Here is a 121,896-nt window from a genome sequence, read left to right on the forward strand (position 1 = left end):
TAAGTTTGAGTTGACTTTTGGGGCCCTTTAAAAATGTGACTCCCATGTATGGGTGATGCAAGATCATGCAGGGTACTTTAGCCATTCTTCTGAGGCTGAATTTTGCATAATTTGAGCTGCAAGGAAAACAGGTGCATACGAAGACATTACAAGTGACATCACTAATAGAACCATAGATTTTTAATATGCGCTGAGAATGAGATCGAGCAGGCCAACTCACACAGGATGACACCATGGGTTAACCAGAAATATCCACACGGTCGCTAATTACTCTGCCAAACTAAATATTCTGGTTAAGAGGGGCAGTGCCCTAAGGGATATTGTGTGTGGGTCATGGATTGTAAATGGGTTTATTGGGTAGTTAATGTGAGGGTTGGGGATGGTCACCTTTTATCAGTGATTCCCTGCAGAGTCATTCTGAAGGCAGTGTTCATTGCCATCTTGTGGTACAAAATCTTTACTGCACTTCATTAATTTTCTCACTATCTGGTATATATACAATCACATGCTTTGTGTTACTTTCCTTGTGAGGGGAGATACTTATTGATCATTTAATGTCATCAACCAATGGTATCTGCAAAGATAAAACCAATCACGAAATGAAATTGGCAACTATTAATTTGTTAAATTACTTTAAGGGAGCTCCTGATGAATCTGTAACTTCAGCTGGAAAGTAGTTCAATTATATAAACTGAAAGATAGGAGGTGTTGCAGTTGAACAGTACTCTACATTTGAGAGGGGAAAATAGTCAGGATTCTTGCTTTAAATTTCTTTCAGTAATCCCTGGAAATAAGTGTGCATGTGAGACACAGGTAAATACCCAAGTAGTGAAACAGCCTCATGACACTCAATGTCGTACGAACATATGAAGTAGGAGCTGAAGTAGGCCATTCGGCCCCTTCAGCCTGCTTCACCATTTAATTAGATTATGGCTGATCTGTGTTTCGAATTCCACACTCCCATTGACCACTGATAACCTTTGATTCATTGTCTAACAAGAATCTATCTATCTCTGCCTTAAAAATATTCAAGATCCCGCCTTCATTGCCTTCGGAGGCAGAGAGTTCCAAAGTTGCACAACCCTCTGAGAGAAAAAAATTCTCCTCATCTCTATCCTAAAAGGGCCACTCCTAATTTTAAAACAGTGCCTCCTAGTCCTGCACTCGCCCACAAGAGGAAACATCCTCTCCACATCCACCTTGTCAATGCCGTTCAGGATCTTATATATTTCAATTAAGTCACCCCTCACTCTTCTAAATTCCAGTGGAAACAAGCCCAGTCTATCTAACCTTTCCTTATAAGACAACCTGCTTATTCCAGGTATCAGTCTAGTAAACATTTTCTGAACCACTTTCACGCGTTTATATCCTTCCTTAAATAAGGGGACCAAAGCTGCACACAATATTCAAGATGTGATCTCACCTATGCCCTGTATAACTGAAGCATAACATCCTTACTTTTATGTTCAATTCCTCTTGTAATAAAGGATAGTATTCCATTAGCCTTCTTAATTATTTGCTGTACCTACATACTTTTTGTGACTCATGCACTAGAACACCTAGATCCCTCTGCACCTTGGAATTCTGCAGCTGTTCTCCGACTAAGCAATACTCTACTTTGTTATTCTTCCTGCTGAAGTGAACAACTTCACACTTTCCCACATTATACTCCATCTGCCAGATTTTTGCCCACTCACTCAACCTATCTATATCTGTCTGCAAACTCCTATGTCTTCTTTACAACATACTTTCCTACCTATCTTTGTGTCATCTGCAAATTTAGCTACCATGCCTTCACTCCCCTCATTTAAGTCATTGACATAAATTGTAAAAACTTGAGGCCCCAGCACAGACCCTTGCGGTCCTCCACTCGTTACATCCTGCCAATCAGAAAAAAATCCATTTATGCATACTCTGCTTTCTGTCAGCAAGCCAATCTTCTATCCATGCTAATACATTACCCCCTACACCATGAGCTTTTATTTTCTGCAATAACCTTTGATGTGGCACCTTATCAAATGTCTTCTGGAAATTCAAATATAGCACGCCTACAGGCGCTCCTTTATCCACAGCACATGTTACTCCTTTAAAGAACTCCAATAAAATGGTTAAATATGATTCCCCTTTCACAAAACTATGCTGATTCTTCCCGATTATCTTGAGTTGCTCTAAGTGCCCAGCTATAACCTCCTTAATGATAGATTCTAACACCTTCCCCACAGCAGATATCAAGCTACCTGACCTATAGTTTCTTGCTTTCTGCCTCCCTCCCTTCTTGAATACAGGGGTTATATTTGCTACTTTCCAGTCTGATGGAACCTTTCCAGAATCTAGCAATTTTTTGAAAATTAACACCAATAACTACCTCAGTAGCCACCTCTTTTAAGACCCTAGGATTAAGTCCATTAGGACCCGGAGACTTGTCAGCCCACAGCTCCATCAGTTTGTTCAGAACCTAGTGATTGTAATTTCACTAAGTTCTGTATCCTCTATAATGAAGACAGAAGCAAAATACTTGTTCATTTCATCCACCATTTCCTTATTATCTACTATTAACTCCCCACTGTCACTCTCTAGAGGATCAACACTCACATTACTTACTCCTTTCCTTTTTAAATACCTGTAGAAACTCTTGCTATCTGCTTTTACATTCCTGGCTAGCTTCCTCACATACTCTAACTTCTTTCTCCTGATTAACCTTTTAATCCTTCTCTGCTGTTCTTTATATTCTGACCAATCATCTGGCCTGCTACTCATCTTTGCGCAGTTATATGCTTTTTCCTTAAGTATGATGCTTTCCTTAACTTCTTTAGTTAATCATGGATTGTAGTCCTCCCCTTAGAATTTTTTTTTATAGTAGGAATATACTTATTCTGAGTATTCTGAAATATCCCCTTAAATGTCTGCCACTGTTTCTCTATTATCTATCCCCTAGCCTAGTATCCCAGTTCACTTCAGCCAGCTCAGCTTTCATGCCCACATAGTTGCCATTATTTAGGTTTAAAATACTAGTCTTGGACCCACTCTTCTCCCTTTCAAACTGGATGCAAAATTCAATTATATTGTGGTCGCTGCTACCTAGGAGTGCCTTTACTCTGAGGTCATTAATTAATCCTGCCACATTGTTTAATACCATGTCTAGTTTAATCTGCTCTCTGGTGGGTTCTAGAATGTGCTGCTCTAAAAAAAACTATCACGAAAGCATTCTATGAACTCCTTATCCAGGCTAATACTGTCAATCTAATTTTTCCAGTTTATATAGATTAAAATTACCCATGATTATTACTGTCCCTTTATCACAAGCACCCAATACACTTTACACTTTGTCCTATTTTGTGATTACAGTTAGGGGGCCTGTAGACCACTCCCAATAGTGACTTCTTTCCCCTACTATTCCTCAGCTCCACCCAAACCAATTTTACATCCTGATCTTCTGAACCAAGGTCACCTCTAAGATGTCAAAAATTCAAATACACTTGAGGCGGAATCGTCCCCGATTTGCACTAAGTGTGGTAGCAGGTGGGAAAAAAGACGTTTTAACTGCCGGCCACAGTGGCAGCTTTACACGCTGTATCATCCCAATCCCAATCCCACCTCATTAATAATGCATTCCCGGGAAACATGCCATTTCAAAGGCTGGCAGTCGGGCTCTCATTCGCCCACTGCGCCAAAACCTCACCGCTTCATTAAGCCAGGCACCACATTTAAAGTGCAGCCACGCGAACACCTCCCAGTGCTTCCAGACTTGGACACCTGCAAAGAAGACATGGTCCAAAAATGTAAGAAGACTGCAGCCCCCACCGGTTAAAGGATGCGTCCCTCGAGCGTCTTTTGGACATAGTGGAGGCCCATCGGGATGTCTCCTACTTCTGTTCTAGCCGTGAGAGGGGCAGCAGCATCACCAATCCAGCATAGGTGGGGGTGGCAGCGGTGGTCAGCACCAATGCCCTACAAAAGAGGACATACGCCCAGTGCCAAAAAAGGATGAATGATTTCCTTCATTCCGCCAAGGTGAGCCACTTCTCTCAGCACTTTGAACTCACACTCACAAACCCATCACACATCCACAGGGATCTCACTCACTGCCAGTTCAAGGGACATTAGCATTCGCGCGCTCACACACACCTTCATTGTCCTCAACCCATCCATGGGACCACTCACTACCCACACATGCCAGGCATGCTTATCATCTGTCCTGACAGGCATCCTGCTTATACTCTCTCCATCTCTATTCATGCAGGACAAGCTGGCAAACAACAACAGGGAGTGGTCGCAGACTGGTGGAAGAATGCCTGAAATCAAGGCGCTCACAGACTTTGAAAATAGAGCCATCCAGCTGGCTGATGAGGATCTGGCCCGGTACTGTGCTGACAGCGAGGTCGGCGGTGCTCTACCAAGTGAGGATCCAGCAGTGCAACATCCATCGGACAACCACGCTATGAATGAGGTGTCCTGTTCTGCAGTCCCCTGCCATGCACTAATTATCTTTCCTTGCTTTCGCAGACACATCAGCTGACAGAGTCCACAACCCAGGGCCTTCAATCAAGCCTTGAAGAAACCTCTGAAGAGGAATCTGAAGGCACCTTCATTAAAGACCCGTCACAGCGCTCACCCACACTCTCCACCAGCGCAGGGCTATACACTTCAGTGCGACCTAGCTTTCGAGTAGCCTCAGGAACACAATCTGGTGAGCAGATCCACAGAAGGCGGTGGCAGGAACTTCCCAGGTTTCTGGCACCTGGAGGACTGCTGGAGGCCAGAAATCTGTTGAGTCCAAGTCAGATGACGAGCCTCTGGGCTAGGTCACGTCTCAGTTGCTGCAGCTGCAAAGGCAAGCTTGGGAACATCAGGAAGGGATGTCCGCTGCACTCCTCAGATTGTAAGGAACGATGGAGGAGTCTGTCTGTCTTCAGGCTGAGGTGATAGCACTGGCATGCCAATGGACCGCGGTTAACACTGGTAGGACGACAGCTGCCAAGGAGACCTTGGTCCAGGACATCGCTACTGTAGTGCTTTTGGGCTGAACTCCATCGCTGACGCCATAGTTGGCCTCCAACAGTATGTATGTGAGAGAGGTGTGGGGCAGTTCGATCTCACTCCAGATACCCCTTCTCCTCAAGGAGTCAGCCAGGGGCCCTTGGGTACCCACAGGGAGGAGGATCAACAGGTGCACACCCCGGGGCCATCTGCCCAGGTGATTCTGGGAGTGTCCGGTCCATCTGATTCCCCTCTTCATGTGACCCCAACAACTCCAGCTCCACAGGCCGAGAAAGGCCCTACTGTCACACAGCAGAATCCCGAACGCAGGCCGGGGCCCTCCAAAGGACACCTACCAAAGTCATCACAGGCAGGGCTTTGCAGTCAGCAAGCTGTCTCTGTCTCTGCTGTGAATGTTGGGGGGGCATCAAGGTGTAGCAGCAGGTTTAGGAAGGTTAAGAAGATGTAGTTGTTTAGCCTGAGCCTGTGTGTTAATCACTTGTACATACTGTTCACTACTGTCAATAAACTCCCAAGAAAGTTTCCTTTCCTATGGCTCCTTGTTCTGATGAGCAGTGTTTGTGTCATTCAGATGTGAAACCTTGGTTCCTGCACAAGATAAAGGCAGGTGTCTCAAGTCAGGGCCTCCTCCCTGTGCTTTGTGCAGCCTTCAGACCAAAGTGATGGTCCAGCCTCACACTCACTGGGCACATTATTGATGCCTGCACCTCGATGGTGCTTGTCATTGCTGCCAGAATGTCGTGGGCAGGTGTCACAGAGTTTCATCATTCTCTCTGTGTGCTCTCAGCACCTTTAAGGATCTCTTCAGCAACTGTGACCAGTGACGCTGTGCTCCTGAAGGGCTCGGGTGCTGAAGGCGGACGAAGGATCAGGTGCATTTAAAGTTTCATGGCTGTGTCTCTATGCTATGAACCCGATCATAAAGCGCAACCAAGCTGCCCTTGGCCAGAAAGATGTCAGGCATTCACAGAGGCTATTATAAGATCTATGGAGCGTCCTCACTGCATATCGTCACCATCCTCCTGGAACTGAGTGACTATTAGGGCCTCTGCTGCATGACAGGAGCCTTATCACAGAGGGTATCTGTGCTGCTATCAGCCAGACTGAAGTCAAACATTCACAGATGCAATGTGAAGATCTATGGTGTCTCCTCAATGCATGTTGTGATCATCCTCTACAAATATAGCAGCTATGAGGGCCTCCCAAGCACACCTGCCTTGTCTAGCCAGTGCGATGGCCTCATCACCCTCACCGTTGCCTTTGAGGACCTCCTCACCCTCACGCCTGTCAACGTTCTCATCAGAGAAGATGTCCAGGTCCTCCAGCTCCTCTTCAGCCAGCTTCTCATTCTGTTACAACCTGGCGTTGCAAAGGGCACAGCAGACGACGACGATGCGTGACACCCTCTATGGACTATATTGCAGGGATCCACCAGACCGGTCCAGGCACTGGAACCTCATTTTCAACATCCCAATGGTTTGCTCCACCAAGGTGTGAGCTGCAGCATGTGCCTGGTTATACCTTCATTCTACTGTAGTCTGAGGCCACTGCACAGGTGTCACCAACCACATCCTCTGCAGGTCGCCCTTGTCCCTGAGGAGCCATCCCTGCAGCCTCTGTGGACCCTGGAAGACGTCAGGGATCTCTGATCGACTGAGAATGTAGGAGTCGTGGACACTCATTGGGAACCGTGTGCAGACCTGCAGGATGCGTTTGTAGTGGTCGCACATCAGTTGAACGTTGAGCAAATGGAAGCCCTGGCTGTTGACATAGTTGACTGCTTGTTGCGATGGAGATCTAAGCACCACGTGAATGCAGTCAATGGCACCCTGCACCTGTGAGAAACCTGAGATCTGGGCAAATCCAATCGCTCTTGCATCTGACTTTCCTGGTCTGGACGAAATGCACGAGATGGCATCTGTGACCTCATGGATGCACTTATGGATGGAGGTTTGCGATATCCCACAGAGGTCACTTGTGGAGCAGTGAAAGGAACCAATGGCGTAAAAAATTGAGCGCCGCAGTCACTTTCACTGCCACTAGCAGTAGATGCCTTCCAAGTCTCCGTGGCGCCAAATCCTGCAGCAATTAGCAGATGTGACCAACCAGTTCCCTAGACATGTTAAGTCTTCGGCGACACTGGCTCTTGGTCATCTGCAGAATATAAGGCAGCGTCTATAGACCCTGGGTCTAGCTAAGCACTGAACAGTGAATGACTCGCTGTGGCTTTTCGGCGGCCTGTGTGGAAGCCCCAGCCGCCTCTTCTTCCTGAGGGTGCTGCTCCTCCCTCTGCCCAGCCAGGCACCTCTGTCACTGTCTTCTCCTTTGCCTCCACTCTCTGTATGAGACGAGGCATACAGCTAGGTCACCAGCTCCATGCTCCTTATGTATTCTTTCTGCAGGATGAAAGAGAGAGACACATGGGTAAGCTCGGGTGTTCTGAGAACCTCTCTTGGTTAAGTCTGAAGGCCCCTTAATGCATCCCGGAGAGAGCTGGCCACCACTTGGATAACCAGAATTTAATGCGCTGCATGGCTGCTGAGACCCCACCCACGTCTGCCCCACTCCACCTGGCTGATTGGCAGCAGCTTCACGCACTGGACTGCATGCTGTGCTCTTAGCTCAGGCATTCTCCTAACCCACACAGCAAGGTTACACTGTTAGCTTGAAACATGGAAGAGACTGGCCCAAACCTGAATGATGACATTGCAAGAGGTTGTGAACACCGTCACCAGTGACTGCTCCATGGCCAGCTTTAGCAAGGAGGTTGTACAACATTCCCAGTCATCCAATTGTTCTGAAGTCCACTAAAACACTCATTAGCTTGCAGTCTGTGCCCAAAGAGTGAAAAGTTCAGGAACATTTGGTGGCAATTTCATGCCTCTGCATTGCTCAGGTGGACAGATAAGCTAGAGGCCCGACTCCAACAATGTCAATGTGGCTGCATCTGAATTGTCTCAGCTGCGGAGGAATGGTCACTTTATACAAGGTTTCCCTAATGTGTGGCTGCTTCCCTCCCCCACCCAGACCCGCATGTGCTTGTGCACTACCATCAACCGTAATGCAGCGCTTGCCCACTCCACCAAATCGCCTCAAGCGTAATGCAGCGCTTGCCCACTCCACCAAATCGCCTCAACTGCAGTGCAGCCCTTGCCCCCCCACCATCTCAAGTCCCCTCCACTGCCGTACAGCCCTTGCACACCCCCAACTTGCCTCAACTGCAGGGCAGCCCTTACCCCGGCATCACACTGTCAGCCAGCTGGGAAAAAGCGACTTCCCTGTGCCCTGGCTTGAATGCATGGCGCGCCTCAACCCTGAAGTCCAGCAGGCGACCCTGGCGAGTGCTGTGCAACATTACTGTGTACTCACTTCCGAGTTCACCTCAAAGTGCAGCTCGCCAAGTGCACACTTGGTATAAAAAACAGAAACACCACCTACACCTTAGAAAATAAAAAAATGAATAGGATAGAAGAGCAAAGGGACCTAGGGATATAGTTGCACTAAATGGCATCACAGATCAGTTAAGCAATTAAAAATGCAAGCAAAGCATTGGGATTTATTTCTAGTGAAGTTACGTTAAACTCTATAGGCCCTGGTCTATACATTAAAGAGTACTATGTAAAGTTCTGGTCTCCATATGATAAAAATGACATGGAAGCACAGGAGAAAATGCAAAAAAGATTCATATGGATAGTACCAAAACCGACAGATTACAGCTATTGAAAAATACTGAACAGGTAAGATGTTTGCTTCAGAAAAGAATTTGGAGGTGATTTGATAGAGGTCGTTGAAATTCTGAATAGGTTGGACATTGTAGATGTAGAGAGAATGTTTCCACTTGTGAGAGAATCAAAAACTGTTAAAAAAAGATGTTATTAATACATCCAATAGGGAAATAAGAAATTTTGTTACTCATGGGTTGTTAGAAGTGGTTTGAATAAATAGCTTAGGAAACTAAATGAGTACGAAAGAAAAAGGAACAGAAAAATATGGGCCCAGAAATTCCGATCTCTGGATGGCCATACCCCAGCAAGATGTGCTACGGGATCCCTCGGGCGTCTAGAGACTCTGACTACATGGGAATTGCCCGGGAAGTTTGGACTTCTGATGAACAATTTCCCTGCATTCGGGACCCTCTGAAAAAGTTTCCAACTCTGAGTTAAAGAGTCAAGAGATTTCGGAGGGTGCCAACTGACCTGGATAGTTACCCAGGAAATGGTACAACAGAAAAAGCAGTTCTAACTCCTGGGTAACTACGCATAATCACTCATACTGTCCCTCCTTCTAGGCTCCCCCTCTGGACCCTCCAATCCCACCTGAAACTACTCCCGACCCTCCCTGACCCAAGCACCCTGACCCTCAGATTCCCCCTTCACGCCCGACTACACCCCACAAACCTCCAGCTCCCCCTCAACCACCACCACTACCCTCCAACTCCTCCTGACCACCCTGACTCCTCCCAATCTCCTCATCCACCCGTCACCTGCCTGCCACCCTACCCCCTCACCCACTTACTGACACAGATCAGAAAATCTGGGCCATGCTGAAAGACTCAGATGAGATACATGTGGAGTTAAGGTCCCAATCAGATCAGCCATCATTTTACTGAATGGCAGAGCAAGCTCAAGGAGTCAGGTGGCCTACTCCTAATTTGTATGTACATCAAATGGGAGGAGACTTGTGTGGAGTATCAACTCCTGCACTATCTAGGGCTGAATAGCCTGTTTGTGTGCTGTATATTGTTATGTTGCCTTAGTTGGGTGACTGGTTGGGTGAGCAGAATCATACATCACTCCTAGTGCATTACCTTGGACAATGTACAAAAAAAAAGGTTATTTAACATACTTCAGGGTTGTAGCAAACCTTTGTTGCTTTTCTAGGTATATTTGTATTATTAATCTCTCATTACTTTGTTTTGCTTCTATAAATAATTTTTACATTTAATTTTAGCTTTAATGAACACTACTGTGCCTTGATACCCCCCTCCTTGCCTTCAAGTTTGACCTGAGAACCTCTTCACTTTAGTTGTGTTTTTCTCCTTTTCCTGTTTGAAGTCCATCTTTTTGCCATATTAAGCATACTGAGGTGTTACTTTATGTATTTTTCAATGAAAGTTTCATGCAGAAGCCTGAAGGGTTGCTAATGTAACACATTTCTACTAAAAGGTGAGAAACAGATAAAGCAGGGATTCATTGGCCTAACATGTGTTGTAGTGGGAGTTGGGGCGAGAGAAGCTTCTGAAAATAATATAGGGGATAAAATTAATATTCAGCTAGAAAGGTGCATTCAATTTAAGACAGCTAAATTCACTTTTGCAAGTTATGTCATCCACAACAAATTTAAGAAGATTCTTTGAGGGTATAATGGAAACACAGAAAATTTATGGCACAAAAGGAGGTTACACAGTCTATTGTGACTGCCGGCCAAAAAAGAGCTACCATGCCTAAACCCACTTTCCAGCTCTCAGTTTGTTGCCCTATAGGTTCAACGGAGTGTATGTATAAAGGAAATGTAGTGGATGTTGAGTCTATGAATTTGTGATTAATAGGGTATCATTTAGAAGGCTCTCGATAAAATGAAGGCATATGGTACTGAAAAGGACGCGGTTGCAAGAATAGGATGTTGTTTAATGAACAGAGTTGCGCCTACCAGGTAATGTTCTAATTTCTTTATAGGCTCAACCTGTTTATTGCACTGTATTGTATGTTCCAGATTACTCTGTGGCTGAGCAGTTTGGGGGAACCGGGGCCCTCCTATGCGCACACAGGGAAGGTCTCATTAGGCATTTTGAAAGCCCCGTTGGCAGCAATGGCCCTCACCTAGCCTGGGCCTGCCTGACCCTGGCAATTCTGATCCCACTTACCATGGTTCCAGGGTGGCGTCTGTGATGTTGCTCTCAGCTGGGTGCAGTCCCAGCAGTGGCCACCATTCTCTGTGGCTTTGGCTGGAAACTCTTGGAGACAGCATCCCTGGCCTTAACATGACAGGAGCCGTGATGCCAGGCAGTTAATTGCCTGATAGCTACTGAGCCACCACCGACCCAACAAAACTCAGTTTTGAGATTTTCAGAATGATGAGAGGTTCTGATGAGATTCATGGAAAAACTATTTCCACTGATTGATAATTAGAGAGCATAGACCCACAATTTTCTGGAATGGCCCATTTGGCCCTAGACACCTCAAATTAAAGCCATTCTGTGTCCCATTCTTCAAAACAAAATTACACAAAAATTTGCTGTAAATATGCATTCGAATAAGCCAGTCATAAATGAAACAGCCAATGGCCATTGAGAAATATTTGTTATTAATTCTGCATTATTTATTCACTTTTTATTCTGGGTTATAAAACCACAAATTCAACTGGAGTCCTATTTTGTTTTCTCAAGTTATTCCCGGGTGTAATATGGGCAGCACCTATGGCTGCTGATATCTGAGCTAATTGGAGACTTCTGAATTATAATTATTTTTACATGCTGGTAGGCAAATTCATTTCAAAGCACAGGTGCTGAATTTTGCAGGGGAATATGTGTATAAAAATTCAATGCAACTTCTGTAGGAAGTAATTATTTAATAATTTATTTCACAGCTCTGCCTTTAAATTCAGAAATGTGGGACGGGAATCTTCCGCCCTGAAGTCTAAGTTCGCTGGTGGGTGCAGAAGTGGGAGTGATTCCTGCTGGGTGGCAGGATGGCATTGCTTATGTATCCATGCTGAGCACGGCGAACCTCGTAGTGGGACAGGCAGGAAGTTCCCATCCCTGCCGTTACCTCATGGGGTCCAAGATTCTCGGGGGTGGGGGGGGAAGAGATGTGCAATGCAGGCCAGGAGATCTGGATTCTGCATCCACAAAAACATTGAGAAGATAACAACTTGTGGCCGCACAGTTCAGCGATGGCTCCCTGCAGATTCTCCTCCAGGCTGTCCAGGAAAGGTAGGAGATGCTGTTTCCCAGAGATGGCAGCAGGAGGCCCTCCAATCTGACCATGGTAGCCTGGACAGAGGTCACAGCGGAAGTTAGCACCCATGAGATCCAGCGCAGAGATGCCCAACAGTGCAGGAAGAGGATGATTGGTCTACTGTGCTCTGCCAGGGTAAGTGCACCATCTACTCACTGAAAACTGACACTCTCGTAAGGGCATCAGGCAGTCCAAGTGTGCAAGTTCACACGGATGTCACACAAGTTTGGGATGCAGCACTCATCAAATCTGCACTGAATGTATGCCCACCTCAGCATGCTCTCAATCTCATATAGGTGGCAGGACAAATTGCTTAGCAATTTACTGGGGAGGGCCCTGCAGCTACCATGACATGCACACTCCTGAACTGCTTATGCAAATATTGGTATGACAATCAATCCTTCTTTCTGCAGGAGAACACCCATTACAAGCAGGAATATTCCTAGACCAGAGAAGGAAATTGCTGATATTCACGTCCTCACTCCGTATGAGATGGCTGCCGAGCTACCCGGGGAGGAACAGGACCGTGTCTGTGCTGAGGGCAAAATATGACTCACCCAGGAAGCCAGTGAGGATGCCTCCAGTCTGCAGATGATAACTGGGCCCACAGAATGTGATATGTATTTAATTAAGGAGCCTGCTTAGTCAATCATTAAATTTTTCTTCTCTCTATTCCAGATACCAGCAGGAAACAGGGGAGGACTGCAAGCTGAACCAGCCACAGCCCCAGACCCACCTCTGACAGAGTGCCTCAGAATCCTCAGAGGATGTACCGTTACGGCGTTCAGCTGCACCTTCCACCAGTGCAGACACACTCACCTCAGTGGGTCCAGGTTCTAGAGTAGGCTCGGAGTCACAAGCTAGTGAGCACATCACTGATATGGCAGCAGTAGTGATAGCTGAGGTCTCGGGCACTAGGAGGGCTGCTGGAGACCAGACCCCTACTGAACCCCAAGCAGATGATTAGCCTCTGAACTTGGTCCTAGGAGATCTGATGGAGATGCAGAAACAGGCAGGGTAATGTCAGGCAGAGTTGACAGAGACCATGCGCACTGGACTGAAGATTGGAAGAGTCTGTTCATGTGCTGCCTGTTGCTGTGGCTCTGGCATGCGAACACTTGGCTGCCTCCATGGAAAGTGTGGCGGCCAAGCTGGAGACTCAGGTCCAGCAGAACACACAGTGGCTACTCGGGCTTGCACTCCATCGCTCTAGTCATGAGTGCAGTGCAGCAGTAGCTATGCGAGAAGGGGATGGGGCACCTTGACTTCCCTCAAAGTGCATGTTCTCCTCAAGGAGTCAGGGAGGTGCCGTCAGGGAGGAAGAGCGCCAGCTGGATACCCATGGCTTCTCCCCAAGACACTCCAACGGTGTCTGCCGCTCCACATCCCCTCTGCCAGTGACCCCACTGCCTCCAGCAGTTCAGGCCAAGGTGGCTGCACCCGAGCAGGAGACCCTTAGCAGGCCGGGGCCCTTAAGGCCTCGGGCCACCAGGGGATGCCCACTGAAGTCATCACGGTCAACATGGCATAGCAGTCAACAGGCTGCCTCTAACGCCGCAGTAAGAAAAATTAAAGGTATTGAAGGCACACAGGTGTACAATCATTTATATAGTTTTGACACTTGTAAACATATGTTCACTTTCATTGTTTGGAAATCTCCTGGATTCCATCTTGCTGATAGTTGCTTCAATGGTCGTGGGCATTTAAGGCGCTGGAACGTGGGCCTCCATCACAGTCTGATCATGGACTCCCATAGATTCAGTTCTCCCACATTATCAACATTGTGATTACTTAATAATCCCACATCTGCATGATTAAGCACTGGCTATCAGTTGTGAATGTGCTGTCCGGCCACTCCTCATGCAAGCCATTACTTGCGACTTACCATGTTCTGACCTCTGAAAATGTATTCATTGAGGTCATTGCACCTCCTGCACACAATGTCCTGATGTGAGATGTGGGTGGATGTCACAACTATTTGAGGGGAGCTAAATCAGCTGAGTGGCAAGGAACACTGTAGGTGCAGTTTCAGGTTGAGACACTGAAGCTCTACACTGTCTTCTTAATAGTAGAAAACTGGAGACTGCCCTAAATTTAAGAGGTTTGTGTGCAGTTGCTTGAAGCCTTTGTCAGACCTCACATGGAGATTTGTTTGGCCTGCTTGTTTCCTTATCAAAGGTGTGAGTAGATCTTGCATAAAGGGTTTGCAACCAAAGTGCATTGGACATCATTTGACTGGGGTTTTAGAGTATATGGGAAGGGAGAAATTAAAATGGGTCTGTGTGCTGAGGACTGTGAAGCTTTCCTTGTGAAGCATCAGCAACTCTAACAGGACTCTGCAGGTCCATGCAGCAAAGAAGTTCACCTTGGCTGGGGTGTCCACAATATCAGATTACAGTCATACACTCATGCTAAGGCCATCTAGAAATGTGACTTTAGGGGTCTCTGTGATTGGAGCATCCAGAATGGTTGTACCTCAGCAACCCATATTGCAGGTGAGGCACTTTCAGTGACTGGACTGCAAAGTTACCTCAAAACTTCTCAACATAAGATGTCAAGGATATATGGGTTTATGGGGAATGAGTGGCACTCACCCCTCATCAATCTGCATGGAGGGATGATTTTGAGGGGCCAAATGCTGTTCTCATGCTGCCACTCCCTGTGGGCCCATTTATCTGACTCTGCCTGAAAGAGCCCTCTGCCAGTTTGGCCCCCCTTTGGGAGCAGGTGTCAGGGTGATATGAGTGCATCTCTGGTGAGTTTAGATTTGATATTGTTTCCAAGTTGCCATCCACATTTTCAGAGTGCATGGGTGGAATCACAACACTACTTACAGGTGCTTGAGGTCTCAGGAGAATGGAATGCTGTGCAGGTTCTAATGCACGCATTTAGCACCAGGGCTCTGCATTTTAGCTTAGTTTGACACATGCAAAGGATCAAACCACAGCAGGGCAGGCCTTACCTAGTGCAATTTCATTCAGCTATCATAAATCAAGGTACATTAGAGAAAAAAGGTGCTGGGGCCTTCCAGCCAGCAGAGGGTTGAAAACAAAAAAGTTCAACAAATGTGCTGGTAGCTTACTCTGCCTGGAATCTGTAGGTACCAGATTGGCGCAGGCCTGTCTGCCACATTGTACCCATGCTATTGCCTCTACATGTGGCTTGGCAACATCCTGGCCCTCATCAGCTCCATCTCCTCCACCATCCTCGTTGGAGGAGACATGTTGCTGCTCCTTGTCTCCTCAGACATGATATCCCTCCTTTGTAGCACTAGGTTGAGCAGGGCGTAGCAGACAACAATGATCTGGGACACTCTTTGTGATGAGTATTGGAGAGCCTCTCCGGAGCAGTCTAAACATCTGAACCCCACCTTTAGGAGGCCTATTGTCTGCTCAATAATGTACCTAGTGGAAACATGTGCATCTCTGTAGCCCTTCTAGGCAGCACTCTGCAGACGGTGATTGGTGCCACCAGCCACGTATTCTAGGGGTATCCCTTGTCCCCTAGAAGCCAGCCCGGCAATCTCCGAGGTCCTTCAAAAACCTGTGGCACCTGGGAGTGGGTCAGAATATATGTGTTGTGAGAGCTTCCTGGGGGGCCGAGCACAAACATGCTGGATTTGCCTTCAGTGATCACAAATAAATTGCATGTTCAAAGAGTGGGATCTTTTCTATTGAAAAATGAGATTGGCTGCTGCCAGGGAGCTCTCAAGGCTATATGTGTACAGTTAATAGCACCCTGAAGTCAATAGGGCAGCAATCTGAGGTTGCTGAAAATCCCAACTCTCTTGTAGCCTGGCTTTTGGACAAATTGGTGTGTTCTCCTGAACAGGCCATCTGCGACCTCCCATATGAATTTGTGCATTGCTGACTGGGTGATGCGGCACAGGTCCCCAGTGGAGCCCTGGAACGATCCACTGACAAAGTTCAAGTCGGCGGTGATCTTCAATGCCACTGGTATGGGATTCCCACCAAGTCCTTGCAGCCGCAGCTCATCTTGGAGAAACTGGCAGATATGAGCAACCACATCCTAGGACATATGAAGGTGCCTTTGGCATTGCCTATAGCTCATTTCTAGATAAGAGTACTGCCTGCAATACATCGGGGGGTCAGGTCAATGGTTGCTGTTGCAGTGGACCGTTTGCCAGCACTTGGCCTTCTTTAGGCCCCACTGCGTCTTGCTGCTCAGGCCATTGCTCCTCACAGCCCTGTACTAAGCTGCGAAGGGCCCTCCTTCTCCTCATTTGGATGAGAGCCAATAACAAGGCAAGGTACCTGAAGCCTGCATCATTGGTGCCTCGGTGAACACATTGAAGTAATACATTTAGTGAACATACCCTTTACAGGTTTCTCTCAAGCTCAAAGCCAGCAGGCCAGTGCTAAGACCTATGCCTGGCTCCCTTCTAGACACAGGGGGAGGTGATGATGTAGTGGTATTGTTGCTGGACTAGTAATCTAGAGACCATGGGTAATGCTCTGGGGACCTGGGTTCAAATCCTGCTATGGCAGATGGTGGAATTTGAACTCAATAAAAATCTGGAATTAAAAGTCTAATGATGTCTGTTGTTCTATTTATCCCTTTAGGAAATCTGTCTTCCATACCTAGTCTACATGTGACTCCATGGCTGACTTTGACCTAGTAAACCACTCAGTTGTATCAAACCCCTGCAAAGTCTCAAAAAAGGAATGAAACTGAACAATGAAGTTTCGTGGTATCAGGTACTCTGGCTGGGGGACTTCAATGTCCATCACCAAGAGTGGCTCAGTAGCACCACTGCTGGCCGAGTCCTAAAAGACATAGCTGCTAGACCGGGTCTGCAGCAGGTGGTGAGGGAAGCAACAGGAGGGAAAAACATACTTGACCTCATCCTCACCAACCTGCCTGCTGCAGATGCATCTGTCCATGATAGTATCAGTAGGAGTGACCACCGCATGGCATTCCCAAACCACCGCTTCCAGGTGAAGGACATCCTGGGGGACCAGAGATGAGTGTTCCTCCCATTCATCCATTACTGTGTAAGGAGGCATTGCACATTAATGTGTGAAAACCCTCCCTCAGACACTATTCAGCTTATCTCAATTTCCCTCGAGATTTTATAGAGACCATTGCCTTGGTATCATAGGAAGATTTACCACTTGAGCCCTTGTCAGCTATGACCATTTACCAGGGAGAAGGGGGGTTTGGAATCAGGACTTTGCTGCCATCCACCACGTTCACCTCCCCCTCTGACAGCAACAGATAGTTAATTGCACAGAATGAACAGCAGCGCCATACACTGATATGTTCTTGCTGGAATGCGACCCATTAGTCATGGAGCAATGCTGGTTTATTGGGCGTTGGAACCTCAGGAGCAGAACTCAGCTGAGCCTGGTTCTCCATGGAGTGGACTATTGGTAGGGTGCCCCTTTACTTGCCCCAGAAAAAGAGACATTACCTGCTCCCATTTGTCTGAGACCCCTCCCATATTGAATGCTTGAGAGCTTTAACAAACTGCGCAACAACCATGAGAACTTCAGCATTGTGCGTGAGGTTTGCCAGTGCATCAAGCACCTTCTACCCTCCCACTGTTACCTACCAACCTCTCCCCATTCTCCTCCACAATCACCACCTCTCATTTCTCTCCCTCATATTCAGCCTCACCCATGTTACCCTGGAACCAATTATCATTTATGTTGATGTCCTGTTCTCCCCCGTTCCCATCACTGTCGGCATGCCCATGTTCGTCCTGACCCCTCCTGTTCCAAAGCCAGCTGTACCCTGACTTTCCCCCATGAGACCATCCATTAACAGCCCCCTGCCACGAGGCTAGCACTTCCACCTACCTGATCCAACTCCCTCATCTGACTGTGACTACCCTCCGAGTCCCAATACCCTCCTTAAACCCCTAGGACCAAATTCAGGAACTCATGGACTACACCCTTTAGACATCACTTTACGATGTTAACTGCCCAAAGAGGTTGTAAAACAGGACCAAGACATGCATGACATGCTTGCCCTTCTAATATGCCCAGAACAGTCTACCTTCCTTGCCCGGACCCTTCTAAACACGCCCGGCAGAGTCTGGCTTCCTTTCCCTGATACCCTTCTAACATGCCGGGACAGTCTGTCTTCCTTCCCAGGGCAGCCTTGCACCCTTCCCCGCTGGCCCTTTCTCCCATGTCCAGCCTTCGCGCAGTTTGAGCCAATCTCAATCAGGTGGCTGACATTTGTGAGCGTTCCCCAAGAAGGTTCAATCAGTGGCTATTCACTTCAAAGTCGTGGAAGAAGTTAACCTTGCCAGGTACACATCACTTATATGCAGTCGTAAATGTGAATGTTCTAATTTCTGACTGGTGGGGAACTTAATTCCGGCGAGCTGGCCTTTTAATAAGCATGCATGACATTTTAATGCATGTAAAAGGGCTTCCTGACATCGTTCGTCAGGAAGCTTGACCTACCTTTAATCCACCTTGAAAGCCCTGAGAACAAAATTGCTACAGTTCATCCCGAACTTGGGAAGCTGATTTTTGGCCTCACACCAAATAAAGTTCCTCCACCTGCCACGCTTCCTGCTGCTGGCAGGACCGGAAGATTCTGCCTGTGGTCTCTAATAACTATTTTAACTCTTCAAATTGACTAATTTTACATTTATTCCTTCAACAAAATATTTACTGATGCATGGAGTGTGAATTCAAGAAAAAAGTGTATGGATTCATAAAATTATGAATTGAATCGCTACAAACATTAAATGGTTTTTAAAAATTCAATTCTCTTATCAGGAATGTTTACAGAAAAATAATTATCTTTACATTAATTAAGTGAATTGGCAAAGTGGCAAAGCTCAGTAAAAAGATCTTAATTTAAGTGAATGCAATCTTGGAGCAATAAATCATGCCAACAAATCAGGTTAATAATATCATTCTGGTTCAGACCAAATGGGAGCTGCGATCAAAGCAGCATTAATCCACCAAATTGAAAAATGGTATCGATTTTATGGGCGGGGGAGGGCGCAGGTGGAATGGAATTATATTTTTATGGAAACAGTAATGCCATGCACCATAGCAGTGCCATTTTCCTTCAAATTCCAGTCCAGTAATTTAAGATTCTCTTGAAAGAACGTAAAGGATCCTTTCTTAATGCGCAGTCGTTAAGATAGCAGTTCCCAAACTGTAGGTCATGACCCCAACTGGGGTTGCAGAAATAGCAAATGGATTCACGGACCCCCTCCCCTCCGAGACTGCCTCCCTGCAACAGGACCTAGGTGGCTCCAGTCCTGCCCTTGCCCTGCTAGTCTCTCGGTCTCTCTCTCCAGGCCATGGGCTCTTACCCCAGACGGCTTCAGAGTCTTAAAGTCTAGCCCTGAACATGAACTCAGCAGCAAAGCCTCTGCTGCTGAGCTGTGGCCAGCCTGAGCCCAACCCCGTCACCCTGGCACTGTGGAATAACCTGGGCCCTAACATCAGCCACCTCAAGAATTTCAACTTTCGCTTCCACTGCTTTCTGTTCAAGGTCCATGACCTGGAATGGCTCAGGTGAAGTAATGGACTAGTGAGTACATAGAATAACAACATTTTTACCAAGTATTTTAAAAACACAGATTTTCATATTTATATATGTTGATCTACAATACAAGAACTTTAATAATTATATACTGAATGTTACTATGCTGCTTTATTACTGTTTTGCTTTTGATGCTGTCTGGGGTTATGTTAATTTTCAAGTGTTTTAATGCGATCCTATTGGAAAATAGTCTGGGAAGTGCTGCATTAAGATATCGAATGTCCCATCAGAAATCTGATGGTGTGCATAATCATTAAAAAATAAATTAAATTAAAAGGATAACTGGAAGAGCAATGGGAATTACTGAATAGTTCTTTTAGAGACCCCTGTTGGTGCGATAGGCTGAATGGCTCCCTTTATGCTGCATTCAAACTGATCTTATTTTTTGACTTAATATTGTATCCTGATGGCAGTGACTCATACAAATAAACCAGAAGCAATATCCCTCATTTTACTCTCCCTTATCTTGCAGTGATTACACTAAATTCAGTGTTCTCATTGTTAAACAGCCTGAGGTCAGCTAACTAAACACAGATTGGAAATATCTGGGATTTTCCCTGTCCATATGGCTCAACCATCAAAAAGCCTCGAGATACCCAAGTACTTTACCGTTCAAAGGTATACAAAACTGTGGCTCACCAATGCCAAAAACTTAACTCTGAAGATCCTAGTTTGAAAAGAGAAGGGCCAAAATTATTAGATAAACACAGCAGTCTGAAATTTCTATGTTTTATTATTGTTCTAAATTGTCAGTAATCTACAAAAAAAGGTGCACAGAAATCAAATTCTTTTAGTGATTTAAAGAAAGAATTCACATTCTGCCTTCATTATTAGTCATTAGAATGAAGCATTTTGCATGCTACATTGAGTTATGGCCTGAATAACCAATAACTGCTTAAAAGATAACATAAACAATGTTGCTAACTTGCTGCGTTCCGCATTGAGGTTGTTTTTGTGTTAAAACCCATTTTTGTTTTGATATCTTGTAATTATGATGGAAGCTGTCTAAATACTATGTTCATCTGCTCCACTGAAAAAACCGTTTGATGTTGCACTCTACAAACCTATTCCCATGCATGTGTGGATTTAATAATGTGCGGATTGAAGTGGTGGCCAGTCATGATATCTAGACAAGTTCTACTAAAATCTGGAGGAATCTCCTAAATATTGCAGACATCTAAGCTAAGAGCTGTCTATGAGTAGAGAATACTTTGACAAACACCGGTATAAATGATGGTAGGGAACACAATCAACAGGGACACACAATATAAGAATTATGCCCCTTTTCAGACTCTTGCCAATATACACCATTCTCTAATTAGAAAGGTAGAATGCCTGACCTATGAATTTCCATGACCAGTCAGCATTTTGGAATGCCTTGTCGCCTACAGGGCTCAATTAAATAGCAGGAACATAATATCTCATGAACTCATGACAAACAGCATTAAGAATTTGAATTCAAGGTTCTAGTTATGGGTCATAGTTAAGGGTCAACCACCAAAGTGTTTTAGTGATTAAAAATAAGAGCAAGTAAAGGTTTTTAAACTCATTTTTTTCTAATTATAAAAATACATTGCCCAAGGAAAAATCCATTCAGCAAATGTACAACAATGCTTAACACACACATTTGAATTCTGAAACTAACTTTTTAAATCAGTTTCTCTTCCAGCATAATTAGCAGTTTCTTAATTTCATCATAAAACACAAGCACTAAAGCACCACCAGTGCCACGCAAGATATTTGAAAAGGCTCCTCTGAAGAAAGCACCGAATCCCTCATTCCTATAGATCTTTGTGAAACAGTCAAATGTCCCACTGTATTGTCTAATCGCTTCACCGCTCTGTGGTTTAAAAAAAAGATAGGATTCAAATTCACAGTATATTCTTTAGTATCACAATCTGCCTATTATATATATTTACGTGGAGCACACATTTCATCTATAACTTTTTATGAATACATTCAGTAGGTGTTGTTGAGATATTTACAATGCGAAAGATGCTACATTGTAACATGCAACAGCTGCTATTTTACATCAAGGGTACATCACCCTTTGCACAATTTAGCTTCTTAAATTCCCATAAGATTAATTTTTTAGATGCCATTTTTCTCCTCAGTGACTGGAACTTCTAAATGGAAAATAAGGGTTTAACAAATTTGAGGAAAAAAATTACTAAATTTGTCCATTGAATTGTCTTCTAATATTTTTAATTCAAGTTTTACTCAAGGCCTTAGACTCTTCCAAAAACCTTGGTTTAGACTTGATTTTTTTGCTCACATGACTGAGATAAATTTGGATTATGCAGTGTGATTATGAATCTATATTTCCAGGCTGGATCAGTACTGTTCATTCAGCTCTTATAGCAATGTATTTCCTTTTAGCACACAGCATTCTCTACTTATTTCTCAAGATTATTTGAAAACAAGAGGACACATTGCAAAAGCTTTACCAAGGTAACATTCACACTAAATATAAAAAGAGATAGGTTGTACATTTATGTGAAAGAGAAAGTGTTCTGATTATATAATTCTGTATTTAAAAAAAAACATATTAAATTTAAACTGAGGGGGTGAGTTAAGTGCTTTCTTCAATTAAAATGCTTCAATTTTCAAAATAAATCACTGGTTCAATTTTGATGCCAACTAATTAGCCCCACCAGATAGTTGGTAAAGGTCAAACAGTAACCATGTATATCTGCGCAATAGATTCAAATCCCTCATAGCCAAGAGACAAAGAGGGAAAGACATAAACAAAGGACAGGTATTTTTGTTCCTCATACAGGTTTGTTTTTTTAAGAAAGAGAGTTGAATTTTGAGAGCCAGCAAACTCTTCGAAGAAAAAAGATGGGAAGACAAGGTAGGGAAATTGGTTGAGCAGGCCACAGCCTCTTGCTACTCTCCCTTGGAGAAAGCAGTTGGGAAGGTTTAGAGTGAGGGAAGAAGCAGTGAAGCAAGGGGAGGATACAAGCACTGAGTGGACTGTTCAAGAAGAGGGGATGGAAGGGGAACAGGTAGTGGAAAGGTGAAGGGATAAGGAACACAATGGGAATTATGAATGTTTGGGGTAGGTGGAAGGAAGCCTCAGAGGGTCACATTTTCCTTCCAACTCCCATCCCAGCAGCAACTGGTGGATGCTCTCATCACACCATACTATTCCACCTTTCTTCTCCGAAAGGAAAGGGAAAGAGAATAGCATAAGGAGATGACAAAACCAGGGCCCATCTAGTTTGCCTGCCACCACCTGGCAGTCACATGATACAATAACAATGCAGTTGACTAAAAACAGATAAGCGCTGAAAATACTCTGCAGGTCTGGCAGCATTTGAGGAGAGAGAAATTCGAGTGGAAAATTACTCTTGGAATATTTCCAGCACTTTCCGTTTTTATTTCAGATTTGCAGTATAACTATCAACTTCCTGGGAGTTACCATTGACCAGGAACTTAACTGGACTAGCCATATGAATACTGTAGTTACAAGGGTAGGTCAGAGGCTGGGAATTCTGCAGTGAGTAACTCATCTTCCTATTCTGCAGAGCTTGTTCACCATCTACAAAGCACAAGTCAGGAGTGTGATGAAATACTCTCCACTTAACTGGATAAGTGCAACTCCAACAACACTCAAAAAGTTTGACAGCCCATCCACCACCTTAAACATTCACTCCCTCTATCACCGACACTCAGTGGCAGCAGTGTGTACTATATACAAGATGCACTTCAGCAATTCACCAAGACTCCTTTGACAGCACCTTCCAAACACGCGAACTAACATCTAGAAGGACAAAAGCAGCGGACACACGGGAACACCACCACCTGCAAGTCACACACCATCTTGGCTTGGAATTATATCGCCATTCCTTCAATTTTGTTGGATCAAAATCCTGGAACTCCCTAACAGCACTGTGGATGTACCTACAACACTTGGACTGCAGTTGTTCAAGAAGGTGGCTCACTACTAACTTCTCAAGGGCAGTTAGGGATGTCCACTTCCAGTGGAAGAATAAAAATTCATGGGAATCATTCAATATTGATTAGTTTACAACAGACCCAGACATAAGAAGCAGAAGCTCAGTGGTGAAAAGTTTTGGGAGACTTTAGTCCAAAGTTTGTTCCTTTCAAGCATACTACATCTGTCATGTCCCAAATTACTCATATATTGTGTCACACAATATTTTTTGAAATAAATCTAATTTGCATTTGAATGAATCAACAATACCTGTTTTTACCATCTCTCCAAGGAGCCTGTTCCACAGGTTAACCACTTGCTTACTGAAATTTTATTTCTGCACATTGGGTTATAAGCTAATCTTTCCAACTGCATTAGCATGCTTGTTACCCCTTCTGTATCATTTTAATAGGGGGAGATGATGGCATAGTGGTATTGTAATTGGTGCTAGTAACCCAGAGATCCAGGGTAATGCTCTAGGAGCTTGGGTTTGAATCCCACCACAGCAGATGGTGGAATCTGAATTCAATAAAAATCTGGATGACCATAAAACCATTGTCAATTGCTGTAAAAACCCATCTGGTTCACTAATGTCCTTTGGGAAAGGAAATCTGCTGTCCTTACCTGGTCTGGCCTACATGTGGCTCTTGATTCTTAAATGCCTGGGACCTACAGTGGTTCAAGAAGGTGGCTCAACCCCACCTTCTTGGTGAAGGCAGTTTGGGTTTGTGACTCTGTGCTTCCAACGTGGGAGCAAAAATTTATAAACACCATCACACTAGCCACATCTAAAGATTAAAAAAAAGTTGATATATATCCTCTTCACATTGCAAACAACCAGAATCGTGCACAGTATTCTAAGTATGGGGCAGAATTTTATGGCTGACGTGCGAGTGGCGGAGCCCGCACATCAGCACTTAAAATGTCGCGTGCGTGCCCCAATGTCAACGCGCGGTATTGCGATATTTAGGTGGGCGTGTGCGCGCTATGAAGCACAACACGCGCCCTCCGTTAATTGAAGGCCTTGTTAAGGCCCTTAACTCGGCAATTGAAGCCGATTTTGAGAAGCCCGTGCGATCTTTGGCTCGACGCACGGGCCCAACAGGCAGGCAGGTAACCGATTTTTTAACAAACCTCATCCACGGGTGGGATATGTGGGCTCAGAGGGGTTGTTTATGCTTTTTCTAAGTATTTAAGGCAGAAAGTGTTTTAAACTTGCCTGTGTGATTGTTAGCAGTTCAGATTGATTTCTAATAGCTTTCTCTGTACTTTGAAGCTTCAGCTCAGCACTCTGCAGACAGTAATCTTTATTGTGCCTGCAGCTTTCTGGAGGCCTTCATTTAGCCTAGGTATGGGTTCTGACATCTCCACTGGAGGCAGCTCCTGTGAGGGAGGGAGGGATAGAATAAGGAGGAGGACAGGAGTGCACAATCAGCCTCCAGGGGAGCCACCTTTGGGAGGCCAAGCGCAGGCACAAGGGGCACAGGGCCAAGAGGTTGTCCAAGGTGGAAGGGGCCGCAGAAAACCTGCTGCCAGGGTGTACAGGCAGCGAAGCAGCTACCACAATATGACTGAGGTGCAGTGCCGAAGGAGGCTCCGTCTGTCAAGGGAGACAGTCAACTATATCTGCCAGATGATTGGCCCTGAGATCTCCCCTAACTGTGTGGGTGGACACCCCATGCCAGGGGCTCTGAAGGTCACAGTTGCCCTCCACTTCTATGCATCTGGCTCCTTCCACGGCTCGGTGGGTGATCTTTGCAGTGTCTCCCAATCAGCTGTCCACACTTGTGTCAAGCAGGTTACAGATGCTCTGTTCAGATGGGCATTGACCTTCATCCACTTCCGCTGTGACCAGGCAAGTCAGATACAGCGAGCCAGAGGCTTCGAGGCCATTGCTGACTTCCCCCATGTCCAGGGTGCAATGGACTGCACACATGTGGCCATCAAGGCACCAGCAGGTGAGCCTGGTGCCTTTGTCAACAGGAAGGGCTTCCACTCCATGAACGTGCAGATAGTGTGAGATCACAGGATGCAGATTCTTCAAGTTTGTGCAAGGTACCCAGGCAGCTCCCACGACGCCTACATCCTCAGACACTCCCAGGTGGCGGCGCTCTTCAGTGCTCTGGCTCGGCTGGATGGCTGGCTGGTGGGTGATAAGGGCTATCCCCTCAGAAGGTGACTCATGACACCTCTCCGCCATCCAAGAACAGAAGCTGAGGAGCACTACAATAGGAACCACGGCGCCACAAGGGCTGTGGTGGAGACAGCCATCGGTCTTCTCAAGATGCGCTTCCGTTGCCTGGGGGGCGCACTCCAGTACCCCCCAGATCGCGTCTCTGATAGTGGTAGCATGCTGCGCTCTGCACAATCTTGCGCTGGAAAGGGGGGATGCAGTTGACGATGAAGACCTTGACGCAGTGGATGAGGCTGCACATGATGAATCCAGCAGTGGCTCAGAGGATGAGGAAGCACAGGGCAATGATGAGAGGCAGCACGCCAACCTGCTACTACACCAAGGAGGCAGGGACACCCAGGACACTTTAATTTAACGAACCTTCAGCTAGCTCCACACACATTGATCAGCAGGACCAGCATTGCCTGGCGCTTCCACATTGGGCACTTAGGTGCTACATCTTCCACCTCATCAGCAGCAACTAAGGTCTTAGTACAGAAACATCAATGTCCACTCAAACACTCATGAGATGTATGAGAAACATACAAATGCAGCACAAAGGAAACACCCTCAGCCATGGTCAGAAAAGTGGACTTTATTCCCACCAAAACAAACCACAAACATCACTCTGACATACATAATTATATATTCCCTAATCTAGGTCCAACACAAAATCACCAGTGGCAAACCCGTGGAGTGCCTAACGTGCGTTATGCTTATGTTTGCGGGTGCTATGTCTAGGTGCTGCCCCATCGCTTGGAGTGGCTTGTGAGACAGCCTGCTGACTCTGCTGTCCTGTTGGCCTCGATGACCTTGGCGGCCGTCCTCTGGCCTGTGGAGCCTGTGATGGCCCCGCCTGGGAGGGAGTGGCCAGTTCCAGAACTGGCACCTCCCCAGTTGTCGCAGCCTCAACGGATGCAGCGGTCACTGGCAGAGGGGTGGAGGAGCTGCTGCCCTCAGCCGGAGCGCCCTGAGAGGAGCTCGCAGTGACGCCAGGCAGCTGCTGCGCCGACGTGAGGTCACAATGGACTTCCCTGCTCACCGCAGATGGATGGGCACCGAGCGGTGACACATGGTGCCCAGAACATCTCCCACATTGCGAATGACCACCTGTGGCCATTAGCTCTGTGAGGGCTTGCAGGTCAGAGTGTAACCAATCAGAAGATTCTCAATCCGATTGAAGCCCCTCTCCATGACAGTCGCCAATCTCTCAATGGAGGAAGCCTGAAGCTCTGCCCTGAGGTTCATGCCTTCACTCTGCCTGGACTCCTCCAACACAGAGACCAACTGAAGCACACCCTCATGCAACCTTGCCAGATGCTCCCACGCACCCTGCCGCTTGTCCTGCAGCTGCTGCATGGCTGACATCTCCAGAGGCACATCATCACTGCCGGACTCAGCATGTGCCTGGTCCCTTGCAATCCTCCGGCTGCTGGCGCCATCGGCATTCTCTATCTGTGCCATCTCCTCCAGCGATTGTGAAGTGCCCTCTCCACTGTGCCCCGGGACACTAGCCGACGTCATAATCCCCATCGAAGTGTTTGTTGCTGCTCTGGTGCCTGGCTCGCTGAAAGGATGTGACACAAGTTGCAAGTCTTGGCCCTCAGGTGTGGATGGGGGGCTCTGGACGTGTTGGTGGTGACCATGCGGTGGTGATGCTGAAATTAACAACAAGGACAGTGCATTAGTTAGCGTTCAGTCAGTAACACCTTTCATCCCTTTCCCCCCCAGCCTCATAAGTCACTCACCCTTCAAGAACCGAAGGAGACGAACATTGGTGGGGTGGTAAATAGTCAAGAGGAGACCACAAACATTACACGCATATACATCAGGCCGGTCAGATGACCTAAGGAATGCCACATGGAATGTTATGTGGATAAGTGTTCGGTTAAGCACTTGGGCAAGACAAGCAAGGTACTGGAATACATGAGTAATGGTAGGACCGTGGGAAGTCACGACGATTACAGGGACCTTGCTGGGCAGACCCGTTAAGGTAGCAGAACAGGAACATAAGGCGTTTAACAAGGTCGAAGCCAGATTTGCCTTTATTAGCCGAGGAATAGAATGTAGGAAAAGGGAGGTCATGTTGCAAGTGCAGAAAACACTGTCGAGGCCACATCTACACCTCTGCGTTCAGTTGTGACCTGTGCTTCATGGGAGGGATGGCATTGGAGTGGGGAGAGTGCAGAGGTTCCTGACCTGGATGCATGCTGGCATGGAGAGTTGGAGTGATGAGGAAACATTGCATACACTTGCGACATTTGCCATGGAGCACATGAGATTGACAGGTCACATTATTGACCTTCATATCGTTACGAGGGGCATAGAAAGGGTGGACAGAAGGCAATATTTCCCCTTGGCGCAGGGATGACTAACGTGCTGGCATTTATTTAAGTTGAGTGCCATGAGGTTGACAGGTGAGGTGCTGAGGACCTTTTGGACAGAGTAATGTGAGACGCACTGGCTGAAAGGGTGGTGGAGGTACAAACCCTCCTAAGATGCAATAAGTCTTTGGATGTGCAGCAGCGATGCCATGGCATGTTAAGCCATGGGGATAGTGGTCACAAATGGGATTTGGCGACTTTGGAAGGTGCTAGAGACGCGCATCCTCAAGGGGCCGAGGGACCTTTGTGTATGACCCACACGTCTGACTGTATCAGTCTGTGAATGAGTAGTGTTGCTGCATTAACGATTACAGCAACCATCAGTGCTTTGGATGGTGGGGAGAGAGTGGATGGGACTGTGGCCCTCAAATACCTGGCCGCTGCACCCCAGCCTCACCGACACCTGCCAACCTGGCCGCCTGCCTCCTCCCTAGCTCCACGGTCTGCTCCTCATAAGTGGTGAGGTGCTGCAGCACGGCGTGCCCACCACCAGTCCGCTGCCGCTCCCGCATATCGCTCTCAGTTTTTGCCTGCAGAACACAGAAGAGCATTTATTAGGGCTGATCGCTCATGTACTCTGCACGTGCACGCCGCACCCAACCACAGTGGCCCGTCCACACTACTGGTGATAAGTCCCCAGAAGATAGTACAGCTGGTCTCAAACCCCTCCCCTAACGGACACCTTATACACATTCAGCGTCCATTACTTTGAATAACACACGGGTCTTAGCGCCCATGGCAACGAAGCGCAACTAGGTGCAGCGCCGAGGCCAGCAGATGGCTCTTGGCCACGACACCTTGAGGCTCCCCTTCCACCATCTCATCACCATCAATAAGACATGTATTGGAGTTCTGAGTATGTGTCTAGCTGCCTCCCCTGCAGGTTGTCCCCAGACTACTCAAATGCGACAAACACCAACATATGCTGCAGGGAGAAACCATCTTCTCCTCAACCACTAAGGCTGATGTAAGCATGGTCACTATCTGTTTGCCCACCCTGCGTGCGCCAAATGCCGTAACAACACTAAGACGTGGCGGGGAGGGGGGAAGAGCGGGCTCAAAGACTAAGGCTACCTGCTGGGTCAAATGGCCAAGGCTGACATGGTACTCACCCTTCCAGAGTGCAGTAAATCATTGAAACGCTTGTGGCACTGTGTTCCGGTGCACCGCACAGCATCATGATAGCTAACAGCCTCTGCCACCTCCTGCCTGGTGACGTGGGGGGCCCTCCTCCTCCCATCCTCCGGAAACAAGACATCCCTATGGTTGGACACCTCTTCGAGAACAGCAAGGCAGGCATCTGAGAACCGAGGGGCACAGTGGTCCCCCGCTGGCCTACCCTGCAGCCTGCTCCTCTCCTCCTCCTCTGCCCTCAAATCTTGTGCTGCCTGATGACTGGCCATGGTGAACAGCCTAAAGGAGGCTGCCCGGTCGCTCTTTATATAGACTGCCGGTTCCCCATTGGAACTGGCGGTCTGAACACGCCTGCTGCCGATTTAATTTTCCCGAAAAACACGGGAGTCGGAACCCTGCTGGGCGGGCCTTAATTGGTCCACCCGCGCAAAATGGCAGTGTGGCCTGTTTCAGCGGCAGGGATCGGCTGTCCACCCGCCACCGAGGCGGTCGGGCCCGTTAAGTGCAAAATTCAGCCCATTATTTTAACAAAAACACTCATTCATAAAACTCATTTATTACATTTAATTCCTTCAACTACATTATCCTTTCTAACATCAAACATTTCATTCAATTGCATAATCCCTTGTAAAAACATTGGAAATTTTAGTCCGACTTCAAAGAGTCTATGACCACTTGGAGCTGTCAATAAATCTGTGCAATGGCAGGCACTGACTGTAGTAATGTCAGATTGTGAAATCGATCATGCAGCACCAATTGTTATGTCGACAGAGTGAAATAGCAAGTAATCCTTTTTTTAAAAAATGCTCCAGACAGTATTTTCAAGCAATTAAAGGGCAAGAGTTTTAAATGCCTTGACAGCTCTCTTTGACAGTTCATCTTGGCACTTCTGACAGTTGTTTTTGACAGTTCCAATGAGCTTCACATTTCCGGTGAGTTTATGCACTCTTTATGCACTTCATCCCTACTTTCAGCAACCCCAAAATATACCTGACCTCCCCCAAAGGAGTCCTAGGGCGATATCCAAAAGGGTATCCTGGCTATCATAATGAATCCACAAAGTTCAGGCCTGCTCCTACCAGGTCTGAGCTGCGCACATTGGGTTTCAGACCTTCTTACACCAAAATGGCATGACCGGAGGCAGCTGCTGATTCTTATGGGCAGCCATCTCCGTGATCCCCACATGCGCAAATCCTGACCTGGACCTATTTTTGCTCCTGTGAAAATGTTAAGTGCAATGTTTATGGACGAGACTTCTCGATTCAGGCCTCTTCCGCCATTTTCGCTACAACAGAAGGACATTGGAGAAGAATAGGACAATATCTTGACCAGGATGATGTTCACCTTTGTTTGTACATGCAGCAATCTGTTCGATGATCCAAGGGTCATAAACTACCCAAAGTTGAAACTCAAGTCAGCACTGGACAATGTGCTAGTTAATGACAAAGATACTTGTTTGTGAAAAATTGTATAAAAAAGGGATACAAAGCTTAACTCAGTTAGAAACTTTACCTATCTTCAAGGAGAGGTGCCATGAACACCTTGAATAGACAATCAGTAATGATTTCTGGGAAGTTTTCTTGACTCAGACTGTATAAACACGTATATACAGTCATGTTGTCATGACTGTTTCAAAATAATAAATGAAGTTATCTATTAGACATACTACTGTATCTAGCTTTCACATATCTGTTAAAAAGAGGGTAATAATTATCCGAACAAACTTTTCTCCTGACCCACAATACATACCCAGGTCTGTCCTGACAGGAAAGCCATCAATTCTCTCCTGCTGAGGCTGGGTTTTGGTGCCATGGGACCCGATTGGATTGGAATTGGAACCTGGTCAACATATTTAAAGGAGGGCCCTGCACCCTTCCTGCAATGTTCCACTCACTTGGTTCAAAAGAGGTTAACATCAGGATATGGTGGGAAAGCAGGGTGAGCAGACAGAGTAGGTGACTGCCCTCTTTTTAACTATTCCCTGGCCTGGTTTCAGCCTGACATGTGGAGTTAAAATTGGGCCCTGTGTATTTTATTGTTCTAATTTGACTTACGTAGGAACATACAAATTAGGAGCAGGAGTAGGCCACTTGGCCCCTCAAGCCTGCTCCGCCATTCAATAAGGTCATGACTGATCTGATTTTAACCTCAACCCCACATTCCAGCCTACCCCCAATAACCTTTCACCCCCTTGTTAATCAAGAATCTATCTAGCTCTCCTTAAAAATATTCAAAGACTCTCTTCCTGAAAAGACGGTGGAAGCAGACTTCCAAAGACTCTCAACTCTCAGAGAAAAAAATTCTCATCTCTGTCTTAAATTAGGGGCGACCCTTTATTTTTAAACAGTAACCCCTAGTTCTAGATTCTCCCACAAGAGGAAACATCCTCTCCACATCCACCCTGTCAAGACCCCTAAGTACCTTAAAGGTTTCAATCAAGTTGCCTCTAACTCTTCTAAATTTCAGTGGATACAGGCCTAACCTATCCAACCTTTCCTCATAAGACAACCCACCCATTCCTGGTATTAGTCTAGTAAACCTTCTCTGAACTGCTTCTAACGCATTTACAGCTTTCTTTAAATAAGGAAACCAGTACTGTACACAATACTCCAGATGTGGTCTCACCAGTGCCCTGTACAACTGAAGCGTAACCTCCCTACTTTTGTAATCAATTCCCCTCACAATAAATGATAACATTCTATTAGCCTTCCTATTACTTGCTGTACCTGCATACTAGCCTTTTGTGATTCATGCGGTAGGACACCCAGATCCCTCTGAATCTCAGAGCTCTGCAATTTCTCACCATTTAGATAAGCTTTTTTATTCTTCCTGCCAAAATGGACAATTTCACATTTGCCCACATGTACTCCATTTGCCAGATCTTTGCCTCACTTAACCTATGTCCTTTTGTAGCCTCCTTATGTCCTTGATGGAAGCCGTTTTGACAGATGTGCAATGGGTGTATGCATAGTTGAAGGACTGTTTAATGCGAAGGTGGAAGAAGGTGTTCTGATGGTGGGAGTGTCTGAAGGATTTTATTTATGTTTTGGTTTGTCATTCAGCAGTGGCTGAGCCTTTGTGCTATTAGGGTCTCCCAGACACCGATGTACACAGCTGGTCAGGCCTATTATCAGGACAAACCCATCAGAGGTGGCAGTGGCACCATGGAATACAGTTGCGATTGAGTATCCCTAGAAGTTCTCAACATTGGCTCTGACCCATGAAATCTCATGGTATCAGGTCAGACATGGGCAAGGGTCCCTCCTGCTGATTACCACATATCCTTCATGTTGAACAGCACCTGGAAGCAGCACTGAGGGTAGTAAGATTATCTCTCATCTCCTCCTCTCTCCCTTAGGCCTTTCCATCCTCTCATTTTTTTCAACTTCAATATTCCCCTTTCTACTTTTCTTTCTCTTCTAGTTTTGACCTCCCCCTTCCCTTTAACTCCTCTCTTCTGCTTCCTTAAACTTTTCTCTCCTGTGAGGGAGGGGAAAAGAAGCTGGAGGGTGTGAAGCAGCAAGTAAAGCTGCTCCAGTAGCAGGGAAAATTCAGTCTTTTTTTTCATTCTTTCATGGGGTGTGGGCGTCTCTGGCAAGGTATTGCTCATCCCTAATTGTACTCGAGAAGGTGGTGGTGAGCCACCTTCTTGAAATGCTACAGATCATGTGGTGTAGGTACATTCACAGTACTGTTAGAGTGTTCCAGGGAATGGTCAGCTCCAGCGTAGAGAATCTAATCATCTCCCTTTGACATTCAATGGCATTACCATTGCTGAATCTCCCAGTATCAGCATCGTGGGGGTTACCATTGACCAGAAAATGAATTGGACCAGCCATATAAATACTGCAGCTACAAGAGCAGGTCAGGGGCTGGAAATTCTGGAGCAAATAACTCACTGCCTAACTCCCCAAAGCTTGACCTAATGACAGTTAAGGAATGGCAATATGGCTCCAAGTCAGGATGGTGTGTGGCTTGGAGGGAACTTGCAGGTGGTGTTGTTCCCATACATCTGCTGCTATTGTCCTTCTAGGGGGTAGAGGCTGTGGGTTTGGAAGGTGTTGAAGGAGCCTTACTGAGTTGCTGGAGTGCATCTTGTAGATGGTACACAATGCTGCCACAGCACGTCAGTGGTGGAGGGAGTGAATATTTAAGGTGGTGGATGCAGTGCCAATCAAGAAGGCTGCTTTGTCTTGGTTGGTGTTGAGCTTCTTGAGCGTTGTTGGCCCAAGCCAGAATGTGGCCAGGTCTTGCTGCATAAGAACACAGACTGCTTCAGTATCAGAGTCACAAATGGTGCTGAACGTTGTGCAATCAATCAGCAGCGAACATCCCCTCTTCAGACCTTATGATGGAGGGAAGCTCATTGATGAAGCAGCTAAATATGGCTGGGCCTAGGACACTACTCCGAGGAACTCCGCAACAATGTCCTGGGACTGAGATAATTGACCTGCAACAATCACAACCATCTGGATAAAAGCAAAATACTGCAGATGCTGGAAATCTGAAATAAAAACAGAAAATGCTGGAAAAAACAGCAGGTCTGGCAGCATCTGTGGAGAGAGAAACAGGGTTAACATTTCGAGCCCATATGGATATGGTCCATATCTCCACAGATGCTGCCAGAGCTGCTGAGTTTTTCCAGCATTTTCTGTTTTTATTAACCACAACCATCTTCCTTTTAACTAGGTATGGCTCCAATCAGTAGAGAATTTTCCCCGATTCCCACTGAATTCAGTTTTGCTTGCACTCCTTGATGCCACACTCGGACATATGCTGTCTTGATGTCAAGGGCAGTCACCTTCATCTCACCCCAAGTTCATCTGTTTTGTCCATGCTTGGACCAAGACTATAATGAAGTCAGGAGCTGAGAGGCCCTGGCTGGAACCCAAATTGAATATCAGTGGAGCACGTTATTGCGAAGTAAGTGCTGCTTGTTGGCACTGTTGACAACCTGTTTATTCCCTAGATGATGATTGAGAGTGGACTGATGGGGTGGTAAACGGCTGTGCTGGATTTTTCCTGCTTTTTGTTGCCAGGCCATATGTGGGTAATTTTCTGCATTGCCAGATAGATAGATGCCAGCGTTGTAGCTGTACTAGAACAGCTCGGCCAAGGATGCAGCTCATTCTGAAGCATAAGTGTTCAGTACTACTGCTGGAATGTTGTCAAGCCCATAGCCTTTGCAGTATCCAGCACCGTCAGCTGTTTCTTGATATCATGTGGAATGAATTGAATTGGCTTAAGACTGGTATCTGTGATGCTGGGGACCTCAGGAGGAGGCCAAGATCCAGCACTCTGGCTGAAGATGGTTGCAAATGCTTCAGCCTTGTTTTTTTGCACTGTTTTGCCTGGCTCCCTCATCATTGAAGGTGGGGATATTTGTGGAGCCTCCTCCTCCAGTTAGTTCTTTACTTATATGCCACCATTCACGACTAGATATGGCAGGACTGCAAAGCTTAGATCTGATTCATTAGTTGTGGGATCAATTAGCTCTGTCTATCACATGCTGCTTACTCTGTTTGGCATGCAGGTAGTTGTGGCTTCACCAGGTTGACAACTCACTTTTAGGCATGCTTGCTGTTCTCGCACCAGGATCAATCCCCTGGCTTGATTAAGATCCCTCATAAAAGACTGTCAGCTAAAGCTGAAGCTTGTGGAATTGAACGCAAATTGTTGACCTAATTAGGAAATTGGCTAAAGCAGCAGGAGACAGAGAATAGGGGTTCAAATGGGAGGATGTGACTTGTGATGCGATGCAAGGATCTGTGTTGAGGCCTCAACTGTTCACCAATTTTATTAACAACTTAGATGTTAGGATTGAAAATCACCTTCAAATTTGCCAAAGCCAGGCAGCTTTGTAAAAAGTGGAAATGGAATTATAAAATTACAGAGATATTGATAGAATAAATGAATGGGCAGAACTGTGGCCAATGGATTTCAATGTTGGCAAATGTAAGGTCATGAGAACATAAGAAATAGAAGATGGAGATGGCTATTTGGTCCTTCGTGACTGCTCTCCCATTCAACAAGATCTTCTACCATAACTCCACCTTCCTGAACTATCCCCAAATCTATCAACCTCTGTCTTGAATATACTCAGCCACTTTTTAGATTTAAGAATATTAGAAGTGAGTGCTTTCTAAATGGCAAAGAGCTAGAAGTAGTGGAGGAGTTCAAAGACATTTGAGAATCCAGGTAATATCACTAACATGTTGTGAACAGGTACAGAAAATAATTAAAAAGGCTAATAGAATGCTGGCCTTTATATCTAAAGAATGAGAATACAAAGGAGTAGAAGTCATGCTACAGTTATGCAAAGCCCTGGTTAGACTACACCTGGAATACTGTATGCAGTTCTCAGCACCACATGTATCAAAGGGTATTTGGCCTTGGAGGGAATGCAGCATAGATTTACCAGACTCCAAGAGTTAAATTAGGAGGAGAGATTACACAAACTAGGACTGTATTCCCTGGAATTTAGAAGGTTAAGGGGTGATCTGGTCAAAGTTTTTAAGATACTAAGGGGAATTGCAAGGGCAGAGACAGAAAGAAGCTATTTCTGCTGGTTTGAGAGTTCAGGACAAGGAGGCATACTTAAAATTAGCGCTAAGCCTTCCTGGAGTGAAGATGTTAAACACTTCCAAATTCAAAGGATGGCAGAAATTTGGAACTCTCTTCTGCAAGAGGCAATTGATGCTCAATTATTAACTTTAAATCCAAGATCGGTAAGACTTTTGTTAACCAATGATATTAAGGGAGACTGCCCAAGGTGTAACGGAGTTAGGTTGCAGGTCAGTTACAATCTCAAAGAATGGTGCAAAAGGTTCGAAGGGTTAAAATGGTCTCCTCCTGTTCCCATATTCCTAGTTGACTGCTACTTCATGCCATAAAGTTGAGGTTGACCATTACCATTGTATTCTCTATTTTAGTTATTAGATCTGGCTGGCCAATTGTATCAAAGGAAGCAGTTTTTTTTCCAGCTGACCTCGATATGAATGCCTGACTGAGCTCCAAGAATGATTAATGTACTCAGCTTTGCAAGCAGTGGTTATACAGCTTGAAAGTAAAAACTTGGTTTGACTGACATCTCTAATACCTTGTAATGCTAATTTTTCTTTTATGTCGTTTGTATGTTTATTTACACAAGATTTAAGAGGTCTTAAGTGGATAAAAGCTTTTGAAATTGATACTATAAATGGCTGTAACTGATTGATTTATAAGAAGGCCAATGTATTTCAATGGGAATGTTGAATGCCTGTTTCTTTTTGTGGCTGGTAACTCGGTACTGGGTTTCCCCTGTGGTTCGTGACTCCTCTGAGAGGCTATGAACCATGTCTACTTACAGAAGGGGCTTGATGTTATGACATGGCAGATGATGTGTGCCAGGCGGATCAAAATGCGAGGGAAACTTGATCACGCGGTCACAACGATTTTGCAATTTGTATTTTATTTCGAGATGTGTGCCTTGAATTTAGTAGTAATAAGGCTAGCACAACATCAGAGGTTTTTAGATAACTAAATTAAACATTTACTAACAAAAGAAAAGATTTCAAGCACATACATATATCTACAAATTACTATAATAACTCCGGAAACCCCTAATTAATCTGGCTCCCAGTTACACCTCTGTTAAAGCAACAGTAAAAACAAATAGATTTAAACAGACCCAGGCAAAGCAACAAAATACCCTGGACAGTCAAAATTAGTTTTCTCAGCTTCGGTTCCTGTAAACAGCAACTTGATCATAGAGGCTGGAGGGTTTTCACACTTGTGTTAGATCTTTGAATGCCCTCTCCTCTGACACATAGGCCGGGATTTTCCGGACCCGTTGCAGGCGGGACCTGCCGCAGGCGAGGCGGCGCCCCAGCCAGAAGTCCATGGACTTGCGGCAGGACCGGGAGATTGCGGCAGTGGGCGGGTGCATAAAATCCCGCCAATAGCCTCATCTCCTTTATACATGTTTCTCCATTTGTAGTGCAAATTCCATCGTTCCAATAGGTCTTTGGAACTTTACTTTTCTCATAATTTCAATCTTTCATTGCTTATAGTTTAGTGTACGGTGTGAATGAGGACACAATTCAGAAGCGATTGTTATCCAAAGCAAATTTGGATTTAAAGAAGCCGCTAGAGGTTGCACTGGCAATGGAAAGTGAAGTTAGATTTGAAAACCATACAGGGCGCGCAAAATGGCACCGTCCTCCACATCGGGTGGGAAGCCCCAGCCAAAAAGGCCGTGAAAATGAGAGGCGGGAAAGAGCCCTGGCTTGCAGGAAAATGAGAAAAAACGACTCAGCAGGCAAAACACGGAGCGATATCAATAAAGGTGGAAATAAACAATCTTTTAACGATTGGCACTTTAAAAGGAATAGAATGTTTTTATTGTCATAAAAACGGTCACAATGAGAGTGTAAGGAAAGAGTCAAGCAAACTTCTAAATGAAATTAAAAAAACAGTGAGACCTACAATGTAGAAGAGCCTGAAGCAACAGATTCAGTTATTTATTTGTTGTATAACTTGAAGGTTGGAAGAACAGATCCAATCTATGTAACAGCGAAAGTGAATGGTAGACCTGTTCGAATGGAAGTAGACACAGGAGCTTCCACTACAGTAATTGGGGAACATACCTACAAATATCCGAGTATGGGGAACATCAATTAAATTTGGAAGAAACAACTGGTCAATTAAAAACATACACAGGTGAAGACATCCCAAGTCGAAGGCATCAAGTTCATTGGCTCCCATAATCTGTAAAGCTACCAGTGTTGGTATTGAGAGGCAGAGGACCAAGCCTCCTAGGGCGAAACTGGCTAGGGGAGATCAATCTTGAGGGACCACTGAGAGCGTTTCTGCTTTGGAAAAGGAGTGCGTAAAGACTCAACAACCTGAAGAATTGCAGGCTGTCTTAAGCCAAAGCATGGAAGAACAGCAGAAGTAACTCGAAAAGACCATGCTTAAGGACAGAGTTCGAGATGAGGAGAGTAACCTCCAAAAGCAAAAAGAAAACCTGCTGAAAGACCTTCACACACTGCAAGATTCCTTCAGGTCAAAGTTTGTACCACTGGAAAAGTATGAAGAAAAACGGAAAGAATTCAGCATCTCTCTAACCAAAACGAAGGATGGGTTGGCAGAGAAGACACATCGATGCTTAGTTTTGTTGTTACATTTCTTAGCTTCATCACCGGTATGTGCTCGACAGATCAGAGACTAGACAAGGAGGGACCAAGTCCTATCGCAAGTATGAGAACAAGTACTTCATGGTTGGTCACAAGAGCCTGACGAAATGAAACCATATTTTAACAGAAGGCATGAAATAACCAGCCAGGATGGTATCTTATTGTGGGGAGCACGAGTGATAGTACCTCCAAAGGGTAGAGAACCATTGCTAATTGAACTACACAGTGCACATCCAGGAATATCCCGAATTCAGATCAAAGCACGCAGCTACCTATGGTGGCCTGGGATGGATGGAGAAAGAGAGAGATTAATGAAGAATTGTGTGCAATGTCAGCAACTGCAAAAGTTACCTTCAACAGCTCAATTACACCCTTGGGAGTGGCCAGGAAGACCATGGGTGTGGTTGCACATGCAAGATCCTACATAGTCAATGTTTCTACTCATTGTTGATACCCACTCAAAATGGATGGACATATATGAGGTGAAATCACCCATGTCTTCTACTACAATTGAAGTTACATCAAAGTTTTGCCATTAACGGACTACCAGAAGTGGTTGCTTTTGGTAACGGCTCAGCATTTATGAGTGCTGAGTTTCAGCGGTTTATCAGCCTCAACGGTATCACTCATGTAAAAACTTCACCGTACCACTCTTCCTCAAATGGACTGGCCGAAAAGATAGTTCAAACATTCAAGGCTGGCATGAAGAAATTAACTGGAGATTCCAGTAGTTAGTAGTTGGAATAGTATAGAGATAGAGTTTGAAGTGTAAGCACATGTTTAGTTGCTGCTGAGTATCTTTGTAAATAAATAGTTTCTAACTATGAAGTGTCTGCTACTCAAATCTATCATTAGTACCAAATTGGCCACCCCTCACAACAAGCATGCAAACAGGATCCAACATACTGATGACTAGGATCCAACACTTCCCTTATATACAATTATTGAAATTAACAAGCAGTGTCTGGAAAATCAACTAAAGCCTGTCTCTGTATACAGAAGGATGCAGGAGGGATGTCCAAAAATGCACAGTGTTTCTAGTGAAATTATATCTTCACCACTTTCCAGTTGTAGATGGAAGCTGAATGTTATGATACAATATTCATTAATTCAAATGAGGATACAGTTTGTATTCTGCACAACTCACAACCCAAGAATTAACTTCAAATTCCAGTACAAACCTGCATCATCATGCGTCGTCTTACAGTATCAAAAGGATAAGACAGTATCCCAGAAAATGAGGTTACACCTTGAGCAATCATAAATGACACATAGACTGGAGTATTCTTCTGGTCAGGTAACACACCCTGTGGAAAATAGCAGAACAGTTTTTAATATTGCTTGCTAAAATTAGAGTAAATTTTCTTCTTCACTGCATGGGCAGAGCAGATTACTTTTCGGTGAAATCACTGGAATGAAAATTTGGTGAACTCTTTACCACTAATGCAGAGATGATGTAAAAAATACAGGGGTAAATTTTCAACAGCTGATGTTTTCATACAATTTTGCTTCAAATGTCAGACTTGCTCCGAGACCACTGCAAATATCCCCTTCGTTTAATATTACGGACCACTTGGGCAAACCTTTATCTACACTCACCTCAGTGGAGGGGTTCTACAGCGTGTATTCACTCCCTTTCAGCTTAAGCTCAAATCAAGAAGTTGGCAAAGTGGGGACTAGATCTATATTTATCTACTCCAATGAATTGAATATTATTCAACCTCTCTCCTTTTTCATGTTTTAAGTACTATACATTGGCACACATTACAGCATTTCAGAGAGATTGTCATGCTTTATGCGCTCACAGCAGGCAGTTGAACACCAATCAGTTGTTTTAAATAATGGTAAAAGGTGAGCACAACAGAACCAAGCAAAGCCATTTCTGATAAATGAAAGGTGTTGGTTGGTCCCAACTTCAGGTATCAGCTGTGGTTGAGCTGGTAGTGTTCTTGTCTCTCAGTCATAAGGTTGTGGGTTCAAGGCCTATTCCAGGACTTGAGCATAAAAATTAAGGCTTACATTCCAGTATAGTCCTGAGGGAATGCTATACTGTTGGAGTTCATCTTTCAGATGAATCATTAAACCAAGGTCCTGAATCCTGTAAAAGATCCCATGGCACCATTTTGAAGGTGAGCAGGAGATTTATCCCTAGTGTCTTGGCCAATATTTATCCCACAAGTCAGTATCATAGAAACATATTGCTGTTTATGAGAGCCTGCTGTGTGCAAATTGGCTGTTACATTTCCTACAACAGCGACTATACTCCAAAATTATCTGTATGGCTGTAAAGCGCTTTAGTTCATCCTATGATAGTGAAAAGCACTATATAAATACAGGTCTCTTTTTCTTTTGACTTCACAATATTGGCTCAAATTTGATCACTGGATTTAGCTGCCAATTAGGATTAACAAGACTGCACACAGCCCCTTAGTATCCAGTGAAAGTTATTGTGGTTTCCAATGAACCACAATTAGGAGAAAACAATCACGTTGTTCAATTACTGGGGAAAGATGAAGTGCTGCATGCTTTTCTTTCAATTTGCCTATGTACCTTCAATACAAGAACACAAGAAATAGGAGTAGACCATTCGGCCCATCGAACCCATTCTGCATTCAATACAACCATGGCTGATCTTAACTACACTTTCTCACCTGCTTGCCATAGCTCAATTACCTGAGACACCAAAAATCTGTCTATCCCAGACTTAAATGTATTTAATCATGGAACATCCACAACCCTCTTGGGTAAAGAATTCCAAAGATTCACAACTCTGAGTGAAGCAATTTCTCGTCATCTCAGTCCAAATGATTGGCCCCTTATCCTGAGATTGTGCCCCCGTGTTCTGGATCCCCCGACCAGCAGAAATAATCTCTCAGCATCTACCCTATCAAGCTCCTTCAGAATCTTGTACATTTCAATGAGATTGCCTCACATTCTTCTAAACTCCAGAGAATACAGGCCCAGTGTACTCAGCTTCTCATCACAGGGCAACTACCCCACCCCAAGGACTAATTTAGTGAATCTTCACTGCACCACCTCCAATGCAAGGAAATCCTTTCTCAAATATGAAGACCAAAACTGCACACTGTAGGCCAGATGTAGTCTCACCAAAACCCTGTACAATTGTAGCAAGACTTTTTTATTCTTGTACTCCAATCCTCTTTCAATAAAGGCCAACATGCCATTTGCCTTCCTCTAGACTGAAACAATCAAATTGGCAAGAGTGGTCTAGAAGATGAATTTGTAGAATGTTTCCATGACAGTTTTTTGTCCAAGCAATACGTTATGGAGCCAACTAGGGGCAAAACTATCTTAGATCTAGTATTTTGTATTGAATCAGAATTAATTAGTAACTTCATAGTAAAAGATCCACTGGGAAATAGTGATCGTAATACCAATGAATTCCATGTTAAGTTGGAGTGTGACATACTCCTATCACAAAGAAAAATCTTAAACTTAATATAAAATAGATTGTAAAAGCTTTTATAAATATGTAAAAAAGAGAGTAGCTAAAGTAAATGTTGGTCCTTAAAGCAGAAACAGAAGAAATTATCACAGAAGAAGACCGAAGTTTCATATCAGAAATAGATAGTAACCAAGGGGCTAGGTAACATTTGCCAACTTCCAAACAGATGGAACCCTCATCTAATTTAAGGAATTTTGGAAAATCATAGCTAGCGCATCCACTACCTCTGCAGCTATCAATTTTAGAATCCTGGGTGTAGGCCACCAGATCTCAGGGATTTGTCCAATTTTAGTCCCTTAAGTTTTTCCAATACCTTTTCTATGCTGATATTAATTTCCTTAATTTGTTCGCTCCTAAGCCCTAGGTAACTTTTTGCTTAAATTCAATGCACTGCAGGGAAGCCAAAAATTGGATACAATTTGTCCAAACCTTTAATAATTTTAAACATTTCCAACATATTCCCAGACCCAGGGCAGTCAAACTTTCATCATATCTCATTCCCTTAAATTCTGGGATCAATCAAGAAGCCATTCCCTATACCTGTTCCAGTAACTCAATATCCTTTTTTCAAATAGGGAGGCCAAAGTTGCATGCAGTAACTTCAGATGCTGTCTCAACAAGGACTATTACAGATTTAAAATTACCTCCCTGGATTCATACCCCTTATACCCCCCTTGCTATGCATCCCAATATTCTGCTTTCTTTTCCCATACAGTCTGGGAACTGTTTGTGCTGATGATTTCAGTGACCTGTATATTATAACTCCAAAGAACTCTCGCCAGCTCTAGCATCTCAAGTATATTCCCAGTGAGGATATAATTCACATCAACACTTCCTCTGTCAGATCTCATAACATTATTACAGTTTTCAGCGTTAAATTACATTTTCCATTTGTAAGCCAACTGATCAAGCTCATCAAACTCCTTTTCAATTTGTATGTGCACATTGCTATTCATCATTTAATTTGGTACCAAATTGATAGTCTGCAAATTTGGTCACTTTAAACACAATTTCTCCTAAATTTCTAAAAATTATACACAGCCATCCCAACTATGAACCATGTAGTACTTCCAACCCATGCACTCCTACTCATTTTTGAATACAACTAACCATTTGCTAATCTATTTTAATACATTTTTCATCTATCCCATGGACTTTATGTAGAAGCTTATTGTATTAGGCAGTGCCAAATGCATTCTTGAAATCCATGTGGATAATCAATGTCTTTCCTGAAAAAAAATTTAAAAGACTGGAGAAAAATGAGGGACACCGCTTTCTGGGGCTGGTACAGGTGTGATAGGCAAAACAGACTCATGCTGTGTCCTAAATTTCAATCATTAATTAAATTCCTCTTCTCAAAGAAAGCTAGAACAAACAAAAACTAACACCACCACGACACCTGAATTTCCTGCTCACCATAATCTTGGATGATTCCTCAGAAACACCCAGTCAAAGAATGACATGCTTTTTTGACAAAGCATGATGTTGATCAAAAACTGGAGTAGCCTGAATTGTCTGCATTCACCTCTTCTGCAGCTCCTGACACACCTACCTGACAATGATCTTGAACTATTTTGTCAGCTAGGATGTGCCATCTTCTGCAATAATACCTGCAGCACATATCCATCAGATTTGGTGATACTCTCAATCAACTGTGGCCTGAAACATACCTTTGCCTCTGCAGTGCTGCAACCTTACCAAAGGAGATGATGAGGATGGAGGACCACTAAACCATTCTCACAACCACCTCACACAGCAACACATTCATTTCAGTAACTACCAACCAGAGATTGGGTGCTGGATGTTCCGTCACTTTCTTCTCATCTCCCACCTGTACCTTGGTTTGCCCTGCTCTTTATTTTGTCATTTTCTCTTAGTCCCCAGCTTTATTCTAATTTAATCCCACAAATTTTTATACAAGTAGAAAATTAACAATTTACAATGGTTGTAAATATTAACAATACTCTCAAGGCTAATTGCTGCATCTCATCTGTCTGTCTTCTAGTAATTCAGGCAAAGGCTGCCAGTGGATTGAGACACCTTTGGAGATACTGCAAATGCCTTTGTAATTTTTTAAAAATCTATTCTTTCATGGGATGTGGACATCACTGGCTAGGCCAGCATTTATTGCTCATTCCTAATTGCCCTCGAGGAGGTGGTGATGAGCGGCCTTCTTAAACCACTGCAGTCCATGTGTGTAGTTACAGCCACAGTGCTAGTAGGAAGGGAGTTCCAGGATTTTGACCCAGCGACAGTGAAGGAACAGTAGTAAAGTTCCATGTCATGATGGTGTGTGACTTGAGGAGAACTTGCAGGTGGTGGTGTTTGCATGCATGCTTCCCTTGTCCTTCTAGGTGGTAGAGGTTGCAATTTTGGAAGATGCTGTCGAAAGAGTTGCTGCAGTGGATCTTGTGAATGATACACACTGCTGCCACTGTGTCAGTAGTGGAGGGAGTGAATGTTGAAGGTGGTGGATGGGGTGCCAGTCAAGCAGGCTGTTTTGTCCAGGATGGTGTCGAGCTTCTTGAGTGTTGTTGGAGCTGCACTCATCCAGGCAAGTGGGGAGTATTCCATTACACTCCTGACTTGTGCCTTGTAGATGGTAGACAGGCTTTGGGGAGTCAGGAGGTGAATTACTCACCACAGAAGTCCCAGCCTCTGATTTGCTCTTGTAGCCACAGTACTTGTATGGCTGATCCAGTTCAGTTTCTGGTCAGTGGTAACCCCTGGATATTGATGGTGGGGGATTCAGCGATGGTAGTGCCATTGAATGTCAAGGGGAGATGGTTAGATTCTCTCTTGTTGGAGATGGTCATTGCCTGGCATTCGTATGGTGCGAATGTTGCTTGCTATTTATCAGCCCAAGCTTGAATGTAGTCCAGGTCTTGCTGCCTATGGACACAAAATGCTTTAGTCCATTTTTGTGACATGTCTTTTTAATTGCTCTCATCTATTAATTTTCCATAGTCAATTTTCTGCTAGCATCACCACGGTGCTCCCTAACTAAACCACTTGTCCAAATTTGCATTTGAAGCTATGAAAGTGTGATGATCTGGGTAACTTGGTGCAAACAGCAAACTTCTATTTTAGTTTGTCTGAAACCTGCCAGTAGCCATTCTGAAATAAATGGTACCAAAAGTGAAAACCAACACTACTGCATGAAACAAAAAAAACCTTGTATCTACTACTTAAATGAATGCACCTACAAGGTCTTATTTACAGTATACGGTCTTTTTTATTGTAATTTTGATTCCCATTTGGCAAGTTATGTATTTTCTTCATGTTCTGCACTATTCCCTGACAACAGCCACATTCTATTATACTTCAGCCAATCTGACTTGCTACTAGATACACAAAAGTTAAGTAAGTTGACATGCCCTTTCAGTTTCCCTCCCTCCTACTGGGGAAAATATTATTTCCCAAGTGGCCAAGCTGAGATCAGGAACAAAGCATTTTAAAAACACAATGAAGAGCATGTGCCCTAACAATCTGCATTTACTTACTGTATACCCGCTCCCAGATTAATCAGCTGTCAATGTACTCCTTATAGCGTAAAGATTTAATCTCTTAATTCTTTAATGCCTAAACCTTGTTTAAAATGTGAACACTATAATTAACAACTTAAAACAATCCCTTCATAGTACTACTCGCCATTGATCTGACAGATGAGATTATACAAGCGTGGCACTGTTTGGAGGGATTGTTGATAGTTTACATAATCAGTTTTCATTCATTGGTCAATAAAGCATTACAGCAATTTTTTGTGAACTCCACATTTGGGGGAACAATACCTTTGTATAAACAATACCATCTGCAAGTGCTCCACCCCATTTGTACCTGTCCTAACTCACCTCCAGACTATCCCTCCTCTTTAATAACTTTAAGTTTTTCAAATTGTTGCCAACGGTCTGACATAACTCACTGTTTGCTATTGCTGTACACCATGCTCTGGGAACAGATGAAGATGAAAGTAGGAGCCATCCGCTCCATTCCCTTAGAATGATAGAATGTTACAGTATAGAAGGAGGCCATAGACAAGTCCACATCATTTATGTAAAACAAATTTGAAGTAGGTATCTCTAGTCGTCTGCTAGCCTGTCCTCAATTCTGTTTCCTGGTATGAAGAGGTTTAGTACTTTGGACAGTGCATTATGACAGCTTCCAGAGAATCTGCATGAACCACACTCTGGTTGATAAAATCTCCTAGATCTAGTGGTCCTCAACTCGTCACGTATGTCCTTTGGGATGCCAGACAGGAGACAGGAATCTGACTACCCCCACATTTTGGGCTATCCCAGGGGAAGTTGACCTAAGTTGATGTCATAAAAACAATGCATCCATGGCTAGCCCTACTTGTTAATGTACAACTAACTGAAGAGATATCTCCAGTAGCACACTGGAAGAAGCCAGAATCAAAGAAATTGGGGGCAGTGTTGATTTTTACATTAACAGGCAATGTGGCATCACTAGGGAGAAGCTCCTCTCAAAGATGGTGAAAGATGACTGCCATGACCAGCCACATCAATCTGAGCCTGCAGAAGCACCATTTTTCAGATAAGTCAAGAAGTTGAGCTTCTGTCTGTAGATCCTCTCATCTGGGCAGTGTCTCCTGTGACCTCTGACCCTCTGCTGCTCTCTCTCTGCCATTTTCACCTTTGTTATCCAGTTGTGTGCTGTGCACCTCTCGAAGATCCCTGCATATCCCACTGCAGCACAACACTGCTACCATGGATGGTCACTGCCTTCTTCATCCAATTGAAAACATTCATGTGCCACCCACAACCCTCATCATGATGTCTATTTGAAAGCCTCCAATCTTTTGAAAAACACCTATGACCCAAAAAATACTCTGCAAAACACTTGTCAGAAGGAACTGGCTAAGCAGTTGTAACAAAAACAGAGTGCCAACCAGCTGATGTTTACATTTATGTTCCCTCAAGTCTCCTCCAATCGTTCCTTAACTATTAGCATAACTCTCTGTTCCCTTTACCTCATATTATCCTTAAATTTATCTTGACTATTTGCCTCAACTATTCTGTGGTACAGAGTTCTACATTTTCACCACCTGGCAAATAAATTTCCTCTGAATTCATTATTTGATTTCTTGGTGACTACATTATACTGATGGTCTCTTAGATATTCCACTCCCCACAAGTGAAAATTCTATGTCTACTCTTTCAAAACCTTTCATAGTTTTAAAGATCACAAAGTCAGCCCTCAGCCTAAAGAGACTCAGCCTATTCCTCCCTTCCTGTTAGGTATGAGATGGCAGTTCACTCTATCCAGTGCCTCTATATCCTTTTCATACGACAAGCAGAAATGCAGACAATACTCAAGTGCAGTCTAACCGAGGTTTGATACAAATTTAACATAACTTCTCCACTGTTCAATTCCATCCCTCTAGAAATAAACCCAAAGCTGGATTTGCTTTTGTTATGCACTTTTTGACCTGTGCATAAACTTTAGTGACTTCTGTTATTTGTATTCCCAGGTTCCTTTGCTACTCTACCTCATTTAGATTCTTATTTTCCAACTAATACGAGATTTCCCTATTTTTCTTAAGAAAATATATTACCTCACACTTATCTATGTTGAAATTCATTTGCAAAATATATATCCAAATAAGTTATTCATGTCTTCTTGTAATTTGAAGGAGCCCACATGCTCAGCATGATTGTGCCAGCTGAAAAGATACCCTAGCCTAATTCACCTCCAGGCTCTTGGTCTGTAGTCTTGTAGGTTACAACATTTCAAATGCAAATACAAGTATTTCATGAATGTGATGAAGGGTTCTGCCTCTACTACCCTTTCAGACAGTGAGTTCCAGCCCCTCACCCACTCTGGATGAAAAACCTTCTCCTGAGCTGCTCTAATTCTCCAACCAAATACTTTAAATTTATGTCCTTGGGAGTGCAGCTAAAGCCAAGTCCATGGCATCATGGCTGGCTCAGCTGTACAGGGGGACAAGAAGAAGAATGGAACAGCAATCATGATCAGAGGTTCTATTGTTAGGGGAACATACAGGCATTTTTATGCAGCCGCAGACGTGAATCCAGAATGGCATGTGCCCTTGTGCCAGGGTCAGGGATGTCACTGAACAGCTGCAGAGCACCTTGAAGCGGGAGGGTGAACAGCCAGCAACTGTGGCCCATATCAGTACCAATGACGTAGGTAGATAAGAGAATATGGTCCTGCCGTCAAAATTTAGGGGCTAGGCAGGAAATAAACAAGCAGGAACTCAAAAGTAGTAATCTCCGGATTAGTCCTGGTGCCACACGTAAAAAATATAGAAATTGGAGGATAGAGCAGATGAATGCATGGCTGGAGAGCTGCAGGACAGAGGGCTTTAGATTCTTAGGATATTGAGATCAGTTGTGGGGGAGATGGGACCTGTACAGGTCGGACCTAAACAGAGTCGGGACCAATTTCCTTGCGGAGTTATCAATTAGTGCTATTGGGGAGGGTTTAAACTAACTTGGCAGGGGTGTGGGAACCAGGAGGTAATAGTGGAAAGGGGTAACAAGATACAAGGAATATTAGGGAAGACAGATAGTACTAGAGTAGGAAATAGTAAGGTATTGGGTAGGCTTATCTAAGAAGGAAAGTATGACAGTCCAAATTAAGGTTACCGTTCATGTATGTGGATGTGCAGAGTGTGATAAATAAGATTAGTGAGTTGCAGGCCCAGTCAGCCACATGGAAATGTGATGTTGTGGCATTAATAGAAACCTGGCTCAAAGAAGGGCAGGACTAGGTATTAAATATCCTTGCTATAAAAGGTATTCAGGAAAGATAAGAAAGGGAGAAAAGGGGGGTGGGGGGCAGCAGAATTGATTAGGGAGAACATTGTAGTGCTGGAGACAGAGGATATCCCAGAGGGGTCAAAGACAGAATCTATTTGTGTAGAACGAAGGATCAACAAATTATATTGTTCGCTGTCATCTATAGGCCACCAACTACTGAGAAAGGTGTAGAGGAACAAATTTGCAAACAAATTATGCAGAAGTGCATAATTATGGAATAGTTATAATGGGGGACTTTAATTATCCAAATATAGACTGGGATACTAGCACCGTAAAGTGCAGAGAGGGTCAAGAGTTCATAAGTGTGTGTTCAGGAGTATGTTTCCAGTCCAACAGGAAAGGAGGCATTGCTGGGCCCGGTTATTGGGAATGAGGTGGGCCAAGTGGATCAGGTGTCAGTAAGGGAGCATTTAGGGACAGCGATCATGGTTTCATAACGTTTAAGATAAAAGCAAAATACTGCGGATGCTGGAAATCTGAAACAAAAACAAAAATAGCTGGAAAAACTCAGCAGGTCTGACAGCATCTGCGAAGAGGAATACAGTTAACGTTTCGAGTCCGTATGACTCTTCATCAGAACTAAGGAAAAATAGAAATGAGGTGAAATATAAGCTGGTTGAGGGGGGTGGGACAGGTAGAGCTGGATAGAGGGCCAGTGATAGGTGGAGGCAAAGAAGAGATTGCCAAAGATGTCATAGACAAAAGGACAAAGGGGTGTTGACGGTGGTGATATTAGCTATGGAATGTGCTAATGGTGATATTAAGGGTAGAAAGCAGGACGAGCAAGTGACAGATAGCCCTAGGAGGGGTGGGGTGGGGGGAAGGGATCGACATAGGCTATAAGGTGGAGATAAAACAATGGATGGAAAATAAGGTTTAGTTCATTTAGTTTCAGAAGGTTTAGTTGGCTATGGAAAAAGACAAGGAGCAATCCAGAGTTAAGAATAATTAACTGGGGGAATGCCAAATTCAATGGGATAAGAATGTATCTGGCCCAGATAAACTGGAACCAAAGATTAGCAGGCAAAACTGGAAATGAATAATGGGCCTAGAGATAGTTCAAGTACAGTCAAGGTATAGTCTCACGAATGGGGAAAGGTAGGGCACACAAATCCAGAGCTCCATGGATGAAGAAAGATAAAGATGAAGCAGGAAAAGGATGCTTATGACACACGTCAGGTGGATAATACAATTGAGAACCAGGACGAATATTGAAGGTTCGGGGGCAATTGATAAAGAAAATAAGAGAAGCAATGACAGAATATAAGAAGGGACTGGCAGCTAACATAAAAGGTAATCCAAAAGTCTTCTATAGGCATATAAATAGTATAATGCTGATAAGAGGAGGAATGGGGCTGATTAGGGACCAAAAAGAAATTACCCATTGAGGCAGAGGCATGGCTGAGGTATTAAATGAATATTTTGTATCTGTCTTTACCAAGGAAGATGCTGCCCGGGTCACGGTGAAAGAGGAGGTAGTTCATACACTTGAGAGGTTTAAAATTGATAAGGTGGCGGTATTGGATAGGCTATCTGTACATAAAATTGATAAGGCACTAAGACTGGATGTGATGCACCAAGGATACTGAAAGCAGTGAGAGTGGAAATAGTAGAAGCATTGGCCATAATTTTTCAGTCTTTATTAAATTCAGGGGTGGTGCCAGGGGACTGGAGAATTGCAAATGTTATACCCTTGTTCAAAAAAGGGTATAAAGTTAAGCCCATCAGCTACAAGCTAGTTTAACTTCAGTGATGGGGAAGCCTTTAGAAATGATAATTTGGTATAAAATTAATTGTCACTTCGGTTAATTAAGGAGAGCCAATGTGGATTTATTAATGGAAAATTGCGCTTAACTAACTAGCTGGAGTTGTTTGAGGAGGTAACAGAGGTGGCTGATGAGGGTAATGCTGTTGATGTGGTATACATGGATTTCCAAAAGGCATCTGATAAAGTGCCACGCAGCAGACCTATGAACAAAGTTAGAGGTCAAGGAATAAAAGAGACAGTAGCAACATGGATATGAAATTGGCTGAATGACAGGGAACAAAGAATCATGGTGAACGGCTGGTTTTCAGTCTGGAGATTTATATCGGAGTTCCCCTAGGATTGGTGTTAGGACCCCTGCTGTTCCTGATATACATTAATGACCAGGATCTTCGTGTCCAGGGCACAGTTTCAAAATTTGCAGATATAAAACTTGGAAGTATTATGAACCACGAGAAGGATAATGTAGATCTTCAAAAGGACATGGGCTGCTGGAATGGACAGACAAGCGGCAGACGTAGTTCAGTACAGAGAAGTGATTCATTTTGGTGGGAAGAGCAGAGAGACAACATAAAATAAAATAATTCTAAAGAGTGTGCAGGAGCAGAGGAACCTAGGTGCATAAGTGCATAAATCACTGCAGGTGGCAGGACAGGTTGAGAGAGTGGTTAATAAAGCATATAGCACACTCAGCTTTATAAATAGGGGCATAGAGTACAAGAGCAAGAACATGGTGTTAAGCTTGTAGAAAACATGGTTCGGACTCAACTAAAGTAGTGTGTCCAGTTCTGGGCACTACACTTTAGTTAGGATGTGAAAGCTTTGGAGAGAGTGCAGAAAAGACTCACGAGAATTGTTTCAGGGATGAGGAACTTCAGTTAGGTAGAAAATTTAGAAAGCTGGGACTGTTCTCTTTGAAGAGAAGATTGACAGGAGATTTGAAAGAGGTATTCAAAACCATGAGTGCTCTGAAAAGGGTGGATAGGGAGAAGCTGTTCCTATTGATGAAGGTATTGAGAACCAGAGGGAACAGATTTGAGATGATAGGGCAAAAAAAAGTAATGGACACTTGAAGAAAAACCTTTTTACACACCATTGCCCTTTTACTTCCTGTTACTGACCCAATTTTGGATCCAACATGCTACTTTCCCTTAGATCCCTTTGGGTTTACTTTTCTGACCAGAATGTCACAATGGACAATCAGGGGTGGGCAATAAATGCTGGCCTTGCCAGAGACACCCATTTCTTGTAAATGAATAAATATTTAAAAATTGCTTGGCAGTTGAAGCTTAAGACAAATGTCTGAATGAATGTTTGCTCCTGAGGCTATAAGAAATGCCTGGGGTAGAGGTGCTGGATGGAATCGGAACTTCCACCCCCAGATATAGATCGGAGGTGGCCAAAGGGGCTGACAAGTGCTGAGGTCAGCTGGTTAAAACATCTTAAACATTGGGTTCTCTAGGCCTCATCCCTTCTCAACCCAAACCCACTCCCTATGCCCACACATGCCAACTTACACTCCTCACCAATCCCCACGGCCCCTTATTGACCCTATGCCAACTTATGCCCTCCACCAGCCCCAATTGCCTCATAGTCCTTATACCAACTTAGTGCCAACTCATGCCCCCCAAACTTTTGCCCTCATACCTTCAATGCCAATTGACCCAGTATTCACCATGGACAGACCTCAAGAACCATGCTGAGATAAAATAAAATAAAGTTCTAAATATCTATTTAAAAAACCTCTCATTCATGAAAGCCCATTCAATACATTTAAATCCCCTCAATTTCATAATCCCCTATAAAAACAAATTTTGCATTCATAACCATAAACAAAAGGAAGCCAATCCTTTAATAACCTCTGTGAGCTGTCCATCAACTTTTTAACTTACACCCTCCACTGTGATGATAGGTTGTGGAAAGTAGTCAAGCAGTAGCCAGTAGTTATAATTATAGTACTTAGGGTTCTGTCAATACACAGGTATTGACACTGATGGCACATGTTTTATTTTCAACTCAGACAGGTAAAAATAAAATAATTTGAAAATAATAACAGGGAAAGGCAGTTTTTTTTTAATTTTCAAAGGGCAGGCTATTTAAATATCTTCACTGGGTGACAAGCATACAGATCTTATCTACCCTTCACGAGCATTTATATCTCCTCTAAAAATTTGCAACGCTCACAATGCGGCTTAAGGCCCTTGCTCTAGCAAAAAAAGGGTTTGTTTGATCTCAGCGCGGTGTTCAAATGGCCCTGCTGAGTTCAGATTTCCTACATGTGGGAGTTACGCTCCATTCTTTTTCTCTTACTGGCAAAAATAGGATTGATTGAAAATGGGGGCTTCAGGATTTGGGTCTCGCCGCCATTTTTAAAGGTCCCCAGAGTCTTCATGCTCTGTGAAAATTCTCATTGATTTTCTTCTGCCTTCAGAAGGCAAGAAATGTTCCAACAGGTCACACAATAAAATCAGTAGATGAAATAAATAAAATGTTAGCTAAACTAAACAACTTATTTGACTAAACAATTTAAAATGTTTGTTCCCTGGATTTGCTATGAAATCACCTAGATATCTCTGGGACCCTGGCGCTGACAGGAGTTTGAAACACAGAAATCAAAAATATATACAGTAAGTTAAAAAACCCTCAAAACATTTTTAAATGTCAATAGTTAGCTGGGAAATGCACCAGACATACTCAATAAGTAAACATATAATTTTTCACTCATTCTATTCAGAAGTGCTTTTAAAACGTTACCTTGATTGTGTCATAGCACCCAAAGTAGGAAGCTCGATACACAATGATGCCATTCACTGAAACAGCAAATCCCTGATAAAGTCCCCGAGGCCCATCCCGCTTTGCAACTTTCATGATGCAATCAGCAAGACCTGTAAATTGCCGCTCCTTCGGACCTGTAGTTTAAAAGAGCATGTTTAGTTACTTTAAAAGAGGTCTTAGTTTTCAAAACATAAAATTAGTGCATAATTGTGAATAAAGATGCTGGATTATAGAGTGCGCTGTGGTTGTATAGCACAAATTAATTACACTAATTGTTTTACATTGGCTCAGCAGGCCGGGCCGTACTCTCAATTCAGCCAGGTGCTAAACCCCAATCCAGGGCTGGCATTTTCTGCTCTGGGCCTAAGTCAGGTGATGGGAGTGGGAAGTCAGAGGGGCTCCCGCTGGAGAGCAGGGCAGGTGAGCATGTTGAATTGTGCGCTGCTGACCTAACGAATTATGCAGCCAGGAGAATTACATTGCATCATGTGGTGGGGCAGGTAAAAATTTGCATGCCCTGCCATTATGTCCGGGCACCATATTTAAAAGGCATCCAGAAAGCAATTCATCGCGCTGAGTCCAGGACATTGAGATGGCTTCTAGAAAGCAGCAAGCACTGGACCCATAGTTCAGTGATGCCTCCCTGGAGGCTCTTCTCCAAGTCTTTGAGGGCAGGAGGGACGCCCTCTTTCCCAGAGATGGGAGCAGGAGGCCCACCTGACTCACCACAGCAGCCTGGGAGGAGGTCGCTAGAGTAGTCAGTGCCATAGGGGTGCAGAGGAAGACTGCCCTGCAGTACAGAAAACACGAACAGCTTAATCTCTGCCTCCCTAAAAGCCCTTCAGAAGCTGCTGGGGTGCTGCCTCATTGCCTCACTGCAGTCTGTGTGGTCAACTGGTAGGAAGGCAACTGTGGGTTGCTGACCCAGCCGCACTGAAAGTGGGGTGTTGTAGTAGAGGGCAACTTGCGGATGCTACTGATGCCATGCCTCTGCAGCCCTTGTCCACCTAACTGCTAAAGCTCACAGGTCTGGTGGGGGCTGCCGAAGTAGCCTTGGGGACTAGCAGAAGTGCATCATTTACATAGCACACACAGCTGCCAATGGGTCAGTGGTAGAGGGGCTGAATGTTGAGGATGCTGGATGGGGTGTCAATCAAGTGGCCTGCGTGGTCCTCAATGGTGTCCAGCTCCGTGAGGGCTGTTGGAGCTGCACTTCTCCAGGCAAGTGGGCAGTATTCCCCCAAAACCCTGACTTGTGCCTTGCACATGGTGGACAGGATTTGGAGAGTGATGAGGTCACTTATCAGCCACAGAATTAGCAGCATGCACCTCGTACCTGTATCAGAAGTGCTCACAAACCATCTGCCTTTATACAGGAGAAGACAGTGCACAACAGGTGAGAGGGAGAAGACAGGAGGGAGCACGCCCAACATCCAGCCTCACTATGAGCAGTAGGCAACTGAGCTGGCAGGGAAGGATCATAACCACACACATGCCGGGAGTGAGGTCAGCCTCCTCCAAGCATCCAGTGAGGAAGCATGCTTAATATCTGCAAATTGGGTTCTGAGGGTGAGGCTCTGTGCAATATAGGAGGCAGCCTAGGCAGTCACTCATTCTCTCCTCTTTCCATTTAAGATGGCAGTCGGAGGCCAGACCTCGCACCTGGAGTCAGTCCCAGCCTGCAGGAGGCCTCGGAAGAGGACGACTTTTCACCTGTACAGCCATCACAGCATTCACGTGCACCCTCCACCAGCCTAGAGACACACACTTCGGTGGCTCATAGCTCTAGTTTAGGCTTGGGCTCATACTCTGGTGGTCACCTCAAAGACACATGTTCACAGCAGGAGGTGGTATTGACAGCCAAGATCTCCGGCACTCGGTAGACTGCTGGAGAAAAGGCCCCTGCTGAGTCCAAGTCAGATGATGAGCCTCTGGGAGAGGTCATGGAGATGTTGCTGGAACATCAGTGAGAAGCAGGGGGAATATCAGGCAGAGGTGTCAGGGGCCCTCAGAATGGCACACGAGGTCGAGGGGTCTGTCCGTGTGCTCTCTGATGTAGTGGTTCCCAAGTGAGGGCATCGAGGTCTGCAATGGGGAGGATCGCAGAGGCCACGGAAAATCTGGTCCAGCAGGATGCCCAGTTTCTGCCGGAGATGAGCTCAGACCTGCACGCATTGCTGTAGCCATGGGTGAGCTTCTGCAGTGGTTGCGTGGGGGTGGGGTGAGGGGGGAGAGAGACATGCTACAAAAAGAAACGTAAGAAATATCAAAAGCAACACAAACATTTTTAAAAATCATACTAGGATAAAGAGAGCAGTCAGGAACAATGTGGGCCCCACAAAAACTGATAAGCGATACTGTCAATGAAAATGAGGAAATAGGAGAAAAACTGAATGAATATTTTACATCAGTGTTTACAGTAGAGGGAGAGGTTAGTATTTCAGGCATACCAAGTAAACTAAGACTGAATCACAGACAGAAATGCAACAAGTTTAACATAAACAAAATAACTGGAATAAAGATAATAGCAGTAAAGGCTGACAAATCCCCATGACTAGGTGGTTTCCACACCGGCATGATCAAGGAAGTAAGGCGTGAATATTTCAGGTGCCCTAACTATAACCTTCCTAAGTTCTCTTGATTCAGCAACTGTTTCTTTATATAGGAAAATACTGCACGTCACTGTGCTATTTCAGAAAGGTGATGGAGGAAAACAAGAAAATTATAAATCAGTTAGCCAACATTTGTTTTTGGGAAATTGCTAGTTTAAAAGTAAGTACAGAGTGGCTGAATACCTTGAAATATTTCAGCTGATCAGAGAGCCAGCGTGGATTTTTAAAGGGTAAGTCACGTCTAATGAACCTGACAGAACATTTTGAAGAGGGGATTAAAGTCATGGACAGGGGACTCTCAATGGGTGTTATTTATATAGACTTCCAGAATGAAGTCCCTCAAAACAGCTAAAGGTGAAGTTCATGGAACCAAGGGAAAATTGCTTGAGTGGCAAGACACAAAGAGTAAGGGTAAAAGCAAAATACTGGAAACCTAAAATAATAACAGAAAATAATCGAAATACTCAGCAGGTCTGGCAACATCTGTCCTCGACTTGCTGCAATATTCCACTGAAACTCGATGCAAGCTTGAGAACAGCACCTCATTTTCCGATTAGGCACTTTACAGGCTTCTCGGCTCAACACTGAGTTCAACAATTTCATACCATGAACTCTGTCCCCAATGTTGATTGTTTTTTTTTGCCATGTACAGTCTGAATTTTGGTTTCCCTGAGCAGAATTCTACAGTCGGCGTGTGGGAGCAGGCCCGAGATACCGGCACGTAAAATGACTCGCGATGACATTGGGCATGCACCACAGTGATATCGTGGAAGGCGGCGCTATGAGGACAGAAATGTGTCCACCATTAATTAACAGGCTAGTTAAGGCCCTTGAGGCATCAACTGAAATCGATTTTGCTAAGCCCGTGCAATTTTCAGGGCGTGGCACGGGTGCAACAGGCAGGCGGATAGGCCATATTTTCAAAAACCCCATCCACGGGCAGGATGAGAGGGGTGAGTGGGCTCGCTAATATGAGTTGTTAGTACTTTAGATTATAAATTATTGCTACTTGCTTGTGTGAACAGGGCAACTTTATTTCGCTTCAGAGATGCTTTTACAGAAATAACAGGCTTCAGTTCTGGACTCCGGAGGATTCATAACACTTGGGGCCTTCCACACATCAGACAGCCTTCCCTTACCCTGGGAATGGGGACTGTGATCTCTGCTGGAGGCACCTCCTCAGAGGAAGAGAGGGCCAGAAGGGGGAGGAGGCCAGGTGTCCCTATTCAGCCTCCAGGGGAGCCACCTGTGGGAGGACATGGCAGGCACAAGGGGCGCAGGGCCAACAGGAGTCCAAGGCAGAAGACGCCACAGAAGATGCCACTATCCTGCAGCCAGGGTTTACAGGCGGTGATGCAGCTACCTCAATATGTCCAAGGTGCAATGCTGAAGGAAGCTCTGCCTCTCAAGGGAGAGCGTGACCTCCATCAGTCAGATGATCAGCCCTCAGATCAGCTGCAACTGTGTGGGTGGACACCACATGCCAGTGGCGAAGGTCACGGCGGCCCTCAACTTCTATGCCTCCGGCTCTTTCCAGGGGTGGGTGGATGATCTTTGTGGAGTCTCCCAATCGGCTGTCCATAGTTGTGTCAAGCTGGTGACAGACGTGCATTAACTTTCATTCACTACCGCACGTATGAGGCCATCCAGGCAGAGCTAGCCAGAGGCTTTACAGCGATTGCTGTGTTCCCCCGCGTCCAGGGTGCAATCGACTGCACACATGGCCATCATGGCGCCGGCGGGTGAGCTGGGCGCCTTTGTCAATGGAAAGGGATTCCCCACTCCATGAACGTGCAGATAGTGTGTGACCATAGGATGCAGATTCTGCAAGTCTGTGCAAGGTACCCAGGCAGCTCCCATGATGCTTACATCCTTAGACACTCCCAGGTGCCGAGGCTCTTCAGTGCTCCAGCCCGGCTGGATGGACGGCTGCTGGGCGACAAGGGCTATCCCCTCAAAAGGTGGCTCATGATGCCACTCCGCCATCCAAGAACAGAGGCTGAGGCGGTACAATAGGAGCCATGCCTCCACGAGGGCGGTGGCAGAGAGAACCATCAGTCTTCTCAAGATGCGCTTCCGATGCCTGGACCGTTCAGGCGGCGCACTTCAATACTTCCCAGATTGTGTGTCACTGATAATGTTGCATGCTGCGCTCTCGACAATCTGGCACTGGAAAGGCAGTGGAGTAAGATGATGTTGACACAGCTGCTCTGGCAGCAGACGATGTGCCCAGTAGTGAGTCCAAGGACGAGCATGCTCAGGGGATAGAAGCAGACCTGGGCAACCTCCAGGGAGGCACGGACACCTGGGAGACTTTGATCCAATGCTCCTTCAGCTAGCCTACCAAAGATGAACCACCACCACATGCCAGGGCTGCAGGCTCCATACTCGATAGCTGACAGGTACATTTGCTTGGTGAAAAACACGCATTATGTGCCATTTCAATAAAGCTCAATGACGAACTAGTCACTCATAACATCGTGGGTTACCGTTCACCTGCAGAACTAACGAAGCACTCAGAGGCTTGTTGAAAACAAACACATTTACTGGTGTGGTGCCTGGCATACATAAATCAAATTAAATGTAAAGGTGTTCTCCATCACACCAACTTAAGAACTTAAAAGTGGGGCAAAAGAATAACACCAGTGATAAGCCCGTGTTGTGCCTAAGGTGATTTACGTTTGCATTTACGGGTGCTACGTCTGGGTGCTCCCCCATCGCTGGCACCCAGCATTGGAGACAGCCTGGTCACTCTGCTGTCCTGTTGGCCTTGATGACCTTGGTGGGCATCCTCTGGCCTGTGGAGCCTGTGTTGGTACCATCTGGGAGGGAGCAGCCAGTGGCATGGCTGGCATCTCCCCATTCGCCGCAACCTCACTGGATGCCAGTCAATGGCAGAGGGGCGGAGCTGCTGCTGCCCTCATCCGGAGCGCCCTGAGAGGAGCCCGCAGAGACGACAAGCAGCTCATGCATCAATTTCAGGTCGCTTTCGACTTCCCTGCTCACTGTTGATGGATGGGCACCTAGCTGGGATACTGGGTGCCCAATCCATCTCCCACACTGACAGTGACCACCTGAGGTCATTGCTGGTGTGAGGGCTTGCAGGTCTGAGCGCATCTCTAGGAATCCCTGATTGAGCTCCTGGAGCAGCCTCTCCATGAGAGTCGCCACTCTCTCCATGGAGGAGGCAGTGCACTCAGCCATGAGGGTCACTGCATTGCTCATGCTCCGCATGGACTCCTCCACAACAGAGACCATGGCACGCATTCCCTCATGTATCTCCACCAGATCCTCCTGCACACCCTGCTGGACTTCCAGCATCTGCTGCCTCAGGGACGACTCCAAGGACACTTCATCAGCCACCGACTCCCGGTCCCCAGCAGTCCTCCAACTGCCGGTGCCCTGGGCACTCTCTGCTTCCACCTGCACCTCAAGCGAGTGTGAAGTGCCCTCACTGCTGTGCACTGAGATACTAGCCGACAATCTAATTCCCACCGAGGTTCTGGTATCGGCGCTGGTGCCTGCCTGGCTGAGAGGGTGTGATGCTGGTGCGTTTATATATTCTTGGTCCTCTAGGGTGAGCGGTGGTCCTTCAGGCTCCTAACCTCGAGGGTCTTCTGGTGAGCCTGAAAGGAAGATCAAGGACATGCGATTAGTTGAATTCCTAACACTGTTACTGTGCATGCACGTGGATCAGGGTGCCCTCATCTTTCCATTATCAATGGAGATTCCATGTTGGAGGCTTACATCAATATAGAGACAACAGTGGAATGGTTGCTATGACAGACATTCTGATCTCAGTGCACTGCACTCTTACCTCCCTATGGCACCCCAGCCTCACCGCGGCCGGCTGACCTAGGCGCATGGCGCCTCTCCAGCTTCAGTGCCTCCTGCTCGTATCTGGTCAAGATTAGAAGGTGCGGCGGTCTTCCGCCAGTCCGCCGCCTCTCAGCGTTATTGTGGGCTGTCTTCTCCTGAAAGGAGAGAGGAGCATTGATTAATCCACCCTGTACCTGCATTGACATTGAAGCCTGGCCAACCTCACCTGAGGAAAAACTTGCAGGGTTCAGCTGTTTTGTGACCCTGGAACCGCAAGGCACTCACTCCAAGCAGCCAGGGCTCACTTGCTCGCCCAGATGCTGCCTCATTGACATTTGCCACTCACACTCTAAGAACTCTGAGGTCCAGGGCAGGGACAGGGGTTGCGCACTCCTAGCTGCTGTGCTAAGTGACCCAGTGCAACATGGTATTCACCCTTCCTGATTGCAGGAGGTCATTAAAGCGCATGCAGCCATGTGCGCCTCACCACGTCATGGGAGCTGACCCTGGATGCCACCTCCCCTTAGGCATGTTCGGTGAGAGGTGGGGGGGGGTTCCTCCTCCAGTCCCTTGGGGCAAAGATATCCTGGCGTGCTGCCACCTCCTCCAGGAAGGCAGCAAGATGCTCATCAGAAAACCTTGGGGCTGACTGCCCCGCCGACCTGCCCTGTTCTGCAACGCTACAGTACTGCCAAGTCAATGGCAGCCTTTGCATGGCTGCCTACGCCATCTTTGAATAGACCGCTGGGTCGCCACTGAAACCGGCGGACATTGAGCTCCCGTCCCCACCCGCCCTTTCAACTTGATTTCAGAGACGCGTATTACGCTGGGCAGGCCTTAATTGGCCCACCCGTGTAAAATGGCAGTGCGCAACCGATCGGGGGCGGCGGTTGGGTTCCACTCCCGCCAAGGGAAAAATTCTGCCTCATGTTTTTACTTTCAGAGCTGTTCATTATTCTGCCATGCACATCCACTCTGGAAAAATGCTTTGTTTTTTTTTTACTACAACCATTACCACCCCCCTTGCTTTTTATGCTATGATATATTTGTCATTTAATCTCTCCTACTCTCTACCCTATCCCAGACCTTCCTTTCTGTTCTTTTCAACAGCATTAAACCCATCATACTTGTATCTTCCTTCAGTTCTGAAGAAGTCATATTCAACTTGAAACATCAACTCTGTTTCTGTCTCCACAGATGCTGCCAGGCCTGCTAAGTATTCCCAGCATTTTCTGTTTTTATTCAAGAGTAAGGGTAGGTGTTCTAATTGACAGGATATGATTAGTGGTGTCCTGCAAGGATCTGTATTCGGACCTCAACTATTCAATGTATTTATTAACAACTTAAATGAATGATGATAAAGGAAGTCTCATATCCCAAAGATGACACAAAGATAGGTGGCAATGTAAGCAGTGTAGACGAAAAAATAAAATTACAAAGAGATATTGATAGCTTAAGTGAATAAGCAAAAATGCAGCAAATGGATTTTAATGTAAGCAAGTGTGAGTTCATCCACTTTGGACCTAAACAGGAAGAACAGGATGCCATCTAAATGGTGAAAAGCTAGAAACAGTGGAGGTCCATACAGACTTGGGGCTGGCAGGGGGTTGGTGGGGGGGGGAAGCCCAGGTACATGGTTGATTAAAATATCATGAACAGTTACAGAAAATAATTAAGAAGTTTAATGGAATGGTGGACTAGAATACTAGGGGATAAAAGCTATGCTTTAGCTATACAAAGCCCTGACTTGTCTTTTGAGGAAAGGTTGGACAGGTTAGGCTTGAATCCACTGGAGTTTAGAAAAGTAAGAGGCGACTTGATTGAAACTTTTAAGATCCTGAGGGATCTTGACAGGGTTGATGTATGAGGATGTTTCCTTTTGTGGAAGAATCTAGAACTAGAGGTCTCAGTTTAAAAATAAGGGGTCGCTCATTTAAGACAGGGATTAGGAGAAATTTTTTTCTCAGAGGGTTGAAAATCTTTGGAACTATCCTCCTCGAAAGGTGCTGGAAGCAGGGTCTTTGAATATTTTGTAAGGCAGAGCTAGATGGATTCTTGATTAAAAAGGGGGTGAAAGGTTATCGGCAGTAAATGGTTGTTTTTCAGATTGGAGTAAGGTTTGTAGTGGAGTTCCCCAGAGGTCAATGTTGGGACCTTTGCTCTTTCTGATATATATTAATGACCTAGACTGTGGTGTGCAGGGCGTGATTTCAAAATTTGCAGATGATACGAAGATTGGAAATGTTGTCAACTGTGATGAGGATAGGTTTGAACTTCAAGGACAGAGACATGTTGGTGTTTTGGGCAGACTAGTGGCAGATAAAGTTCAATGCAGAGAAGTGTGAGGTGATCCATTTCGGCAGGAATAATACAATGAGACAGTATAAAATAAAGGGAGAGACTTTAAAGGAGATGCAGGGACAGAGGGACCTTGGTGTATATGTACACAGGTTATTGAAGATGGCAGGGCATATTGAGGCACCAGTTAATAAAGCATATAGTATATTAGGCTTTATTAATAGGGGCATTGAGTACAAGAGTAAGGAGGTCATGTTGAACTTGTATAAGACACGAGTTAGGTCTCATCTGGAGTACTGCATCCAGTTCTGGGAGCCATACTTGAGGAAGGATGTGAAGGCATTGACGAGAATACGGAGGAGATTTACAAGAATGATTCCAGGGATAGAGAACTGCAGCTATGAGCATAGATTGGAGAGGTTGAGACTCTTTTCCTTGGATAAAAGAAGGCTGAGAGGAGACTTGATAGGGGTATTCAAGATCCTGAGGGGTATAGACAGGGTAAATAGTGAGAAACTGTTCCCACTCAAAAGAGCAACAAGTACTAGAAGGCACAGATTCAAAATAATTGGCAAAATGAGTAAATGTGATGTGAGGAAATTTTTTTTCACCCAGAGGGTGTGATTGGAGTCTGGAATGAACTTCCTGAAAGGTGGTAGAGGCAGGTTCGATCGAGGTATTCAAATGGGAGTTGGATTGCTCCTGTAAAGAAATAACGTGCAAGGTTACAGGGATAAGGAAGGGGAGTTGGACTAGGTAGAATGCTCCTTCAGAGAGCCAATGCAGACCCAATGGCCTCCTTCTGTACTATAATGATTCTGTTATTCTGTGGGTTAACAGGAATGTGGGGTTAAGGTTACAATCAGATCAGCCATGATCTTATTGAATGGTGGAGCAGGCTTGAGGGGCCGAGTGGCCTATTCCTGCTCCTAATTTGTATGCTCCTAAACCTGGAGTACATTAAGCAGTTATGGGCAACAGCTTAGAAAGGATTTGTTTGCCTCTGAGGGAGTTCAGCACAGATTTATTAGAATGTTAACTGGATTCCAAGGTTTAAATTATTAGGAAAGATCACACGGAGCATGGTTGTATTCCCTGGAATTTAGCAATGGTTAAGGGGTGATTTGATCAAAGTTTTCAAGATGTCGAGGGGAAATAGATAGGGTAGTCAGAAACTATTTCTGCCGGTTGGGGAGTTCAGGACTAGGGCCATAGTCCAAAAATCAGAACCAGATCTTTCATGAGTGAAACTAGGGAGAACTACTGTCTACAAAGGGTCAATTGTTAATTTCAGATCTAAGATAGTTAGATTTTTGTTACCCAAAGGCATGAAGGGATATGGGCAAAAGCGAGTATTTTGGAGTTAGGTCATAGGTCAGCCATGAACTCACTGAATGCAGAACAGGCTTGAGGAGCTAAATGGCCCACTCCCTGTTCCTATGCTCCTGTACTCATTTTCTTCCATGCCTCCAAGCCACACTGAGTTTCTCAATTAAGTAGAAGACATCTTGTCTCCTGTCCTTCCTCAGCCTTTAAACTGAGACACTTCTAATCCTCCGTGATTTCATTTTCCATCTCAGGTCTCCTTAGCCTTTCTCGTCTGAATTAATTGCCTTCCTTCCCTCCCTAAACATTTCTCTTGAAGAGAAGCTCCTACTCACGCTCACAGCCGTCTCCCACAGCCTCCCATGATCTGGATAACTGACAAAGTCATTTCCTTGTATTTTTCAGCACTAATATACCTCCTTTCAATCCCACTTCCTTCTGCAACTGCTATTATAACTTACCCTATTCCGCACCCCCCTGCCCAAGTAATTTACTATTGCACTTACAAATTCCCATTTACTGAGTGCGTAACCTTCCTTCATCACTTGTTGCTGTTGATTTGCTCAGGCATTCCCTCACTTCCAACCTTTTGTACTCATGTCTCCAGTAAAATATTTAGTCTTCCATCCTCTTTGCTCCCGCTGGTATGACTCCCAGTTTTGTTCCCTCAACTTCAAAGGCACAGCCTTCAGGATATCTGGCATGCAACTGATTTAGCGGTATATTACCAGGTCTGGCTGGATCACAAAGTGCTATCTAACTCCCTCCTCCGCTAAAATCACTCACTACTCCATGATCATCTTGGAGAGCAAAAATAACTCCTGGCTTCTTTGCTCCACAATCAACCATCTCTTTAAACATTTTTTCACCGTCTGGTTCAACTGTGAAGGGCTTGTCAATAAGATTGTTCAGCTACTTCCAACCTTTAATTTCCAACTTAAGTAAACCTTCCGCCCTGCCCTTGTCCTGAACCTGTGTCTCTGTAGTTTCATGCTCATCTCCCCTCTTACCCTATTACAGCTCATCTCTTCCCATGAGACCCCCCTCATGCTTCTCTCAATCCAGCCCTACTAAATGGCTAATCAGCCAACAACTCTTCCTGGGCTCTATGACAGTTGACATTGTAAATTCTTCACTCTTCATGAGTGTAGACAATGCAACTGAATACTTGGTTGGAGAGATGGTGTAGAAGGGAGTGCTTTAGATTCTTGGGGCATTGGGACCTGTACAAGCCAGACAGAAACATAGAAAAATGGAAGCTGGAGTAGGTCATCCAGCTCTTTGAACCTGCTCCGCCATTCAATTTGATAATGTCTGATTCTCTCCCTTATTGCCATACTCCTGCTCTCTCCCCATACCCTTTGACGCCTTTGAAGTCCAGGAATCTATCTATTTCCTTCTTGAATATATTCAGTGACTTGGCCTCCACCGCCCTCAGTGGTAGAGAATTCCACAGGTTCACCACCCTCAATGAATGAAGAAGTTTCTCCTCATCTCAGTCCTAAATGGCCTACCCTGTATCCTGAGATTGTGACCCCTTGTTCTAGACCCCCCCCCAGTCAGAGGAAACATCATCCCTGGATCCAGTCTGTCCAGCCCTGTCAGAATTTTACACGTTTCAATGAGATCCCCTCTCATTCTTCTAAACTCCAGTGAATATAGGCCTAGTCGGCCCAATCTCTCCTCATATGACAATCCTGCCATCCCAGCAATCAGTCTGGTGAACCATTCTATGGCAAGTATGTCCTTTCTTAGGTAAGGAGACCAAACCTGCACATAATACTCCAGATGTGGTCTCATCAAGGCACTGTATAGCTGCAGTAAGACATCCTTGCTCCTGTATTCAAGTCCTCTCACAATGAAGGCCAACATACCATTTGCCTTCGTATGACTCTTCTTCAGAGCTCTGAAGAGTCAGAGTCATACAGACTCGAAACGTTAACTCTGTCTTTCTCTCCACAGATGCTGTCAAACCTAATGAGTTTTTCCAGCACTTTTTGTTTCAGATTTCCAGCATCTGCAGTGTTTTGCCTTTAACATGCCAATTGCCTTCTTAGCTCCTTGTTGCACCTGCATGCTTGCTTTCAATGATTGGTGTACAAGGACAACCAGGTCCCTTTGTATATCAACATTTCCCAATCTATCACCATTTAAATAATACTGTGCCATTCTGTTTTTCCTACCAAAGTGGATAGCTTCACACTTATCCACATTATACTGCACCTGTCAAGTAGTTGCCCACTCACTCAACTTGTCTAAATCACCCTGAAGTTTCTTAACATCCCTCTCACCACTCACATTCCCACCTAGTTTTGTGTTATCAGCTAATTTGGAAGTATTACATTTGGTTCCCTCATCCAAATCATTGACATATTTTGTGAATAGCTGCGGCCCAAGCACTGATCCCTGCAGTACCCCACTAGTCACCGCGTGCCATTCCGAAGACAATCCATTTATTCCTACTCTGTTTCCTGTCTGCTATACAATTCTCAATCCATGTCAATATATTACCTCCAATCCCATGTGCTTTAATTTTACACACTAATCTCTTATGTGGGACTTCATTAAAAGCTTTCTGAAAATCTAAATACACCACATCCACTGGTTCTTCCTTATCTATTCTGCTAGTTAATCGTCAAAAAATTCCAGTAAGTTTGTCAAACATGATTTCCTTTTCATAAATCTATGCTGACTCTGTCTAATCCCGTTGATATTTTCAAAGTGTCCTGTTATCACATCCTTTATAATAGATTCTAGCGTTTTCCCTACCACTCATGTTAGACGAACCAGTGTATAATTCACTGTTTTTTTCCCCTCCCTCCTTTTTTAAATAGTGCGGTTACATTTGCCACCCTCCAATCGGCCAGGACTGTTCCAGAATCTACAGAATTTTGGAAGATGACAACCAACGCATCCACTATTTCCATGGCCACCTCCTTTAGGACCCTGTAGATTATCAGGCCCTGGGGATTTAGCAGCTTTCAATCCCATTAATTGCTGCAGCAGTTTTTTTTAGTAATACTAATTTCTTTCAATACCTCCTCCTCACTAAACCCTCGATTCCCTAGTATTTCTGGGAAGTTATATGTGTCTTCCTCCCTGAAGACAGGATTAAAGTAGCTGTTTAATTGCTCTGCCATTTCCTTGTTCTCTATTATAAATTCTCCCGTTTAGGGCTGTAAGGGACCAACAATTTTCTTCACCAAACCTTTTCTTCTTATATGCTTAAAGAAGCTTTTACAGTCCTCTTTTATGTTCCTTACAAGTTTGCTCTCATACTCTATCTTTCCCCTCTTAATCAATCTTTTGGTCCTCATTTGCTCAATTCTAACCTGCTCTCAATCCTCAAACTTCCTACTTTTTCTAGCAAATTTATATGACTCCTCTTTAATACTATCCTTAATTTCTTTTGTTAGTCTTGGTTGGGCTACGTTTCCTGTTGTGTTTATGCACCAGGAAGGAATATATAACTGTTGCAATGCATACAGTCGTTCCTTAAATATTAGCCATTGCCTATCCATGCCTTTTAATGAAGTTCTCCAATCTATTTTAGCCAACTCATGCCTCATACCTTTGTAGTTTCCTTTGTTTAGAGTTAGGACCATAGTTTTGGATTGGACTACTTCACTTTCTAACCTAAGGAAGAATTCTATCATGTAATGGTCACTATTCCCTAAAGGACCCGGCATGACAAGATTATTAATTAACCCCTTCCCATTACACAAAACCAAATTTAGGATACCCCGTTCCCTAGTTGGTTCCTCGACGTACTGGTCTAAAAACCAACTCATACACACTCCAGGAATTCATCTGCCATAGAATTATTACTAATTTGATTTGCCCAGTCTATGTAAATTAAAGTCACCCATGATTATTGTAGCACCCTTGTTACATGTATCTCTAATTTCCTGTTTAATGCTGTCCCCTACCTTAACACTACTGTTTGGAGGCCCATAGACAACTTGCACTAATGTTTTCTGCCCCTTGTTGATTTTTAGCTCCACCCAGACTAATTCTACATGTAAATTTTCTGAGCCAATATTTTCTCTCTGTTTTAACCCCTTGTTCACAGTGAGAAAATTCTCCAGAATCTTAACGAACTCCAGAGCAATTGGGCGACTGGAGAAGATTCAGAAGCCTGTTAGAAAGTTAGCACTGGATGGTTCACAGAAGAGAAGCCCTTGGGTCCCCCCTCAAATAATCTAATTTCCTGGCTAAATGCTTACCCTCATGATTACGCCAAAGAGTGTAGTATTAGAATGCAGTGAATGAAGATCCCAGCGCCTGAGCTGAAAGCAGCATATCCAAGCACCTGGCCAAAGCAATGTTATAACAGTCAGTCATGTTGGGCGCGGGGAGGAAAGAATACCTTGATACGTGCCCTGCACGGACCATCATTTCAGGGGCAACTACTTTCCAACACAGGAACAATGCCCTTGAACTCGTATTCACTGGTGACTCATTGACAGAAAGAGCACCTTTGGGGACTAATGTTTACTCTTGTCTGTTTCTCACTGATACTGCAGAGGGGAGACCATCACAAAGATGGAGCCTGGATTTATGGCTGCCTGCATTATCGTTTACAGGCAGGAGAAAAGAAGATTGCGACGGAGGTGCCTAGCTCACCAAAGGCAGGAACAAAACCCTCAATACCAAGGGCCAGCAGGGCCCCCTGTGGACGTATAGGATGAAGTTCACAGAAACGTCGTGCAGTTTGCAAGACCCAGAGTGTACAGAACTTGCATGTCTTGTCTGCAGATGAGCCAGAGCCAGGGTCACTGATGCCTCCGCATGTCCAGGGATCTGATAACTCACATTTGTCACGTTCTCCAGGTATTGGCACCACGGGGACTGGGAGGGCATCCACTGCCGGTGGCCATGACAGTAATGGCCGCACTCAACTTCTATGCCAGTGGCTCCTTCCAGGGCTCCACTGGAGACCTCTGCGGTCTTCGGAGACCTGTGTGTGTCTACGCACAAATGCATTGATGAGGCCACAATTACACCAACTCGACAGAGATCAAGCAAGCCATGACGCCAGAGCACTGGGCTTTGCTGAGATTTCCACATTACCACAGGTGCAGGGTGACATCAGCTACGCTCATGTGGCTATAAAGGCTCCCTGGCAATAAGCGCTCCAATACATAAGCTGGAAAGGCTACCACTTGCTTAATGTACAGCTGGTCTGTGACCATAAGAAATTTATCATGCAGGTTTTTGCCAGATAGCTAGGAAGCATCAATGACCTATACATCTGAGTAGATCACAGATGCCAGATATCTTTGAGGGACCACACAGATTCCAGGGCTGGATCCTCGGTGACAAAGGGTACCTGCAAAGGATGTGGCTGATGACGCCCATGCAGCAGCCTCAGACTCCTGCAGAGAGAAGGTAGAACAAGACTCATGCGCTACCCAAGCACTGGTGGAGCACACCAAAGGCATCCTAAAGGTGCAATTCCGACACCTGGACAGATCTGGCGGAGCACTCCAGTACAGTATCCAGAGGATCTCAGATCGTTGTGGCTTGCTGTGCACTGCACAACCTGGTGCTGCAAAGGGGGGAGGGCTTGCCAAATGACGAGCTGAAGGAGCTGCACATCTCCTCTGATGAGTAGGACCTTGAAGGGCATGAGTTTGAGGAACTCAAGGATGCAGGGGAAGAGGCCACAGCACAGGACAGACAAGGCAAGCGTGCACGTAAGGCCCTCATTGCCACCAGATTCCACCAGGAGAATGACAAATTGCAGTGAGTACCCTCTTGGACAAGTTCCCTCCATCATGGGCCAGCATGAACATCAGCGTTACTATTCCTCTCATTTCACCCATGCACTTCAATATGAGAGCGAATAGTTACACATCTGGCTCACGTCGTCCTGATCCTCTGAAGGATGATGAAGCCTCGGGAGCACATGTCCTTGCTGAGAAGAGGTGCCAACTAGAAGAGGGTGTCCCGGCATCAGACGCCAGGAGGTGCTGCCTCTTCAAGAATTTCTCCGGCATCGTAGTCGCAAAGGCACCCTCCAAGAAGCAGGAGTTGTTGCACGATTCTAAGTGGGCTTGTAGCTGAATGTCTTCAATCTGACAAGGCTGCTCAAGGAGATGGTGAATCAGATAATCCACACTTTGGACAAGGCAGTCGATGACATTCCGCTGCTGTGAGTCAATTTAGAGATGACCCAGTCTTCTGTGGTGCAATTTTCCAAATTACACGGGCATCCAGCACTCTCAGTTAGGGATCCTGGGCTGCATTTATCCTCACCTTAATATGGATGCGGACTACTGAGCATGACAACGTCAAACAGTTGCCTGCCAGACATTAAAATTCCTCCTCTTTAACACAGACATTGTGCCCTCATAGCCAGCCCTGGCCCTTGCAAAGTCCAAAATGCTCAGACACCATGAAGCCCTCAAGGGCACGTGTCATTGCTAAAGAGCACACTTCAGCTTCAGTACATCCTCGCTCCTTTACCATTGTTCCCCTCCACATTGTCTAAAGCAATGACATGCGCTTCCAAAGCACGCTCAAAGGCTCTATTGCCCTTCAAAAATCACCATTTGGAATTAGCATCAGTGACCTCGGGTGCACAAGGGCCTCTGGTTGACTCCTTGAGAAGGGGCAGCTGGAGTGAGATCAAGGTACAGGACTAAAGTCTCCATGATGGCCACCACCCTATCAGTGTTGACCTCAGTATGTTGGTATGCTGGTGCTATCACCTCAGACTGAAGGTAGGTGGACTCCTCCATTGTCCGTTGCAATCCAAGGAATGCAGCTGACATCCCTTCCTTAAGTTCCTGTGATTGTCACTGCAGTTCTACCAAGTGATTTAGGACTGAGTCCGGAGGCTCATCATTAGACTTGGGCTCAGCAAAATCATTGCCTATAGCAGTCCACTGAGCGCTGGCGACTTCAATGTCCCTGCCTCCATCAGTTTTGGACCAGATTGTGTGCTGACCCCGAGGCTGCTCGAGAACTAAGTCCCACCAAGGTGTGTCTCTGCGTTGGTGGAAGGTGTGGGTGAGCGCTGTGACGGATCTTCTGCTGTGGCGTCCTCTGGTTCCTCATCCAAGGTGTCATTGGGGGCTGGAGCAGAGCGCCTGGCTTGTGGATGCCGTTGGGAGCTTTCCAGAGGTGCCTATGAGAGAAAGGAGAGATAATTAGTGCATGGCAGGCAACTCTAAAACAGGACAAAGCACTCAGTATGGTTGTCTGAGGGATGAGCTGGTGCAGGATCCTCACTTTGGTGTGTGCTGCTTACCTCACTGTCAGCGCAGGTACGGTCTATGTCCTCTCTGGCCAGCTCTATGGCTCGATTTTCGAACTGAGAGAGGATCTTGATTTCCAGCACGTCAACCCCATTCTGGACATTTCCCTGTGACTGTGCACGGATTTGTCCTGCATCAGGACAGATGAAGAGAGTGTGAGCAAGACACATACCAGGGCAGACGACAAGGATGCCTGGCATGTGTGGGTGGGAGCGGAGCCATGAACGGGATGAAGACGCAAGCTGCAGAGGAGATGAGGCCAGATGGAGATGTGATGGTATGTATGAGAGAGAGAGTGAGTGGTGATGTGTTTTGAGCTGGCAGTGATTGAGATGCCAGTGAGAGCGTGATGGGCTTGGGAGTGTGTTAGCTGACAGTGATGCGATGGTTATCTTACCTTGGTGGCATGGATGAGATCATTCATCCTCTTCCTGCAGAGTGGCTGACCTCTTCAGTACTGTGTTGACACTGACCACCTCTGCCACCTCCCAAGCTAGATTGGCCACCCTGCTGGACATCCTGCAGCCAGAGCAGGGTGGAAGACATTGCCATTCAGGGCCATGTCTTCAGTGGAGCAGTCCTGGGTTGCCAACATTGAGAAGGCTGTGTGCAGCTGCACTTTAAATATGGCGCCCGGAATGAGGAAGCGGTGAGCCAACGGCGGGGCCGGCTGATCAGAGGCTGTCCACCAGTGATCCGCCGTGTCTCCCGTGCATGCATAATTCATGTAGCAGGGAGTGGACTATACGGCGCAAAAATCTGCCATTTTTCAAGCCTGCTCCCACACTTAAGTGCAATGGGGGGGCGAAATCGTGCCCTGGGACTTGGACAATTTTACTGCTGCTGCTTCAATTTTGCCAGAGTCAAACTGTTTAAGGGGGCTGAAGTCAGATAAAAGAGTCTCTGGGAATCCATGCCTTCAAGACTGTTGTGAAGCTAGCTGAGCAGGTTCTGCAGGGGTGTTCCATTCTGGTAATGACCGTCTCCAGGGACCTCAGATGGAATAATGCTGTTGGTGAACATGACTTGAGGGCCAAGTCGATTGAGTGTATGTACCAGAGGCCGAGTTAGAGAACTTTGGAATTACATGTGCTGTCACAAGTCTGTGGGAAGTGATGTGTGTGCTTGTGGTTGTCTAAGACATGTCTTTGTTGTATTTGCTATTTGAAGTGAAATTTCACAATTATTTGAAGTACAACTTGCCTGTTGATTCACGTTTAATTTGCATTAGTTCTGATTCATGTCAAAGTATGAGTTACAAAATCTTGTTGGTAATTTATGAATTTTAAAAAATTCATTCACAGGATATGGGCTTCGCTGGCCGGGCCAGCATTTATTGCTCATCCCAATTGCCCTCGAGAAGGTGGTGGTGAGCTGCTTTGAACCGCTGCAGTCCATGTGGGGTAGATACATCCACAGTGCTGTTAGGAAGGGAGTTCCAGGATTTTGACCCTGCAACAGTGAAAGAACGGCGATATATTTCTAAGTCAGGGCGGTTAGTGACTTGGAGGGGAACTTCCAGGTGGTGGTGTTCCCATCTATCTGCTGCCCTTGTATTCTAGATGGTTGTGGTAGTGCGTTTGGAAGGTGCTGTCTAAGTAGTCTTGGTGAAATCCTGTAATGAATCTTGTAGATGGTACACACTGCTGCTACTGTGCGTCGGTGGTGGAGCGGGTGAATATTTGTGGATGTGGGGCCAATCAAGTGGGCTGCTTGTCCTGGACGGTGTCAAGCTTCTTGAGTGTTGTAGAGCTGCACTCATCCAGGCACGTGGGGAACATTCCATCACACTTCTGGCCTGTGGTCTTGTAGATAGTGGATGGGCTTTGGGGAGTCAGGAGGTGAGTTACTCGTCGCACGATTCCTAGCCCCTTACCTGCTCTTGTAGGCACAGTATTTATATGGCTAGTCCAGTTCAGTTTCTGGTCAATGGTAATGCCCAGGGTGTTGATAATGGGGGATTCAATGATGGTAATGCCATTGAACATCAAGGGGCGATGGTTAGATTCTCTCTTGTTAAGAGATAGTCATTGCCTGGCACTTGTGTATTGTAAATGTTACTTGCCACTTGTCAGCCCAAGCCTGGATATTGTCCAGGTCTTGCTGCATTTGACATGAACTGCTTCAGTGTCTGAGGAGTCGTGAATGGTGCTGAGCATTGTGCAATCATCAGCGAACATCTCCACTTCTGAATTTATGATGGAAGGAAGGTCACTGATGAAGCAGCTGAAGATTGGGCCAAGGACACTACCCTGAGGAACTCCTGCAGTGACATCCTGGAGCTGAGATGACTGACCTCCAACAACCACAACCACCTTCCTTTGTGCTAGGTATGAATCCAACCAGCGGAGAATTTTTTCCGATTCCCATTGACTCCAGTTTTGCTAGGGCTCCTTGATGCCAAACTCGATCAAATGCGGCCTTGATGTCAAGGGCATTCACTTTCACCTCACCTCGGGAGTTCAGCTCTTTTGTCCATGTTTGAACCAAGGCTGCAATGAGGTCAGGAGCCGAGTGGCCCTGGCGGAACCCAAACTGGGCGTCAATGAGTAGGTTATTGTTAAGCAAGTGCTGCTTGATATCAAAGTTGATGACGCCTTCCATTAATTACTGATGATCAAGAGCAGACTGATGGGGCAGTAATTGGCCAGGTTGGATATGTCCTGCTTTTTGTGTACAGGACATACCTGGGCAATTTTCTACATAGCCGGGTAGATGCCAGTGTTGTAGCTGCACTGGAACAGCTTGGCTAGGGGTGCGGCAAGTTCCGGAGCACAAGTCTTTAGTACTATTGCCAGAATACTGTCAGGGGCCATAACCTTTGCACTATCCAGTGCCTTCAGCCGTTCCTTGATATCATGTGGCGTGAATTGAATTGGCTGAAGACTGGCATCTGTGATGGTGGAGACCTCTGGAGGAGGCAGAGATGGATCATCAACTCGGCTCTTCTGGCTGAAGGTTGTAGCAAATGCTTCAGCCTTATCTTTTGCACTGATGTGCTGGGCACCCCCATCAGTGAGGATGGGGATATTTGTGGAGCCTCCTCCTCCAGTGGGTTGTTTAATTGTACACACTATTCACGACTGGATGTGGCAGGACAGTAGCGCTTAAATCTGATCCATTGGTTGTGGGATTGCTTAGCTCTGTCTATCACTTGCTGCTTACGTTGTTTGGCATACAACACAGTCCTGTGTTATAGCTTCACCAGGTTGACACCTCATTTTTAGGTATGCCCGGTGCTGCTCCTGGCACGCTCTCCTGCACTGAACCAGGGTTGATCCCCTGACTTGATGGTAATGGCAGAGTGGGGGAATATGCCAGGCCATAAGGTGACAGATTGTGTTCGAGTACAATTCTACTGCTGCTGATGGCCTACAGCGCCTCATGGATGCCCAGACTTGAGTTGCTAGATCTGTTTGAAATCTATCCCATTTAGCATGGTGGTAGTGCCACCCAACATGATGGAGAATATCCTCAATGTGAAGATGGGACTTCGTGCGGTGGGCACTCCTACTGATACTGTCATGGACAGATGCATCTGTGGCAGGCAAGCTGGTGAGGATGAGGTCAAGTATGTTTTTCCCTCTTGTTGGTTCCCTCACTACCTGCCGCAGACCCAGTCTAGCAACTATGTTCTTTAGAGCTCGGCCAGCTCAGTCAGTAATGTTGCTACTGAGCCACTCTTGTTGATGGACAAAGAAGTCCCCCACCCAGAGTACATTCTGCACCCTTGCCACCCTCAGTGCTTCCTCCAAGTGGAGTTCAACATGGAGCAGCATGGATTCATCAGCTGGGGAGGAGCGGTATGTGGTAATCAACAGGAGGTTTCCTTGTGCTTGTTTAACCTATTGCCATGAGACTTCATGGGATCTGGATTCAATGTTGAGGACTCCCAGTGCAATTCCCTCCTGACTGCATAACACAGTGCCGCCACCTCTGCTGAGTCTGTCCTGCTGGTGGGACAGGACATACCGAGGGATGGTGATGGTGGTGTCTGGGACATTATCTGTAAGGTATAACTCCATGAGGTTGACTATGTCAGTCTGTTGCTTGAACAGCTCTCCCAATTTTGGCACTCGCCCGCAGGTGTTAGTAAGGAGGACTTTGCAGGGTTGACAGGGCTGAGTTTGCCATTGTCTTTTCCGGTGCCTAGGTCGATGCCGGGTGGTCCATCCTGTTTCATTCCTTGTGTGTGACTTTGTAGCGATTTGATACAGCTGAGTGGCTTGCTAGGCCATTTCAAGGGCATTTAAGAGTCAACCACATTGCTGTGGGTCTGCAGTCACATGTAGGCAAGACCAGGTAAGATTAGCAGATTTCCTTCCTTAAAGGGCATTAGCGAACCAGATAAGTCTTTACAACAATCGACAATAGTTTCACGGTCATCATTAGGCTTTTAATTCCAGATTTGTATTGAATTCAAATTCTATCATCTGCCGTGGTGAGATTCGAACCCGGGTCCCCAAAGCATTACCCTAGGTCCCTGGATTGCTAGATGAGTGACTTGGGGGTCATTTAAATTTGGTTATTTTGGTTTCTAATCTCAGGGATCGCAACAACTAATTCATCTACACTCTCATGAGTATGGGGCCATGGAAGGTGGTATGAGACTGGATAGTTTTTTTTCCTGCCAGCACGGGTATGGTATGGCTGCTTCTGTGCTGTAAAGTTTCCCAGTATTGTCACCCTGCTTGTCAAAACCACCATCTTCACCCCTCCTCCCTTCAGTCTTTGAAAATTGCCACCCGATTACCAATCTCCTTTTCCTCTCAAAATTCCTTGACTGTAATTGCTTTCCAAATCCATCCTGCAACTCCTTGTTTGAAGCTCTGCACTCAGGATTTCAGTCTTGTCAAACATTTGTTTCTTTATTCTTTCCATGGGATGTACATGTCACTGTCAGGGCTAGCATTTGTTGCCCATCCCAAATTGCCCTGCTACTGAACATTTCGGAGGACAGTTAAGAGTCAACCAGATTATTGTGAGTTGAGAGTCATATGCAGGCCAGAACAGGCAAGGATGGCAGATTTCTTCCCTAAAGGACAATAGTGAACCAGATGGAATTTTACAATAATTGATAAGAGTTGTCATGGTCCATTATTAGCTTCATATTCCAGATTTTTAATAATTAAATTTAATTCCACCAGCCACCTGAACATCAGCATGAGCCTCCTTCCAGTGACGTTACCACTATACCATCATCTCCCTTTAACCCTGACCAATGTAACAAATTACATCTTCTGTTATTGGGGCCAATGTTCATTGTTCCCAATTGCACTCTGTTTTTTTAAGATGGTTGACCACACCATACTCCCTGAATGCCTCTCCTCCATTGTCCAGGTCAGTGCGAATGCCTTTGTTTGATTCCACAAATACCTGTACAATTATGGTCCAAGTATCTCCAGTAACTGTTTTACTTCCCACCTCTACACTGTTACCAAGGCCCCCCCCACAAGGATAAATCCTTGGAATCTCAACTATTCAAATCCATTGCGTAACATTTACGCCAAACAAGTGCCAGGCAATGATCATCTCCAACAAGAAAGAATCCAACTATCACCCCTTGGCATTCAATGGCATTACCATCACTGAATCATCCATTATCAACATCCTGGGGGAGTTACCCTTGACCAGAAACTGAACTGGACTAGCCATATATATATATATATATACTGTGGCTACAAGAGCAGGTCAGAGGCTAGGAATCCTGTGACAAGTAACTCACTTCCTGACTCCCCAAAGTCTGTCCACCACCTACAAGGCACAAGTCAGGAGTGTGATGGAATACTCCCCGCTTGCCTGGATGAGTGCGGCTCCCACAACACTCAAGAAGCTTGACACTGTCCAGGACAAAGCAGCCCGCTTGACTGATACCACATCCACAAACATTCACTCCCTCCACCACCGACGCACTGTAGCAGCAGTGTGTACCATCTACAAGATGAACTGCAGGAGTTCATTAAGGCTCCTTAAACAGCACCTTCCAAATCCACAGCCACTACCATCTAGAAGGATCAGTGCAGCTGACACATGGGTATACCACCACCTGGAAGTTCCCCTCCAAGTCACTCACCATCCTGATTTGGAAATATATCACCGTTCCTTCACTGTCGCTGGGTCAAAATCCTGGAACTCCCTCCCTAGCAGCACTGTGGGTGTACCTACACCACATGGACTGCAGCAGTTCAAAAGGCAGCTCACCACCACCTTCTCAAGGCCAACTAGGGGCGAGCAATAATACTGGCCCAGCCTGCGAAGCCCACATCCTGTGAATGAATAATTAAAAAAAACTCCTTGCAGCCTTCCATCTTCCCAAAATGCTGAGTTCTCTCGTACTGCTTAAAATTAAGAGTTTGAGTCATGTGTAGCGAGTATTGACTGTGCGTGCTGCTGGTTCAGTAACAGGCTGGAAATTTCCTTCAAACGTTCCTACCTTTGCCAATGTCAGCAGCCAAGCGTGTTCGTGCAAAATCCAGGGGATACACAAAACAGAGGGATGTGGCACCTGCAGCTCCTCCAGATGCTAAATTTGCTAGGAACCATTTTCCAAACTGAAATAAAGAAAATAGTATTTGTGAATGAAGGTTTGAACTGGACATCAACGCTTTCAGTTAAAGCTACTCATTTTTTCTCAACAATTGGGAAGGCTTCTAAACATGGTGCATCTATCTCTCATCTAATCAATGTTTGCTTAAGTCACTGATGTTTCCTTACAAGTTTTACATCTTTCCAGATCAGGTACATGGGGCAGAATTTTATGATGGCGGGATTTTATGGTCCCGCCAAAGTCAATGGACTTTTGAATAGCTCGTCACATTTTACGGCCCCGCCCCTTCCATGGCAGGGCTGTCAAATTCTGCCCATGGTTTAAAACTGAATTGTGATACAAGACACAAGGCAAAGATACACAAGAAAAACAGAAGATTCATTAAAAATATGGAACTGTAATGCATAGTTCAAGATCTATCACTGCAGCCGCTTTTTGATGATCCAGACATGAGATATTCCTGGGAAAGTAAGCACATTAAGTTCATTGGCTAGCACAACATTAGGCAATAAGCTTTAATGTGAAAATTAAATCCAGCCATTTTATATTTCTTCAGTTTTACTAACACAGATTGCCAGATTTCCGCTACCCCAACTCTCTGCATCAAGGAGGCAATTTAGATCTATGCAGACTTAGCCAAACATTCTACTGGAGTAAGTAGAGCTATACTGCTAGAGTATCTTCCTGCGGTCAGATGGCTTTGTGTGTGGTCCCAGACCAATAAAAGAATGCCTGCAAGGAACTACAGTCACACTAAGATACAGATGGCTCCTTTCCATTAACGACATCACTAGAGAATCTCTGAAGAGGAGAAAACATGAAATGGGTTCTCATGACATGAGAATTTTGATGTGATTTTATAACAGTAAGGTATATTAATATAGCTATTATTTTTACTGAAACAGATTGGAGATGTACTTTGACCAACAATTACTTTTACAGGCATGTTTTCATAATGGCAGCAGGGTCCATTTGCCGTCCATATATCTTCACATATGACTCTCGGCATACAGGCTGCCGCCAGCCTCCATCATGTTTTGCAATGTTCACCTAGTAAGGAGATGATACTGTTCCCTCTATTCTTTTATTCTTAGCAAACTAACGTAAGGGAATAATATTTAGAAAGCAAAGTTACACACTTTTTATGCAGTAAATGAGATGTAGTCGCACTGTAGGTTTTTTTTTGTATCAGATTAGTTACAGCACAGAAGGAAGCTATTCAATCTGTAGTATTCATGCTGGCTCTCTCCAAAAGCAACCCCACTAGTCCCATCGCCCCTGCCCTTTCCTGTAACCCTGCAATTTTTGTTCTCTTCAGGTGTTTATCCAATTCCATTTGAAAGCCATCATTGAATCTACTTCCACCACACTCACACAGTGCATTCCAGATCCTAAACACGTGCTGCATTAAAAAAAAATCCCTCATGTCGCCTTCAGTTCTTTTCCCAATCACCTTAAATCAGTGTCCTCTGGTTCTCAATCCTTCCACCAATGGATACAATTTCTATCTACTCTGTCTAGAACCTTGATAATTTTGAACACTTCTATCAATTCTCTCTCAACCTTCTCTTATCTAAGAACAACAACCCCACCTTCTCCAATCTATCCTTATAACTGAAATCCTTCATCCTTGGAACCATTTTTGTAACCCTTTTCTGCACTCTCTCTAAAGCCTTCACATCCTTCCTAAAGTGCAGTGCCCTGAATTGGATACAATACTCCAGCTGAGGCTGAACCAGTGTTTTTGTACGCTTCTGCTTCCATTTATAAAACTCAGAATCTTATAAGTCTTTTTAACCACTTTCTCAACCAACTTGCCACCTTCAACTTATACCTCCAAGTTTCTCTGTTCCTGCAACCACTTAAGAATTGTGCCCTTTAGTTTATATTGCCTCTCCTCGTTCTTCCCACTTCTCTGTCTTAAATTCTATCTGCCACAAGTTTACCCATTTGGCCAGCTTGCCAATGTCCTCTTCATATCACAATCCTCCTCACAGTTCATAATACTGCCAAATTTTGTGTCATCTGTAGATTTTGAATTGTGCCCCGTACACCTAGGTCTGTCATTAATATATACACATCACAAACAACAGTGGTCCAGAGGAGCCCCACTGTATACCTTCTTCCAGTCCAAAACACTACCATTCATCACTCCTCTTTTCCCTACCACTGTCCTTTTTATTCCATGGGCTTAAATTATGTTGGCATAACCTTCATGTTATGCCAAATAATGTGGCACCTTACCAAGTCAATTTTGGAAATCCATATAGACAACATGGTGTTACCCTCATCAAAGCTCTCTTTCCCTCGTCAAAAAAAACTAAAATCAAGTCAGCGAAACATGATTCATCTTAACAAATCAATGCTGGCTTTCCTTTATTAATTTATGCCCGTCCAAGTGACTGATAATTTTGTCCCAGATTATTGTTTCTAAAAGTTCTTTCAACACCATGGTTACACAGATTGGCCTGTGGTTACTGGGCTTGATCTCTCATCATTTTTCGAACAAGGGTGTAGTATCAGCAATTCTTCAGTCCTCTAGAACCACCCCTGTATATAAGGAGGACTGAAGATCAACACCAGTACCTCTACAATTTCCACCATTGTTTCTCTCAGCATCCTTGGATGCATTTAATCCCATCCTGATGATTTATCAACTTTTAAGTAGAGCCAGCCTTTCCAATACCTCCTCTATCAATTTTAGCCTACCCACTATTTCAATTACTTTTTCTTTCACTAGGATTTCGGCAGCATCCTTCTTTCTTGATAAAGACAAATGCAAGGGGATATGGTAGTGGTGATGTTTCTAGACTAGTAATCCAGAGGCCAGGACTGATGCCCCAGAAATATGAGTTCAAATCCCACAGCGGTAGCTGTGGGAATCTAAATTCAATTAATTAATAAATTTTGATCAAAAAAGCTAGAATCATTAATCACGATGAAACTACCCATCTGATTCACTAATGTTCTTCAGTGATGGAAATCAGCTGTCCTTACCTGGTCTGGTCTACATGTGACTCCAGACCCACAGAAAAGTAAAAAAAGAATAAAACCAGACAAATCACCCAACATCGACTTAGGCACCAGCAATGTCAAAGGTAAACCCTACCCAGACAACCCTGTAACGTCCTGCTCACTAACATCTTAGGACTTGCATCAAGTAACAGCCTGATGTCATCAAACTCACCAAATCACATGTTACAGCAAATAACCCAGTCTCCTCCATCACCATTCCTGGTATGTCCTGTTTCACCAGAGGGACAATCAGACCAGAAGGGTGGCACAGTGGTATATAGTCAGGAGGAAGTGGTCCTCAGGAGTTCTCAACTTTGACTTTGGAAACCATGAAGTCCCTTGCCACCTATTGCCCTCCCTCAGCTGATGATTAAGTGCTTCTCCCTGTTGAGAAGTAGCGAGGCTAGCGAGGACACAGAATAAGATTACCCCACCCAGAGCCCAATGTCTGTCACCAAGAGGGAAGAACCTACTTGACCTCATTCTCACATATCTACCTATCTTTGATGCATCTGTCCATGACAATATTGCAGGCAGGTAGGAGTAACCAACACACAGTCCTCGTGGAGACAAAGCCCTGCCTTCACACTGAGGATACCATTCGTTGTGTTGCTTGGCACTACGATCATGCTAAATGGTATAGACTTAGGGTGGGATTTTGCCCGCATTGCACTAAGTGCGTGAAAAACAACATTTTTCCCGCCGGCCGCAATGGTGGGTTTTCACGCTGTATCGTCTGCTTCCCACCTCTTTAATTATGCACACACGGCAAACACACAGATCACTGGCAGGCTGTTAAATGTGAAAGGGCGATGGTTAGGTTTTCTCTTGTTGATGATCATTGCTTGGCATTTGTGTGGCATGCATGTTACTTGCCCAAGTAAGCCCTAACCTGAATGCTGTCCAGGTCTTGCTGCATGCTGGCTTCATTATCTGCGGAGTTGCAAATGGAACTGGAATTGGATGCCAAGAAAATCCAAATTTAGATAATGTTCCAAAATTTATCAACAATCTATTGGAAATAATTAGTTGGCAAATAGGGTGCGGCTAGCACTGTTCCCTTCACCTCTGGTGGTTTGTAAACAGTCCAGTCTAATGGAAATACAAATCTTGTCTCCTTTGCATAGTGATTAAGTGCAAATGAAACGAATTTTGGATATTTTAACTCAGTTTCCAACAAACCATATAACAGCTGCAATGTCTCACTTCCAGAATGCAGTTAAAATTCAATCAAGTATTAGATCCATAGGAAGGTAAATGTTGATTTATGGCCACTAACTTCTGTCCTACCTAAAATAAAACTTTAAGAGGCCTGCCATTAACTTATACCTTAGGTTACAGCAGAGAGGTTTAAAATCACCAGGTTAGCAGCAGTGAATGTGTAATTACATAAATTACATGTAATGATGTCACAGGCTATTCAAATGGATATGACAAAGCTGGTTGCACGACCAACCATGTATTGCATATCAACCGTATGTGCTGTATATTAACTCTTGCTTGTTACCTGTATTTGTATCTTGTTGTCTTTTTTGGGTATGTTGTCCTTTTGTGCTCATCATTGTGAAGAATGTCATGTTGAAGACTGGATTACTTCTCGCACCAAGTGGCAATTACTCCCATGTCAAGATTGTTTTAAAATTACTGAGGAGTTCTCATTCCCTTCTGTCCCAACAAATATTCACAAACTCAACTTCAACAAAACACCCTTAGGCCTCCGAGATCTCTCCATCCACCCCCTGTATTCCTTAATGCTGTCTTGCCTCTGGTGCATGTCTGTTTGTTAGTTCCTGAACATTTTGAAGTGGATGTGCCTACGGCCTGTGTGGTCTTCACACCACCATCTTGAGGCCACTTACACTGTTCAGCGTATTCCACCCCCCCGCACCCTCCCCGCAGTCACGTGTCTGAGTGCAACCTTCACAACTCGTAATCCCCAGTACAGCCCGAGCCCTGCAGTAACTTCTCTTGCCTGAGTGTAGCTGCCCACCTTCCCCAATGTAGCCCTAGCCTTGCAGCCCATTAAAAGTCACACCCTGCCTTATCGTTGGTCTGGTAGGTACAGATTTGCCAGTGGCAACCCCCTGAAAGCAATGTGGTGCTGCCTGTGAAGACTGACATGGATTTCTGCAAGTGCTGCGCAATGCAAGATAGGCGAACTAACCTTGAAGTGACAAACAAAATGCAGGTCGCCAGGTGCATGTTGCTTATGTACTGTTGTGAAATATGCTGTTCTAATTGCATGCTGAAAAGTGGTTTCACAATGACGTAAAACTGATTTTTGTTCTTCTCATGATATTTTCTGCTTCAGCCTGCCATGACGCCCGCTGCAAATGGGGGCGGAAAATCCTGGCCTTAGAATAGATCTAGCAACTAAAAAATAGACATCCATGAGGCACTATGGGCCATCAGCAGCAGAGTTGTATTAAGAGAGAAAAAACAGAGAATTACAGGCCAGTTAGTCTAACATCAGTAGTGGGGAAAATGATAGAGTCTACTATAAAAGACGTGGTAACAGAACACTTGGAAAGCATTAACAGGATTAGACAAAATCAGCATGGGTTTATGAAAGGGAAATCATGCTTAGCTAATCCACTGGTGTTTTTTGAGGATGTAACTAGTAGAATACATAAGGGAGAACCAGTGGATGTGGTGTATTTGGATTTCAAGAAGGCTTTTGATAAGGTCCCACATAAGAGGCTAGTGGGCAAAATTAAAACACATGGGATCGGGGGTATTATACTGGCATGGATAGAGAATTGGTTGACAGACCAGAAACAGAGAGTGGGAATAAATGGGTCTGTTCCGGATGGCAGGGTTAGTGGTGTACCACATCACCATAGCTGGATCACCCACCATCAACATCCTGGGAAGGATTTTCCCCTCATTGGGCTGATGCAGCAGGCGGATCTGGGTGCGGCCAAGAAATGGTCCGCCGCCCACAATTGGGCCCCGACTGTGATTTCATGCTGGCTGGCCAATCGACAGCCAGCCAGTGTGAAATGCGTGCTGAGTGCCTCAACGTTGCTGGGATGGGGGCGGGAGGAGTGCGCGGGCTGAAGTTTGTACATACGTGGGGGTGCGCTCATTGAAAGTTCCCTGAAGGCACAGAGCTGACTCAGGGAGCTGAAGGATTTAAAAATGAAGATTGGAAAAATAAGGGAAACATGTTCCCACATGTGACTCTGTCACATGAACAGGGGCATGTTAAAAATGACTTGAAAAAATCTTCTACTTTTTTTTATCCACGGTTGGAAACCTTATACCTCCTGTAGATGAGGTTTCACAAAAAATGCAAAGGCTGCCTACCCGCCAATCAAAAGGTTGGACGGGCTACTGTGGCTATAAAAGCAGGTCAGAGGCTGGAAATTCTGCTGTGAATAACACCTCCTGATTCCCCAAAGCCTGTACATTATCTCCAAGGCACAAGAGTGTGATGGAATACTCTTCACTTGACTGGATGAGTGCAACTCCAACAACATTCAAGAAGCTTGCCACCATCCAGCCTACTTGATCAGCACACTATCCACCATCTTAAACGTTCACTCCCTCCACACCGGCACACAGTGGCAGCTGAATGTGCCATTTACAAGATGCACTGCAGCAATTCACCAAGGCTCCCTCAAGAGGACATTCCAAAACCACAATCTCTACAACCTAGCCCATGGGCAGCAGATAGCAGATCACATGCAGGTTCCCCTCCAAGTCACTTACCATCCTGACGTGGAAATATGTTGCCATTCCTTAACTGTCACTGGGTCAAAAGCCTTGATCTCACTCCTTAATAGCCCTGTGGGTCTTCCGACACCACATGGACTGCAGCAGTTCAACAATGTGGCTCACTATCACCTTCTAAAGGACAATTAGGGATAGGCAACAAATCATGGCTTTGCCAGTGATGCCGACATCCCAAAAACAGATTTAAAAGACTCTTATTTAGCTTCTCAGCCAAGCTTTCTGCCTCTATACATAGATTGCCTTTTTGGTCCCTAATCGGCACCAAAATCCTTTTAGTACCATTTTTACTATTTATATGTCTGGAGAAGCTTTTTGGATTTCCATTCATGTTGACTGCCATCCTCTTCTCATATCCTCTCTTATTTCCTTTCTCACTTCCCCTCTGAACCTTCTATTTTCAGCCTGGTTGTCACTTGCATCTGTCATACAGGCCCACTTTCTGCTCCATCTTACTCACTATCTCTTTTGCCATCCAGGGAGCTCTGGTTTCATTTGCCCTACCTTTCCCCTCATTCCCCAGAACCAGATCCAGTAATGCTTCCTTCCTCTTTGGGCTAGAAAGTTACTAGTCAAGAAAATTCTCCTGAATCCACTTCAGGAACACTTCTTCGTCTCTGGCCCTTTACACCATTAGTGCCTGAGTCTATATTGAGATAACTGAAGTCTCTATAGTTCTTGCATTTCCCTCTAATTTTCCGGAAAATCCGCTCCTCTACATTTTTCCCACTTGGTGGTCTAGCAAATACACCTAGTAGTATAATGGCACATCTCTTAACTCTAATCAAATAGGTCCCGCCTTTATTTTGCTCATTTGGTCAAGTTATCAAGTCTTCACTTGCAGACTGTCCATAGTGGCATGACTAATATTATCAGTTCACCATGTGAAGAGTGCAAATGCAGACTAGTGTCCCATCAATCCATGGTGCAAGACACTGCAAAAATCTTGAGATTTGCTTCAAACAAGACACTGCTTACGACTGAAGTCCTTAAAAATTAATGAATAAAAGTATCTTTGACTCTCCGTTTGGAATCCACGTACCATTACAGTACTGTTTCAATGGCATAAGCTATTGGTTCACCCAAGACAGAAGGAATTATTGTGTATTTGGCATTAGTAAGGTCCAGACATTTGTGATAATGCTGTATCATTTAATCATACCTGTTTCTCTTTGTCAATTCCTGTCATAAATATTTGCTTGTACTTGTCCTTGAAGGCAAAGTTCAGAGCCTGAGTTGGGAAATATCGAATCACATTCGCTAAGTTGCCACGCCAAAAACTCACAAATCCTAAATAGAAAGAACTTTTGTGTGAGAAATATTTGCAAATATGGAAAGTGAAAATATCAGAAATACTTGCAGGTAGCAAAAATTAAGCAGTTAAGGGCCCAGATCTTCCAGTTTCAGAATTGTCAGGTACTGGACATATGTCCCAAGATGCACTATGGGACCCCAAGTCTCAATGCAATGACTCTGTGGGAATTGCCCAGGAAGTTTGAACTTCCAATGGGCAAATTCCATGCTCCCCAGGACCCTCCAACACTAATTTAGAGTCGGCAACTTCGAAGACTTCCGAGCTGACTTGGATAGTTACCCAGGAAGCGTTAGACAAATTGAAACCTAGTCTAACACCTGGATAACTACACAACTGAACACCTACTCCCTCCTTTGACCCTCCCTGACCACAACCCAACTCCTCCCTTGTCCCCCCCAACCCAATCTGACTCAACCTCACCACCCGACTCCCCCATTTGACCCTCTAACTCACCCCACTTCGATCTCACCACTCTACCTAGCTGCCATCCTACCTCACCACCCTAACCCCACACACACTTACCTTCTCTATGTAGCTTTTCAAAGTAGCTTGGGACATTTAAACTATTTACTTACCAGAATATGGCCGCTAATGCTGTAAAAAGGGGTTGTGGTATATATTCCCCCAACGATCCAGTACTTCGAAGAAGCAGTTCCATTTCAGGAACACTTCACAGTTCTGGAGAAGCCAGGACCAGAAGTCCCGGCCAGAAATGGGAAGTTCTGGTGTGGTGCGGAAAAGTAGAAGCGGAGTGGCAATCTGAAAGTGGTTGCCACTCCTTGGAAAATTTGGGCCCAAATCTCAGAAGGCTCTGCAAAAATGCAGAAATAACATGCTAGTTGAACTGTTGTTTCGTAAAACAATTTTATAGCCTGGAAACTGAGCTGCTAAGCAGCCTAAGTCCCTAAAATGGCAGCTCAAAGTGCAGACACGCTTCCAACTGGAAGTGTGCTGCCTGTCATATTGGTTAAGGACAAAGAAATGATGTCCTTTAAGCATGCAAGAAGCAGACATTAGGCCGTTATATATGCAAAAATTGTCTATTGTGCTATGTTTGAGCTACCCCCACCCCCCCTTGCCGCCTCTCCTCCAAGGTTGGTTTGCCTTGAGGCTAGCGCTGGCTTACAAGAGGTTCCCAAACCTTAATTATTGCTCCCAGGTCTACTGCCCATGTAACCCAACAGCATACAGGCTGAAACGTTCAACTCATTTAAAAAGGTACTTGGTTCTGCATCTGAAGCGCTGTAGCTTGCAAGGCTACAGACCAGGTGCTGGAAAGTGCGATTAAAATGAGCGGCTAGTTTCTTTTTTAATCTTTTTCTGGCTGGCACATGCTGAATAGCCTCTTTCTATGGTTCTAGGTTTAATATCTTCATTCCTTTAATGTCCAAGCCTTGTTTAAAGTATACAATCTGTTCATTTACAGTTTAAACAATCCCCTAATAGTATTACTCATTATTGATATGACGGGTGAGATTGTTCGAGCATAAATGCTGTTTGGAGTGAAAGGTGATAGCTTGAGTCATCAGTTGCTCAGTAAATTGGTCAACAGCAATTTTTGTACACTCCATTTTTGGGTGAACAATACCATCTGCCTCTGCTCCACCCCACCACCATACCATCCTTCCTCTTTAAAAGCTTTCAGTCACAATTTTTCAAATTGTTGCCAATGGTCTGACTATGGGACTATGGTCTCAATGTTTACTATCGCTGTACACCATGCTGTGGGGGTATATGAAGGTAAAAGTGGGAGCCATCAACTCCACTTCCTTAGAATCTTTGATTATTACAGCACAGGAGGCCATACTCAAGTCCACATCATTTATGTGTAACAAGAAAAGCAATGGTCCCAATAACAAATCCCGGGGACCCATGGCATCCTTTCCTCCAAACAGAAAAACATCGATTCACCATTACTCTATGTGTCCAATTTCTTAGTGCATTATCCATTCTCACTACTTGCCTCAATTATTCCTCCCATCCATCACAAACTCCCAGCTGTCCAAAACATAGTACAGAACAAAATGCTGTTTGCCAAGTTCCATTCCTTTATCAATGACTGACACTGTCCTCCGTCCCATTTAATTTTCAATTACTTATCAAATTTTCACTGGCAAATAACAAGGGTAAAGTAATATATGCAAATGCTCCTGCTTTTCTTGACTTCTCATTTAAGCTCTCTCCTGATCGCCGCCTAATATAGGCCCACTGACTTGCCCCCTCAATCCCTGGGACACATCTACCATTGGGCCACTGCAATGCTGACTGCCTGATTTTTCACTGTTCTGTAAGATGCACCTATGATAAGGGCTAAAATCTGGGGAGCCTCAGGTCTCAAAATTATGGCTCAGCCTATGTGGGAACATTTGGGTTGCTGTGCGACTGCAGCTTAAAAGGAACATTTCTGTTGAGAAAGCCTGCAAGCCCCGGTGAACATTGTGATTTACAGCCATTACTATAGCAGTTTGAGTTTGCCCACAATTTGAGCTTCCACTACAGCACTTAGAAGTTGGGTGGCTGTGCTTGTGCTCTAAAAGGAAGCTACAACATCAACTGTGAGATGCTGCAAGATAGTTAGATCCACAAGTATTCAAATGGAGTTGGTCACTTCCATGCCAGGAAAGATGAGCTCCAAGCTCTGTGGAAAACCCTGTGCCAATTTGGTGCTGCATTTCTCCATGCTCCTTGACACTAATTCAAATGTTCTGGGAAGCTTCTCAATGCACCAAGTATTTCATTGTGTATAGCCATCAGTGTTCTTTTGTAGGTGGCCCAATGTCCCCATCTGAATCCTCTGTAATAGAACCTGTGTGTGACACCACCCTCCGAGATCTGACACCTGTGCTATCCTTGTCCCCTGCCCTGGTTGCTGTGCACTCATGCCTGCTGCCTCAACATGTGCAGATCCCACCTCTAATCTATCCTCTAAGATACATGCAGTGTCGGTATCTAACCTGGTGGTTGAGAGTTTGGAATCAAGTGACAATGGAGAAACATCAAGAAGGCAGCACCACCTGGCCAGGTACCATCTCCAGCCTACGCAGCCTTCAGTTATATTACAGACTTCTATTGGGTCACTTCTCAGTCTACATTGCTCCACATAAGAGCACAAGGAATAGTAGCAGGATCAAGCCATGTGGCCCATCAAGCCTGCCCCGTTATTCAGTAAGATCATGGCTGATTTGATTGTGCTTTCATCCACTTTCCTGCCTGCTCCCCATAATCCTTGATTCCACCGTAGATCAAAAATCTGTCTCTGACATAAATGAATGCCTTGACTGAACTTCCTCCACCACTTTTAGGCAATGCATTCCAGGTCTTAACCACTCGACACGTGAAAATACTTCTCCTCATGTCTCCATTGCTTCTTTTGAAAATCACCTTAAGCCTGTGACCCCTTGTTCTCGATCCAACCAGTGGGAACAGTTTATCCCTATCTACTCTGCCCAGATCCCTCATGATTTTGAATATCTCTATTAAATCTCTTCTCAACCTTCCCTTCTCCAAGGGAAACAGTCCCCACTTTCCCAATCTATCTTCATAACTGAAGTTCCTCATCCCTGGAACCATCCTCATGAATCTTTTCTGTACTCTCTCCAATGCCTTCACATCCTTCCTAAAATGTGGCACCCAGAACTGGACACAATACTCCAACTGAGGCTAAACTTGTGTTTTATGCAAGTTTAACATAACCTCCTCGCTGTTGTAGTCGATACCCCTATTAATAAACAAAAACAGAAAATGCTGGAAAACTTAGTAGGTCTAGCAGCATCTGTGGAGAGCAAAACAGAGTTAACGTTTCGAGTCTGTATGACTCTTCTTCAGAGTTGAAGAGAAGTGGAAATGTGATTAAATTTATACTGTTTATGGGGGGTGGGGCAGGTGGAACTGGACAGAAGGCCAGCAATAGGTGGGGGCAAAGGAGGGATTGACAAAGATGTCATGAACTAAAGGACAAAGGGAGTGTTAATGGTAATGGTTAGTGCTAAAAAAGAGGCGCTGATAGTGACATAAAGGTAAGAAAGCAGAATGTAATAATACCAGAACATGGGTAGCAACGTTTAAAAGAGCATCATGGAACAAGTAACAGATGGCCCTGTAGGGGATCGGGTGAGGGGAGAGGGCAGCGGCCGGGACAAAAAAGGGGATAAAACCACGGATAAATTAATAAAAATAAGTGGATAAAAAATAAAAATGAAGGTAGAAAAAAGGGGATTAAAAAAAGGGGGCGAGGATGGAGGAGAGAGTTCATGGTCTGAAGTTGTTGAACTCAATGTTAAGCTCAGAAGGTTATTAAGTGCTTAATCAGAAGATGAGGTGCTGTTCAACCAGTTTGCATTGGGCTTCACTGGAACATTGCAGCAGACAAAGGACGGACATGTGGGCATGAGAGCAGAATGGTGTGTTGAAATGGCAAACGACAGGAAGATCTGGGTCACGCTTATGGACAGACCAGAGGTTTTCCGCAAAGCGGTCACCCAGTCTGCGTTTGGTCTCCCCGATGTAGAGGAGGCCATATTGGGAGCAGTGGATGCAGGAGTCCAAATTGAAGGAGCTGCTTCATCTGAAAGGACTGTTTGGGGCCTTGGATGGTGAGGAGGTAAAGGGGCAGGTGTTGCACCTTCTGCGATTGCATGGGAAGGTGCCGTGGGAAGGGGATGAGGTATTGGGGGTAATGGAGGAGTGGACCAGGGTTTCACAAGGGAACGGTCCCTACGGAATGTTGACAGGGGGGTGGTGAGAGGAAAAGGTGTTTGGTGATGGCATCATGCTGGAGTTGGCGGAAATGGTGGAGGATGGTAGAGTGAAAAGTGAGGACAAGGGGGACCCTGTCATGTTTCTGGGAGGGAGGGGAAAGTGTGAGGGCAGAGGTGCGCGAGATGGGTTGGACACAGCTGAGGGCCCTGTCAACCGCAGTGGGGGGGAAACCTCGGTTAGGGAAGAAGGAAGGCATGTCAGAAACGCTGTTTTGGGAAGTGGCATCATCAGAACAGATGTGACGGAGGCGAAGGAACTGAGAGAATGAGATGGAGTCCTTACAGGAAGCAGGGTGAGGAGCTGTAGTCGAGGTAACTGTGAGAGTTGGTGCGCTTGTAATGAATTTGGTGGACAGTCTATCACTAGAAATGGAGACAGAGAGGACAAAGAAGGGAAGGGAAGTGTTGGAGATGGACCATGTAAAGGTGATAGAAGGGTAGAAATTGGAAGTAAAATTGATAAATTTTTCCAGGTCCAGACGAGAGCATGAAGCGGCACTGAAACAGTAATCGATGTATCAAAGAGAGTGTTGTGGGAGGGGGCCTGAGTAGGACTGGAACAAGGAATGTTCCACACACCCCATAAAGAGACAGGCATAACTGGGACCCATGCGGGTACCTTAGCCACACCTTTTGCTTGGAGGAAGTGAGGTAAGTTTAAAGAGAAATTGTTCAGTGAGAGAACAAGTTCAGCCAGGCGGAAGAGAGTGGTGGTGGCTGGTGAGATGGTGATTTTTCTGGCCTCTGTTCAAAGAAGATGCAAAGCCCTCAGACCATCCTGATGGGGGATGGGGGTGTAGAGGGATTGGACATCCATGGTGAAGCGGCGGCGGTTAGGGCCAGGGAAGTGGAAATTGTTGATATGACGTAAGGCATCAGAGGAATCACGGATGTAGGTGGAAAGAAACTAGACAAGGGGAGAGAGAACAGAGTCAAGACAGGAAGAAATGAGTTCTGTGGGGCAGGAACATTCTGACACGATTGGTCTACCGGGACAGTCCTGTTTGTGGATTTTGGGAAGGAGGTAGAAGCGGGCTGTCCGGGGTTGGGAGACTATGAGGTTGGAAGCTGTGGAGGGAAGGTCTCCGGAGGAGATGACGTCAGTGGCAGTCCTGTAAACAATGGCTTGATGTTCGGTGGTGGGGTCATGGTCCGGGGGAGGTGGAAAGAAGTGCCTGAGAGTTGGCGCTCAGCCTCTGTGAGGTAGAGGTCAGTACGCCAAACAACAGCGCCACCCTTGTTGGCAGGTTTGATAACAAAGTCAGGGTTGGACCTGAGAGAATGGAGTGCAGCAAGTTCAGAAAGAGACAGGTCAGAGTGGGTGAGAGGGGCAGAAAAATTGAGATGGCCAATGTCACACCAACAGTTCTCAATGAAAAGATCGAGAGCAGGTAGGAGGCCAGAGAGAGGGGTCCAGGTGGAGGGAGAATACTGGAGGCAGATGAAAGGATCCATGGAACGGGAGGAGGACTCCTGCCCAAAGAAGCGAGCATGGAGACGTTTGAAAGAACAGTGAGCAGTCACTTGAGGGAGAATATTTTGCCAGAGGTGACATGAAAGAAATGGGGCATGGAGGGGGGAGAATAGAAAGCGACATAAAGAAATGATTCAGACTGCCTTATCAGTACTATGGCAGGGGCAGAACCCTGATTGGAGGGATTCCAACATGCAGAAAAATGGGAGTGGATTTGGGATACAGCAACAGATTGAAGGACTTTGGAGAGGAGAGGAAGGTAGGAAATGGTTTGGTAGTTTGCAATGACAGTGTGCTAAAGGGTTGGTTTTTTGAGAGGGGTGATGACAGCAGATTTGAAGGAGAGGGGAACCATACCTGATGAGAGAGGACCATTAATATTATCAGCTAACATAGAAACTAGGAATTCAGCAGTTTGTATAGAGTCTGGAGAGCAAGAGTTGGGCCTCATGGACAAGATGAGCTCAGAAAAGGCATATGGGGAGATAGGAGAGAAACTAGAGAAATTCAGGGTCGGGGGGAGCCCTAGAGGAAGTCTGGTCCCTGTAGAATAGAAGAGGGGAGAGAAGCAGCCGAGGCAGCTGAATGAATGGTCTTGATCTTTGTAGCAAAAGAGGTCCACAAGCACTTCACACTTATGAGAGCGGTTAAGACGGGCCGTGAGGAAGAGATGCCAGATGTTATCTTTGCTCTCCAGGATAATCTTCAAATAGTGGGCAATTTTAGCAATGCAGAGCAGCTTTTATTAATTTGTTACGTGATCCAACCAGTTATCTACCAAAGAGGTTCAGATTTGCATCCCTTAGACTTAATGGTGCAAGGATAGGGGATAGGGATATATCAGCTGAATGACTTGGTTGGTTTTAGTGGGGATAAGGGCATCAAAGAGGATGGCGAGAACATGATTTAGCAAATCAGTAGCTGGAGAAGTATTATGATGAATTGTAGGCCATAGGCTAGATAGCTGGGAATTTGAAAGAACAGTGAGCAGTCACTTGAGGGAGAATATTTTGCCAGAGGTAACATGAAAGAAATGGGGCATGTGGGGAAGGGGAATAGAGAGCGACATAAAGAAATGATTCAGGCTGCCTCATCAGTGATAGTTACAATGAGTTACCAAGGTAAGGGGGGTGGCCATGAATATGGGTGGGACAGTTTATATGGAGGGCAAGGTACAGGAGGGCAGTAAACTCAGAAGAGAACAGAAAACATTGGGATGGATCTTGGATGGTTGTAGGGCTGGAGTAGGTGACAAAAGATAGAGAGGCCGTGGAGGGATTTAGAAACAAGGATTAGAATTTTAAAATCCAGGCATTGCTGCTGCATCAGGAGCCAAGATAGGTAACTGAGCACAAGGTTGTTGGGTGAACATGATTTGGTGCAAGTTAGGAAACAAGCAGCAGTGTTTTGGATGAGCTCAAGTTTGCGAAAGGTGGAAGATGGGAGGCTAGCCAGGAGAGCATTGGAGTACTCAAGTCCAGAGGTAACAAAGACATGGATAAGAGTTTCTGCAGTAGATATGCTGATTTAGGTGCACGTGGGGAGTGGGCCACACAAGACGAATGACAGTTAGCTTGGAGAAATGTATTGCATTTATGTTATAGGGTTAATACAGAATAGATGTGTCACTGGCAGGGAGCATTCCTGAAAGGGGTTGAGAGAGGAGATCTGCTAGGTGACGTTATGCATAGATCAATGAAAATTCATGACCAGCACAGAGAAGAACTGTGAGAAGGATAGTGTAGAACTTCAAGGAACATAGGCAAGTTTGCGGAATGGGTGGACAAGTGGCAAATGAAATTCAGTGCAGAGAAGTATGAAGTGATTCATTTTGGTAGGAAGAATGCAGGGAGACAAAATAAAGGATAGAATTCTAAAGTGGGTGCAGAAGGGACCTGGATGTATATGTGCACTGGTCATGAAGGTGACAGAACAAGTTGAGAGTGGCTAATAAAGCAAGTATCCTCGGCTTTATTAATAGGGGTGCCTAACAATAAACTTTTTCTCTTCCTTTCAAGTGCTAAGGAATGCAAGCTCCAACAACTTATTGATACCAACGCCCATCCAGGATCCTCCACCCCTTCCCATCCCTCTGACCCCATCCAATCTTCTAATCCCATGTATTCACCAAAAACAAATACCTTCCACAAACTTGTGGGTCATTCAAAACTCTTCTGCCAGTGTCCTAACTCGCATCAAGTCCTGCTCATCCATCTCCCTTATGCTCACTGACATACACTGACTCCCTCTCAAGCAATGTCATGATTTAAAAACTTTTCATCTTATCAAATCCCTCCATGACCTCACCTTCCCTATCTCTCACCTCCTCCAGCCTTACAGCCCTGGAGATCTCTCCACCAATTATCTTCTCTTGAGCATTAACTATTTAAATTGTGCCACCATTGGTGGCTATGCCATGCCTTCATTTGTTAATGCCTTAAGATCTGAAATTCCATCCCTAAATCTCTCTGCCTCTCTAATTATCTTTCTTTCTTTAAGGCTATCTTTAAACCTACCTCTTTGATCAAGCTTTTAATCATCTGACCTAATATTTCTTTGTGATTTGGTGTCAAATTTTGTTTAATACTTTTAAAGCACCTTGAGACATTTAATTCTATTAAAGGTGTTATATAAATGCAAGTTGGTGTTATCATCAAATTTTACAACATGGCATATATTCCTGGAAGCCATTGGCCCCTTCCCTTTCCCAGTTATCATAAAGGGCACCTCTTGTGATTCCCCCCAGCATCTTCCTAGTGGACCTGTAATTCCTGGCTCCGATTTGTCCCCCTTTTTGTGATATGAGCTAGCCTCCAGTCAAAGTATTATCACTGACTCTACTGAACTAGAATTTGGGCATGCGTGCGATAGGATCTCGATCAAGGGAATTTATTCATCAATTTCATCAGAGCACAAACTAGACAGTATTCACTCTGGACCAGAGAGACCCATCTCTTTAATCACACTTGGATGGATATTATCTGAACCAGGAAGTCATTAATTTTGAGCTTTCCTACTATACCTGCTTTATTTGCTATTAATTAATTAGTTGCTATCTGAAAAGAAAGAGAATGTGCAAGGTTATGGGGATAAGGCAGGGGAATGGGACTAGGTAGAATGCTCTTCAGAGAGCCATAATGTTAATACATTACCTTGGGAGTGGAGACATGGAAGATACAGTATTTGGATAAGCAAAACTTTTTTTTATTACTGCTTTCTAACGCTTTGTCATTTTGGTGCTAAATATGTAAATATTTACATCTATGCTGTTTTCTGGTTCACACACTTGTGGTTCTAACGTCATTCTACAATCCAGAATTCCTAAGCATTCTGGACTGGAGAGGTTAGTGTATTACCATAATTGCACACCATGTTTTCCAAGGATCACGTGGCTGTTCTTATGGTTTGCATATGATTCCTGCCTCTGTTCTCATGCAAGTTAAACTCCTTAATTGTGCAAAAGCCAACTGTTTCAATCTGAATTACCTCTGAACATTCCTGGTCAGCCGTAATGGTTTTGCTTTGCCATGTGTCATTCTTTTAACCAATGGTTTCATTCTCTTTGAAGATAAAGATAACTAGAACAAATATGTCCTCAGTTCTCAACTGTCTACCTATATAAAAGCATGATTACCAAAATGTGAATTATGGGTACATCAATTTAATTTTGATCCCATTCTCTTTGGAGATGAAGCTAACTAGAACATATATGTCTTCAGTTCTCGACTGTCTACCTACATACAAGCATGAATACCAAAATTTGAATTATGGGTACATCAATTTAATTTTAATCCCAACTACTTACTTAGAACATGGAATCAAAGGGTGCTTCCCCCAATTAAACAAGTCACAGAACTTTGAAAATTCTATTTTATTCATATTGCTGTTATTTCAATCAACTTTGAAAAAATGCTGGAAATATTCCATGAGATAGTCTATTTGATTTTGTGTTTTTCCACATCACAAATTTGTTCCAAGTCATTTTATATACTATTAATGACCACTGCTACGAGATTAAGATTGAGAAATAGTACAGAACCACTTATGTTGCTTCCAGTTCATTTTAGCTCTGTAGTTAAAAAGCTATGAATTAGAAGACTGTAAATATAACTGACAATATAACACAAGGCATTTCTGTAAAGTGGTTGTAAACTGTGTGCTTTTTGAGTTAGGGCACACAGTTTACATTAGATTGTAATCTCTAACTAACCATACAGCACAATTTGTGCCTTGCTGATCATAAACATTAACATTTTCTGTACAACTTCAGGATCATAACATGTTAGAATAGACTGAAACATCCTGATAGAAACTTAATACTGAAAATATGGGTGAAAGATTATGGATGCAGAGGACTATAGATTAGTGTAACTTAGTACTGTAAATATAAAGCTATAATCTTATCTCATTTAAGTGAAAGAGTAAATTGAGCTCAACTGGGTGTCACGTCATGTAATGGTGCCGACCGTTCCTATCATGGTTCAATGTAACCCTAAATAAACGTCCAAGTGCTTTGACACAATTTCAAAAACATTTTAATTACATGGATAGGTCTGTAGCCTTTGTCTATCTAACAAAAATAATTCTTTCCAATTGACACATGTTCTTACATATGGCAGGTTTATTCATTTCATCAATACTGCCTGCATTACAGTTTATTTTTGTTTTATTGTTTTGTTTTGAGAGTGTAAAATGGCCAAATTATGGCACTGGTCACCTTTAAGTCAAATTCAGAGGCAACAATCAAATGCCTCTCCACCCATAGACATAAAGATATTAATCTCACACAAGGAAGAATAAAAGCAGGAATGAATTAAAAAGGAGTATTGGTCCAAATGTTATGTATACACTGTCAGGCAATAAGAAAATAACTAGGATAGTGCTCAAATATTGTAATAAAATGAAGGAAATTGTACAGGATAATGGAAAAATTGTTGGGAACGCGTTCACAGCAGATAGAGACTGTAATGGACATAAAAATCTTTGGTCATGCTAAATGTTGCAGAAATATTAGGGAAAAGGAAATTAAAAGCCCACAGGGTCATTACTATTGATGGATGTTGAATACCTAGTAGTTGAAGTTAATAAGATGAACAGGTGTTGGGTATTAATTAGTTAATTATACTCAGATTTATATAAAGAGCCAGCCAGCACTATGAGGATGGTATTAAAGTGGAGAAGTAAGCTCTGTGAAAAGCAATAAACAGTCTCCACCAAAGCATCCTAGTCTCAATATCTTTTTCACAACCAGGCTTGGTAGTTTCTCTAACAATTATGCCAGACTCTCTCTGTTCTATGCTTGGATAAAGGTATAGACTCCTCATGCAATAAAGACACAAAAACATGTTTATGCAGGTGTGTGCAAGACTCCTGGCCTGCTGCCATGATGCTTTTGTCCCGCAGCAGTTCACCTTCCTTGATGGCTTCACAGCTCAAAGCAGTTACCGGTTGGCTACTTAGAGATAGGGATACCCACTTAAAACCTGGCCAATTACCCCTCTCAGAAAACCAAGGAAACGGGACCAGATACAATGAATGCCATATGGGCACCAGATGTACCATCGGGCAAGCCATCGGCATGCTGAAGATGTGCTTCAGTTGCCTAGGCAGATTGAGAGGCATCCTTCAGCATGCACCAGTCAAGGTCGCCAGAATGGTGTGGTGCGCTACACTCAAAAACATTACTCAGAGCGCCCAGTTTTGGATGTGCTCAACCAGCTTGCACTTGCAAAACCCAAAACAAAATGTATACTGTTATGTGATTCCACATTTAGGCAGCACTTATTGAATACTCAAGTGCACTTATAGCTACACTAACAACCAATTTAAGATAATCTGTTGAGGTAATGTGATTCATTTACACTTGCTAGAAGCGACATAAATTCATGCACAGGGACTTGTTCTCTACAAAAGAACATGTTCAAGCTTTGCAATTTTTTTGAATTACCCAGGAGGGGAGCCGCTAGTTCACCGTTACTTTCGCCTTGGCAACATCTTAGCCAGAGTCGACTTGCCAACCAATCAGCACCCTTTTCTCTGTAGTATAAATTGTTATGATTGTTTGAAATTTGGCATTCTTGCGTTTGTCCTGATGACTACAAGACAAAAGGTTTTAGCAACATGTCTCTCTTTTCAGCAATATCACTATACATTCATATTTCGGTGGCTGTTGACATCAAAACAACATGAATGAGTGTTGAATGCGATGTGGCTGCATGATACTTAATATTGTCACCCATTACCCTTAAGAAGCTGCCAGGACTCCAGCTTCCCAACTTTGATGACCAGACTCCTTTGATCTTCAGCACTACCTCCTCTGCAGATGTGATTGAGAAATAGCTGGAGGGCTCCCTCTGGGTCTCTGCCTCTCCCTGGCATTCTCTACTCCATGTCCCAATGCAGATTCTTGCACTTTGGTGGGAGAACGTGGTGACTCACACTTCACAAGTGAACAACAGGAAATCAGGTTTAAAAATTTAGTTTGTACACGAGTGGACTCACCAAGTTGGCTGCACCTACAGGAATTATCGAGCCTATGGGGGAGTGCAGCTGTGACCAAGAGTTCTTTTGATGTATACATGGAGCAGCTAGAGATGATATTCACCGCTAACAAAATCCTCAAAGATCCTGGTAATCCAGCTGTCAACCAGACAGTGCGAGAAAGGAAAAGGGCGCTATTTTTGACTGTTGTAGGTACGGAGGGAATGAGATGCTCAAGAACTCACCTTGGCAAACCCAAAGGACATGCAGCTGAAGCAGATTTTGATTAAGCTTGAGCAGCACTATAATCCCAATCCTTTGGAGATTACAGAAAACTATCATTTTCAAACAAGGAGTCAGCTGCCCAATGAGGGCATTGGGGAATTAATTGTGAATTAACAGCTTTTTCAAGGCTATTGTAATTTTGGAGAATTTCAAGTGAGAGTGTTATGTGGCAGATTTGTTTGCGGCTTAATGCGGCACATTTGCAGTAAATTGATGACACTGCCAAAAGTTGACTTTTGACATAGCTTGTCAAACAGCATTATTCATGGGCATGGCAGGGTGTGATTCAACAGAAGAAAGAGTTGTTAGTTGTCTGAAGTAAATAAGCTGTAGATCAGTAAGCAGAAGGCCCCAACAACAGCAACTGGTGCTGATCATGCGGGTGTTATGAATAAAGGAACGGAAGGTGGTCATCAGGCTAGTCAGGGTGGTACAACATTGGCCTAAGCATCGGTAACAGGACAACAGGAGGCAAAAAAATAGCAATTTGTGTATGCACATGCTACAGTTGCAAGAAGAAAGGTCAGCTTGCTAAGGCATATCACAGTGAGGTCAATAAAGTAAACACTAGCAGGAGGAAACATCAGTTGTTGCATAGGGTTGTCGAACAGCAATAGGTTGCTGTGGGCTCGCTGGGAGATCCATATGATCAGAATCACAAGAATGTCCCTTGGAAAGTCACAGGGCATTATGGTCCAAGTAGCATTGGATGGAGCTCCGGTAAACATGGAGGTCGACACAGGTGCATCAGTTAGCATGATTTCTGAATTGTTGTATCATGAAAAGTTGAGTCAACATCAGCTGGAAAAATGCAAGTATAGTTTTGCAGTTATGGAGGAAAGAAAATCCCCATAATTGGAAGTGTATCTGTTCCAGTCATAGATAATGAGCAATTTACAAAATTGCCTATCATTGTAGTGAAAGGTGACAAACCAGCCTTGTAAAGAAGAAATTGGTTAGTTGCATGCAAGTTAAACTGGAGCAAATTTTTTCATTTTGAAGTGAAATTCAGAGTGCAAGACGACGGGGCCAACAAGGTGTTTACTGAAACCAGCAAGCCGAATTGATGGTACAAAGCTAATAAGAGTTCAAAGGAACGCAAGACCAGTTTCATTGTGAGATCATATCCATACCCTACGGCCTAAAGAGAAGGTTCTGCAAGAGCTGAAAAGGCTTGAGGCTGAGAACATTATCTCTTAGGTAGAGCTGAGTAATTAGGATACTCCCACAGTGGAAGTACTAAAGTCAGATGGTAGTGTAAAAGTATGTGGTGATTATAAGGTAACTCAAAAAAATAAATCTGGTACTGGAATGTAAACCACCTGATACTTTACCAAATGTGGAGGATCTGCTCACAATGTTGACAGGAGGCCAAATTTTTTTTCAAAGTTAGATCTGAAAAATGCCTATCTGAAACTTGAGTTAGACGATAAATCCAAATCATATTTGACTATCAATACGCACATAGGTCTATTTCAAATTCATAGGCTGCCATTTGGTGTTTCTTCGGTCCCCATTATTTTCCAAGGGATGATGAACCAAATTTTGCAAGGAATTGAAGTTGTAGTGTGCTCTTTGAATGACATACTTATTTTAGCTCTGAACAGGTAAACCCATGATGACAGTCTGAAAGAGGTGCTCTAATGTTTGGAAGAACATAGGTGTTCAGGTGAAGGCACACATTGTGAAATGTTTCAAAATTGTACATAAGAGTATTTTGGTCACAGGGTAGACAAGGATGGGTTACATACTACCAAGGGTAGTGCTCAAGCAATTCAAATGTGCCACACTCAAAACATTTCTGAGCTCAGATCTTTATTGGGCCTAGTGAATTATTACAATGAATTCACACCAAATTTGGCAACATTACTTTATCCATTGAATGAACTCTTGAGAAAGGGTACTCATGGAATTGGATGAAGGAGTGTGACAAGGCATTCAATTTGTGTAAAAGTCAACTTATAGAGGAAACAATGCATATACAGTATGATGTGTCCAAAGATATAAAGCTAGCATGTGATGCCTCTCCATAGAGTGGGTGCTGTGATCTCTCGTGTTGGATAGTGGTGATGAGACACCGATTGCATGCCCTCATAATTTCAGTGCCAGTAAATGAAAATATGCTCAGATAGAACATGAAGCACTGTTCTTGATTTTTAGAATAAGAAGGTTTCATAAGTACTTGTATATTCATAATTTCATGATCGTAGCAGACCATAAGTCTCTCAATCCAAAGTCTTTAGTACCTGCTTTAGCTGCAGCCCAAATGCAGAGATCAGCTTTGATTTTGTCTGCTTATAAGTACAACATTAAAACAGATGATCGGAAGATCATTGTAATGCTGATGCGACATCTAGATTACAATCTCCATCAGAGGTAGAGCCCAACAGGAAAGAGGCATTTTTCTTTTCAAACCTAGGTGAGTTGCTAGTCACAGCAGATGACATTGGTAGAACAACTCGTCGGGACTATGTATTAGCACGGGTGGACAACTATACTGCAAATGGGTGGCCAACTCAGATACTGGATTTAGAAATCAGGCCATTTTTAATGTGTACGAGTTGTCAGTTGATAAAGGTTGTGTCATGTGGGAGCCAGAGCTGTAATCCCTGAGAAGTACAGAACGCAGAGACTGTGTGATCTTTGTGATCAATACGCAGGGGTGTGTTTGACAAAGGCTTTAGCAAGGAACTAGCTTTAGTGGCCAGTGCTAGATAAGCATATAGAACACACAGTGAAACAGTGTACAGTACATCAAGCAGTAGAAAAGAAACTGCCCTTGGTATCTTTGGTACCTGGAAATGGCCAGCAACAGTGTAGCAGAAGCTGTACATGGATTTTGCAGAATTAGAAGGGCAACAGCCATTCATTGTCATAGATAGCCATTCTAAGTGGGTTGAGAGGTTTCTGATGAATATAACTAGCAAAACTTTGGGTAATTTGCGTAGTTTGTTTGCTGCTTATGGGTTCCTAGAGGAAATTGTGTCTGACAATGGACCTCAGTTTTGTTCAAGAGTTTACACAATTCACAAGAATGAATGGTGTAAAACACACTACGGTGCCATCGTGTCATCCTGCTTCCAATGGAGCAGCAGATCTCATAGTACAAATTGTTAAGCGTGCTCTTGTCAAGCAAATGCTAGATACAAATCTGAATAAACAAGTTTTCACTTGATCACAGATTGGCGAACTTTCTGCTTACCTATTGTAAAATGCTACTATTGGTAGAATGCCAGCTGAATTGTTTCTTAGAAGACAGCCCAGAATGAGGTTTTCACTACTGAAGCCATATTTAGTACAGTTAGAAGAGAAATAAGTAAGAAGGTCATGACAGGGAACAGTGAGAGAAAGAAGTCTGAAGTTGAACCAGGAGGTGAGAATGAATAATCATCAGCAAAAGCAATTGTAGTGGCTACCAAGAAGAATCTTGAAAAATGTGGTCAAGGTGTTTGATAGTGGGAAAGTTAGGTTTGTACATACAGATCATGGTTTACTTTCAGAGGTTCACAAAAAAGAAAGAAGTTGGAAAGAATGAAATGAGTCTGATATATCAGATAGTTTTTGGATATGAGTCAAGTACCAATAGTTACTCCAACACAAGTCGTGCCAGAAACCAGTTCTGATCCAAGTCAGAGTCAGACAGACATGTCTGAATAAGTGGAAATTTCAATTGTAGGTCAAGGTCAAAATCAACCTTTGTTGGAGAAAACTTCTCATACTCAGTCCAAGATGTGTCAATGCATTTTCACACAAGTTCTGAAAGTTTGTTTCAGGAAAGGAGGTATCCTCTAATAATAAGGAATCCAATGGTTCAGCCTGATTTGTTTGAAAAAAGAGACAAATGAAACAGTTATACACTGAAATTGTCATATTTCACACCAATTGTATATAAGTTTCATTAAGGGAGGAGTCTAATAGCACCATCTTGTGACCATTGTGTGTATTCAAGCGCAGAAAAATCCAGAATAGACCAGTCTCCTCTACCAAACTCCATGCTGTGCACAAATTATTTTGTTGGGAAAGATATGACACCTTGCAAGGGAAAGAGAGAAACCTACAAGAGTATTGTGTTCACTGGTCGATTGAAAGCATTTGCTGAGGGTGACTGTGAGAAATAGCATTACATAAGGTTGAATGGGAGTATCAGTGATGGATGGATAGGTGGGAATTTAAGTAGGTACAATAAAATAAGAGAAGGATGGTTGCACTTGCAAAGTAGATTGGTGTGATGAGTGATGTGCTGGAGCAGGCTCGAGGCTTGAGAAGATACAATGAAGGTGATTGGATGTGGCTGAATAAGGCACTGTACTTATCTTTTCTGCCCTATTAGGTCATTAAGGAGTTTTCTGGCTTGAATCTAGGAGCGTGGCATGATACATCATTAAACATTTTTCTGCATTGAAACCAGGATGGTAGCATCACGCTCCTGACCTCCTGGGGAACCTCCAACCGCACCTTCTTTGTGCCACCTGAACACTTCTACCTCCATTTTGGTCAGGAAAAACATCTCGCTAGGGAGGTGTCACTAGGGTGGGGCGCAGCCTTTCCGAATCTCAATTCCATACCAGCAGATCTGTAGTTCTCCATCCCAACTCCAAACTTCAACTTGGATGTAAGGAGTGCCACATTAAATACTAGAGTTGAAATTGTCTACTCCACCACATCATCCCTCACCCCGATTTACTTTGCAGATGCAAACATCTCTCTTTCTATGCACTTACTCACATACCTAGTTGACTATGCCCCACTAACACCCACACTCATCCTCATGTAATAACATGCCTATCTCTTGTAGTCAGCTTTATTATAACCCACAATATAGACAGAACAAGGGTTAAGAATGTAGAGTTTTGGTTTCAGTTTAGGGGAATTGGGGGTTGGTTACTTTTGGTTAGGTTTAGTATGTGTGTGGGTGTTTATAAACAATGCTTGCACTTTTGACCCAGCTGAGAGGCTTTTAGAAGCAAGAAAGCCCTAAGATTGCTGTGGAGAAAATTGCTGAGGGTAGAGCTATGCTCAAAAAGGAAAACTGGTGGATTGTGATTATTTTTTTTAAAAATAAGTAAATGTAAGAGAAGCTGACCAGAAGGCTGCAGACATCCAGTCTATTGTTTAACCAGAGAACTCAGTCCTGTATGTTTAGAGAGGAAAAGAAAGAGTTCTAGGGAATTGGGTAGGTCTATGTAGCTCTGCAAAGAGAAGTCAAGCTAAAGGATAGATGCCAAAGGTGTGTGTACATGTGTCTTGTGGGTCATGGCATGTGACTGTCAGCAATGCCTATACTTGGACGAGGTCGTCGTATGGTGGGGATATACCATACCATAGACTTAAGCTATGACCTGTGCAGCCAGACCAAGAGGAAAAAAGGAACTGCCTTCCAGACTATGAGTATGTTTAAAAGCCTATGAAAATAAAAGCCACAGTAAAATGATTAAGGTGGGCTAAATCTGTCGAAATGAGTTTAAGGTTAAAGCTCATTCTGCTTAGAATCATTATCTTATTTGCTCAGTGTACCTCTTTCTAAAAACTCATTCATGGGATGTGGCCATCGCTGGCTAGGGCAGCATTTAATGACCATCCCTAATTGCCCTTGAGGAGGTGGTGGTGAGCTGCCTTCTTGAACCGCTACAGTCCATGTGGTGTAAATACACCCGCAGTGCTGTTAGTTAAGGAGTTCCAGGATTTTGACCTAGCAACAGTGAAGAAACGGCAATGTATTTCCAAGTCAGGCTGGTGAGTGGAGGGGAACCTCCAGGTAGCGGTATTCCCATGTGTCAGCTGCCCTTGTCCTTCTAGATGGCAGTGGTCGTGGGTTTAGAAGGAGCTGCTTAAGGAGTTCCTGCAGTGCATCATGTAGAAGGTACACAGGGCTGCCATTGTGTGCAGTGGTGGAAGGAGTGAATGTTTGCGGATGGGGTGCCAATCAAGCAAGGTGCTTTGTCCTGGATGGTGTGAAGCTTCTTGAGTGTTATTGAAGCTGCACTCATCCAGGCAAATGGGGAGTATTCCATCACACTTCCAATTTGTGCCTTGTAGATGGTGGACAGGCTTTGGGGAGTCAGGAGTTGAGTTATTCACTGCAAGATTCCTAGCCTCTGACCTGCTCTTGTAGCTACAGTATTTATATGGCTAGTCCAGTTCAGTTTCTGGTCAATGGTAACCCCCAGGATGTTGATAGTTAGGGATTCAGTGATGGTAATGCCATCATTGAATGTCAAGGGGCGATTGTTAGATTCTCTCTTGTTGGAGATGGTCATTGCCTGGAACTTGTGGGGCGCAAAGGTTACTTGCCACTTGTCAGCCCAAGCCTGGATATTGTCCAGGTCTTGCTTCCTTTGGACATGAACTGCTTCACCTATTTAGTTATTATTGCTTATGTTTGTTTTGTTCAAATTTGTATAGTAAAGATTCCTTTGGTGTTAATTTTGGAGTCCAGTCGCTTATTTCCTTACCCTGGGTCCTTCCACATATTATATTCTTTATATTCCTAATAAGTATCTGGCTTATCCAGTATTCTCATAACTGGGATCATAAAGTGGAGGCTCTGGTGGGATCTGTAGACAATCCATATGGATTCCTTAATCCTGTCAAGAATTGGGTTTAAATGGGATCATTGAATCGATAGAGGAAGCCAAGTAAGTGGAGATGTGGTGGAATTAAGCGAATAAGATTTCTTGGTGAATTTTGCTTTACTTATTGAACAGCAGAATGGCTTTGTCAGTTGCTAAGACTTTTCTGGCAAGGGAAGCTCTGTCCCTGAGTGATTTGCAAAAAAATAACCAAAGCTAAGTTAATAGCATTAGCAGAGATGTCAGAGCTCGAATTAAAAGTAGGGGCTAAGAAAGCTGATAACTAAGATCAGTTTTTGGAATTGGAAGGAGAAGTTAATCCAGATAGCAATTCAATTGAGTTAGCTAGAATTCAGTTGCAGATGAAGCAGCTTGAACTTGAAAAAGAGGAAAAAGAGCGAAAGAAATAGAAATGCGAAAGCTTGAGCTTGAATTTCAAAGAGAGAAAGAAATTAGACAATATGAACTGGCTAGAGAAAAGCTTAGGTTATGGGGTGAAAGGAAATCCAGTAGTTCGGATGAGGAATTGAGTCCCACTCTGGGCTTTGATATAACAGAGTCTTGACATAGTGTCTAAATTAACCGAATATGGAGTTGAGAGATATTTTATCTCATTTGAAAAGGTGGCTACATAGCTGATGTGGCCAAAGGACACATGAACTTAATTTTGTAAAACATTTTGGTCAGATGGCCATGGATGTGTATTCTTGCCTTTTGGAAGAACAATCCTCAGATTATGAGGTAGTTAAAATTGCAGCACTCAATGCCTACAAGCTTGTCCCTGAAGCGCATCAATTGAAAACTGACTTTAAAGAAAAGACTGAATGAAATGTTTGTAGAATTTGCTAGGGAGAGAGAAATGCTGTTTGAAAGGTGGTTTTGATTAATCAAGTTAGAGCAAAATTTTGAGCATAAGAGAGATAATAATACTGGAAGAATTTTGAAACAGCATTCCAATAGCTATGAGGTCACACCTGGAAGACCGTAGGGTTTCTAAGGTGCGGGCAACAGTGATTCTGGCAAATGGGTATGATTTTACAAATTGGCAGCTAGGGGGCAGTTGATCTCCATTTGTAAACCCACCGGGAAGCTGGACAAATTTTAAAAATGATAAAGGGAGAAGTGTTGATTTTAAGGAAAGGACAAATCATGTGGGTCATGTTAACAAAAGCGATAATTTGGAATCCAGAAGAGAAGTAAATAAAGTAATATGTTTCCATTGTAATAAACCTGGACATGCCAAACAGCTTGTTGGAAGCTAAGAAGTAAATCAGTTGCAGTGGTAGGATGCCTAAGGAGTCTTCAGAAAAGACTGGTTTAGAGAAAGGATTGAGTGATAAAACAGTGGCAACAGTACAAGTGCAAAGTGAGTTCTTAGACTCTACCAAAGCAGTGGCAGGACTCCTCAAGATAGTCAGGTGGAATCTTCACTGAGTACAGATGCTGGGAAACAAGTTACAGAAGGTTATAAAGATTTCATTTCATGGGGAGAGATATCCCCTTATTCTTCCAATGAAGTAGGTAAGCAAATGGGATACTGCAGCAGTTCAGTCACTGATGGCACCTGTGATACAATTTGTCTTCCAGATGGGATGATGAAAGAGAAAATATTAATTGGGGGATATTCATGGAAGTTACAAATCTGTTCCACTGTACCAAGTTAAACTGAGGAGTGATTAAGTGAATGGGGATGTTACTGTTGGAGTGGTTCCTAGTTTGCCTATCAAAGGGATAGATTTTATACTGGGAAATGATCTGGCTGGTTCAAGAGCTCTGGCTTCTCAGAGAGTGCTGGAAGAACCAGTGGAGGTGAGAGAAACTGAGATGTTGCAGGAGAAACATCCTGGATTGTTTCCAGACTGGTAACTAGGTCTCAGCTCGTAAGATTAGTCCTCCTTGGAAAATGAGGATGGTTCAGAGTTTCAGTTATCTGGGACTATTCTGGAGAAGTGAAAAGGAAGGCACTGAAAGTGATGGGGCTGACATGTTTTGTCAAAATAGGAAATGCTGTACCTATTAACCAACATCCTTACAGGCTTAACCCTAAGAAATTGGCTCACGTAAGGGAATAACAATTATAATATTGAACCAGGTCAGTGTAGCAGGAGTTCACCAGTGGTGATGTGCCAAAACCAGATGGATTACAACAACTTTGCACTGGTGGAACAGGTTCCACTAACAGATCATGCTAAGGAAATATATGCATTTGTCACCCCTGACAGACTGTGTCAATGTAAAGTTATGCCATTTGGAATAAGGAATACATTGTTCCTTAGCCTCTGAAATGTAGGCAAAGTAACTGGGCAACTATGTTGTATATATTGATGATTTGGTGATCTACAGTAAAACTTGGGAGGAATGTGTGGAAAATCTGAGTGCACTGTTTGACCAGTTGCAAAAAGCTAATTTAGTGAGAAATCTGGCAAGAAGTGAATTTGCCAAAGCTAAAGTCACTTATTTGGGGCACATTATGGGACAAGGCCAAATATCATCCAAAGAAGCTAAAATGGAAGCAATTCTGGACTTTCATGTTCCTAGAAACAGTAAATTCTACGGTTTCTAGGAATGAGTGGATTTTATCAGAAATTTGTTCCAAATTTCTGTACCGATTTGCTCCCCTGACAACCTTGATAAAGAAAGACAAGAAATTCAACTGTACAGAGTCTTGTCAAACTTGAACTTCAAAAGTTCAAGCTTTTGAAGGCTTGAATGCCATATTAACAAATGAACTTGACGTGGCTAATAGAAAGACAAAGCTAAAGGCTCTGTATCTGAATGCACGTAGCATTCAGGACAAAGTTAATGAATTGATAGCGCTCATTGAAATAAATAAACATGAACTGAAAGCCATGCGCAGACGTGGCTGCAAGATGACAAGGATTGGGTCCTGAATATTGAGGGGTATCTGACATACAAACATACAAGAATAGGAAGCTAGGTAAAGGTGATGGGGTAGCACTGTTAACCAAGGATGACATTGGTGCAATAGTTAGAGATGACCTTGGTTCAGGAGATCAGGATGTAGAATCGGTTTGGATGGAGATGAGGAATAGTAAGGGAAAGAGGTCACTAGTGGGCATGGTCTACAGGACCCCTAACAGTAACCACAATGTAAGACACAGTATACAAGAAACATCGGGTGCTTCTGATAAAGGGACTGCAATAATCATAGGTGACTTTAATCTACATATAAACTGGAAAAATCAGATTGGCAGTAGTAATCTGGTTGAGGAGTTCATAGAATGTTTTCGGATTTTTTTTAGAGCAGCATGTTCTGGAACCAACCAGACAGCAGTTATATTAGTCTTGGTATGGTGTAATGTGATAGGATTAGTTAATGACCTCAGGGTAAAGGCACCACTAGGTAACAGTGACCACAATATGAGTGAATTTTATATCCAGTATGAATGCGAGAAGAGTGGGTGTAAGACGAGTATTTTAAACTTAAATAAGAGCAACTATGTAGGCATGAAAGCTGAGCGAACTGAAGTTAACTGGGATAGATCAATACAGAAGCAGTGGCAGACATTTAAGGAGATATTTCAGAATACTCAGTAAGTGTATTCCCACTAAAATGAAAAATATTAAAAGGAGAACCCACCACCCATGGTAAACTAAAGGAGTTAGGGAAAGCATCAAACTTAAGGAAAAGCACATAACTGTGCAAAGATGAGTGACAGGTCAAACGATTGGTCAGAATATAAAGAACAGCAGAGAATGACTAAAAGATTAATCAGGAGAAAGGAATTAGAGTATCAGAGGAAGCTAGCTAGAAATGTGAAAATGGATAGCACGAGTTTCTACAGGTATTTAAACAGGAAAAGAGTAAGTAACAAGAGTGTTGGTCCTCTAGAGAATGAGAATGGGAGGTTAATAGTAGATTAGGAAATGGCGGATGAAATGAACAAATATTTTGCTTCTGTCTTCACTCTGGAGGATACAAAAGACATTCCAGCAATAGCTGTAAAGCAGGAGTAGAGGGGAAAGAGGAACTTGGTGAAATTACAATCACTAGGGAAGCAGCACTGAGCAAACTGATGGATCTGCGGTCTGACAAGTCTCCAAGTCCTGATGGGCTTCATCCTAGGGTCTTAAAAGAGGTGGCTAATGAGGTAGTAGATGCATTGGTGTTAATTTTCCAAGATTCTGGAAAGGTTCCATCAGACTTGAAAGTGGCAAATACAGCCCTTCTATTCAAGGGAGTGAGGCAGGAAACTATAGGCCAGTTAGCTTGATGTCTGTCATGGGGAAGAGTTGATCATTAAAGAGGTTATAGCTGGGCACTTAGAAAAACACAAGACAATTGGGAAGATTCAGCATGGTTTTGTGAAAGGGAAATCATTTTTAACAAATTTATTCGAGTCCTTTGAAGGAGTAACATGTGCTGTGGATAAAGGGGAACCTGTGAACATACTGTGCTTGGATTTCCAGATGGCATTTGATAAGGTGCCACATCAAAGGTTACTGCAGAAAATAAAAGCTCAGCGTAGGGAGTAACATATGAGCCCCAACAGAAGATTGGCTGGCTGGCAGAAAACAGAGATTTTGCAAAAATGGGTCTTTGTCTGATTAGCAGTATGTGACAAGTGGAGTCCCGCAGGGGTCTGTGCTGGGGCCTCAGCTTTTCACAATTTACATCAATGATTTAGATGAGGGGAGCGAATGCATGGCAGCTAAATTTGCAGACGACACAAAGGTTGGTAAGAAAGTTTGTTGTGAAGACAACATAAGGAGTTTGCAAACGGATATAGATAAGTTGAGCGAGTGGGCCAAAATCTGGCAGATGGAGTATAATGCGAGAAAATGTGAAGATGTTCACTTTGACAGGAAGAATAAAAAAGCAGAGTATTACTTAAACAGAGAATGACTACAGAATTCCGAGGTGCAGAGGGATCTAAGTGTTCTCTTGCATGAGTCACAAAAAGTTAGTATGCAGGTACAGTATGTAATCAAGAAGGCTAATGGAATGCTATCCTTCATTACGAGAGGAGGTGAACTTAAAAGTAAGGATGTACCGAATGCCGTGTGCATTCTTGTTATTTAAGGATGGATGTAAATGCAGTGGAGACGGTTCAGAGGAGGTTTACCAGATTAATACCTGGAATCACCGGGTTGACTTATGAGGTAAGGTTGACAGGCTGGGCTTGTTTCCACTGGAGTTTAGAAAAGTGAGGGTGACTTGATTAAAATATATAAGATCCCAAATGGTTTTGACAAGGTGGACATGGAAAGGATGTTTCCTCACATGGGTGAATCCAGAACGATTGGGCACTGTTTTAAAATTAGAGGTCGTCCTTATAGGACAGAGATAAGGAGAATTTTTTTCTCTGTGAGGGTTGTGAGACTTTGGAACTCTCTGCCTCAAAAGGCAATGGAAGCGGGGTCATTGAATATTTTTAAGGCAGAGGTAGACAGATTCTTGTTAAGCATGGGAATCAAAGGGTATCGGGGCAGATGAGAATGTAGAACTTGAAACACAAATAGACTAGCTATCATCTTACTGAACGGCGAAGCAGGCTCGAGGGGCCGAATGGCCTAATTCTGCTATTTCATATGTTCGTAAACTACAATAAGCCTTTCAAAATGGCTATTGATACCAATGATGTAGGAGTAGGAGCAGTGTTGTTACAAGAGGACGATGCTGGAATTGAGTTTCTCAAGAAAACTTAGCTCGTACCAATGGAAATACTCCACAGTTAAGAAGGAAACACTAAGACTGGTCTTGGTCCTTCAACAATTTTAAATATATGTTTCAAGTAATCAAGGAGAGATACTAGTTTACACAGAAAATAATCCTTAGCGTTTTTGTAGAAGTTCCACACTAAGAACCTTCGGCTATTTCATTGGAGTCTGATGTTACAACCTTACAACTTAAAAGATTATTCATAGTACGGGGGAAAAAAATCACTGCAGATGCTCTATTACGGATTTGACTGTTTACATGATTCACTCTGGGGACACTGACTTTGTAGAATTCGTTTATACACCACAAGTCTGGAAGAATCTTTTACCTGTATTTCAATGTACAATGAAGAGAATGTTAGTGTATAAGATATATGGAAAGATAAGAATAAGGTATATGCAAAGATAAGAATTAAGAGAGATAGCATGATAAGGTATGTTATTTGGTTTGTAATTGAAAAGGCCTCAATTTCAGATACAATTTCATTTTTTTTCTGGGGAGATGTTATAGCTGTCCATATCCTGGGTTATATTAAGGGTTAAGAATGTAGTGTTTTGATTTCAGTTTAAGACAAATTGGTTATTTTCCGTTTGGTTTTGTATGCCTGTGTTTACAAACAATGCTTGAACTTTTGACCCAGCCAATAAGTTTTTAGAAACAAGAGGTTGTTATAGAGAAAATTGCTGAGGGTGGAGCTATGCTCTCAAAGGTAAACTGGCAGGTTTTATAGTTTTTTTTAGAAAATAAGGAAGCGTAAGAGAAGCTGACCGGGAGGCTGCAGGCATCTAGTCTGTTGTGTTTAACCAGAGAACTCAGTTCTGTATGTTAGAGAGGAAAAGAAGGAGTTCTAGAGAATTGGGTTGGTGCAAGTAGCACTGTAAAGAGAGAAGTCCAGCTACGAAATAGATGCCAAGGGAGTGTCTATATGTGTCTAGTGGGTCATGGCATGTGACCATCGGTGCTGCTTATACTTGGACAAGGAGGTTGTATTGAGATATATCATAGAATTGAGCTGTGACCTGTGCAGCCAGACCCAGAGGAAAAAAGGAATTGCCTTTCAGAGTATGAATATAGCTGATCAATGTGAAAGCCACAGTAAAAAGATTAAGATGGATTAAATCTGTCGGATTGAGTAGATGCTCATACTATTTACAATCATTATCTTATTTGCTCAATGTACCTGTTTAGTCATTATTGTCTGTGTTTGTCTTGTTCAAGTTTATATAATAAATTCTTTTGGTGTTCAATTTAATCTTGGAGTCCTGCCACTTATTTCCTTACCGTTGGTTCTTCCATGCATTACATTCTTTAAATTATTATGCTCTTTCCAGTATTCTCATAACCGTATTTAACAAATGTTCCCAATCCATTGGTGAACACTGCTTTCTCATGCACATTGTCAACAAGCCTTATGATGTTAATTGGTTATGAAACCCAGAAGTTAAACGATGATTAGGTGGCTCTGTTAAAAAGCCACTGACATACGCACTGCATTTATTTCCCACATGCTATCAGCATCCCCTTTCCAGTGGGTCTGCGAATTAAAATCCAAAGTGTCTAATCAAATTATTATGACAAAAAGATGGCTACTCTACTGCAGAAAACTGGGTGAATAAATTATGTGAACAATCTGTAGTTCACAAAAACTAAAAGATGTGAAGTAATATAAGAAACATGTGAGTAAATCATTCGAGCAGAAAATCAGATTAGGGGTGTGCGCATTCTTTATAAAAACTCATGGAGCACAAGGAAAAAACTTGCAGGAACTCATTCAACTTGGAAGGTATGACATGGCAGCCATTACTGAGACATGGCTGCAAGATGGTTAGGACTGGGAACTAACAATACAAGATTAAAATATCTACAGGAAAGATGGGGAAAATGATAGAGGAGAAGGAACAGCCTTAGAGATTAACAATGGAATCACTTTCATAAGTGATAACGATATGCCAGTGGCAGTGGAGGCTAAATGGGTAGAATTAAGAAACAGAAAAAGGATTTAATACTACAGTGGGAGTTCTGTTTAAGCCCCTGGTATAGCTGTGAAATGGCAGATTATTTAACGGCAGAAATCCAATGCCATGAAGGCACAATGAGTCTAATGGAGGGTTTTAACTTTCAAATAGATTGAGATAAGCAGACTAGCATGTCAGAAAGGTAGTCAATTTCTTTAGTACGTCTGTAATATTTTTCTGCAGTAATATGTCCTAGAACCAACAAGGAGATATGCCATGTTGGAATTACTTATGAACCAGCTTTAGTTAACAGCTTAATAATGTGTGAATATTTATCCAGTAGCATTCATAATGTGATTAAGTTCATCACAGTGATTAAAAGAAAGTAACACAAGACAGCTATTAAGTCTGTAGATTTAGATAAGGCTGACTTCAATGAGATGAGACAAAGACTGTCTACAGTAAGCTGGGCAAATGTGTTAATTGGTAAAACAACAGGCCTGCATGAAATGTTCAGAAAGAAAGTAATATGACACAGTAGCTGTTTATATGCCTGAGGGGCAAGAGGTCTACTTCCAAAAAACATAGGCAACTAAAGAGACACCATAAAAGTAAAAGGGAAAGCATACAAAAATGCAAAACATAGCACAGATCTTGGCAAACGAGGAGGATTAAAGAGAAAGCTGATAACAGATAAGACACAGGAACAGGAGTAGGCCATTTAGCTCCTCGAGTCTGTTCTGCCATTTGGAGACAGCATGATGTTACAATCTCTGTAGACACCTATAACTTTTAAAAAGAGATTTGAATTTCAAGTTGATAGCTGAAAGAATGAGAACAAAATTTCATGTTTTACAACTTTACTGTGACAAATGACCATACACTATTAATGCAACTATTTTATTTTTTGTAGGCAACTCATACTTTAAATTAGAGGGAAACATTCCCCATTTATACTTATCATACATCTCACTCTCCATGGAATTACAGTCCTTACAACAAACAGTTGCTCCCAGCTTCCAATGGGTTCCTTTATCTCTACTTCATTGAGTAGTATCTTCGAGTTATCATTTCCAAGCATTTTCCTCAGTTTTTGAAGACATTCTTAAATCCACCACCAGCAATAAAGCCTGTTCCGATGATTCTTCTTCCCCTGGCAATGCCAGGATGAATCTCAAGAACCCTTTGATGACTGCAGGATGCGTCTCTTCAACTAGAGACCATCTCCCTCCCAAATCCAACTACGGTAGCTCACAAAGCCAAGCAGTTTCTCCTTTCTGCTGACCACATAGAACTGCTGTCACCCCCTACTCCTGAACCCCCACTTATGGCACCTCCCCATGCCCACGCAGAAGATGCAACACCTGCCCCTTCACCGTCCAAGGGCCCAAACACTCCTTTCAAGTGAAGCAGCACTTCACTTGCATTTCCTCTAACTTAGTCTACTGCATTCATTGCTCCCAATGCGGTCTCCTCTACATTGGAGAGACCAAACGCAAACTGGGCAACCGCTTTGCGGAACACCTGCGGTCTGTCTGCAAGAAAGACCCAAACCTCCCTGTCGCTTGCCATTTTAACACTCCACCCTGCTCTCTTGCCCACATGTCTGTCCTTGGCTTGCTGCATTGTTCCAGTGAAGCCCAAAGCAAACTGGAGGAATAGCACCTCATCTTCCGACCAGGCACTTTACAGCCTTCCGGGCTGAATATTGAATTCAACAACTTTAGATCTTAAACTGCCTCGCCCATCCCCACCCCTATTTCTGTTTCTTCCCCCTCCCTTTTGTTTTTTCCAATAATTTATATAGATTTTTCTTTTCCCACCTATTTCCATTATTTTTAAATCTATAACTATAATACCCTGTCAGTCTTTCCACCCCACCCCCACTAGAGCTGTACTTTGAGTGTCCTGCCATCCATTCTTAATTAGCACATTCTCTTAGATAATATCACCACCTTTAACACCTCCCTGTTCCTTTGTCTGTAACATCTTTTGATTATCTGCTCCTATCACTGCTTGCTTGTCCCTACAGCCACACCCCCCCCTCCCCCGACCTTAAACCAGCTTATATTTCACCCCTCTCCTAACTTCACTCAGTTCTGCTGAAAGGTCATGAGGACTCAAAATGTCAACTCTTTTCTCCGCCGATGCTGCCAGACCCTCTGAGTTTTTCCAGGTAATTCTGTTTTTGTTTTGGATTTCCAGCATCCGCAGTAGTTTTTTGTTTTTAGAACTGCTGACTGTCTGTCTGAGATAATCACTGATTTGTAGAGGAGCTTGTAACCTGACCTCAAAAATGTCTTCCTCTGCCCTCTTCCCCATGGCAATATGAAACACATTAACTATGCATCCAGTTTGAAATGCTAATTGGCTATCCTTGATCCCAACTCCCTTTCATCTTAGAAGTAGATGAACAGTTTACAGCACAATAGCTTACAACATTTGAGACTTTAGGAGACTAAGAATCTGTTCATTGTAAACTCAGTGAATGCTGCCATTGTCTCCAAGTGTAAATACCTTACATCTTCTCAGTAAAACAATCTAAGCCTTTCTGTTCCCTGACAATCAAACCACCCAGGCTCTACTGTCAGACAGACTCCAGAACAGATCACATGACCCTCTTCTTTTACCCTAAACTCAAAGCTACAGTACCAAAATATAATAATTTTATTCTTGAGTTCTCTGTCCAAGAGCAGGTCTGACCCAGAGTGCCACAACCTCTACCACAGGTAGGGCAAGAGACAGGTCCTGAAACTAACCCAGCCCAGAACAGCATCGAACCCAGTGCCGTTGGCACCAATCTGATCCACATTAGCTATTGAGGCAACCAGGCCCTCAAGGAGTCCCTGTTGCTATAGTAACATGCACTTTTACATGCATGTGGAAGCTTGGAGCTATGGATAATAACAGTGGAGGTTCCAACATTCTTTCCATCACATGGCTAACCAGGAATCTCTCCTGCTCATAGCACATGCCCTTGGTGTGTGTTAGAAGTATTATGCGTTGATACTCAACCTGTTCGGCTGCGCTACGAATACATCTTCCTTAGCCATCAAGTCCTGGAGCAGGACATAAACCTGAAAATTCTGGCTCAGAGACAGGGATGCCACCCACTGCACCACAAGACCTCATAATAATCTTATAAACCTCAAAATTGTAACAGGTTGATTGGTGACCAAATCCATGTATGTCTTTGCCCCGTATTCCTTACTATCTTCCATTGACAAAGAATCAATTCCAGATTTAAAATGAACAACTGATCTATCACCAACTGTCAATTGCACAAGAGAATTCTAAACTTCTAACATATTTTGCATATTATTGTTTCCCAATTACACTCCAAAACCTGGCTCTATTTTTCTGACTATGCTCCTTAGTCCTAGACTGCCCAACTACTGGAAGTAGTTTCACTCTATCTTCCCTTTCTGTTCCCCTTAATATCTTGAAAACTTCCAATTAAATCACCTCCTAACCTAAATTACAGAAAATGTAACCCGAGTTTGTGTAATCTCCTCGTATTTTAATCCTTGGAGTCAAGGTATCATTAAGGTAAATCAACCCTGCAACCGCCTCCAAGGCCACTAAATTGTTCCTAACATGTGGCACCCAAAACTGTTCACAGCATTCCAAGTGTGGTGTAACTAGGGCTTTGAATGGCTGAGTTATGACTTCTACTCCCTTGTATTCTACTCCTCTAACCATATTTACATACACTGAATTCCATTTGCCAAGTTTTGCCCAGTTAACCTATCAATACCTCTTTGTAATGTTATACATTGCTTTACAATGCCACCTATCTTTGTGGCATTGGAAAATTTGGATATGTGGAAGCTACATACAAGCTGTTACTAAATAAGGTGAATAGTTGTGGCCCCAACACTTATCCTTGCTGGACACCACCAGTCACATTCTGCCAATTAAAGTCCCTGACATTATCTTTACTTTCTGTTCCCAGCTGCTCAACCAATTGAAAGCTATAAAGACAGAATGAAAATAAACTTGCAAGGGATAGCAAAATCAATGTAAAAGCGTCTACAATTGTAATGTGGGCACCTTGTAAACTGGTAAGTGTTTCTGTCAGTGAAAGTAAGGAAACAGCGGACATGCTGAAAATTCCTTTGCATCAGGATTTACAATGGAGGAAAAGGACAGTTTGCCAGACATCCCATGGAAGCTAATGCTGAATCAGCAGGGATTCACCAACATAAGCAACATGACAGTAATGAAGAAAATAATGGTACTAAAGACTGATAAATTCACACCTCCACCTCCAACAACTGCGAGTAGCTCATGAACTTCTTTGTCACTAAGATTGAGACCATCCAATCAGCCAGCTCTGCTATTTCACTCCCTTCCCCTAGCACACCTGGCCAAACTTTCTTTAATGCTCCTCTCCGCCCTTGCCCTGAAGTCACATCGTTGTCTAGTTTCTCTTCAATTGCCCCTCATGCCCTCTCTGAACTCACCTTGTCAATGAGATTGATCTCGTGTTCTGTCAATCCTATTCCTAGTAAACTACTGACCACCCAACTTCCTCTCCTGGCCCCATGTTAGCAGAAATTGTAAACAGTTCTCTTTTCAGGTGTTGTGCTTCTTCCGTCATCACCCTTCTCCTCAAAAAGCAAAATTTGACCCTCATCATCTTTGAAAACTGTCACCCAGACTCCAACCTCCTTTCCTCTCCAAAGTATGCACAAATCCAGTTTCCATCCCTCTCACAGTACCAAAGTAGCTCTTATCAAACAGGACCCTGTGTGATTGTGACTAAGGTAAACTTTTCCTCCTTGTCCTTCTTGACCTGTCTGCAGTCTTTGACACTGTTTGCCATCCTCCCTCAATGCCTCTCCACAGTAATTCAGCTGGCTGGGACTGCTCTCACCTGCTTCCATTCTTATCTAATCATAGCCAAAGAATCACTTGCAATGGCTCGTCTTTGTGCTCCCACACAGTCATTCATCTCTGGGTCCCCTAAGGATTGATTCTTGGCCCACCTATTTCACATCTATATATTGTCCCTCAACAATATCATGCGAAGGTACATGCTCTAAGAACAACCCCAGTTTTTCTCCTGGCAAAAGAATTAGAGAGAAGATGCAATTTTTTTTTAGCCACGACTTGTTTTGTACTGTCTGAAAGGGTGGTGGAAACAGATTCGGCAGTAACTTTTAACAAGAAATTAGGCATATGCTTGAAAAGGAAAAAAAATTGCCAGACTATAGACATGAAAAAGGACTATGGGACTAATTGGATACATTTTTCAAAGGCTGATGGATCAAATGTAATCTTAAAAGGAAGCTATTACATAATATTCAGAAATAAGAAAACTGATGCATACCAGCAATTATAAAAGTATGAACTAACTGAGCAAATCAGTATGATCCTCTGGAATTATTCAAAATTCTATCATGACTGCACTAATTCTTTAGCCTGGATTCGAGAACACGAGTTGTTTAATCCCAAATAGCTTGACACAAGTGTAAAGTTCACTAGAAGGATGTCATGCTGATTTTATGCAATGTTCCAAGTTTGTTGGCATAATTATTCAGAGGTCCATGTGCAGCTTCAGCCTTGTAAAGAAAGGTTCCATAATTGAAGACCAGAAAATCACAAATTCAAGTATATTTAAAGGGATATATAAAGATAGGTATCTTAAAATCAGATCTTTTTTTAAAATTAGATATTTGCAAAATGTCATTCCAAATGGCTGGCAGTCTCTGCCAAGGCTTTTGGGGCAGAAGAGGGAAAAGTGACTGGGAAACAGTCACAAGTTAGTTTTCACTGAATAAAGGAGCAGCCCAGCAAATGACTCCCTTTGAGTCCAGAGATATAGACGTAATAGTGCAAGAGAAAAAAATAATTGTCTAGGATCAGCTATTACAAATTTGAGTCTGCACTACATTTTCTTTTGGATTCAGGATGACTGGCCTACCCTATAGGTGGACTTCCCCCATCTCTTATGAGCAGGTGTTCACTTTTACATCTCATTATCTGGGTATACTTTAGCATGTGCTGGGGTTGTAACAACAAAATCCATTGTTATATGTACTGGATACAATAATCTCAAATCTCTAGGTGCACTTTTCCCATCTTCCAAAAAGAAGTCTGATGAGGACAATAATAAATAAACAGACTGATGTATTTTACAAACAATAAGTGCACAAAATGACATTTTATAATGAATCTCTCCTTACTTCAACATTGTTCTGCAATAATCCTGGCATCACAGAATACAACAAACATTGTCCCCGTTAGTGAGATGAATGCACTTTTCTGGTCACAATATGGAAGCTTCATGGCCAAAAATGTGAACAACGCACAAAGTGCGTGCATGGCTGAAATGATCGATTACTGTCTAACTCGTTCCCATTTACTGGAAAAGATACCCATCTCCATCCAGATGGCTCTCACGTTATGTGCAATCGTGTGGCTGTCAATCCAAGACCCGCCAAGTCTCACTGAGAAGGGCGCATACATTTTGATTTAAAAAGTGCAACTCACTTCAAGCCAATGCAAGCCACTCCGAAGGGTGCCCATCGAACTATTTTACCAAATGGGCTTACTTTAAAAAAAAAACGCTCGTTTACATGCAAAGAAAATCTCAAGCCTCAACACTTGCCCGGTGTCACCAGTCGTGGGTCATCGTCATCTCGAATATAATGCCCTTCAGACTGCAGCAGAGGCAGAACAAGACAACCAGGATGGTGATGGTGTGAACCTCTGGCTCAAGCCCAGGCTGACCCGCATTCGGCCGGCGGCGGCAAAGCGGCCACGTGTTTGGCCAGGTCGCGAGCGCTGCTCCCGCCGAACTGCGGGCTCCTGACAACGCCAATTATTCCAATTCAAAACATTTACCATCGCGTCGAGCTCATCGGGCATTAAAAAAAGTTAGGCATTTCAAGTGAAAGCCCGAAGCTGCAGGCGGTCGAATGGCCAAATTAACAATTCGATCAAAATTAAAAATCGGGGGAAGAAAATAAGGCGCAAAGCCCACAGAATTTCAACCTGGCATGGATTTTTATTTTGTTTTTGACATTTGTTTGTCTTTAATTGCCCCACTTACCCTGCTCCCGCGGTATCCGGATCACGCAGTCAATAATCCCTTTGTACCGTTGGTCGACGCTGATCTGCTTGCTTGACGCTTGCACCTGCAGCAGCAACTTGACCCTCTCGATGGGTGCCACAGTTGTCTTAGAGATAGCAGCGGCGATACCGCCAGCTAGTAGGTCTTTGATAAAGGACGATAAGTCAAAAAGATTCGACCCAGCGGCCATTGCTAACGGCGAATGATATATATATATAAAAAGAAATGTGCTGAGCACGCGGCCAGCACCGTTAACCGGCTTCCGAGCACGAGGGGGGCACAGCCAGCACGTGATCGCGCCGCCGCGCCTGGGAGTGAAGGCTTCAGGCCACGTGACGAGCTCGTTGCCTGTGACGACAACACATACCGCCGACCATGTGACGTCAGTACGTACTTGGCTTTTTTCAGAAAATACTGGACATGCTCAGAACGTCGGGGAGTGTTCTGTGCAGAGAGGGACGATGTTAACGTGCAAAATGTTCCCTGGTGTTCTATCCTCCCCTGCCCTTGTTTTCACCTCTATGCTTGCTTAAAATCGGTTACATTTTACAATTGTGACAAAAGGCTAGAGAGTCCTAGAGGTCTACAGCACAGAAAAAGGCCCGTCAGCCCATCGATCCAGTCAAACAAGTACCAAACTATTCTAATCCCATTTTCCAGCACTGGGCCCATAATAGCCTTGTGTGTCATGGCATCACAAGTGCACATCCAAATACTTCTTAAATGTTATGAGGGTTTCTGCCTCTACCAGCCTTTCAGGCAGTGAGTTCCAGATTCCCATCACCCTCTGGGTGAAAAAAATCTTCCTCACATCCCCTCTAAACCTCCTGCCCCTTACCTTAAAACTATGCCCCCTGGTTATTGATCCTTCCACTAAGGGGAAAAGTTCCTTCCTGTCTACCCTATCTACGCCCCTCATAATTTTATACACCTCAATCATGTCCCCCCTCAATCTCCTCTGCTCCAGGGAAAATAACCCCAGTCTATCCAATCTCCCCTCATAACTAAAACTCTCCAGCCCAGGCAACATCCTGGTAAATCTCCCCTGCATTCTCTCTAGTGCAATCACATCTTTCCTATAATGCGGATTCCAGAACTGCATGCAATACTCAAGCTGCGGCCTAACCAGCATTTTATACGGTTCCAGCATAACCTCCCTGCTCATATTCTATGCCTCGGCTAATAAAGGCAAGTATCCCATATGCCTTCTTAAGCACCTTATCTACCTGTCCCGCTATTTTAAGGGGCCGATGGGCGTGCACACCAAGGTCTCTTTGCTCCTCGGTACTTCCCAGGGTCCTCCCATTCATCTTGTATTCCCGTACCTTATTTGTCCTGCCCAAGTGCATCACCTCACACTTATCCGGATTAGATTCCATTTGCCACTCATCAGCCCATCTGACCAGCCCGTATATATCCTCCTGTAATCTAAGGCTATCTTCCTCACTATTTACCACCCCACCAATTTTCGTGTCATCCGTGAACTTACTGATCAACCCTCCTACGTTCAAGTCTAAATTGTTTATACATACCACAAACAGCAAGGGACTCAGCACCAATCCCTGTGGAATCCCACTGGACACAGGCATCCAGTCACAAAAACACCCCTCAACCAACACCCTCTGCTTCCTGCCACTTAGCCAATTCTGGATCCAATTTGCCAAATTGCCTTGGATCCCATGGGCTCTTACATTCGTTATCAGTCTCCCATGCAGGACCTTATCAAAAGCCTTGCTGATGTCCAAGTAGACTACGTCAAATGCATGGCCCTCATCTATACACCTGGTCACCTCTTCGAAAAATTCAATCAAATTGGTTAGACATGACCTCCCCTTAACAAAACCATGCTGACTCCTTGATTAATCCTGTCCCTCAGAATTGCTTCCAATAATTTCCCCACCATTGAGGTTAGACTGACTGGCCTGTAGTTCCCTGGTTTATCACTTCCTCCCTTCTTGAATAATGGTACCACATTGGCTGTCCTCCAGTCCTCTGGCACCTCTCCTGTGGCCAGAGAGGTATTGAAAATTATTGCCAGTACCCCTGCTATCTCCTCCCTTGCCTCACTCAACAGCCTGGGATACATTTCATCCAGGCCTGGAGATTTATCTACTTTTAAGCCTGCCAGACCACTTTTATACCTCCTCCCTTTCTATGCTAATTTATTTAATTATATCACCGTCCTTCTGCCTGATTTCCATACCCACGTCGTCCTTCTCACTTGTGAACACTGACTCAAAGTATTCATTTAGAACCCTACCTACGTCTTCTGGCTCCACACACAAATAACCACTATAGTCCTTAATGGGCTCTACTCTTTCCCTAATTATCCTCTTACTCTTAATGTACTTGTAAAATAACTTTGGATTTTCCTTTATTTTATCTGCCAATGTTTTTTCATGCCCCCCTTTTGCTCTCCTAATTTCCTTTTTAAGTTCCCCCCTACACATTCTATACTCCCTTAGGGCTTCCACTGTTTTGAGCCCTCAGCATCTGCCATAAGCCTCCCTTTTTCTCTTTATCCAATCCTGTATATGCCTCAACATCCAGGGTTCCCTGGATTTGTTGGTC

At 44.1% G+C, this 121,896-nt stretch overlaps 1 protein-coding gene across 4 annotated transcripts; it reads right to left on the reverse strand.

Moving 5' to 3' along the window:
- Positions 1-21,123: 21,123 nt before the first annotated feature.
- Positions 21,124-119,580, reverse strand: LOC144682278 (ADP/ATP translocase 4-like). Of its 4 annotated transcripts, XM_078544923.1 has the most exons (7): positions 119,305-119,580; positions 84,889-85,016; positions 76,863-76,980; positions 71,089-71,099; positions 53,089-53,232; positions 39,482-39,607; positions 21,124-21,333 (listed from the first exon to the last, which is right to left on the reverse strand). In XM_078544923.1, the coding sequence occupies exons 1-7, from the start codon at positions 119,513-119,515 to the stop codon at positions 21,142-21,144; spliced, it is 930 nt and encodes a 309-aa protein (XP_078401049.1). In that variant the 5' UTR covers positions 119,516-119,580; the 3' UTR covers positions 21,124-21,141. The 4 variants fall into 4 exon arrangements, with proteins under 4 accessions (XP_078401049.1, XP_078400910.1, XP_078400989.1 ...); XM_078544784.1 differs by lacking the exon at positions 71,089-71,099 and having other exon boundaries at positions 53,089-53,243; XM_078544863.1 differs by lacking the exon at positions 71,089-71,099 and having other exon boundaries at positions 76,855-76,980.
- Positions 119,581-121,896: the final 2,316 nt, after the last annotated feature.

The sequence above is a fragment of the Cetorhinus maximus genome, chromosome 1, assembly GCF_964194155.1.
Source record: "Cetorhinus maximus chromosome 1, sCetMax3.hap1.1, whole genome shotgun sequence".
Classification (NCBI taxonomy): domain Eukaryota; kingdom Metazoa; phylum Chordata; class Chondrichthyes; order Lamniformes; family Cetorhinidae; genus Cetorhinus; species Cetorhinus maximus.

Bases quoted from the DNA above. Each gene is read 5' to 3' on its own strand.
- LOC144682278 (XM_078544784.1), bottom strand. From the start codon at position 119,515: ATGGCCGCTGGGTCGAATCTTTTTGACTTATCGTCCTTTATCAAAGAC. The intron at 85,017-119,304 runs GTAAGTGGGGCA...CTTTCTATTTAG, and splicing joins CCGGATACCGCGGGAGCAGG to GATTTGTGAGTTTTTGGCGT. The intron at 53,244-76,862 runs GTAGGAACGTTT...TTTAAACTACAG, and splicing joins GGCTGCTGACATTGGCAAAG to GTCCGAAGGAGCGGCAATTT.